At 36.6% G+C, this 144,179-nt stretch overlaps 10 protein-coding genes and 1 long non-coding RNA gene across 16 annotated transcripts in view; 8 read left to right on the plus strand and 3 right to left on the minus strand.

Moving 5' to 3' along the window:
• Positions 1-266: 266 nt before the first annotated feature.
• LOC129754369 (myrosinase 1-like) lies at positions 267-30,416 on the plus strand. Its single transcript, XM_055750388.1, has 6 exons — positions 267-893; positions 15,434-15,665; positions 15,803-16,375; positions 16,437-16,748; positions 29,657-29,895; positions 29,959-30,416. The coding sequence occupies exons 1-6, from the start codon at positions 841-843 to the stop codon at positions 30,203-30,205; spliced, it is 1,656 nt and encodes a 551-aa protein (XP_055606363.1). The 5' UTR covers positions 267-840; the 3' UTR covers positions 30,206-30,416.
• Positions 17,747-20,466, plus strand: LOC129754372 (uncharacterized). Its single transcript, XR_008739014.1, has 3 exons — positions 17,747-19,977; positions 20,042-20,238; positions 20,290-20,466. It is a non-coding gene; the product is annotated as an uncharacterized LOC129754372 (long non-coding RNA).
• Positions 30,417-30,442: 26 nt separating the features above from the next.
• On the minus strand, positions 30,443-40,335 carry LOC129752513 (myrosinase 1-like). The gene is made up of 4 exons (XM_055748284.1): positions 40,208-40,335; positions 39,937-40,126; positions 39,302-39,874; positions 30,443-31,228 (listed from the first exon to the last, which is right to left on the minus strand). Exons 1-4 carry the CDS (start codon positions 40,246-40,248, stop codon positions 30,443-30,445), a joined length of 1,590 nt encoding a protein of 529 aa, XP_055604259.1. The 5' UTR covers positions 40,249-40,335.
• Positions 33,228-74,108, plus strand: LOC129754371 (myrosinase 1-like). Of its 4 annotated transcripts, none has more exons than XM_055750391.1 (4): positions 33,228-33,265; positions 72,526-72,727; positions 72,790-73,362; positions 73,416-74,108. In XM_055750391.1, the coding sequence occupies exons 3-4, from the start codon at positions 72,808-72,810 to the stop codon at positions 74,106-74,108; spliced, it is 1,248 nt and encodes a 415-aa protein (XP_055606366.1). In that variant the 5' UTR covers positions 33,228-33,265; positions 72,526-72,727; positions 72,790-72,807. The 4 variants fall into 4 exon arrangements, with proteins under 4 accessions (XP_055606366.1, XP_055606365.1, XP_055606367.1 ...); XM_055750390.1 differs by lacking the exon at positions 33,228-33,265 and adding an exon at positions 64,035-64,103; XM_055750392.1 differs by lacking the exon at positions 33,228-33,265 and adding an exon at positions 65,322-65,341.
• LOC129752514 (lactase/phlorizin hydrolase-like) lies at positions 51,806-58,628 on the plus strand. Its single transcript, XM_055748285.1, has 4 exons — positions 51,806-51,873; positions 51,940-52,512; positions 52,582-53,305; positions 58,426-58,628. The coding sequence occupies exons 2-4, from the start codon at positions 51,958-51,960 to the stop codon at positions 58,626-58,628; spliced, it is 1,482 nt and encodes a 493-aa protein (XP_055604260.1). The 5' UTR covers positions 51,806-51,873; positions 51,940-51,957.
• Positions 58,718-60,493, minus strand: LOC129752515 (myrosinase 1-like). The gene is made up of 4 exons (XM_055748286.1): positions 60,372-60,493; positions 60,115-60,310; positions 59,482-60,054; positions 58,718-59,419 (listed from the first exon to the last, which is right to left on the minus strand). The coding sequence occupies exons 1-4, from the start codon at positions 60,410-60,412 to the stop codon at positions 58,718-58,720; spliced, it is 1,512 nt and encodes a 503-aa protein (XP_055604261.1). The 5' UTR covers positions 60,413-60,493.
• A 4,633-nt stretch (positions 74,109-78,741) lies between the features above and the next one.
• Positions 78,742-79,286, plus strand: LOC129757605 (uncharacterized). Its single transcript, XM_055754881.1, has one exon. The coding sequence runs from the start codon at positions 78,761-78,763 to the stop codon at positions 79,253-79,255; it is 495 nt and encodes a 164-aa protein (XP_055610856.1). The 5' UTR covers positions 78,742-78,760; the 3' UTR covers positions 79,256-79,286.
• Positions 79,287-84,773: 5,487 nt separating this feature from the next.
• Positions 84,774-86,906, plus strand: LOC129757604 (myrosinase 1-like). The gene is made up of 4 exons (XM_055754880.1): positions 84,774-84,948; positions 85,011-85,209; positions 85,266-85,838; positions 85,900-86,906. Exons 1-4 carry the CDS (start codon positions 84,914-84,916, stop codon positions 86,590-86,592), a joined length of 1,500 nt encoding a protein of 499 aa, XP_055610855.1. The 5' UTR covers positions 84,774-84,913; the 3' UTR covers positions 86,593-86,906.
• Positions 86,907-96,713: 9,807 nt separating this feature from the next.
• LOC129754894 (myrosinase 1-like) lies at positions 96,714-99,022 on the plus strand. 3 transcript variants are annotated; one of them, XM_055751154.1, is made up of 7 exons: positions 96,714-96,975; positions 97,035-97,245; positions 97,308-97,880; positions 98,002-98,313; positions 98,372-98,610; positions 98,672-98,864; positions 98,922-99,022. In XM_055751154.1, the coding sequence occupies exons 1-7, from the start codon at positions 96,944-96,946 to the stop codon at positions 98,931-98,933; spliced, it is 1,572 nt and encodes a 523-aa protein (XP_055607129.1). In that variant the 5' UTR covers positions 96,714-96,943; the 3' UTR covers positions 98,934-99,022. The 3 variants fall into 3 exon arrangements, with proteins under 3 accessions (XP_055607129.1, XP_055607127.1, XP_055607126.1); XM_055751152.1 differs by having other exon boundaries at positions 96,714-96,864; positions 96,924-96,975; positions 98,672-98,988; XM_055751151.1 differs by having other exon boundaries at positions 98,672-98,988.
• Positions 99,023-109,004: 9,982 nt separating this feature from the next.
• On the plus strand, positions 109,005-123,287 carry LOC129755444 (antigen 5 like allergen Cul n 1-like). The gene is made up of 2 exons (XM_055751945.1): positions 109,005-109,612; positions 122,815-123,287. Exons 1-2 carry the CDS (start codon positions 109,065-109,067, stop codon positions 123,098-123,100), a joined length of 834 nt encoding a protein of 277 aa, XP_055607920.1. The 5' UTR covers positions 109,005-109,064; the 3' UTR covers positions 123,101-123,287.
• Positions 123,288-142,831: 19,544 nt separating this feature from the next.
• The window catches only part of LOC129756874 (antigen 5 like allergen Cul n 1-like), a 1,802-nt gene continuing 454 nt past the window's right edge, over positions 142,832-144,179 (minus strand). Inside the window, exons 2-3 of the mRNA XM_055753922.1 lie at positions 143,696-144,179; positions 142,832-143,633 (exon numbers count right to left, since the gene is read on the minus strand). The exon at positions 143,696-144,179 is cut by the window's right edge and continues 27 nt beyond it. Coding sequence (XP_055609897.1) covers positions 143,372-143,633; positions 143,696-144,179 — 746 coding nt within the window. The 3' untranslated portion in view covers positions 142,832-143,371. The remainder of the gene's footprint in view (positions 143,634-143,695) is intronic.

Consider the following 144,179-nt stretch of genomic DNA (forward strand, 5'->3'; position numbering starts at 1 on the left):
GAATCCACTTTATTGATTCAATCTTCAATTTGGTTGGATCTGTCATCGTAAAGTTATCTTCTTGCTAGAACCTGCCTAGGCTGGGGTCCTAGCTAGTGGCTAGTGGGATACCATCCCAGTCAGGAACAGACCCCTAAAAGACTATTTTGCGTAGCGTCAAGAGCCTACCGGCAGAACAGATAGCGCAGTTGTTGATTGGCCGGGCTTCAAGAATGGGACTTTTTCGACTAGTTAGCTTCGTATAAATACACGATCGCGACGAGCCGTAGCGTTTAGTTGGTTTTCGCAGCCGCTGTTGGGCTGTTTCCATTGAGTAAAGTCGCGGCGCGCGTGAGGCTTCGAATTGATTGTAGTTGGTTGGCTGCTGGTTTGGTTTTTTTTTACTGCTGCAGAGCAACGTTACTACTAGAAGTTGAGGCGTTACCTTAGTGGGAGGGGATATTCATCGACGAGAGTCCCCCAGAAGTACTAAAATTTTGGAAGTGAGCCCCGATCATCGGTTGTTGTGACCTTAGGGTGGCATTTTTTCTGCATAAATACGTCTAATTCGTGCTATTGTTGGAACCGATTAAAAATGTGGTGAAGAATAGCTGAAGATACGTCGATAACTTTGAACAGGTGGATTTAGTGCCAAACAGCCCATTCGTTATCATTCCGGTGGCGTGCGCGTGAAAAGTGTTGACAAAGTGACGATAGTAGATCATTTAATTGGGCCATAAACAAGTGTTTTACGAGCATATGCTCAGTGGGCTACCGATTAGTAGACCTACTGGAACAAATCGCAAAATAGTGCCTCGATAAAGTGCGTGGTGAAGAATTCAACTCAATCGGCTCAACAACATGACGGAGAGTCATCGATCAACGCTGGCAAAATCACGCTGGAGTCATATGATGTAAGTGTGACAGACGAGATCACATTGAACTTGGCCGAGAGACCCCGGTTTTGAATGAAGTTTTGATGCCCCGGTTCTTTCATTGAGAGGCTTTTATTACACCTCTCTGGAGAAGTTGGCAGCTACTAAGCCACTAGACTCAGCTGGAGGTAGAGACTCTGTTCATGGCCTAGAAGTGGCTACTACAGGCAAAATAGTAAACATAATCGCACATACTCATACCTGCTACCTTCCACCTACTCCTACTGCAGCTCATATACGGCTGATTGAGGCTCACGTGCGGACAGCTGCTGGAAGTCTAGTCTATCCAATTGGTAGTGAACTTGAAAAGTTGCCATTTAAATCTGAATCGACCGACAAGAGGGGGAACGCATGAATGGAACAGATGCATGCGGTTGGTTGCGTTCGGTTAATGAGGCAGATGAGGCTGCTTGAATGCGGTAGACATACAAGCTTGAATGGCTTTATCCGGAACGATTGGGATGATGTTGGGCACGGGGAATTCCGTTTGAAACGGAGTCATGTTTGTTGTTGCTTTCGGTGGCGGTTTCGTGCACGCAACTTGAACCAGTTGTTGTGGTGACATGGGAAATCCAATTTGTCTTTTCGGTTAAGATGAAATGAAAGCGTGATGATGAAATTGTTTACCTTCTTTTTGGTGAATATGTGCAATTGTTTGAGGAACTATAAATAACTTCCGGAATATTGAAGAAACTCTTAGGTCGAACCAGATGTTGCGCATAATTGAAAATAAAAACTTGCGACCGTTTAATCAACAAATTTAGGAACGCTTACTTTAGAAAATGATAGCAACCTGCATTTAAAGTTTTTGGAAACATTTCAGACTAGGCTAATATTAGCCTACGTTTTCACTGACGAAAAAAAAAACAAATGATGCATCTTAAGAAATTTATGAGAATTTGGAAGTAGATTTTAAATTAAAAACTTAATGAAATGAACGACTTCAACAAGAGTTGAACTGTGGCAAAGCGAATAAGCTAAATTAAACCTTTAGAGGATACTTTTACTATTGACAGATATTTTGTATTACGAGGATTTTTTTTTCAATTTGTGCCCAACAATATGTGCAGGAGTGGATTTTTTTAAATGAAAATATAATCATATTAAAAAGCCACTCTACTATGTCATTTTTAAACGGAAAATTAAAAAAAAGTACATAAAAATGCGTTGAAATTTTATCAGCTGTTTTAAATTACGTTGTTTACCCTTTAATTCTTAATGTTGTTTTAAAACAACACTTATCAAAATCCAAGTTTCTCGGGAACGCATGGATATTTTTAAGTGATGTACTGACTAGCCCATCTTTATTACGATTATTTTATGTTTGTGTGAGATATCGCTGTTATTTCTTGAGGTTTTCAAATTCTAACAATTTTTTTAATCTTATTCAATCACAAACACCTTTCTGCATCCAATAAAAAAGGTTTGGAAGAAATTTTTAAAATAGTGTTGAAATAAACTAAGAGTTTCGAAAATTATTTTTTAAATTTGATGGGTCATCACATTTTTAACTCTCAAAATAACGACTTCGATCATGTTCAGTGTATATATTTTATTCTTAGTTAGCTTGTTTTACTACTCACTTCCACCTTCGTAATCTTCATAACATATTATTCTAGTTACCTGATTTTTTATTAAAACATTATTTTGGGTGAAAAAAATTACTTTCGAAAGTTTTACCTGATTTGGCTGAAGCACGAGCTGGCCAAAGGACTTAAAATTTGTGTGGAGATTTTAGTCAACATTTAAGAAAAATCGATATTTACTTTCACCCTTCATTTTCTGAAATAGGTTTATTTCCAGCACGCTATAAAGCTCAGAATTCCAAAATTACTTGTTCAAACAATGAAGAACAAGTAGATAGGTATTTACAAACTTAATTACAACATGAATCTCAGTGGAAATAATATTTCCTTTTAAGAGATCCATGTACATTTTTGATATTAATTACTAAAATTTAATATGAAAATTGTTAGGTACGTGACACTAGTTGACTTTGATGAGATTTTTGAGACTGAATGCGTGATTTTTTGTTCACGATATATCAATAAAATGCTAAAAAAAATCTTTTCTTCCACAAACTTCATAGCATATTGGGAACATACCTATTTTAGAAAATAGAAAGTAAAAGTATATATAGGTTTTTCTTATATTTGGTCGAATTATAAGAAAAACTACGGAGCAAAAAAACATTTCCTTGTATGAAACCACGGCAAGCTGCCCGGTTGAGCTTATGTATGCAAACCGGTAGTAAAAAAGTAAAACACAATTTCTCTTTTCCAATTCCTATTCCAAAGCCCCGGCCAAACACCAGGAAGCTTTTCAAACTTGTAAACAAAGAATACAAACAGGCAAATACAATAGTTGTTTCGAAAGAGGTAAACCTTATCGTTAAATTTTGAAAGGCTATCTAAAGTATGACGACGGGTTGGCTTAGAAAGCGAAGATTCATGAGGCAGTTGCTCATTGTGTGTGTTGATTTGGCTTTGAAAGTGCAGATTTCAAAAGTCCGCTGCTGATTGTCTGTTTTGGCCTTTCGGTGGGAAAAAACGGAATTGACTAAGCAAGCGCAGATTTTTAAGAATGCTGCTGCTGATTGCTTTGATTCAGTAGAATTATTTAACCGAGTAGACTTACAACACATATTATAGAGAATTCGTTTTCAAGTGGTGGTGCACCGGGGCACTACCGGTAGTGCACTTTTTGCTGTTTTTCATGCTCGTTTTCACGAAGAGTAGTCCACTGGTAGTGCACCATAAAGTGGACGGTGGAACACTCTGAAAACATTCGGTGTTGCTTGCGCTCTCACCAATACTATCATGAATTTTGACAGCACGTGCTTCCCGATGTAAACAAGTATCAGCTGGTTGGTTTATTTCTATACCGCAAAATTGCGTTCGAGCTGTTTTTTTCTCTTTATTATCCCGAAGAACGGAAACTTGTTCCGGATTCAATACCAGTGCCGTTTCCAACAGAGGCGGAAAATTTTACCTGGATGGCACGTTCCAAAGCAAACAACGCTCCCAAGAAGAAATGTGCCCAGAAGGCTTGCTGCAATCGGTTCCAGGCGATGCCGAAAAAGAGGAGCAAATCCGAGTGCAAAAAGGCCAACCCAAAGATTTGGTGGAATCGCCCAAACCAAAAAGTTTTCTTGTTCGGGAGGGTCCTATAAGTTGATCTCCACAGCGAGGAGCGTTCAGCTGCATCGAAGCTACTCTGCTACAAGCCAGCTTCGAGCTGTGCCTTAGGGCGACGATGCTCGATTGCGCCAAGTCCCGGATTCCCACCCGTTGCCCTTCAAAAACGGTAGTTCGAGACTACACCCGCATTGGGAGCTTGAATTTCGTTCGTTTCGGTCTGTTAGCAAAACTTTCTCCCCCGACTTCCGCGATCCGAGTTCGCCATTTTGACTTCCAAGATTTTTTTTTGTAATCTGAAAACGGAAATAGGTACTCGAGCGAAGATGAGATTTGCGAGGAATAAACGTTCAAAATACCGGAACCTTCAAGCTGGGGTAACTACAGTCTAGCAGCAGCAGCAAGCATAGACCGCCCAGAATCAGCCGGTATTGCAGTTATCATCAGAGCCAGAGGAGAATCTACCAAGCAAAATAAATCTGAAATCTTCACAATTCAACATAATATATAAATTCATGCTAAAATTTTCATATTATTTAAAAGACAATGAACAACTAAAGTAAATTCCATTTCAATTTCGAAGTCAAATGAAAACAAATACCAGCTGTAATGGATTTTTGACAGCTTGATGTTTTCTGTTGACACTGCCGATTTCACGCACACCATCAAAGGTGAGTGCAAAACTCGATTCATGCTCGTTTTCAGCGTGGATGGTGCAACACTTTCGGGTGGTGAAAACAAATACGGTATTAGATTGTTTGTTTTGATTTTGCCTTCCAGTGGTAAAAGGAAATTGGCTTCGGAAGCGCAGATTTTCAAGGCGACTTGTGCTGGTTGTATGTTTTGGTTTGGCCTTCTAGTGGAAAAAGACGGAATTGGATAAGAAAGCACAGATTTTTACGGCAGCATCTGCTTATTGTTTATTTTAATTTGGCCTTTCGGTGGAAAAAGACGGAATTGGCAAAGGAAACGCGGATTTTTAAGGCAGCTTCAGCTTATTATTTGTTTCGATTTACTTTCCGGTGGAAAACGACAAATTGGCTTAGGAATCGCGGTGTTTTAAGTCAATTGCTGCAAATTGCTAGTTTTGATTTGGCTTTCAGGATGGAAAGGCTGTTTCTAAGAATGCTATCAAATTATTCCGGCTCCCGTGAACAGAGACAGAGTGACAAGTTAAGCACAGTTTTGGGAAAGCTGTTCCTAGTGTTCTGGCTCTCAGATTGAGATGGCTGTTGCGAAGAACTTTTTTGGATTGGATGAAGAGTAGGCAGAAATTAAAAAAATAATTTAAGATTTGAAACACTTTTGCTGAGAATGGAATGTCAAAAATTGGATGAGGAATATTTGAATAATAATATTTTACAGTATGACACAAAAAAAATGTTGAAATGTTTAGACTGGTGTTTTGAGTTGTTTTTAACTACTTTGATCTGTCTGTCCATTGACAGATGGAAGCCGGGAAGTGGATGACCACGGTCTACACGCACTGTAAAACTGGTTTAATCAGTCAAGACGAAAATGCTGCAAATATCTCGAATTCTTTCATCCAAAGATTGGCCAAAAAGATATACATAAATGTATCATCAAATGCAAGTGCAAAGCGCCATTTGATAATAGAACGAATTAAAGCACTGTAAATTGAGCACTTTGATTTGAGCGATTGGTTAAATTTGAAGAAGAAGCAGCTGATCGTCGTGTTCTCATACGACAAACTTTGTTCGTATGATCCGGTGTACAATTCACGTACGGATATATTTCGCTCTTGAAGGCTTAAGAAGTTCCAGAGAATGAGAAAATCAAGTAGTGTAAGTGGCTTTTCATGTTTTTCAGGTCCAAATTGAGCTAAAAAATTTTGAATATATTTTAATTGCGAAGAGAATAATTTGTTTCAAATCTGTGCATACCGAATTTTTTGAATGTTTGTACTTTATTAAAGTAGTTAATTTTTTTCGATCTGCATCCGAGGCAATTATGTTGGAAATCACCGTATGAAAATCAGAAGAATTCACCTTTCTAGTGCGACTGTAAAATTCACATGCGATTTCAAACGCGGACATTGATTTGGAAAATTTCCAATAAATACTCATGCCTACAAAAAATACTAAAAAATTAATTTTTATCTAGGTTTTGAATAAAAATTTAAAACTAATTTTGTTCCTTTTCTTGGCATGCAACTTCAATCGAAATACACCACCAGTGTTGGAAGCTGGAAAAAATACATGTTCATTAAAGAGGTATTTTTGGGCTGATGTTTTCCCTTAAAATTCAATTAAAATTACGCACTAATGTTTTCATGCTAACTGGGTTGTATGATAAGATCGTTTCTATCAACTTAAGCTTCGAAATAAGTTGGAGAACGTAAGTGATTCGACTAACTAAAATTCATATCCAAGCATTGAAAATGCAAAAATCGCTATTTGGGAACCATGAATCGAAGGTACATTGGTATGCGTGCGAACAGCATTTGCATTGCAGTATTGCAGTCTGCCGAGCAAATGCCACGTGGTCTGCTACAGAACACAGTGGTTCGAAATAAAAAAAAACTAAGAGAAATTAAGCAACTCACAAGACTCAAGATGTTTTTCTTATCAAAAACTGTTAGTTCGATGGCAATTTATGACTTTACTGACTTTAGTATATAAAATACATAATTAATTTAGTTTTGGAATCGTTTTCTATTGCTTGGGAACCATATACTTAGATTTAATTTTTTGGATTTTTGTTCTTATTTTTTTCTTGGAAACATAAGTTGGAAGTTCAGGAAAATATCGCTTTCTTTCCAATTATTCCTTAAAATATTAGATGTGAGTCGAATTAAAAAAATGTTTTAGCAAGGTTTACATTCTGATATCAATTTGGCGTGTCAAACCACTGCGCAACGCCCCGGGCATTCAAGATGGCATTGCTAGAAGCTCATAATCTCAGCTAACAAATTCAAAAGGGCAAAATCTTAAAATACCATTCAAGGAATTTTTCTATTTCTTATTCCACAATATGAAGATAGTTGTTTGGTAGTGAAAATAACACTATGTGTCGCAATCTCAAGTCTCCTAGAGTATTTTACTATTAACTTATGGTCTATAAAAAACTTCGTTAAAATGATGAACTGTGACATCTCTTTAAAAAAGGAATGTGGAATGAGGTATGTGAATCAATCGGGGCCAGATACGGATATTTTACTTCAATATTCTGGCAGCTGGACCACACCAACTTTTTTTAAAAACTCTACGTTGAAAACCTGGGATAGTCTAGATAAATCCATGCCATCTGAAATACTTTTCCTAGATTGATTGGCTTTAGGGGATTTTTTTTTATTATCTGACGGGTTTGCGCCGGGGGTCTTCAGATTTTCCCCAAAATTGAAAATTTGGTTCATTTTTGCGACTTAAAAACATATGTATTTTTTCAGATTTCTAACATTTTTATTTTTTGAGTTAGCTTCGGTTAGATTTTTTTGTAAATAAAAAATAACCATTTTTCAAAGCTACATAACTCTGGTGTTTCTCAACGGAAATTATAAAATAGCACATCAAAATGCATTGAAATTTTATCAGCTTTCCAAATAGAATAGTTGAAAAAAATTAAATAATTACCTTCAACATGAAAAGTTGTAAATAAACTTTAAATGGCGTCTAAAAGTACCGTCTGCACCACCGAATATTTTGCAAAAAATACCATTGTATAGCTCGATTCATGATGCAACTTTCATCTGAAGACACCAAAGTGGGCCATTAACACCTTGAAGAGTTATGAAATAAATAATGACAATAAATCTCTTTTTTTGCATCGAAAACAAACAATGGTCGAACAACTGCACTCACATATGGAGATAGCAAGCACTTCTTACAACATGGAAACAAAAGAACTTACCAAAGCTGGTAAAAAACACTATTTTTTCGTCCTTTTCAGGCTGCCCCTACTCGCATAACAGTCTCATATGAATTTTTGTCAGTTTAGGTCAACATAAGGCTTCAACATAAAAGACAAAAAAAGAGGTTTTGTTCTAGAAATTTCGAAAAAAATATCCATTCGTGGCTGTCCTATATGAAATATACCTGAATAACAGTCCCATATGTGAAATACCACGGATTTGGTAACTTTTCAATGTTTCTTTCGGCGAAATAGTCTTTGGTTTATTGCTTTGAATCATTTAAACATTTTTTTATCTCACTTGATGTCGAATGATGCACACTAGTTTTCGAAGGCAGGTCTGACTTTCTTAGGAATGACTTCCTAAGCGAAAAACTATCGGATGCAATCAAAAATCGTAAAAAGATTCAACTTACAATGTGGAATTCATGATATTTTTTCGCAAAAGTATGTTTCTTTTTCTGACAATTGCATTTAGAAGTTCAAAAATGATCAAATTTAAGTCTTAGAAAGTAGCTTGGCGAGAAAAATATATTTTGTATGGGACTGTTATGCTAGTAGATTCGAAAAAGGTTTCAAATAATGAATAAAAATGGTGCTCTCGACCTTACCAATAACCCAATTTCGAAAATTTCAGGCCTAACGATTTATTATGACAACCTAGAAACGATTTTCGTTTATGCTGAAAGTGGTGGTCACAGTTTAAAAATATATTCCAAAACAGCACTATATATATATGGGACTGTCATGAAAGAAGGGGCGGTAGATTGTTGCAGCTTAACTGACTTCATGTTATATCCAAAAATCTATTAACGTATTCGTTTATACCCAGTTTTGCACCAGGTCACAACAAGTTATGCACATTTTACTGTCATTTTTAGAAGTTTATGCGCTAGGTTTTGCATCCGTAATTCCCCAGATTTGATTTAAAATGGACGGTGGAACACTGAAGATTCGTGTGTGAGCGATCGAGGTAACAAAACACTGACGACGAATTATGTTCGTTCTAGTATGGTAAACCTCAAAACTGGGCGAATGTAGAAAACGAATACGGTAAAAGTATCATATTTTCATCATTTTACAGCCTGGGCTGGCCATACTGAGCTTTTTGATTATTTCTACAACATTTGCCACTTTCTCATACTTTTTTGATCAATGGGAAAGGATTTTGGTGTCCAGTGCTTAGCTCCCGATATAAAAACTATGTAAAGCACGTCTATATTTCATTTTTTTAATCACATTTTTGTGATCCCAATCACAGGGACTGAACCTTCTACTATTGGCATTGATTATGCTTCACAATGATCTTTGATCGAAAAATTAATAAGTTACATAGTATATGAACAGGTTGTAAAAGCAACATTCCCATATTAGTTATATCACTTAAACAATACGATACTCAGAATTTTGGTTAAAATTTAAAGTTAGTTTTGCTGCAAACACTCTACAAAGCACGAAAAAGTAGTGTTTTTTACCTGCTTTGGTAAGTTCTTTTGTTTCCATGTTGTAAGAAGTGCGCGCTATCTCCATGTGTGAGCGCAGTTGTTCCACCATTGTTTGTTTTCGATGCAAAAAAAGAGATTTATTGTCATTATTTCTTTCATAACTCTTCAAGGTGTTAATGGCCCACTTTGGTGTCTTCAGATGAAAGTTGCATCATGAATCGAGCTATACAATGGTATTTTTTGCAAAATATTCGGTGGTGCAGACGGTACTTTTAGACGCCATTTAAAGTTTATTTACAACTTTTCATGTTGAAGGTAATTATTTAATTTTTTTCAACTATTCTATTTGGAAAGCTGATAAAATTTCAATGCATTTTGATGTGCTATTTTATAATTTCCGTTGAGAAACACCAGAGTTATGTAGCTTTGAAAAATGGTTATTTTTTATTTACAAAAAAATCTAACCGAAGCTAACTCAAAAAATAAAAATGTTAGAAATCTGAAAAAATACATGTGTTTTTAAGTCACAAAAATGAACCAAATTTTCAATTTTGGAGAAAATCTGAAGACCCCCGGCGCAAATTGTCAGATAATAAAAAAAAATCCCCTTTATTCAGATTTTATCAGTCCTCCATAAGTAACTTACTGTATACATATTGGAGAATTTTTTGAAGTGTTTAGTTTAAAAAGTTTGCTTACAAAATATGTTAGTTTAGATTTCATCAAAGGGAATGTTCATAAAAAAGAGAAAGTTCAAACCACTCGCGTACATACTTCGTTTCTGAATCGGTCCGCCTGACAGCGTAACATTTCAAAAGGGCGAAACTGCCAAATGTAAACAAATCGAGTTAACGGTCATTCCGGATGCACGCGGTTTCACTTTACCTATCAAACGCGGTTTCATCTTAAAATTACTTAAAACTTTAAAAAAATTGATAAAATTCAATTGGGCGAAACTTCTTGTTGACGCATTTTCGTTGGAACGTGAAGTTACGCCTATTCAAAATGGAGTGAATTTTTCTATTCGTGTAGAGCCAAAAGGCGTAACTGAGTTGACCGTGTGTGACAAGACGGCCTAATTAGTTTTTGCGTGTAGGATGAATGGGCGTAACTTCAAAACCAAAACAAAAACGGCCGATCAATTGGGCGAAACTTGCAGGCGTAACTGAAATCGAAAACAATAATAGGGCGAAACTCGAAAATCTCTGAAATTACGCGAAAAAAGTTAAAGTTCTTGATAACCATCGAACAATAAGTGAATATAATGTACATTTTTTGATTTTGTTGAACAAAAAGTGGTCGATTTTATAAATAGGATTTGAATAGGTGTTCCGAATTTTCAAACGCGTTTTTCTCGTTTCGAGCTAACTGCTAGTTTCGCCCTTTTTAAATGTTACGCTAGATTTCATCAACGTTTTCAAAAGCCTTTTTGTTGTATGAGTGAAGTCCGGTGTTCTATCGTCGCATTGAACTTTACGCTCAGCTGACGTCATTCTTTCAGTGGCCTTATATTCAGAATAGCCAACGATTTTGTTAACTGTCAAATGAGCATTGTTGGTAAAGATCTATTGCACATTGCTGGTGGCCAGGAATCGGATCATCGAAACGGCAAACAATTGGTACGGCGGCCAAGTAATTGGAGCACCGCAGTGAGTACTTTGTTTGCATTTTGCTCACATTAATGAAACTTCCATAGAGAAAACACATTTTTGTTGAACTCTAAGCAAGTTAGCAAGTAAATTCTTCAAAGAATGTTCTATGGTGCACTCAACAGGAAGGTTGGAATGTTGAAAAAAGGGTAAATCGTGCCTTAGGTGCCAAGGTCGGGTACATTTACCCTACTACGAAACATCTCGCCGGAATAATGGTATTTAGAGCGAAGCATTTTTGCTTCGAATGCGCGTTGAAGATGCTTCTTGATTTCATAAAAGTTGGAGTAAAAGTTAATGCTTAAATCGAATAATGATGTGCTTCCATGGACTCGGGCAAACTTCAGTGAACCCGAGGATGTAGTCATATCTCAAAACGGACCCAAACCTGAAGTCCCATGGATGCTCCCAACCAAGTGTCTATTTTCTTTAGGTTTCCATCGCTGAGGTGTGGGCTTCAATATCAGAGGCTTATATTGCGGAAGTATGCTCCCGATTTAGATCTCGCCTGTAGAGAGTAGTTGAAAAGAACGAAAGTGGACACATCGATGGATTGTTTCTTAAAATGTTAGTCTACATGCCTGAATGAATAAACAAAGATAAAAATGATGTGACCCTGAGAAGTATAGATGGGTAATTTTTTAACATATTTGTTATTTGTTCTATTCAAGCGTTTTAATATATATTTTTATTAAAAAGGGATCAAAGCAGCTGATATCAACTCAGGTCTAAGCTTTTAATTGAAGTACTTCGGCATTTGTGTATCTCTTCACTATTACATTTTTGTGAATTTATTCAATTTCCTATCTCTGAACAACGCAATTAACACAGCACTCAGCTGTGGAGGAGTTGCGTAAACTTGATTGTCGCATATATTCATCGGTTCCGCGAATTACTGGTGCTGACACCAGCAATTAAACCACTGTAAAGCTTGATCGACTGTGTTGATTTTATCAAAATATCTTCCGACTTAATAACGTTAACACGTTACATTAGAAAATTCTGCTAAACCAACAACCACCAGACGGATCGATGCGAATATGGTAATTTGCTGTCCTGCCTATTAATCAATCAAGTCCTAAACGAGAACCTGCACTCAATTCTAATTAGGGGAACCAAGATTACAAATTACCTCGGAAAAAACATCAACTAATTGTACTGAAAACCGGACCACTTTTTTTTAGAATAAAACCACTTGACTGCAACCGGATTAGCCGCAGGGTTGAGATGAATATTTCCGGTCACTCCAGATGGCGGTTTTAGTTTGCCTTGCCATGCCTTGTGGAAGAATTCTTAATCCCCAGACACCTGAGACCAAACGCACATATTCAAATGTCGATCATTACTGTTGGGTGTTTTTCATTGCTATCACTAATTGAGATTTTATTTAAAATGACATTCGTTGGCGGGAGCAATGATGAAATGGCAGCTGAATAGATTAAATACTACCGGGTGTGGACAGAGCTTAAATTCTAGATTGAAGTGCCCTGGCGATAAGAGCAGAACGCTTTTTAACACAAGATTTATCTACCAGCAACTAGCGTTCATTAAGATTAGTCAGCGATGAAATAGGTCGTTCCATTTCATTGCTTCCATTTACCTTCGTTTACCTTCCTGTCGGTAACAAAACCAATCAAGGAACTTATGGCTTGGCTGAATTGTAAGGGATACATTGCTCCCATCATAATGAGGCGCATGCCATTCTTGATCGTGTAGGGATCGATAAGTGAATGTAACCATTGATTGCAATGTTTCCATTTCAGGGAGACTGTACATTTTTCAAATGTTTCCGCGCATTGAAGAGTTTGCATGTTGGAAGTGTTCATAATAAGGGGATACTTGTCATTACGGAAGCTTTTTACACAGGTTTAATTATAATAATAAAGGTTGAAGGAAACTCAATTTGTACAGTTTAATCAAAAAGGAATAAGTATAGATTTCTTTCCAGATAGATACGTTCACATCAATTCCTTTTCTTGTTGTTAATCTGAATTCCTAATATTGTTTTTTTTTATTTTCTCCATTCGGGTCCGTGACCATGAGAGTTTTTTAAATTTGAGTTGTAATTACAGTTAATTTTTTGTGATGTTAATTTTTTTTAAAGTCAAAAATTGTGAATCATTCTTTCTTTCTTTCTTTTTTCGCTTTTGGCGCATACGGTTAGTCCACGACAGCCAAGTCTTATTGTGAATTTGTGTTTATATTATGATGACGTTACGCGAATTTTGAAATAACCGTTGACGGACTTTTTATTTTGACTTTGTAACATAAATTAGACTAACAGTTTTTAATTGAAAGGATTTTGATTTAATTAAACATTAACTTTAGCTTGCTTTATGAATTCTGCTTTTTTTTTATTTCATCGAAGTCTCCTTTTTTTAAAAACTTCTTGGAGCTCTATTTTTTCTTTGAGAAATTGAACGTTGTTCCTGATGGAGTTAAATTTATGCAGTCATAAAGAATATGTGAAGGGTTTTTCGTGGTATTACAAATGTCGCATTTATGGTCTGGGACTAGGTATGTAGTTTTTTTTGTGCAAATTTACTGTATCATTCCTTCAATTCGAGCCCAAGAGTAAACATCTCTTGGGCTCGAATTGAAGGAATGATACAGTAAATTTGCACAAAAAAAAAAAAACAAAAAAAAAAAATAAAAAAAAAAAAAAAATTCCTTCAATTCATACCCGAAATGAACACACTTCCATTCGCGTTAACGAATGTCTTAAATCTGATTTTTATTTTCCTTGCTATGACTAGACAATTTAATTTTCCTTCAAAACTATTGCTATCTCTTTTCCTCTTCAACTTTTCCTTTCCTAACGGAACAAGCGATTTCCGTTCGAAATAAACCCGCTATCCATTTCTTAAACTGCTATTAAACTATTTGCTTTCTTAGTCTATTCTCCACAGACCCTACATGTAAAGATGCTGTTTCAGACAGGAAAGGGTTATTCGTTTTGATGGGAAATCTTACTTGACAGATAGGATTGATGAATAAAGATTTTAAACCTGCGATACAAAATCTACATCTTTTACCCTAACTAAGGGCAAACAAAGAACTTCTTAAAAGTTCAGATAAAAATTTGATTTAAAATTCAACTATTTAAACATAATTTATATATAAATTTAAATTTTTAAGAAAATTTTCCGAATCGATATAGATAAAAGATTCATTCAATCAATATTCAGAATGAAAGTTTAGGAAAGGAGTTTAAAATCAAAGCTTAAAAATACAAAAACTACCTTAGACTTCATAGTTCAATATTTTGCATCAGCCTTATAACGAAAATTCAAATATCAAGTTAATCAATACAAAATCAATACATACTGAAAAAATGGAGCTGTCGAATTAGGTACTTATAAACCATCCCTCAAGTTTCATGGGATTTGTAATTTGTTATATTTAAAAACCCTGGAGAGATGCCATTAACTATACACTGATTCGTGTATTTTTCGTTGATATGATGGCTAGCATCTATGTCATGATCGTTGGCTTCGAAAACTTTACCCAAAAATAATAAATATTACTTTTCTACCTTTTTTTATAATTTTATGGAAAATTCTTGGAAAATCCGGAAAAATTTAATAGGGTCAAAAAATAGGAAACTTTTAATTATGATGTTTAATTTTCAGACCCTACATTACCAAAATAATTATTTCAAAATTAACCAATCAATAAAGGTGCGCATTTTTATTAGGGCATAATTTAGAACCTATGTAGAACATTTTTTACATTTTCTTTTCAACTTCAAGCGTATAAGCTACAAGTAAACACGAAAAAATTCTTTTCATTGTGCTGCTGACAGTTCTGACTGGGGGTGAAAATGCTGGTGTATTCATAATGGAAATTTTAGTGTAAGTTTGTCAAACTTTTTCATTGCATATTTTACTAGGAATTTGATATAAACTTTTTTTGATGAAAGTATATGAAAAATCGAACTTTTTTCCAATTTTTCCAATTTTCATCTAGTTTTGCACGTTTCAGCCCGTTAGGAAATAGGCTTTTCAAGTGTCTGACTGAACACGAAACAATTATGTAACATCCATATTATAGCTATTTTCTGTGGTTAAATAAGCGTTTCCCTTAAGGTGACCATTATGCCCTTATCTCCCCTATATTGAAGAATTGGAACCTGTAAAATTCAATTAAAATATTAATTAACAATAGATTAAAGAGCACGAAAATAAACTAAAACAATATTAACTTTGCTTCTGGGTTAAAATATATGTATATGACCTAAATTTTAACATATCAATGCAATATCTCATGACTGGATGAAGCATTAAATATATTGTAATTTTAGTTCGACAATAAATGAGTAAAAACTGATTATCTTTTAAATTGGAGCATTCAATATCCCATGCCCGTGATAAAGCCACTAACTAATTAAATTATCCGCTTACATTCCAACACAACAGGTACTCACCACTGCTGCTGCTACTGTGCTGCGGTCTGGTGGCTCGAGGGCAAATTACTAGACGCTTCCCGGCCGACTTTCGGTTCGGCGTCGGCTCGTCTTCCTATCAGATCGAGGGAGGTTGGAACGAAGGCGGCAAGGGCGAATCGATCTGGGATCGTATGACCCACCAGCATCCGGAGAAAATTGCCGACCGCAGCAATGGCGATGTCAGTGCCGATAGCTATCACAATGTAAGTTTTCGATCGACGATTTGTTTCGACGATTAATGAAGTGAGGTGTGATGGACCTTGATCGTTTAGCTTCGGATTTGTTTGCGGCTTGTGGTTGTGATCGTTTTGGTTTTCTTTTCTTGTATTAAATTTTACAGTGGCGACGAGATGTCGAAATGGTTCGAGAGCTCGGAGTTGACATCTACCGATTTTCGTTGTCGTGGCCTAGGATTCTACCGAGTGGATTCGTGAATAGCGTCAGTAAAAATGGAATCCGATACTATGGTCGATTGATCGATGAGCTGCTGAAGTACAACATAACACCTATGGTGACACTCTATCATTGGGAGCTACCTCAGAGGCTGCAAGATTTGGGTGGATGGTCTAATCCGGAGATGATTCACTACTTCAAGGACTATGCTCGGGTAGCCTTCGAGCAGTTTGGAGATCGAGTCAAGATCTGGACTACATTCAATGAGCCGTGGCATGTTTGTGAGCAGGCTTACGGAATCGACTTCATGGCTCCAGCTCTTGATTATCCTGGTATTCCAAGCTATCTCTGCGCCCATAACTTGCTCAAAGCTCACGCTGAAGCCGTCCATATGTATCGAAGGCAGTTCCAGCCCAAACAACATGGTTCAATCGGGATAACAACAGACATTTCCTGGCCAGAACCTGCATCCTCAAGTGAAGACGATAAGGCTGCCTCGGAATTAAGTCTCCAGTTCTACGTGAATTGACTATCCCTAATAAATCTTTAAAAATATCTAATCGCATTTCCCACTCAAACAGATCGGTTGGTTCGCCCATCCAATTTTCTCCGAGACCGGAAACTATCCGCAGGTGATGATCGACCGGATTGGAGCTCTCAGTCGGCAGCAAGGTTTCCCTCGGTCTCGGCTCCCAACGTTCAGTCCGGAAGAGGTCGATCGGATTCGGGGAACGGCCGACTTTTTCGGTATCAATTCGTACACTTCGGTGTTGGTGCGTAAGAACGATCGGAACAATTCGGCCCAGTTTCCGGTGCCATCGTTCAATCACGATATGGGTGTGGTGGAGTCGGCGGATCCGAGTTGGCCCAAAAGTGGGTCGGTGTGGTTGCATGTAAGTGAAAGATCTTATATAGGTATGAACACATTGCGGGACAAAGTACGAAATATCTCGTAGCTCGTTTTCCGCGAGCCTGCTACATTTGCAACTTTCAAAATAACTCTCAATTTAAAAATTGACGTTCGTTAAGTTAAAAATTTATATAACTTAAACTAATTTAACTTAAAAATATCTACTTAATTTGTAGATAACCAGTTCACTGGCGTTCCAAGCAAAATTTTCCCATGTGTAAAAACGTGCGAACGATAAAAATGTGATTAAAGTTTCAGCTATGTTTCCTTTTTGTTCTCTCAAGTTAAAGTTATTCATTTTACAATGTTTTCTACCAAAAAAATATAATTTCTACAACAAACAGGAAATTAGAGCCAAAAATGCTCCAAGTGTTACTTTTGCCTAAAATCAGAACATATACAAATGCTAGTACTACGAAAAACTGTCTCACGGCTACACTTCTATAACTTTAAAAGGTCGTATTGTTTCCATTTTACCTAAAAAATCACGTTTAACCGTGATTTGAGAAAAACGATCCTCTTTGTTTGTAAAAATGTATAGTAGAGTATCAATCTTGTCTGTAGTGCTTACCAAGAAGTGTTTGCGAAAAATTTTCTAAGTAAATCATTAAGGCTATTTGCTCTTCCCCCATCCTCTATTTAAGTATTTTTTTCGCTGAATAACATTATATTCGACAGTTTAAACCAGGCATGTCAAACTCGTTTAGGTGTGCGGGCCGCATTAAAAAATTTCTATGACATAGAGGGCCGCAGCCAAACCCAGTTAAATCGATACATTCAGCTTTTGTTTTTTTGCAGTAATATTTTACATAAAAATCAGTGGTGTTTTTTTGTGACAATTTAAGACGGGGCTACGCGGGCCGCATTGACCTAAGCCGAGGGCCGCATGCGGCCCGTGAACCCCCAGTTTGACATGCCTGGTTTGAACTCTTCTCGAGGGACTTTTTTTTGATAAAATATACATTTTTCATAGAATTTTCTCTAGTGTGACATTCTTGCGTAAAAATTTCAACATAGAGACAACCAAATTGAAAATAAATTCGTATAAATTCAGACAAAGTATAATTGTTTGTGTTTTTATTCGAAAGTAAACACTTAAAGAGACCGTTTCCAGCAAAAAAGTAAAAATGAACCAAAAGTCACATGGGACAGTTTTGCTTGGAACGGCAGTTCAGTGGTTGTCAAAATTTAAAATTTTGAACTATACTTTTTTCCCTTTATGATTTTTCGACCTTCCAAATTTGACATTTTGGTACCAAATATTTTGTTTAATTAAATAACAAATTTCAAAATCTATAAAAATCGTGTGATGGGAAATCCAGTGTAAAATGACACTATATGTTTTATTTAACAAGTCTGTCGCTTTTTTATAAGTTATCATATAGGTTTTTGCCAAAATATTTCAAGATTTAGATATGGGAGACTGGGATACATGGGCCACTTTTTTTCCATTTCTCCATAACTTTCATATTAAAAAAGACGAAATGAAAAAGATAAATGGTATGGTTTTCTACATTTCTTATCATCATGCATTTTTTTAATTCTTTTACTAAATTATTTTCTCTGAGCTCTGAGCTCTCGTAGGCCACCAAATACAAATAGATCATATTACATGCAATGTATATAAGTTGAATCAAAACTGTTATTTCATAAATCATTTAGTTATTTTGGAGCAATTTCAGGTGAAGATGTGAAAAAAATAGTTGTTTTTGATCGAATAGATTCTTAAACAAGGCTTGCGAACGTTTTAGCATGTTCTTTATATAATATTTATGTTCGTCTCTATCGCATAGAATAAAATTTAAAGAATATTTTCCATAACTTTTCATTTTGTGTCAGATTACTTTACAGATAAAGCATGGATCACTACAAATCTGGACGCGTGAAAACGGGTCTATCTCGGAGCTTTGTAAACGAAAAAAAAATTTTATAATCAAAATGTAGGGTTTTTATTGCACTTCAAAGGAAAAATAAGAAAAAAAAATATTTCGATGTTTTTTTGATAAAATTTCGAACTTTTCGTCTAGAACCACTCATCAAAGTTTGGACACCCTATTCACTGACCTCAGCGGCCATTTTGTTCCACAATCTCTTCATCTCTGTTGCTTCCCGAGTCGTCCTACCATTCTTCTTCATCTTCTGTCTGACAATTGCCCAACATTTTCGATACACGGAAAAACTCAGCAACTCATAAAATGTGTTGTAATTACACCTTGGTTGTAACTAACCCTCTGATGCTCAAAATATGTATAACCGAAAATCAAATTTGGGTTGCCAAAATACAGAATTGACTAAATAGTTGACATCGTTTAAACATTTCTGTATAAAAAGTTGTTGTTGTTGGAATGTTAGTCAAAAGGGATGCCAGTTAACCCTTTAATGCATAGTGTTGTTTTAAAACAACACTAATAAAAATCAAAATATCCCGAAAACGCGTGGATATTTTTGAGTAATGTATTCACTAAAAATATTCTAGAGATTAAAAGAAATCAGCCCATGGTATTTTTTTTACAATATTTTAACTTATTTGTGAGATATTGAACAAAGTATGCAGAAAAATTGCGAAAATTATATTTATTTCTATTTTTGAAAAAAGTAGTTTTTGGAAAATCGCTGTTATCTCTTCAGATATGCAAATTCTAACATTTTTTTTAATCTCAATCAATCACAAACATCTTCCTGCACCCAATCAACAAGGTTTTGAAGAAATTAGCAAAACCGTATTGAAATGAACTAAGAATTTAAAAAATTATTTTTAAACTTTTGGGGGCCATAACTTTTATAATACTCAAAATAACGATTTCAAACCTGTTAAGTTTTGTTATTCGAATTAAAATGTTATTATTTCACTGAATCAATAACTGCAATTCTCATTTAAAAAAAAGTCATGCATTAAAGGGTTAAAGCGTGACAAGAACAAATTGCCGGTCTGGTGGTCGACGGAGGGCATCTATTTCAGTGTACATCCATCCGGATGTGGACCTCCAGGTGCTGCTCCCCAATGGGAGGAGCCAGTGGAGCAGCTCCTGGTGCCATTCCTACGATACGATGGTGGTTCTGTCGGTGGTCAGCGGATGGACGGAGCATAAGGCTCCGGACAAACGAACCTAGCATTGTCACCAAGCAAGGCTCATGGGAAAAGCTTGACGACCGTTCACCAGCAGAAAAATTGCAGTCTCCGTGTCTCTGGACGAAGTACCGGCCCGATCAAGGTATTTTTGTTTTGTTTTTAGTTTACCATAAGATTTCAAAATCTTTTAAAAAATCCACTTCCAGGTGATACCAACCTCAAACGGTTTAGATTACCAAGTATGAAGGAGCAAGAGTGGAAGCTGGAAAGGAAGTAAAAAATATATCCGGCAATCTTCCTTTTATTTTTATTCGGAATTGGACTTTGGTCTCTTATGCTCAGTACCAAAGAAGCCACGGTAGAACAAAACGGCACTATCGAGTTCTAAGGATTCTAGACAGCGGTAGGTTCAATCAATCAAATTTTATTTTTTAACTAACAATTGGTTTTAAAGGTCCCCAATTACCCCCCACGGCATACCTCCAAGGCCAGCTGAAGTACCACATCACAAGCAGTCTCATTGAAATCTGAGGAAGCTGAAAAACATCAATAATGCCACCATGATATCAGCGGGATCTGAGTCAATCACCGCCGAATTGATTTAAATTTAGATATTTTTATATGTATATGTTTGTATGCGCAGTTTTATATTTTTCAAAATGTATTTTTATAAATAAAGAATTAGAATAAATAATATTTTTTATAGTAAATCATTTTTAATTTGCTGAAATTTATTTTATTCGTGAGAAAACAATTTCTTAATTGCTGGCATCCCTTCAAAATATACAGAATTGACTAACTGGGTGAAAGCTTTCGAATGTGTAAAAGCTTTTTGCTCATGCTCTGTGTAAAGCGCCCAAACATAAAACTAAGTGGAGACACTTTTCTCGAATCTGTATGGATTTTTATACAGAACAGAGTAACTTTGTTTACCGTGTAGGGCGGAATTGAGGGCAGTTGGGTGGGTTGATGTCCTTTTCAACAAAATCCACCCGTTGGCCGAATACCACTGTAGTATATCCTAGGTGTAGTGGCAGCATGCCAAATCTGGCGAAAACTTTACTGGTCTTTTGTGAGATCTATGGTACGAAAAAAAAAACATTTTTTAAGGCACTCCTCCTTGTACATTTCGGAGTCTATGGTCTCGTTTTTCACAAAAACCGGGGTTTTTCGTCCGCAGCTGCAAATACCTTGCCAGATCAAACACTTTCTTGCAAACTGGTCATCAAAAACGAATTCTAACTTGCCGGAGACATCACCCCGACCAGTGCAGTGAACCAATGCAGTGGCTTTATGAAATTTTTGGCCAGGAAGCTGCCCAAAATCCATCTTCGCGTACGTTTCGTCATCCATGAGGATGCATCCGTCGTACTTCGTTGGAATCTTGTTGTAAAACTTCAGGGCACGTCCTTTGGCTACTAAATTCTGCTTCAATGTCTGGTTTGGTTGCTTACTGGCCCGACAGGATCGTATTCCTTCGCGGAGACTAATCCTTCTGACGGTGTTCCGGTCGACGTTGAATTTCTTGGCGATGTCGTAGTCCGACTACCCTGTGTTTGCCTTGATCGTTCTCAACACCTTCAAATGCAGTTTCTGATTCTTAGGTCCACTATAACGCTTGGTATGAACCTGCCGATTGATAGTATGCATCTCACGGAAACGTTTGATAACGCTGCACACGGTATATTTGAGCATTTTTAACGATTTCGCGATTTTTTTTAACCCAACCACGTCGGTTTTTAACGTGAGTGTCCAAAATTTATTTTCGTCTCGCGGCTTCCATCACGTGTAACTTTGTTGGAACAAAACGAATCGTAATGAAATTTTCAGCACGGATAGAGGAAATATTTCCGAACAAAGTACTGTCAAAACATTCCAGATCCAACAACTAGAAGCGCAATGGTATAATAAACAGTGCGTCCAGATTTTGGATGATCCATGCTTTAGGTTGAATGTATTTTAATTTATGAATATGTAAAAAAACACCAGAATATAGGTGGCCTAAGATACCCCACAAGCTATAATTTGCAAATTGGTTGCGTTTGGGTGACTTTTTGATAATTTATAGCGAATTCCTTTTCCATATAAAAGAGCATGTAAAAACTAAGATCGATTTAAGTATGTACATTTACAAGTGTGGCGAGATGAAATGCTAAGTAGCAGAATTTGTAAAGACATGAAGAACAAGCGGATAGGCAAGCAACAGATGAGCTTTGTAGGGTAAAGTTTTGGAAAGGTTTTGAAAAATGTAGGTTGGATTGTGTACTGTGAACATACAATCGCGCCCGATTTTTTAAAATGTTACCATCGAGTTTAAAATTGTCGATAAAACATTTTTTTTTCAAAAGTGGATTTTGTATTATTTTTTCTATCACTACCTCACTTTTATCAAAAATACTATTGATCAAACGCAAAAATGAAGTTCAAATAAACGAAAACAAATAAATTCAATAAAAGAGATTTACAGTTTGGATATTAGTACAAGTACATTTTTTTTGAATATTTCCAAAGTTTAATATTTGCCCGCATAATCAATTACAATATATAGAGAATATTCTATATTGTCTCTAAACGTTATCGTTTATTGTAAAGTGAACAGTATATGTACAATAACACAGACCATATTAACAATCTGTATTATGATTATCTGTTAAAGTACCATATGGGGAAAGGGCTGTTAAGCATGTTTACCATTCAAAAAGAGCGATTTTTTTGAACAAATATTTCATGCTACATTATTGGATACGGTTAAAATATCATCCACTTTTGGCGAGCAAAACAATCTACCTGAATGTTCTAGCTACGTTGGAATACAAAATCATAGATTTCATCAACTTCAATGGATATAGTTTGCTTATAGTAGTTTGTAGTAAAAATAACGCTCAATCATACGTTCCGCATATTGTAAAATATTTTTAAAAAGAGCTTCCCTGTACCATAACCAATATAGTTCCAATTCTTTCCCACAAAAAATAAAATAAAATTAAAAAATTTAAATGTTGAGATTTTTATTTTTTATTTCTGATATTATACATGGATTATACAATCTTACCTATTTGTGCAGATCTGCATTGTTCAGCCTTTCAGTAGATTTTTTTTCCGCTCTCCGCTCAGCAGAGATCTTTGTTTCTGTAATTTCATTAGTTTTATTTAATCTCACTAGTTTTTATCGATAATATAATATAGTTTTACTTACTTTTCGCGTTCTGTGTGTTTTTCTCAGCGTGATTCTTTTTTTTCGGAGCCATTTTGAACACAGTTTTCAGTTCCGAACCTGGCGTGGGGTTGCCGACACAAATTTTAACGAAGTGAAGTGAAAATTAGCAGATGCTGAACCCAAGAGCGAAAAAATGCATAAGCTCACAACTACATCTTAAAATAACAATATTAGTTATTATCCGCAAGAGGTGAAATGATAACGACTTGTCTAACTCATACAATGTTGTCAATGTTGTTTTTTTTTTAATTTAATGTCTAATGCTAAGAAAATATAAGGAAACTTTGTCGTACACTGTTAGAGTCCTGGATAAGGTCCAGAGACAATATTCAAAGGTTGCAAATTTTTATTCTCTTATTATACTATACTTACTAAATCATATATCATATTGTCACTGTCACTGATACGATCCTGTCATAATTTATTGAGGTAATAAAATTTTGAACATGTATAATGAAATGATACTTGGAAGATATTTCATACTGGTACTGCTACCAATATATTAAGTTAATAGTTAGTACTATATCCCCAACTGTTTTTAATTATGCGGGTGGAGCATCACTCAAAAACTGCTCTACTGAGATTTTTTTAATTCCATTTTCAGATTCAGTGTCCGATTTAACAATAATAATTTGGGTCAGTCGATGAAGTTCACGATATTTTTGATTTTGTAAACAAGGGTAATAAGTGCTCCTGTTTGTATAGAGTTTTTTTTATTCTAGCTTTTTTTCCTATATTTAATTTCAGATTCGATTTATTTTAAGAAATACGTACTGCAATGGTAGTGAACTAAACAACTGTTAATTTCTCAAAAAATTCAGCAAAGACCAAGATTACCGTTTCTTGCAAATTAGTTCTTGAGTGCAGATAAATAGCTGTTAATTATTAAATAAAACATTATTTAAATCTTGAGTTTCCTGGAATAAATGCATTTTTTTTTTATTTAAATGAAGTTATTGCGTTCCAAAGCTTATCGAAGGTTTAAATCTAAACACTATCTTAACATTTTATAATATTTGATTTTAGCAGCGGAATTTTCGAGTGAAGACTGAAGGATCATCACGTAGAAGAATTAAAAGAATTTTTTTAAAACAGTGATTATTTCCAACATTTGACTCAGAATAGGAAGCCGGTATCCATTAAAAAAATTGTTTCAGTTTGATGCAAATCGGAATCAATCTAGTAAAAAATATAGACATGGGATGGTCTTTTGAATACTCTCTATGTGTACAACTACAAAGGGAAAAACGACCAAGGGCCAAGGACTATAAGAACAATTATTCAATCAAATTTAGACACTGGTACTCAGCCAACTACAATAATTTAAAAAGTTGAAGAGGTTGAATAGGTTAACGAACTTATTTTGGACCGGGTATATATTTTGGACCACCTTGTAACTATTTGACAAAATTTTACTCATGAATCCAGTTTGTCAGGAAAATTGCCACAAACATAGATAAGGCTTCATATAACTCTACTCATATACAACAATAAACCGAGTCGATTTTGGGTCATTTTCGAATTTTTCAAACACTGGGGTCTATAAAGCTTCGTTTTGGTTTAAAACTTATCCATGATATTTTCAGAATTTTAGTAACGTTTACATGAGTAAATTTGAACTTTTAGGTTTGTATGGGAATATTGAATATTGAAATCAACATCATTTTTGTTTCTTCTGTGGAACCGAACCTGCTAATGGATTTTGTACTAATTTATAAATTCTATAAAGGAAATTTTCCGTTGAACAACTTTGTCCAAGACCGTAACTTCGTATTTTATTAGGCGAAAAATTTATAAGCTGTATAACAGAGGTATGTCTTTTAGAATTGAAAAAACAACAAATTCAATAGACATCACTGCTGGGTGCCTAGCGAGGATTGCATGACTACTTTTAAGAAAGAGTTTTTTACCTTTATAATGCTCAAGTAATCTAATGATTCATTGAATGGTCACTTGAAAGCTTACTCTGCCTCGAATTAAGCATCTACAACATTTTACTCAGCTCAAGGTTATATTTCTTATCGACACTTTGAGGTTTCAGAGTCGAAGCTCGGTTTTGGACTGAGACCATGATAAAAAGTGTTCCTAGAAATATAAAGCGTTTATTTTATATCGACATTTGAATTATTAAATTCTTCAAATTAATATTTTAATATGGCTTCTACGGTAATAAAAATTATACTTGAAAAATTTGTTGCTTGAAGAATTGAGGCTGAAACTTCTAGATAATACCTGGGCTCGCTACTTTTATATCATGACTAAGCTTTCCAGATTTTTTTTTGAACATACCCGGGTACTCAGAAAAAATTTTTGACTATTACGTGTCACTGAAACTGCAACCTTTAAAATAAATTAACCTGTAATTAACAAAACCTGTAATTTTAAATTGTTTTCCTTGAAAGTTAACGAAGATTCATTAATTATTACAGCAAACGTACAGTGAAAAAGTTGTACACTAAAAATTAAATGTCACGTAATTTGTTTTTCGACCTGTAAAATTACGGTAAATGTCCTGCTCCCTTTTGTTACAGGACATTTGCGTAATTTTACAGGAAATAATTTTTGCTGTCTAGTATCCGGGAGTTTTACCTAAAATCCTGGAAAAAACGGGAATTGATATTCACAATAATCGACTAAAAACCAGACTTTATCCAGAAAAATCTTGTCAAAAATCAGATATTTTCCATAAAAAAGCAAGAGAAATGAGTAAAGATAAATACGTTAAAATAATTCATTTCATAAGCACATCAGCGAGATTCAAATTTATTTAAATAATTAAAAAAAAAGTAAAACAAATATGGTTATTCGCAAAGATCATGAATTATGCAGCTAAATATTTCTTTTATTTTGGAATTTTTTAAAAATTAGGATACATTCTGGCAAAACCCAGGTTTTTTTTTCTTAATATCCGAGAAATCGCCTGGGTCGGGCATTTATCATTTTTTCTCTGAAATTCCGGTCAAGCCCGGATAATATCGGGCAATCTGAAATGCTTGACCTGTGGCTGAATTGACGCTAATAAAAACATAGGGGATGAATGACACGAGAGTGTTAAAATCCCAGAAAAACAAAAACTGCTTATAAAAACACCAGCGCACTATGGGATTTGAGGCGGCAAAAAGTCAAAAATTAACTCCATCGTAATGATATTTGTCATATACCAGTTTGTAACTTTATATTCAACTAAGAAATCTTCAATTTTTCAAATCATTATCATAAGTACATATCATTTCACAGACATCAGACTTGAAAATGTTTGAAAAACTTACTTCAGATCCAATAATATTCAATTTAATCTTTCTCCTATAAAAAAAAATGCTACATCAATTTCCAATACATCGTTAGAAAGCATATTTTCTCTGCTTATTTGTGAAATATTTTTCATTTTTACACGGTTAACAAAATAGCGTAAAAAATGAGTAATTTTATAATTTTCTGTAAGGGTTTAAACATTTTGATATCTATGAAAAAAGCCTAGCGTTGCCCGAAACTTTTTTGTCTTTGATATATAGCTACGGGTCTAAATCATCGAATGAAAGAAAGAATAGCTGCACATATCTGCATCCTCCAGAATCATGATAAAACCAAAAAATGGGTAATTTTTAACCATTTTGGAAAAATAGTATGTTTTATGTTAAACATCATTAAGCAAACATTGTTCATAACATGTAAGAAGATAATTGTAGTCGATTGTGACCAAAAGCTTTGATAGAATTCCGATTTCTGTAGAATTAACTGAAATTTTTTAAAAAGCTACTTTTTTCCCAAATATTACACAGCAAAAATTATTTCCTGTAAAATTACTCAAATGTCCTGTAACAAAAAGGAGCAGGACATATACCGTAATTTTACAGGTCGGAAAACAAACTACGTGACATTTAATTTTTAGAGTACAACTTTTTTACAGTACATTTGCTGTAATAATTAATGAATCTTCGTTGACTTTCAAGGAAAACAATTTAAAATTACAGATTTTGTTAATTACAGGTTGATTTATTTTAAAGGTTGCAGTTTCAGTGACACGTAATAGTCAAAAAAAAATTTCTGTGTATAATAACTTTATTATTGTATTTTTTGCATATACTCTCTAATTCATCAGAAAAAAAATGAATAATCATGAACAAAAATAATCACGCGTTTCCGAGATAATTTTGTTTAAACAAGTTTTGTTTCAAAACTATGCATTTTTACGAGTTAATGTACCAATTTTATTGGCCTTTATGAGCACACATGCAAAACCAGAGCTGAAAATAGTTTATATTGATGTAATCAGTTAAGCTACAACATTAGGAATAGTTCCTAAATAACACGCTTATAATTGGAACATGGAATTATATTTTTTATTGCACATTTGATATTAAAATGTCGTTTTTCACTATTATCTTCACCATAAAGCAGGCCTCAAGCAGCACCGCTCACAGAAAAAGAAATAGATCGATCCTGGACCCGCTCTTTTCCAGAAGATCGAACAATCCTACTAAGAGTTAGAACCATTCAGGATTGATTTTAAGAGTTAAAATATCTTCAGTTAGGTTGGAAAAAATATAAAACCCCGTAAAAAGGCGGGGTTAGAAAAACATCACTTAATTGACAAATCTGTACATTTTTTGGTAGTAAACTATTTTTCTAAATTTTGATAGGAAAAGAAAGGCTGGCACTTTGTCCTCGGGGGTCAGATTCAGCTCTTAATAACTTTATACAATTCTTTTTTGTCCAATTTAGTTAAGTTTTGATAACGTTTTGTAGGAATATATCAAGATATAACCTCAATTCACTGTTCCTTATATTCAATTGCAGATGCATCAAAAGCTTCCAAAACACTCGTGCTTCTCAGTTTAGAGGTGTATCAACCAGCTAAGGTTTTCAAATTCAAAATATTTTTATTTGAAGATAAATCTTAAATGGTCCGGAGTTATTTTAGGAGTAGATATGTAACAGTTTTGATGATCTCGTTTGAGAAAATCTATGGTATGCTCACCGTTACGTAACGACTTTTTCCTTAAAAATTTCAGTTTAATCGCAGCTATTTTGACGTCATACAATTTTTGCAGAATGATATGCAAACCAAAATCAGCTTAAAATTTGTAAGCTTCAACATGATTGAAACTGGTTTGTAACCTTTCCTCTTTAAAGATTCTGAGATAGACTCCTTTAAATATGTATTGAATATCCGTGAAATAACCGTTGGAAAATTGAATATTAGGTACATTATCCCCCAAGAACTCAATTCAACCTTAAGACGGAAATTTAACTCTTTTTCTCAATTGATTTATTAATTTTGTTTATTTGAACGAATATCACTAAGTGGAGTATATTTTGCATAACAATTTATGCTCCTTGAACAATATGAAGTAAATAAAGTAGATCATCAGTAAACAAGCACAGAGCAACTCGGAATCATTTTGTTTTATTAGAAAGTTATCATCAATGAGTACTAAGAAGCGATTTGGATTGATATTAATTCCCTTTTGAAGAACGTTAAAAAAATTTATGTAAAAATTTTTTCACATCTTTTTCTAACCTTCGAAAATCTGTATTTAAAAACATGAGAAGATGGACGGAGTAAATTGTTTTGCTAGTATACAGAGGTGACCGGTGCTGAAGCATGAATAATTAACCTTTCAAACCCTTTTCTGTCATTTCCTTCTATCAATTGATTACTAGGATGTGGCCGGCGCCGTTTTTGATGTTCAAAAAGAGAGCAACATTTTTGGACATTGTGAATGTGCTGTCAATCCCAGACACCATTCTTCTGAACTCTGATCAAATCTGCTGGCCTCGTTCAATCACCGAGTATCAACCATTTGTGATATGGAACCTGTTCTGAGCCTACGATCATGGAGTTCGTAATACTTAGAGTGCAAAAATAAAATGACCCAAATAAAAAAATTGTTCCTAGATAAGTTAAAAACAAGAATAACCTTATACGAAAAAATACGTTTGCAAAATTAGTGAACAAGCATTTTGGGTTCAATGATTTAAGGTGGATGTGAGTAGTCAATCAAGCTAAGATAATATAAAGCCCTTTTTGGGACTCAGTTTTTGCTGACTGTTGTTTAAGACAAAAGACCTTAATTTACCAAGTTATATAAGAATTTTGAATATCCAATTCAGATACATCAGTTTAGATACTCCTTTTGACCATTCTATTATAGTTCTGAACCATTTTGGAGATGAAATTCTGAAAAAGCCGATGTCACATGGCGTTTGCACTTACCCCGTATTATTATCTGTGTGTACTGGGTGACAATTTTACAAAAAATACCTGCTTTCACTTGACTATCAGTCCCAAACACTAACCTTTCGAAGTATAAGCTGATTTGAATGCACTTCTTTGTAGTCAAAATATGCAAAACAAAAACACACTTCTTAAATTCGTGTGTAAGTAAACGAACAGTACAGTGTTTTTTGTGAATAATTTGAATAAAGATTAGTTTATATATGTCTAATATATTGTTTGGGCATTAAAAACAACTTTAAGAAGAAGAAATTATTTTGTAACAGAGAAAAGTTGAACCTTATTTAGTAAAGTTTCTGTTATACAGACACGAATTTCAACTATCCAGTTCAAAGATTTTTACTGAAACCCAATATTATTCTCCAGGTTGTGCCAATGGGAATGAACAAGCTGCTCAATTGGATCCGCAAGGAATACCGGAACCCACCGATCTACGTGACGGAAAACGGTGTCAGCGATCGAGGCGGCACCAACGATCTGAAGCGCATCGACTACTTCAACTCGTACCTGGAAGCCGTGCTGGACGCCATCGAAGACGGTTGCAACGTGCAGATGTACATCGCCTGGAGTTTGATGGACAGTTACGAGTGGAAGGCCGGCTATACGTGAGTTGACTTCATATTTGGCCTTATAGAACTTCGAGAAATAATGGTTTTTTGTTCTTACAGTGAAAAGTTTGGACTGTACCACGTGGACTTCACCAGTCCCAATCGCACGAGAACTCCCAAGGCATCGGCCAAGGTGTACTCCAACATTGTTCGAACCCATCGGATAGATTGGAGCTATCGACCTGCCCCGGAAGTTATGATCCAAGCTCCGTCGCCCTATCGATCTACCGGTGGAGCGCTTGTTCCTGTGATATTCCTGATGATTACTGCCGTCGCATTTGCACTCAAGTTTACCTACTGTAGATAGATAGGGGAAGGCCGCTGGAGAGACAGGGACGTGATAGGTCGTGAATCTCAAAGTGCCGATATAGTATTCTTTAATGTATTTTAGGCAGTAAGGAAACCGAAGTCATGTTGTTTAAACCATTGAATATACCTAATTTGTTATGTGTAAAATGAGGAAACCGTATTTAAACCGCTCGTAAGTTCCAATCGAAAGAATAAAAACAACATTTTTTTAATGATGAAATGTTTTATTCACTGTTTAAAAGAAATAACGCAGAAAAGGAACTAAGCTTATAAACAAAAGAAAAACAGTCGGAGCAGCTAAAGCTCCCGCATCATCATCATCTTTCGGGTTATCGTCATCCGGCTCGGGCATCAAATCCATATTGATTTTATGTGTTTTGGCAACGTCCGCGTAAAACTTGGCCGAGGATTTTCTAACCCGAGTCCTATTCGGGTGATTGTAATCCACATAGTACAGCCCGAAACGTTCCGATAGCCCAGCTCTCCATTCGAAGTTATCCATCAAACTCCAAGCTACGTAGCCTTTAACGTTGGCTCCATCATCGAGAGCATTCAAAACCTCATTCAGATAATCTTTGAAGTACTGAACCCGAGCTGCATCTCGCATACCACCCCGATCGCTGACCCCATTTTCGGTCACATAGATCGGTGGGTTGTTGTACTCTTTTTTAACCCACATCAACAGGTTATATAGACCCTTTGGGAAAACTCGAAACCAATCCGATCCGGTTGCTGGCCATTCATCCTTTTGGTACTCGATCACACCCCGATCGTGATCGAACGAAGGTTCCGGCATGTGAGCCGAGTTTTGGTCGTCGTTTTTGCGCACCATGTAGGTGGTGTAGGTGTTGAGGCCGAAGAAGTCCGATGACCCACGAAGTTTGATGATTTCATCAGGAGTGAACGAGGGCAGTCGGGATTTTGGGAAACCCTGGTGCTGACTGAAGTTGGCGATCCGGTCGATCATCACTTGAGGGTAGTTGCCCGCTTCGGAGAAAATGGGATTTGCGTACCATCCGAACTGTGTAAGATAATATAAAATATGCAATGTTAGTTAATGAAACACACTTTCATGATTACATCATGGAAAAAATTGGAGTTTTCCTTATATTTTATTGTTAAAATGTATTTGCAGTAAGAGTTTTGGCTGTAGGTTCTAGGTTCATGGTCTTCTCAGCGTAATTTCATAAGGTTTTTTTTGCAGCAGAACACTTTATACAGTAAAGATTTTTTACATCGGTTTTTTGCGTGGTTTTATATAAACAATGAGCGAAATAAGAGTTGGAAGTTGGGCATGAGAAAAGAATAGTGATCGGTCGTGTTTATGGCATTTTTTTCTGAAGTGAAATTTTAGAATTAAAAAACACCTATCGGACCATATGAACAATGTGGACAGGAAGATTTGAGATGGTGTCTTGAAAAGGTGCTGCTATTTTTCATCAAATTGGACTACACTTCATGAAACTTACTACCGGTAAACTAAGCGCCACGAAATCGATTAAAAGGAACATCAAGATATAGACGGAATTTTACTTGATAGAACTTTGCTAGAAATGAAACCCGTTGCCCTATCTTGAAGATCGCGTTCCGATATATTTCATTTTTTAATTGAGCGATGTAGAGTCTGAAGATGGATTATCAAGCAACAGTGACTGGAAGGTGCAGGGATGATCACCATTCCTTTCTGAAACAGCTTTAGGGTCATATGAGTTCTCTGCACCTAAAGAGTTATTTTTGCTCTTTCAGATAATCCCTTCTATGATTACATTGACTTGTCACGGTGTTCATCATGGTACCACACTGATCTTCAAGAGCAGCACTTGGAATGAATTGAAATAAGAGTAGTATCACTATGTGTTTTGCTTGTTAAAATATGAATGATTGAAAATAACAAAAATTTTCTTCCACAGTTTGTTCTGAATTGCTTAACGGATAAATCAAGCATAAGTTTACATTTTTTTGGACATAGCAATTGGCGTTGAGGACAAAAAAATGTGAAAAAATGGGCTTCTATGAATTATTTGAATAGATAACTGCATTTTAAGGAGTATTCTAGAATTCCAAAGGTTTTCAAAGGTATTAAAAGGGGGTTTTAAGAGATGCTCCTCTAGCGTTAAGGAATTTGATATTTGAGCTTTAATTCTTTACCAAACTACTTAATTACTTCATTCATATGACATGAATCAGAACAAAATAGGTTAGAAATCTAAAACTTGATATTTTTTCAGTAAACCACACTTATTCCAGTTTCAAGTCGTAGATGGCAGCACTATCTTGCAGTTAAAACCAAATTAAGTCTCAATATTGATTTTTCAGGTTTATTTAGGCCCATATTCATCATTTTCAGGTATTTTCCCATCACAGTTTTGTGGAAGCTCACGCTGCAGAAAGCTTTTCCGGATTTGCAAAAGAATCACCAGCACAAGAATGTACAACCGCCAAAATTCCTGCTCATCTCAACTTCCGATTCAATTGCAAATCATACTAATTGTTGCTACGGCCCTGAGAGGGTGAAATTAGGGGGAACATTAAACCCATTTATGACAGAATACAGATTGACAGATTTTTGATAGGTAGACGGTTGAAGAAGAAAGAAAAGAAGTAAAATAAAAGAAAGAGGAAAAAGGAGGGATTTAGGAAAAACGTGCTGAAGCTTGTTAGATCGCAGGAGTGAAAATTGATTTGCGAAGTTTTAAATTAAAGTTTCGTGTCGAGTTCGCTCTAGTTTTGTTTCGAACAGATTGCTCGATTACGCAACCATCGATCACCTTCATTGGATAATCGTAAGTCGCTATTAGAACAGGGAAATCATTAAATGAAAAGTCACTAATATAAGCGTGTTCCATCCAGGTGCAATCTAATTCTGTAAGCCCTCTCACCCGTCTGGCGGGACATAGTTGCATTATATTCAATCCAGCACAGATTCCTCAACCGTAAGTAACCAGATTAGATCTGAAAACAACAAGATATGAAATTTGTTAACTCAACAGGAAACTAAGGCCGATAGCGGGAAAGATCCCAGGCAAGCTCATTCAATCCAAGAGTCAAAGACTTATTTGTAAGTTGCTAAATTTATATTTTCTCTTAACTTGTTAAAAATAACACTATGAATCAATTTCCAGTTGAGTCTCGTTGGAATAACGGACTACAAAAACCTACACTAATAATGCTGCTAGCGATCTGGCCCATCAAGCTCCATCGCAAAGTACTACTTTATTCTGATAATCGATCCAAAAAATTCACTTTTTTCCATTTTTTTTTGACATAGTGATCTTAGAATTTCCAAAACGTTCACCCGGTAACATGTATTATTACTTGACCAAAATCATCCAGCAAACCTTAATTAATCCCGGATATTAGAAAATGGGCATGAATTTGGTTAAATTGCAATATAGTGCTGCCATCTATGTCTTGAAATTAGAGAACATTTGTATTTTTGAATTCCAACCGGTTTATTTGGATTCAAATTTAGCCTCAAATCTATGTTTCATCATTTTGCATCATACTTCTGAATGTTGATGAAGAAATCAAGCAGTTTGATAAAGTTTTATTAGCTCAAATATAAAATTCCTTGACGCTAGAGGAGCATCTCTTAAAACCCCCTTTTAATACCTTTGAAAAATTTTGGAATTCTGGAAAACTCCTAAAATGCAGTTATCTTTTTAAATAATTCGTAGAAGCATTATTATTCACTTTTACATAGTAATTTTTTAAAAACTATCCTGTTTTGGTTGAAAAACTCAAGTGGTGCTATTCTTATTCGCATCCCTTTTTCACATGTTTGGTCCTCAACGCTAATTGTACGTCCAAAAAAAGTAAACTTATGCTTGATTTATCCGTTAAAAAATTCAGAATAAGAAAGAAAATTTTCGTGATTTTCAATCATTCATTTTTTTTACAAGCAAAACACATAGTGATACTACTGTTATTTCGCTCACAGTAGCTTTTTTACGCGGTTTTCGGAATTTACGCGGTATTTGAGAGCTAATATTCTAATTCCTTTTCTAAAGGAAAACACTAAGAATCTTTTTGAGACTTGAGAAATGAAGTATAAGACCTGCGTCCTGAGACATGAGACCTGAAACATGAGACAAGAGAGCCTGAGTAATTCAGATTCAGGCATAGTAACACCTTACACAGTAATTTCCGGTCGAAGTTGGCGGTAGATATTTGAGTATCATTTACATCACTTCAGGTTAGCAAGCTTCTTTAATTCAGGGAGCTTCGTTAATAAAAATCAGGATAAATTAGGCTCATATGCAATAGTCGAACTGATAACCGTTCTTGCCATCTTTGCAAAAAGTTATAGATATTGATAGTAGTAGTTTAATAAATTATGGACTCTAAACCCCCTTTTATACATATGGTACCTATCGATTCAATTCGATTTTTTTTAGATCTAATACATTGGAAGCAGAAATTGTCCATGGCTTAGGATAAGGTCTTATTCAAAGTTTGGGCCAGATTAGACCACGGAATTACGGCGGATCCTTAAAATTCGTTGGGAAGCACTTTTGTCACTCGGAGTTGGAACATCGCGAGGGGGGGGCAATTAAAAATAATGCGAACATGACAAAAGAAGAAATTGATAATTGTTCCAGCCTAACTTGAGTTTTTATCTGATAAATTCTTTTGAATACAGTTGTTCCTTGAGTTTGAATTAAGATCAATAATTCATCAACAAACAGCAATAAGGTTAGAGGTATGAACACTTAAAAATTAGAATCAAAATTAGCTTTTGAAGGGTCTATTACATAAAGTTCCGAGCTCCTCAGAAGTTCATTGTGGAAGCCCTTTAAACTATTTTTTTTTTATCATAGTTCCTTTTAAAATGTCTACGGATGAAATTTTGGTCATAAATAAGGTTTTTTGAGAAAACATAAAAATGAAATCGGTCGATAGAGATTCAAATAGGGTCAGAACAAATTTTAAATTCTTCTTTTGTCACCCCCCTCTTCGATTTTACGAAAATCCAGAAGTGGGAAAAAATAAAGTTTTAGATATTTTATTGAAAAGATTAATAAATTCAGCGAAAACAGTTTAAATGACAAAAGTTTAACTGTAGACGGTGGAAATTGTGTCACCTTTTTTATTTGAGATATTTTCAAACTTTCAAACTAAATGAACGGCTTTTCAGTCAATTTTTAAAATCAAAACGATTGTTATTTATTACTGTCCAGACATTTCGGCTATTTGTTGTAGCCTTCTTCAGTGGAAAACTGTTATTTTATTGTGAATTTAGTAACATTGTCATTTTGTTAGTTTTGTTTTGCAAATTTCTACTCACTAATTGTCAGGTTCGTTGCTTGTCTAGTTTCTATTGTAGCTAAAGACCAAGACCATGCCTTCAACTCCAACATTTTCCGCTCACCTATATTCCGAACCTGTCGAACAGCATTGCAAAACTCGTTCCAATTTATTGAAAGTTTGTTTAATTTTTTATTGTTCCCTCCCTCGTAATATTCTAACTCCAGGTGACAAAAGAAGAATTTAAAATTTATTCCGTCCTTATTGGTAAAGTAAAAGATATTAGTATTCGGTTTGAGGTTCAAACTCCAAATTTCAGATTGGGATTAAGATTACGACAAACAGTAAGATTTCCGAATTAGAACAATGAATGAAAATGTTCAAGCCTGGTTCTAATTATTGAAGACGTAAACATTGAATGTCATAGTATATAATTAGGGGTATTTCGCTTGATAGTATGCTTTGAAGGGGCGATTTTGGCAACCAAGAAACAGTTTGTTTATATTTCCAAACGCCAACCGATGATTGTTCAATAACTGGTACATGCATATCTTTACGAAACGAGTACTGCAAGATTGAACGTTCAATAATTGAAACATTGGCGTTTTCTGTGATCCAAGGATTAAATACGTTAATTCGATAAATTTTAGGAAAATAGGGATAACAAAGACTGCCACTCTTCCAGAAATCATTCAAAAAGACTTAGTTGAAAACACTCATATTATTATTTAAGACATTCTAGTTCCGGGGATTGTTGCTTTAAGAGTCCGAAATTCTTGATAAAAAAATGAACAGAGGTAGAAAATGCTTCAACATTGGCACAACAATTTTTAATTAATTTTTCTACTGGATATTATTGTTTTAATTGGTAAATGTTTTACGAGTGTTCAATATCTGGTACCTGTTCAATAACTAGTGCTTCTACCCAAATTTGGTTCCATGTGCTGATGTAGTTTTTAAGTTATGTAGTAAAAATTGTATGAAACTCCCCTCCCTCTTTTCTTTCTCCCTGCTGGGAGAAGGAAAGGTTCTCAAACAATCATTAGAATATGTCGCGTTCCCAAATATCCGCTCATACCAAGTTTGGTTCCATTTGCCTAATTAGTTTTTGAGTTATGTAAAAAATATAAAAGAGGCCCCCACCGCCAAAGAGGAAGGGGTCTCAAATAATCATAGAAATGTTTTGGTATCCAAATTTGGTTCCATTTGCTTTATTAGTTTTTAAATTATGTAAAAAATATGAAAGAGACCCCCCCTTTCTACTGGAAGTAGGGAGGGGTCTCAAATAATCATTGAAATGTTTTTTGTATCCAAATATCTTCCCATGCTAAATTTGGTTCCAATATCTTGATTAGTTCTCGAGATATATACAAAATTGTAAGGTAGCCCCCCTCCCATCTTCCTATCACCCCACTGAGAGGAAGGAGGGGTACCAAATATTTATAGTAATGTTCCTCGTTCCCAAATACCAACCCATGCCAAATTTGATACCATTTGCTTGATTGGTTCTCGAGTTATGCAAAAAATTGTCTTTTGTTTGGGAGGCCCCTCCCCACCTTCATGAAAGAAGGAGGGGTCTCAAACCACAATAGCAACCTTCCCCTGCCTCCAATACTCTCACTTGCCAAGTTTCACGCAAATCGGTTCAAAAGTTTCCAAGTCTATAGGGAACAGTCAGACAGACAGACAGACCGAAATCCATTTTTATATATATAGATTTATAATAACATATTATTTCTCAATTTCGTTAACTGAGAAATCTCTTTTTTAACTTGCTCGATGTGGTCTAATCATTTTTCTACCAATATTTTTTATAGGCTGTATCAAGAAAAAGTAAATTTTGTCGAGCAATACCGAAATTCATCGAAATGTTTCAAACTGCAACACATTGAAAGGCATTGGCCTATGATTGATATACGTCTTAAGAAACATCCCAAGCAGCCATAAGCTCGGATATAACTTAAGGAATGAGCTCATCAGTTCGCATAGAGCTGTACAAAAGTTTCGTGGAACATTTTTGCTTTTCAAAATGCTATTTTGAGGTTCATGGAACTTCATTCATTATCAAGTTCAGCCAAAACACTAAAATAGCTTTAAAGTACTGTTTTGGTCTCTGTTTCTACTTTTTGGGAACTTTAAAGTTGGTATGAAGATAAACATTCTACTTGTTAGGTACTTCTCATTTTTTCAACATCAAGTAGCTATCAAAGTGTTGCAAGTCTTTTTGTACAGCTCAATAGTTCGTAAAAAATATTTGTTGTACTCTTTTGTAAACTTGAAAGTTTTCAATTAGTTCCAATGGGCGTTCAAAAACAACTTTGCAATATAGGAACTTTGAAGTAGATTTAAAGGCTTAATTCTACTGTTTTCGAACTTCAACACGTGTTTGCATAAACCAAAACATCGTTACTTGGGAATCGACAATGTTAAGTAGACATGTAGTTCCGGAAGAACTTTTTAACAACTTGAAAGTGGGATTAAAGTAGAAATTAAGAACCGGAAAGTCGTTTTAAAGAAAATCATCACATCAAGTAATCGTTGCCTACTCATGATGTTCATATAGAGCAGCAAGTATGGAGCTCGATTTTCAAGCGGATAGCTCGGGTTCCAGGCTTGGTAAGAACATGTAATTTAAATGTGAGTTTGTAACAAGTATGGTTGGTTTATATGAATCAAATTAGTGGACTTGAGAAGGCATTGAAAGAGCGAAAGAGCATTTTTTTCAATTTTGAAGTTCTTTAAAAGTGCTTTTTGAAGCTGGTTAGAGGTTAACATATATGCGAACTTTTTGTCAACTTTAAAGTTCGTTTAGCTACTTCAAAATTGAGCTGAAAAGAAGATGTACTAGCATACTCGATTAAGCAGATCAAATCTGATAGAGGATATGGTTATCCGAACTTTTGGTTGCTTGGGATGGTACAATACCCATTACCATGGAAATCTCGAATAAATTTAGTCAAAAGTGGCATTTAAGTTAAAAATCAAAATTGTGTCAAATTTTGCTAATCTATCTTAAAAAATATTCACGAGCGCTGTCAAGACGAGACGTTTGGCTTTGAATTTTCAAAAATCTGTTAGAATGCATACTTTATTACGATATTTCCAACTGAATTTTGATTTTCTTCAAAAACTCAGCTTTTACCATAAAAATAGGTGTCCACTTTCTTTCGAGAGTACTCCTTATATTCGATACATGCGATTGAGTCTGCCCTCCAACTTCTTTGGCACTTAAGGTTCAAGCACAAAAGTAAACGTTGAGGCGATTTCAGAATAAGGAACTAAACAGAAGATATATCTCATAACTAAATTTTAGCTTTAAACTCCAAATAACAGTTTTTGTGGTTCAATTATCGTAGGTACATTATTCTGATATCAAAACATATTATTTTTGATCAAAAACAGAAATCAGGGAAAGTTAGGCTTATTTAAAAAAAATAAGGGAAAACGGAAGCTTTTAAGGTTATCATTATGGACCTCCAAAAAACATGGAAATGCTGAAAAATCATGTACATGGGCAACCCTACGGCTCAAAATTTTGAGTCAAAACATTTTGAGTCAAAACAACACAAATGGTTGAATTATACTGTAAAGTTTTCTCTTCCTTATTCGACGCACTCGTGTGTGTTGAACCCTGCTCACTGGTCGGTGATTTAATCAGACCAATTTGACATTTGAGCGATTTTTTTAAATTTTTTCTGTTTTCCAGCCCTGGGTGGCTAAATATGATTTTTTTGGAATTTTGAACCATTTTTTCGCACTGTGTATTGTTTGATCTTTTTTAAATATTCAAGATGCTTATTGTAACAACCATTCATCTTAATAATTTAAAACTGATTTTCATACTCACGAAAAATCTCAGATTCTGATCCGACGCATCTTTGTCCTCGGGTGAGTCACTTTCCGGTTCCGCCCACGAAGAATCCAGTGTTATTCCGATGCTACCACCTTGATCCGGTTGAAACTGGGTCCGGTAAAGATCAACTGCTTCCGCATGAGACAACAGCAGATTGTGGGTACATAGATAGCTCGGAATTCCGGGGAAATCATATCCAGGAGCCATAGCGTCCCACTCGTAGGACTGTCTACAAGTCTGCAGTGGTTCATTGAAAGTGGTCCACCATTTCACACGATCTCCAAAAGCCCGGAAAACCACTCTAGCATACTCCCGGAAATGACCCACGATTTCCCGATTGGTCCAACCACCCAGTTGCTGAAGTCTTTGGGGAAGATCCCAATGGTACAAAACCACTAGAGGGGTGATGTTGTGTTCCAGCAGAGCATTGATCAAATTATTGTAATACTCAATACCCTTCGGATTGATCTGATTGCTTATTCCGGTTGGCATGATACGAGTCCAGGCAATCGAAAACCGATACACATCCACACCTAGTTCTTTGATCATCTCCACATCGCGACGCCACTAGGAATTAAAATCAGTTACATTTAAGGAAGATAACCACATGTGATTGTGTTAAAACTCACAAGGTGATAACTGTTACAGGCGATGTCTCCATTGGTCCTATCTTTTATTTTTTCCGGATGATTATGAACCAGGTGATCCCAGATGGATTCACCTTTCCCATCCTCATCCCATGCACCCTCAATTTGGTAGGCTGAAGTTCCTACTCCGAAGAGAAAGTCCTTGGGGAACTCCCTCTGACCGTTGGCAATTCTTCATAGAAAACAAAAAAAAAAAAGATCACGTGAGGTCGAGCAAGTTGTACTATCCTGAACATTGTCGATTCAATCTTACCCAACGATCACCAGCAATCCCAATGCTAAGCAGAACCTCATCTCTACAGGTAATCTTGTCTACTGAGAAGTGCAAGCGAAATTAAAATCGGGGACTTCATATTCCATTGACCGGTATCTGAATCTCCCACGAAGCTAGGTTATAAATTTGAAGGTAACACAGTGAAAAGTTTTCATTCCATATTTCCGATTGGTTTTAGGAAATCAGCAGCTAAAAATAAAAAAATGCAATTTTTTAGTGAATTTAAAATGGTTTTTTTTTGTATAAGTGTACAGCTCTGATCTGAACAGTGTTATCTTGATGTTTCTTTGTGGTTCAATATCAAAATTTACTACATCTTCGATTGTTTCAATTAAGCATAGAAAATTGAATATTTTTTAACAGTGTCACCTTTATGATACCATTTCGTTAATCTTTATTGAGAGATGAATTGGTGATTTATGGTTTGCTGAATTTACTTATCAAACAATAAGCTGGTAGCGCGTGTGATACCCGTAAAAACGGTGTAAATTCATCAATAAAGCTCTGAAACGTTTGAAATCCTTTCTATTATTCCTATCATCTTGATTGTAAAAAGTATTTATCTTCATTGCGTTTCGGCATGTGACATAATTGCTAGTGGAGTGTGTCTAATTTAAAAACATTGGGTTTAATGTATGGTTTTAACAATCTATACATTTATAGCCATAACAAGTCTGGATGTGATTCAGCATTTACCATTTTGCATTGTTACTACATAGCCCTATATACCACGTATAAGTTAAAACCCTAAAAAAATAATTTGAATGATAACTCAAGGGAACAGCATTTTAATACCTATGTTTTATTAACCGAATTTGGACAATTTTCGGGTCCGGAATTCGAACCATTTGTCAGTTTTTGTCTAATACCTCTAGTTTTGGTGATACGGCGTACGGAAATTTTAAAATTAAACAATTTCGAGTAACACAACTGGCAAAATAATAAAACCTACATTCAAACTTAAAACAGATTTTAAATCTTTTGATTATCCTTTACTAAATCAAAAATCAGATCTTGTCTAGATATACGATATTTTTTAATTTAACATCTTTTTCCGACAACACTTCAAAAAGTCTTTGAGTATTTGATATTAAAGATTTAAAATCATTAAACAAATTTGTTGAAGACTGCAAAGTAATTTGACTTGTGGTTTAAGAAACATCAAAGATTCCGTTTGATTAAAATCTTCTTTTAAAATTCGTCAAAATTCCTGTATTATGCATTATTGGAAGAAAATTACCGAATAAAATCTTTTGTAACTTTAGGATTCAACTAAGGATTCAAAAATAACTCACAGTCATAAGGAAAGTTGATGTTCGAATTAAAACCTTTATTTTCAAAATCTTTGTAATGCTCTTTAGCTTGGCCAAAACAGCATACAAATTAATTGAAAGAATTTAAAAAAAAAATAAAGTAAACTCTAAAACTAGAGCTGATAGAAAAAAAAAACAATTGCCATATCTCTGACTGGGGCAAACAACCAACTGAAACAAAGACTGCTTTATGTAGTTCATATACCAATCTATTCATATAAATCCAAAGTTTGTTTATTTTCAATACAAAATCACACATTATATAAATTGACCCTTCAAAGTAGAGCCCTCTCATTTTTCGTGGAAAAGTTAAATTCTCGTCGTACAAAAATGCAATAGCTTAATGCAATTTAAATAGTTAAATCAACGACTAAGCACCATTGCCCAATGGGGAAAAAGTGTATAAACCTCGAAGAAATTCAATTTCTTGGGTCCTACATGAACGAAATCAATAAAAATATACTTTCCTTTATTGAAAATGCCCCGTAAATCGATTGGACATAGTTTCAGAGGCCGCACAAGCTTACGAATGGAGATATAATGCCTTTTGAACCCCGAATTTCCCAATATTTTGTAAACAATCCAGAAAAGCACTGATTTGGACTAGACATTTTGAACAATATAGACCTAACTTGTATGATTTTTTACGAGAAATGGAATGAAGTCTGTTTGAGCAACCGCACGCTTCGGAAAATGATAGGAAGGCTGATTTTACTCTCAATAACACAACATTTTTCAATTAATTCTGAAAAAAAAGGCATTTTCGGACTTGAAAATTTTGAATTAAATAAGACTTATCTTGTGTGATTTTTTTTTCTGAGGAATCGAATGAAGGCTGTTAGAGTCACGCACGCATTCGAGGATGGAGTAACGGCCGTTTTACCCTCAATTTTCCAACATTTTTAATATAGTTAAGAAATAGCTTGTTCGGACTAGAAAATTTTGGAGCAAATGAGATTTATACAGATTTTTTTTTCGAAAAATCAAATGAAAGCTTTTGAGCCACCTAACGCATTGAAAAATCGAGTTATTGCTTTTTAAATTTAATTCCCCTAATTTTTTACATTTTGCAGAAAAGCATGATCGTACTTTAATTTCGGGAAATTTCGGGTTCAAGCCCTGCCGATGAGCCGTTGTATCTTTTTCGAGAAATTTATAAATTTTATGGCTTATGTTCTTTCTTTCTTTGATTTCGCATGTTATTCTTAAAATTTCCATCACCTTTGAAAAATGTGATCATTTTCAGGTACGAAGATGTACCTAGACGAATTCAAACAATAGATTTTATTTCAACAGAGCAACTCCTCCCTATGTTATGTGATTTTTTCTAAGGCTATTTGAGCCACCGCTCGCTTCGGAAAATAGAATTATAGCTGTTTTACCCTCAATTACCCATTAGTTTTCAAGTACTTAAGAAACATTTTTGCTCGGAGTTCAAATAACAAAAAATTAGAGTTATATTGAGAGGTGTTTTCGAGGAATCAAATGAAGACTGTTTAAGCCACCGTACGATTCGTAAAATGGAGTTATGGCTTAAATATTTCAAAAGTGTAGAAGAATTGCGGGTAAAAACTGCCATTACTCTATTTAACAAAGCGTGCGGTGGCTGAAACTGCCTTCATTCGATTCTTCGGAAAAGTCACACAAAATAAGTCTCATTTGATTCGAAATTTTCAATTCCAAGCTTACTTTTTTATAAGCAATTGAAAAATATGTTGAAATTGAGGGTAAAACAGCCATATCTCCATCTTTCATTTGAGCCTTCATTTGATTTCTCGGAAAAATAACAAAAAGGTCTATTTTTGTGCACAATTTTTAGTCATAATCAGTGTTTTTTTCTGGATTGTTTTCAAAATATTGGGGAACTAGTGGCTAAAAAGTCACTTTATCAACGTTCGTAATCTTGTGCGGCATCTGAAACTATGTTCAATCAATTTTCCGGACATTTTAAATATAGGAAAGGATATTTTCATATATTTGGTTATTAATTGAGTAATTAAGTAATAAGTACCTGTGTAATTAGTATGTAATTAAATAATTAGTATTGAAAAAGTGACTTTTTTGTTAAAAAATGCCTACAAATTCTTCAATTCTGCACCTTATTGTTAAAGATTCAAAGCAAAACTTTGCTCAAGACCGTGAACCTCTAAAATGCGTCATGCAAAAGTGATGGCGATTTAAAATTGAATAATTTAATTTTATTGATTTCACATCTTTTCAAATGTGATATGAGATAGGAACCATTAGATATACGTTAAAAATTAGTTCCCATATGCAGATAAAACTACAAGTGTACTATATTTGATACATGTTAATCTCTTGGAAAATGATCGATTTGTGTGATATTTTACGCCGATTTATTATGAGACCCCCCTTTACGAGTTGGGAGGAGCTTGTAACTTATCAAAAAAAAATTTGGCCCTAAAACAACCCGTAATACCAACTTTTACAACGATCGAAACAACCGTTTAGGGGAGATGAGGGCATAACGAGCACCCAGGGCATAATAAGCACTCCTTTTTTCTACATAAGTACGTATTTTCTTAAACAAATTTTCATAAGGACTTGTTTCGTACTACCTATAGTATCAATTGTTCACCAAAAAAAAATATCCTTTTCATCTTTACAGAAATATTATATAATAAGCAGCTAGGTTCTCAAGTGACGAAAATATTATAATTTTTGAGCACCACCAAATAAGCTTTTATGACCTTTGAATCATCTTGATCTGAAATGTACGCACTGCAATATGATCTACACATTGTTTCTCAATTTTCAACATCATAAAATTTTCGATTTTTCACTTTAATCAATTTAAAAACGCTTTTTTACTTTAATTTGTTCACTAGAGGCGTACAGAGCACTATCAATGAAGGCGTAATGAGCATTTTCTGCCGGGGAATCTAGCAGCGAATTCAACTTGATGAAGTCAACTGAACAATAGAGCTACAGCTTGACTCGTCGATTTGGCCTATTGGTAAGGTGTCGGAGAGGTAATCAGTAGACTCGAGTTCGATTCCTGTGCGAGGGGATTTTTTTTACACATACCATTCATGATTGATTTTTTTTTATTGTTACATTATACGGCTAATAGCATCAAAGCATCATCCGTCAAACAAAACACCAGAAACATAATGTATGAGCATGTGTTAACTCTTTGAATTATACAAACAGACCTAGATTATTTTGTTATTGCTTTGTTTGATGAATGTACGCCTCACCGTTTAGTGCAATCATGATCATGAATGATAAATGAAAAAAAATCACCTCGACCAGGAATCGAACCCGTGCCTACTGATTACCTCTCCGACATCCAACCAATAGGCCAAGACGTCAAGTTAAGCTGTAGCTCTATTATTCAGTTGACTTCATCGAGTCGAAATTGCTGCTAGAATCCCCGGCAGAAAAGGTGGCCATTATGCCTCCATCTACACGAAAAATTTCGGTTGGCGCTACTCGTCAACTCTCCGTTTTTTTAACTTAGTTAAAATCTTTTGGAATTGCACCAACCTCTCTTCGAGATGATGTTACACTTCCTGATTTGTGGAGGAAAGTGTTCCAAAATGCGCATACGGCCGTTTGACAAGACAACATATCTAATTAATGCATTTTGAAGGGTGATACGCTTTGAACATAAGGCAAGAAAGAATTTTATGAATTTACCAACTCAAAAAAAAAATTAGAAACTCATACAACGATTTGATACCTTTTGATGTAAGATTTTGACTTTTAAAAATTATGCTTATAGAAGTTGAACACAAAAACTTGGGAGGGATATGTTTCTTTTTCAAATGAACTTTAAAAATACAAATTTAAGCTTTTATGAAGATTTATTAATGTTTAGAAAGTGGTATAAGAGAATGATTTTGTTTGAATTAATATATATTTTTTATCATCAAACTTCAAATATTAGCATAAACCTATGATCATTTAGTATCCGGACACTTTATTTCGGTGATAGCTACGTTACTAGAGCTCGAATGTATGTATGTATGTATGTTGGTAATCCACCATGGGTGCACGGATTCACCGCAGTTTTACCAAAGTATGAACACTTCTGCATTCTTCGTATTAACTGTTCTGGATATCCTAAATGCAGAATTCCCCATACCCGGCACCATGGCTTCGTGTTCTCTGTTGTGGCTGTGCGTACATCGTGTTAATGTCGGTGTTTATTTTGGATGAATATTTCAATCAGCTCCACAACTATTCAAAAATTTATAAAAATTTGCGATTTTTAAAAATTTTCATCAGGTATTCCGGCATCCGTGTATATACCTGGATAGTTGGCAAGTGATTGAACATTCTACACAATATAGTTATATAAGCAAAAAGGAATTTTCAAATACCCTAAATATCTTACCTTGCTGCCATCACTCTACTTACCTTATCTTATAACCTCACTTTTTTTCTTCTTTTGACTACTTTTTTTTTCTAAATTCAACGTAAAGTAGCCCACGTTGTTTTACTTCAATCGACTGATCGATTGACTGATCGACTTTGATTCTATTTTCCTCTCTCCACTATTCCTAATCCCAACCTATTAGTTTTTTTCACAACGCTCCATCTCCGGGGACAGTTTTTATTTTCTCCACCCCCTTCACTCGATTGCAATCTGCTGGCTCTCTCAGAACCAATTAGGTGATTTTTTCTTTTTCACTTCTCACTCTCTTGCCACCCACCCGAATCGCCGTTTGTCCACACGACTTTTCTCTCGGCCGATTTTTGTTGTATTTTTCCGATCGAAGCAAGCCGTATTTTTCCACCACACATTCTCTTCCACCTACTTCTTTCCAAATCGCCGTTAGACCAAACCACTTTTCACTCGGTCGACTCCCTCTAATTAAAAAAAAAATCAAAGCAAGCCGGGCTTCCACTGCACTCTCTCTTCTCTTCCACCTTTTTCCCTCCAGTCACTGTCCCTGTTAACTGCAGGAGAAAAGACTTCGACTCGGCAAGAAGGCTGCTCCATCTAAAGAGACTGCTCCAGGCACCTCCAATCAACCTCCCGCACTTGTTCAAAATTGCTTAAAACTTTTATTTTCTCAGCGCTTTCTATTTTTATCACCTATTTCTTCGCTTTATCACCTTAAAACTGCCCCTGGCATCCACCGCTTCTTCACCTTTGACCCACTGATTCCACCCAAAATACACTTTTGATTTTTTCTTCATACTATACTTCCCTCTAACACTTTTGAGAAAAACCTATTCCCACAATGACCGCTTTGGCTAAAACTGCGGATTTGGAATGACTTTTCCAGCTTTTCACTTCCGTCCTCTTAAACTCCGAATTAACAGTTTTAAATCCGCCACTAACACCCGATGTACCGCTCGAATCTATCGCTTTTAAACCACCACTTGAATTCAGCCGCTGATTGTTCAATTCGCGTCTATTCGCCACCGGATCACGAGACTGAATCGTGCTACGTTACTAGAGCTCGAATATGCAAAAATTTAGCAGTGTTGTGTTGGTTATACAAAGGACTATCCTGTTTTTTTCAGATTTTTAAATTTACGTGTGTTTGAGATATTTACATTGCAAGAAGATATAGTAAAACTAATTTTGCACAATCATCTTGGAAATAATTCATTGTCGATTTAAAAACTCGTGAACTGTTGATTTTTTCTGAGTTTTTTTTTGGTCAACATGGTTAAGAAGATAAAAAGGCACTCTAAGATGCTCTCGAAGTTAAAACCAAGCACCGTAGTGGAACCCTTGATCTCAACTATGGTAAAAAGTCTATGGTTATTGGGGATAACTTAACACGTTCGTCGCCACGTCACCCATATATGGGTGACGGCTCTCTTAAGCAAGGTTGCCGCTCAGTTCTGCCACGCGTTGTAAATCTGAAGCTCTCTCGCTTTACTTTCATGCTCTGAGATTTTTTTTGGGCGACGAACGTGTTAATGCAGAACCCTTAACTATGCAGTAAATCCGTTTCCGGCAGGCAAAAAGTGTTGCTTTCTAGTAGACACCCAGCAAATAATTAAAAAAGTTTTTACGCAATGTGACAGATGTGTTCTGATGGACATAGAAATTTATGTTGAAACCGAATTTAAGACGTCAAATTCTTAGAGGTGGAGGTTCTGTGGTAAAAATAATAGATTAATACATGACTGAAAAAAAATTGCAAAGATAAAAAAGAGATTTTATTATAGAGTCAGAAGAAGAAGAAGAAGAAATTCCATTTATTTAAAGAGGGGTTTAACCACGCAGAGTCATTCTCCCTCTGAATTAGCGGCAATTACAATTCTTCAAAAAGTTTACACTTTTTCAGAAACATAATCACTTTCCTTCCTTTTTCCCGTAAGTTTGCAAAAATGGATGAGATGTCTCCTACGATTCCGTTCTGTCGACGTAACATTTCATATTTACTGCAGCTGGTGAATATGTGGTCGATAGTTAGTTCCGTATTACATGCGTCGCAAACGTTAGTACCATTTCGTTCTACAAGATGTTTCTGTGTTAATCTGGTGTGGCCGATTCTACATCTCGTTAGAATGACTTGGTCCTGTCGATTTGGTCGATCTACCCACGGTTCTATGATGTGTTTTATTTTCCGGAGTCCCTGTGACATTATAAAGTAAGAGTATTTCTTGAAATCAACGATAAATTTTATTTTTTATTTTTACATTAAATGTCATATTATCATCTTCATTTCCTCCATAGGAAGTTTTCGATCAAATGAATAGCTTTTAAAATACACACGTTTGTAACTGTCTGGATTCTAAATGATCATAGTCTTAAAATTACATCTTAAAGTGAACTAAAGATCTCTAACTTTTTCTTATGGATCTTCCTCCATAATATGGCAACCCTGACTTATGTTTTATTCTAGAAAACTATTAAAGACATAAATTCTAATCAAACTTCAGTTTTGTCGTATGAAAGTTATCAGTTTCTAGCATTAGCAATGAAATTGTGCAGAAATATTGCCAGAATAACTTAAATTTTTACTAAAACAATAATAGGCTCATTTTTTCCCGCCCGGTTCGAGGTTCGACATTTCTGATAGTTATAATAAAATCGTTTTCTCGAAGACTGAAGGAGATTTCAACATAAATATCGATGTAATATTTGATAAAATCAGTATTCTGCTTAACAGGCGCATATAGCCAGCTTCTCCCCTAGTTTCAAAAGAAGTTTCTAACTTCCTCTTGGCACTTCTTGAGTTTTGAAAAAAATGTTGAAAGTTTAAACAACCAAAAGTCTAAACAAACAATTAAAAAAAAACAACTGAGTAAAAACATATTTGTAAAAACGCGTTATCAATGTAAGTTGTGTTTATGATTTTATAATCAATCCTTTTAAATGAGTTGATGATCGATTGAAAATAAGTTATAAATTTAGAACCTTATGCTGTCGAAGATTTAAACTAGATCCAGATATTACTTTAAACCAAATAGTATTGTTTTGGGTCTGGTTTTAATAAAAATGAATGATTAAACAGTTCAATTTTTAAAAATAAATCACTCGCGATAAAATAAAAAAGAATGGACTCACCAATTACTCAAGTAATGTTGAGGACTCCTACGGCAAAATTCCTTCTAAATACTTGGAAAGTGCTTAGAGTTACATTTAGGGAAAATAGATTTGATGTTTTTTCTCGAGCCCACCCCTTGCGAAAAATGTTCGGAGCCCGTTCTTCAATCCATTTTAAGGTCCAATTTAATTTGAAAAAAAAAACAGAGGTGCTATTTGTTAAGATGTGAAGAAAATGAAATCAATTAAATTTCTTGAAGAATTTGAGATTAGCGCAGCAGTAAGGCTGTACTTACATTCCTTTACTAATTAACAAGCGAATTTTGATTTTTTTGCCACAGCCCATTTCAAATCCTAGAGCCACCAAAATTTGCAAAGTTGTTATTGGGTCCAAAAGGAACCAAAAGCCGTTTGACACTTTTTTGGTCCGATTTTGGCCAGACTTCGATATACGCTTTAAGAAACATGGTACCGAAGCCAACACCATGATAAATTTGAATAAATTTACTAATAAATGGCTCTAGTAGTCACAATCGAAGTTTTGCAAAATTCTTCCGAATGTATTTTTGTTTATTCACACTCGCTCTAAAAACTGGGCGTCAGGTTTTGAATTCTTATAATCTGTTGAAATGTACTCTGTATATTATTTTGCATAAAGTCTAAGAAAAAACCTAGCAAAGCTTCCATGTTAACCGATTTTTTTACCCTCATTCTTACACTATTGTACAAAAGTGCGTTAGCCAATTGCACTACAGTTACAGTTCTTCGTGGTGTAATTGGTATTAGAGATGCCGAACTGAACATCTTACATTTCTAATTGAAACTTAAAATTTTTCTGCTTCAATCTATCAATCAATAAAAAATTCTAATAAAGAATTTCCCATTTAAACTGTTGCTCTAAAGCTAGCTTGCCAGATTTCCCAGTTTTATCCGGATTTGCCCAGATATTTAATACAAAATTTAGGAACAGTGTGGATTTTGTTGGCGCACGTATGGCACCTCTCCTCTCATTCATATCCCGTAAGGGGAACCAAGTCATCTTAGAAATATTTCTTGTATTGAAAAAATTTCCTAAATTTGTTACCATTTGCTAAATTAGCACTCGAGATTTAAAAAAAAAATTATGGATGCTCCCCTTCCCCCTTCCTATCGAATTGTTGTAAGGAGGAAGAAGCCTTTAACAATAACAGAAAAAAATCTTCTAAAATACCCACTGTTATTAAACTTGGATAATAGGTTCTCAAGTGATCCAAAAATGTTGCATGATAACCTCCTATTTCATAACCCTCTTCTCTTTGGAGAGAGGGTGGGTTCTCGAAACATAAAAAAAATATTTCTCATTCGCGGATATAATTCAATCATAAATTTAGTATGTTTTGATCGATAAGTTCTCGAGTAATGCATAAAAGTGAGACCCCCTCCACCCTTCTTCTTCTCCAGTGGAAGGACAGATGGGCCTCAAACATCGTAGAAACTTTACCCGTAGCCTTGTACCTTCCTATGTGAAAATTGGATTAATTTGCATGATTAGTTATCGAAAGATGCATTAAATTGTATGGAAGACCTCCTTTTCGTTTTTGTATCTCTCCAATCGAAGAGGGTGATTGATTCGAATAGTGCGAAAAATTGTATGGATGCCCCCCTCTCCTCTTGCTATTTTCTCATTCGAAGGAAGGAGGGATACCAAACCGTTTTAAGAATATTTATCGTAACCAAATACCAATACCAATTTTGGTACCATTTGCATGGTCAGTTCTCGATTTATGAAGACTCATTACTTTCATATGGAGACCCCCTCCCCCTTCCAGAAAGAGGGAGGGGTCCCAAACTATGATAGGAGCCTTCTTCGGCCTCCAATACCCCCTTCTGCCCAGTTTCAAGCAAATCGGTTCTATAGATTTTGATTCTATAGGAAACAGAGAGACAGACAGACAGACAAACATTTATTTTAATATGTGGATTTGCTGTATTTTTGCTATTCTGACCCGGATACTCCCCGGTTTTTGGGTGGAAAATTTGAAATTAAGTGCCTGGATTTTGCTAGATTTTTGGTTCAAAACTCCTGGATTCGTTCGGCCTAGATATGTACTGGAAAAATTCTGGCAACCTTACTTTAAGTCCATTTGAAAATATTTGAGGAGCCCTTGTAGATGGTAAGGAAAGTGTAATAAAATACCTTAATTCAATTTAACTATTAAATTAAATTTAGGAAATTTTGTAAATCAATTACTTTGTTCGTTTTCAGCCTCGACTGTTTTTTTTATAACAAAGTATTTCCTCGTTATGACACGGTTTATATTTAATCATGAATAAATGCTGCTCGTGAAATAAACCTGTTGCACTGACCAAGCCAAGATACACCTTATCTAAGAAACAAGCTCAATCACAAAATCTCCAATGGTGTCTACGTCCAGAACTGGTCCAGATTATCTCAAATTGAACATTTTATGGCGGGTCAATTCGAAATTATCGTCAAGAGATTCAAAAATCTTGATAAAACACTGACCATTACCAGTTTTAGGCTAAACGGACAGTTACGTAGTATTCTTCGATCTAAGAAGATGTGGATTAAATTGGGGCTTCTGATACTTGGAAGCTTGTAAGATGTCCTATTATTTTTGTATTTAGACTTTGGTTAAACAGATTTTTTATCTAGATCATTCGCAAGCGGGCAGCGTTCGTTCCCACCGGAATTCAAATTCGGAGTGGGCACTTCGGCCTACCAGATCGAGGGAGCTTGGAATAAGGATGGCAAAGGGGAATCCATCTGGGACCACCTGGTGCACAACCGGCCGGAAAAGATCGCCGATCAAACTAATGGGGATGTAGCTTGTGATAGCTACAATAATGTAATATTTTTCATAAAAAGGGCTCAAAATCATAGAATTTATAGTTCCAGTCGACATTTTTTTTAGTGGCAACGTGACGTCGAGATGCTTCGTGAGTTGGGCGTTAATATGTACCGGTTTTCGCTAGCTTGGAGCCGAATCATGCCTACGGGAATAAGTAACAAAATCAATCAGGCCGGTATAGACTACTACAATAAAGTGATTGATGAACTGATCAAGTACGGTATCGAGCCAATGGTTACCTTGTACCATTGGGATCTACCTCAGAGGTTGCAGGAGATGGGAGGTTTCACCAATCGGGAGATTGTTGATAATTTCCGGGAATACGCAAAGGTTGCTTTCGAGCATTTTGGAGATCGGGTGAAATGGTGGACCACCTTCAACGAACCTCTGCAGACCTGTTTGTACTCGTACGAATATGATTCTATGGCTCCAGGGTATGATTTTCAAGCTGTTCCCAGTTATTTGTGTACCCATAACCTGTTGTTGTCTCATGCGGAAGCTGTCCACCTGTATCGGACAGAATTTCAAACTACGCAGGGAGGAATCATAGGCATCACGGTGGACTCATCTTGGGCAGAACCTCGTAGTGAAACTCCTGAAGATCGTGAGGCCTCTGAATGGTCCATGCAATTCCATGTTAGTGCCACAACACTTATAAGATATGTCTGTCATAGCGAAATTAATTTTCATTTTTGATTTTGGCAGATCGGTTGGTACATGCATCCAATTTTCTCAAAATTAGGTAACTATCCGCAAGTTATGATCGATCGAGTGGACTTACTTAGCCGACAGCAGGGATACTCAACTTCTAGACTTCCGAGGTTCACCGCCGAAGAAATAGCAAAACTCAAAGGTTCTTCGGACTTTTTCGGTATCAATACCTACACTACATCCTTGGTTTACAAAAACGATCCGCTCAACAGTGCCGGATACCGTGTTCCATCCTTCGAACACGACCGGAACACTATCGGCTATCAGGATCCCAGCTGGCCAGAAACTGGCTCCGGTTGGTTCCGCGTCTATCCAAAGGGAATGTACCACCTGCTTACCTGGATCCGCAAAGAATATGACAACCCACCGGTCTACGTGACCGAAAATGGTGTCAGCGATCGGGGAGGCACCAAGGATTTGAACCGGATCAGCTACTACAACGACTACCTCAACGCCGTTCTGGATGCCATGGACGAGGGTAGCAACGTCAAAGGTTACGTTGCGTGGAGTTTGATGGATAATTTTGAGTGGCGTGCTGGGTTGACGGAACGGTTTGGGTTGTATTACGTGGATTATAGTGATCCGGGAAGAAGGAGAATTGCTAAGAGCTCGGCCAAAGTGTTCGCTAATATTATTAAAACTAGGAGAATTGATCCGGACTTTATTCCGGAGCCGGAAGTATTGATACCGGCCAATGCTAGTTTGAGATCGTCACGAAGTAGTTGTAGTGGTGGTATTTACTTGTTTGGAAGATGCTAATCTTTAAACTTTCATTGGATAATAAAAAAAGTAATCCTTCATTATCAATGAATGTTCCTGAATGCAATTCGCAACTGAAGGTACAGCAGTCGAGTTTTGTTGTAGATTGCTGCTGGACCTATCCGATCATCGATCGTTTTATTCATCGCTCAAAAACTGAAAACTTCGCACGATGCTTGCTTCCAAAACAGTGCAGCACCATCATCAAATTGGACTCTCACCAATGAGCGATACATACGACGAATTATGTTGGTCCAGGATCAGTGGGTGAGTGATACCCCAGCAAACATTTTTGTAGGTATATTCTGATGCTGTTTTGATATACTTTCCATATACATTATAGAAAGTTTGTATGAAAGTTGAAAAAACAGCATTTACCTACCAAAGTGAAGGCAATATACATACGTAAATTGCATTTCTATCTTAAGCGATGAAAACTACACTAATTGGGCGTTATCCGACACCTTATTCCTACCTATTGGAAGCATCCAGAGAGCGCAAAATGTTGCTCTCATAGCCTTCAAATCGTTGCCAGCGACAACATTTTCCAGTTTTCTCATTGGTCAATATTACTTTAGTCTCAACTGATTTTTGCCATCTGGGTGCACTGCTGGTTGCAAAGAGAACATGAGCATGATTTTCTCCCTTGAAGCCCGCGCAGGAGCAAAATTTTTTGCTCAATTTACAAACATGGTGGACTATCTATCATATCCGATTTAAACTGACTTCAGACGACATTTTATACGATCTTTTCACTACTCAGTTGGAATTACGATTCACAACACCATTGTAAACTGCTCAGGTTATCATTTCTGATACGTTTTCATGTTTGCTGGGACGATATTTAGCTTTTTTTTTTATTTTAAACATAGCCATTTTTTATTTTCATAGCGTTTTTGTAACAAAACCAAATTGTGGTCGAGTTTGTGAGAGAAAGATGTTCACTTTTGTCGTTTTTTAAATTTTTACAAGTTCTGTTTTTAAAAAATCGTCCTTAATGTTTAAATAACTGGGAATCTATGGTTTCAGTTGTGCGAACTGTTTGATTTTTTTTGTCTTGCGAAAATATAATTTTGAATTTCAAATAAGTCATGCAGATACTGAGTGACATTTAGATTGAATCAGTTTGTATCTCACTCATCGCCGTTATTCGATATTTGCAAAACCAATGATTCTAAATGATGCGACTCGATTGTCATTGTTAAGTAGATTGCTAATCGAGATTACCTGGTAGAAATCGGTCGAAGTCAATTGGAAAGAGACAGATGATCAACGGTCAACTCATTTCTACTTGTTTCGACCCGTTTCGACTAGACTTCATTGAACAGACTTATTGTATACCAGTCAGGCGAAGCAGTTGTGAGAGGCGCTATCCCATTATTCAACCAGAATGTTTCCAACAAGAAACGCATCCTAATTGTTTGCTTTGATTGGTTTCTGGAACATTGCCTAAAAAAGAAACTAAAAAACTTTTATTTCACTTGTAAACCGAACTGTGGGAATTTGTGAATCATCTCTACTGGTTGACATGATTTCACGATTCTTATGAATCTCAATTTAGGGATTCACTCAGACACGTCTATCACTCACAAGAATAGATCGATGACTGACTTTGAGTTTTGTGTTTTGCCTAGTATTGCTAAGATAAAAATGGTTGCCATAGAAATTGATTTTATTTTATTTATCTTCAGTGTTGTCGATTACAACTATTAATTTATTTTATTTTCATTAAATTTTATTTATTTTCTGCATATCTTTAATCTCATCTTTAGACTCCTTCACACCACTATTCTGAATAGAATCTTTTGTTTGTTGTCTATTTTTCTAATACAAAATTTCATTTTTCAAAAATCCATCATCACAATTCTACATTTAATTCCCAGCAAAAACCTTCCAAATCTAAAAATTTTATTCACTATTCTGTATTTTATCCAATTCAAACACATTTTAAGCAATAGCCTTTCCTATCTGTGCATTTCCTGTCGCTCTGTTTTTGTATTCTAGAGCCAGAACAATCTGAAAACATTCTTAGCAACAGCCTTCCCAAACTGCTTTTCTTGTCGCTCTGTCTCTGTTTAATAGAGCAAATCTAATTGAAAAGTATTCTTAGAAACAGCTTCCCAACCAGAAGGCCAAATTAAAATCAACAATCAGCAGCAGCAGTCTTTGAAATCTGCGCTTCCTAAGCCAATCCGTCCTTTCCAACCGGGAGACCGAATAAAAAGTAACAATCAGCAGCATCAGTCTTAAAAATCTGCGCTTCCTAATCCATTCCGTCTTTTTCCGCCGGAAGGCCAAATAAAAGCAAACAACCAGCCGCAACAGTCCTTAAAATCTGCGCCTTCTAAGCTTATTCCATCTTTTTCCACCGGGAGGCCAGCAGCAGCCTTTAAAATCTACGCTTAATAAGCCAATCTGTCATTTTTCACCGAAAGGCCAAATCAAAACAAACAATCAGCAGCAGCCTTAAAAATCTGCGCTTCCTAAGCCTTTTCGTTATTTCCACCGGAAGGCCAAATCAAAGTAAACAATCAGCAGCGGCAGCCTTGAAAATCTACGTTTCATAAGCAACAGGAATGCCAAATCAAAACAAACAATCATAGCAGCATCCTCAACAATCTGCGCTTTCAAATCTCTCCGTCTTATTTGCCGAAGTAACTAACAATCAGCAGCAGTAGCCTTAAAAATCTTCGCTTATCCAGCATCTCCATCTTATTCACATGAAGAACGAACAATCAAAGTAGCAGCTTTATTCTAGACTTGCTGATTGGCCGTGCTTCAGGGAAATTTAGCGTATTCATATTTTTGGCACAAAACAGACGTTTTGGTTTTTGGACCACCCTAATGTGTCTTTGGCGTAATGACTTGATGCCAAATCGGACCAAAATATGACGGGTCCATCATACTGTTTGATCATCGGCAATAAACGTTTCTGGAGGCATTCCTTGATACAGTTCTGGACGTACTGGAATAAGCGAATTGGAACTTTGGAAACGACTTTTAGCATGAAAACACGGACTTAAGAATTGGAATTTGGGACGTTTTGATCCTTGCCCAGCCAGGTAAACTGGCTGCTAGAGAAGCTAGCCGCCTCAAGCTAGATATCTTGGGATTAAGCGAAGTCCGTTGGTCTGGAGAACACAAGACATAGTCCGGGCAAGTACTCTTTAATCTGGCATACGATGAGAACACGCTACTCGAGAACGAGGAGATGGTTTCCTATTAGGCCCGCAGGTCCATGCGACCCTTATAAGATGGGAACCGATCAACGAAAGAATAATCGTAGCCAGATTCAGAACACGGGCTAGAAACCTTACAATGGTCCAGTGTTATGCGCGAACTGACGTTGCCGATTTGCTAATTGAACAGCGTGGTTGAGAAAATTTCGAATGGTGACATTCAAATCCATTTGGGCGACTTCAACGCAAAGATTGGCTCCGACAATCAGGACCTTGAGCGCATCATGGGGCGCCATGGTCTAGGACAGATGAGCGAAAACGGAGAGCTGTTTGTAGAATTTTGTGGCAACAACAACATGGTGATTGGTGGATCGCTCTTCCCCCATCGACCAGCACATAAGGTCACTTGGGTATCCCGAGATGGCCGAACAGAAAATCAAATTGACCACATCTGCATCAGCCGAAAATGGTGGAGGAGTCTTCTTGATGTCCGCAACAAACGAAGCTCAGACATTGCATCTGACCATCATCTCGTCCTTGGCGAGATACGACTTAGAGTCACGAGTGTCCACCAGCGAGAGGAGGAAGTCGGATGTCGATACGACGTCCGCCGGTTGGAGAATCCAGGGGTTAAAAGGGCATCCGTTGCACAGCTTGAATCCCGAGCCTCTGAATTGCTGACAGGCGGAACAGTCGAAGGACAGTGGTGTAGAATTAAGAATGCCTTTCTCATGACGAGCCATGGTACTCACGGTAAACTCTGTGCAAGAAGAAGTGAAAGGATGTCGGATGAAACCTGAAGGATAGCCGATGATCAGAGAAGGGCGAAAGTCGGAATTGAGCAGGCATGCACTGGGTCAACCAAAGCAGCCGCCCGCTTACGATATGCGGAGCTGGAAAAGGTAGCTTTACGAGCTTGTAGACGAGACAAGAGAGCCTGGACAAACATCCTAGCCAAAGAGGGAGAGAGGGCCGCCGCCAATGGAGATAACCGTTAACTTTATTATGTTGCTAGCCGTCTTAGTGGTGCAAGGACTAATGCAAAAATGCCGCTGAAAGACCGAGCAGGTCTGCTGTTGACAGATCGATCAGATCAGCTCAAGCGTTGGACTGAGCATTTTGAATAACTCTTCCGAGTCACGGAATGCGATGGCCAACAGAACCCGCAGCTTGAAGCGTCAACTGTAAGTCGCATTAATGGCGTCAACTCGGAAGCGCCCTCGCTGTCTGAAAAAGAAGCAGCAATCAAAGACATGAAGTACAACAAAGCGTCTGGAATCGATTGCATTCCTGGTGGGATACTCAAAGCCAACTACCTTGTCAGCACAAATGTTGCACCGTCTTTTCGCTGGCATTTGGGATACTGTAACATTCCCGGCCGACTGCATGCAGGGTATTCTTGTAAAGGCCCCGAAGAAAGGAGACCTGACCGAGTGCGATAACTGGCATGGCATAACTTTGATCTGTATAACCCTCAAAGTTTTCTGCAAAGAAGAAAATAGACGCTACATTCCGACGGTAACAAGCTGGAGTCCGATCTGGACGATCATGTGTGGACCGCATCGCTACTCTACGAATAATACTGGAACAAATTAACGAACTCCAGGACTCTCTTTTGCTGGTGTTCGTTGATTTCGAAAATGCATTTGACCGACTGAACCACGAAAACATCCGGACTACTTTTAAACGACGAGGAGTCCCAGAGAAACTAGCCCATCTCATCAAAGCACAATACGAGGCATTTTCGTGCAAGGTCCTGCACGACGGTGTCTTGTCTGATCCACTCCCGGTAGCTGCTGGAGTGAGACAAGGATGTATTTTATCATCACTGCTTTTTCTCATCGTAATGGATGAGATCTTGACTGAATCGATTGACTTACCGAAAGCTCCAAATCAGCAGGTTTCAAAGTCAATGTCGGAAAGATCAAGTCATTAGAAATCAACACAGAAAATCGCTCCAATTTCGAGGTCGCTGGGCAACAGGTTGAGAAAGTGGAGGGCTTCCAGTATAATTGTTACCAGATTGTGCCACATGGTGGTACCAAGAAAGCCATCGAAAGGTTGGAGTTCAAAGGGTTCACTGAAAACAAACTTACAGAATAAAAGAAAAACTTCAAAAGATTTGGTAAAAACTTTTATTGAAAAAACATAAAAAAAATTAACAAACAAAAAAGAAGTTTTGAAAATGAAGTTCAATCATCGACATCGTATTCGGGATCCGGCATCAGGTCCATGTTGATGGTATGGGTACGAGCAACATCCGCAAAGAATCGGGCAGACGACTTGGCAATCCTGGTCCTAGCCGGATCGGTATAGTTGACATAGTACAGCCCAAATCGCTCCGAAAGCCCAGCGCGCCACTCGAAGTTGTCCATCAAACTCCAAGCGATGTAGCCCTTAACATTGCAACCTTCTTCGACCGCGTCAAGAACAGCACTCAAGTAATCCTTGTAGAACTGTACCCGCCCTTCATCCCGGGTGCCTCCGCAATCGCTGTACCCGTTTTCGGTGATATACACCGGAGGGTTGTCGTACTCCTTGCTAATCCATTTCAGTATCTTGTACGCGCCCCGAGGATAGACGCGGAACCAATCGGAACCGGTGGCTGGCCATTCCTCCAACTGGTACTCACCGATAGCCTTGTCGTGGTCATGAGACGGCTGACGGAAGGTGGCTGCCTCATTTTTATCCATTTGGTAGACCACGTTAGAAGTGTAGGTGTTAAAGCCGAAGAAATCCGCTGATCCTTTGAGCTTTTCGATTTCATCCTGAGTGAAAGCGGGAAGGCGCGATTTGCTGAAACCTTGCTGTTCGCTGAACTGACCAATTCGGTCGATCATGACCTGTGGGTAATTGCCGGTCTTCGAGAAGATGGGATTGGCGTACCAACCGAGCTGTTAAAAAGAGATTTCTTTAATTAGTATGTGTTCAGAGGGTGTTTAGGGAAATTCTGTACCAGGAATCGAAGATTGCGATCCGAAGCTTCTTGATCTTCAGGTGAATCGCTTGCTGGTTCGGCCCAAGACGTATCGAGGGTGATACCGATTTTACCTTGCTGCAGTGGCTGGAAGTGATTGCGATAAAGTTCGACAGCTTCCGAATGAGACAAAAGTACATTATGAGTACACAGGTAGCTTCCGATTCCTGGGTAATCGTAGCCAGGAGCCATGGCGTCGTACTCGTAAGATAGCCGGCAGGTTTGAATAGGTTCATTGAAAGTGGTCCACCATTTAACACGGTCTCCATATGCTTGGAACACTACCCGAGCGTATTCCCTGAAGTGACCGATGATTTCCCGATTTGTCCAACCTCCCAACTCCTGCAGCCGCTGAGGAAGATCCCAATGATACAGCACCACCAAAGGAGTGATCCCATTTTCCAGTAGCCCGTTGATGAGGTTGTTGTAGTAATCGATTCCCTTCTGGTTGATTTGATTACGCATTCCATTTGGCATGATTCGAGACCACGAAATCGAAAACCGGTACACATCCACACCTAACTCTTTTACCATCTCAACGTCACGACGCCACTATAATTATATTTTTTCAGTATCAACTCTTAAAACTCAACCACAAGTTCTTAAACCTACCTGATGGTAGCTATCGCAAGCCACATCTCCATTGGTTCTGTCCTTGATCTTCTCGGGGTGTTCGTGCACCAGCCGGTCCCAAATAGATTCACCTTTCCCATCTTCGTTCCAGGCACCCTCAATCTGGTACGCGGAAGTTCCTACTCCGAATACGAAGTCATCCGGGAACTTTCGATGACCGTGGTCGGCAAGGGTGCTAAACAAAGTTTTTTTTCCAATTATAACCTTCAACTGATCACAAGTTCTCAACGCCTTACCCAACGATCAGCAAGAAAATTGGCAGTATACAGCGCCTCATGCTGTACAACGTGGATTCACCTACAGTGTACGTTTTCTCTGCTGGAGATCTTTGCTTTATAGGGGAGCGGTGGCTAGTTTATCTTGTCATTTGAATACAGATGTTTTTGGAAACGACTCAAGATAACAGATCAATGACATTGTTTTTTTCTCTTCTCAACTATCGAATCTGGCTTGGTTTGATTGGAAAAGTATCTCGTCAAAATAATAACAATTTGAAACCTAGGATTCACCTGATTAAAAGTGCACAGTTTGTACTAGAATCTGGAACCGGTTGCTTGGTGTTTCTCGATATTACTAAAAAAGAGTACATCAGCCGTTGAAATCGTGTTCAACCTTTTAAACAGAATACTGATAACAAGGGGAGATGGATTTGTTTCCGAGCTTGGATGACGGCTTAGTTAGGCCAGAAGTGAGATTCAGAAAAAAATTAACCCAAGTTTTAACAGATATTGTCGGTTCTTAAATAAGTGAAAAGAAGGCTCATTGATTCCAACGTTTAGTTAGTGTTTTGTAATTGAAAAAGAATTCTTCAAAAACATGTGCAACCTACTTTCTCGAAATTTGAAAATTAATTCAAAATACGACACTTTATTTTTTGAGCAAAGTTGTGTTTTTCACGAATATCCAATCTGATAATTAAATTTTGATTTTATTCGAAATTTTAATTCTTATTTGGTGTCTAGTGCTTCGAAAATATTGATTAGAATTTGTAGTCATATTTACAGATTCAATTTATTTTCAGCTTTTTTTTTGAATCGTTTATCAATGACTTACCAAAAAAAACATCCATTTTATATATCAAATTTGATTAATTTTGAATAGTTTCAGAAAATTACTTTATCAAGTTTGTGCGATGATCTGTAGGAAAATGGTTTTCGGGCCTACTCCCGACAATTTAGAACTTCATTTTTTTCGTCGGAAGAAGTTAGGAATTTGAAAGTCCGGGCTCATACATACTTACTCGTGGTTTCTAAGACATTTCTATGCTAACGATCTGAGGACAAGAATCACCCTAATTGAGAGGTATACTAAAGTGTTGTGAGCTTGTGAGCTTTTATAAGTTGATTTGATCTTGGGATTCACAAAAATCCTCGTCAAAGCAGATTTTGTTATTGCTGCTTATTGACATGGGAACTTAGACTTTGGTGTTTTTGACAGCCCTTATGCAGTATTAACACTCATCATAGCGCCAACGTCCAGAAATAGTCGATTCTAAAAATTCACACAGCTACAATTTGCCAACCACTTATTCAAATTTCAGAAAATTGGCCATGTTGAGTCAGTATGCTCTCATGGGTACTGTTCGGAGTTGTAGAACGAAAAACTATTTTTCGTTGCAGCTTGTATTACAGCAGCTCAAACTGTAAATTTTATTGTATATAATTAGTGTTCGTAAATATTTTTACTGTATATTAATTAATACATACAATTTTAGTTTCCTTTTTAAACTTTAAATGTTCTGTGTTTAGTGCGTGTTTGTCGGAAAGAGCAGTTTCCTAATTTTAAGAATTATGAAAGATTAACAAATGAAATTATGCACTTTTTTAGCCAACTTACTTATTCCGGTATTTCGGATTCGCTACTTTTCCACTGCTTTTATGAAGGTGGCCAAAAATGACTTGCGAAAATAACGTGCTATGGTTAAGCTCGAAACTTAGTTCTAAGTAGGTAAATATTTAATTAGGAATAAACAACTATTGATCTAAATCTTGTTTACTCACGGTTTCTCGTGAAATTGTCCCTCACTTAATCTTCGAGAATTAACAATTTGGCGATATAACTTCAAAAACTATTAAATAGTAGGAACGGAATAGTTATTGGCCTTCACGACATCTATTTAACAATGTCGTTTCCTGTGGTTTGTTCTAGCTTGTCAGAAATTACACTTGTCAAAGAATACATGAGCGTTCGGGAGAAAGAGTTTTAGGTGGGTTCATTTTTATAGCAGAAACCAGGGGTTTCAACAGGTACCAAGAATAAGATTAGGGTTTCGACCAAGGAACAAAAAAAAGTGAACTTCACGGAGTAATCAGAAGAAAATTAAGGGTCGTACTAACAACAAATGAGGCACGTATGGCATGTCTGCGGGCTTGAAAGGTATCAATGTCTATAATAAGGTTGCCAGAATTTTTTCCACTCCCATCCGGGCCTAGCAATTCCGGGCATTTTTTCAAAAAAACATGGCAAAATCCGGGCATGGATTTCACTTTTTCAAATCCAAAAACCGGGCAATAACCGGGCAAAATTAAGGTGTTATTATATATAAAAGCAAAGAAAAAATGCAAAAAAAAATGAAATTAATATTTTATTAATGTAATTGCAGACTTCCAAAATCTTTTTGGAACACTTAAATATTTAAAGGTTTATAAAAGTAAATCAGCCAAATTATTTGAAACAACCATTGAAAATGTCCAAACCGTTAATCGATTTAGCTAAAACTTACTCAAAAACTTTGATTTTTTTGGTTTCTTTGTGAAAATTATGAAAAAATCCGGGCAATATCCGGACTTTTTTCACGATATCCGGGCAACCGGGCCGGACCGGGCCAATTCTGTCCATTTTGTTCCAAAGGACATGAACCTGTCAAGCCGTCCAGAACTGTGCCCGAAGGAGCAGTACTGGGCAATAATATAGCGGGAACTTCGGAAGAGCAAAAAGACATTCAAAGACGAGAAGAACATGTTAAAAAATGGAAAAAAAACTGATAACTGCCCAAGCAACCAAAAGTCGCGTTCTTACTTAAAGATAGAACTCCGAAGTTCACATTTGGTTGAACAATTGTTTTACGTGAATTTCAGGTGACTCATGTCACGTAAAAGTTATGCAGGAACTTCCATAGCCTTTTGAAAGGTTGAAATATCGAAAACGGAACTTCTAAGCACTTTTAATGGAACTTCTTTAAAGAAGGTCCATAGCGCTCGATAATCACATCTTGATGAACCATCCAAGATCCTTCTAGGTATTGTGAAGAACTTATTTGGAACTTTCAAGCGACATGTCAAATATTTATGTCAAAAAGTATGTTGATTGTTTACATCAGCAATAAAAGGAAAACGTAAATGAAGCAAAAACGAAAAAATAGTTTTTGCTTGTGCTGTGCAGTTTGACTACCATAATCGAGTTTTATACACCATAATGGAAGGAAATGGAGCCTTAAAAAGGAACAATATTCCTGGTCGCTTGGCGCAGTTCATATATAGATTGAAGCACAATTGTAAAAAGAAGTCAGAGACACTTTCCAGACAATACCGAGCTGATCGTCATCATCAAGAATGCGTCCCAGCTACTCGGGGAATTCCGAAAACGAGCGCACATCCGGTTCAAACAGAAAACTAAATATTTCCAAGAACGGTCCGGGCTATTTGAAAATGTTGAGGAGTGTCCTGTGCATATGTTTATTGTGTAAATGTTTATTGTGGGTATGTTTATTGTGGAAAAAGGAATAATTAATAAAATTGTTATGATGAATTTTGTAATTATGTATTCAATTTAAGGAAAAACCTTGAAATTAGAAAAGAAAGTTGAGCCTTCGACTTTTTTATTTCATTTATGATACTCATGACCTTAAACATTTCATACGGTAAAGTTTAAATACTTCTTTATACACAGTTCAGAGACTATTGCTGGTTTGGTCGAGAGGCTGGTGAAATTCATAGCAACCTGGAGAACAGCGGTTCAATTCTCATAGCGTAAGTAGCATATTTGTTATTAAATCTGTAAAAAGTAAACATTAAAATCAATAAGATAAACTTTGATAGACCGACAGACTAGCAGTCTGTCATATGGATGTCAGAGCAATCTGTCAAACGGATTTTTTTTGGCGCGTAGAAGTTTTTTGACGTTCTCTTAGAGGCTGAATAGCATTCTCTACAGCCTCTTAAACGAACTTCAAAGTAGCTTTTAGAACTTAAATTTTGGGCTGATTAGCATTCTCTTCAGCCAGAAACGAGAGCTGATTAAGCTTTTATGGAACCTTTTTAAGGGAACTCTGGTTGCTTGGGTGGTACCGGATGACACTGTAAAGACTTTGATGGACGACATCAAGCGAAAATGCGTTCAATTTTGCACTCGAGGCTCCATCGACTTATTTTTCTTTTGATTTTTGAAGTAAATGTATGTATGAAACTACCCTGAAATTTTTGTTTGATACTAACCATTATAAGAAAATTGGCATGACATTTCGTGTTTGCCTCTACACGTCCTTGAAGTTCTTCGACACTCTAAAAATGTCGTCTAAACATCTGAATGCTTTGTCGACTCCGTAGTTGGTGTGTGCCTTGAATTCCAGGTGCTGATCTAGAACGCCAACATCGTTATTGTGGTTAACCCGTGCTAAAGACTCGTCGACAAGGAAGTACTCCGCAATCAAAGGCTGCCTCTCACGAGGAAAGCAGATGACTGCACATTTGGTGCGGATTAATGGTAGGCAGCTAATGTCACACCAATTAGCGAAAAGGCTGAACTGACATTGCAGAAAATTAATGTAGTAGTGGTTGTTTATGGAGTAAAACAGTTCAAGGTCATCAGCATACAAAAATTTGGGGCCGTCCAGAAGTGACAACACGTCGTCGAAATAAATAAGGAAAATAATTGGTCCTAGATGACGACCTTAAAGCATAATGGATGAGGCAGGGAACTGCCTGGAAAAGATATCTCCCAATCGAACAATCAGCCAAGTAGAGTACCACAGAACCTCAAGCGTTCGAGCTTTCCGATGTCAGTTTCATTTTTCACCTTGTTGACCTGAGATTCCACGGTAGTTGTTGACATCTCTTCTTTCCCCTTTTCATGTACCGGGAACAAAACAGCTTCTTTCCCAAGTAAAGAGATGGTCAATGCAGCTGATATCCCGAACCGAACGCGAACCAGTCTTCCATGAGCATCGGTCTTCAACGTAAACACCCATTTGCACGAGACATGAACCGAGGTAACAAGCTTTTTTACAATTTTCTAAGTCTGGTTACGCTCCAACGACCTCAGATCGTATTGAACCGCTTCAAGCTATGTCCTTATCCGAGGTTTTCAGAATATAAGCATATGACGTTGGAACCTGAGAGAGATTCTCTACACCAGAAACGGTACCATACGGTGTAATGATATCTCGGAACTAATATTGATCCCTGCACTCCCTACCTCTGAACCTTGAAGCAACCTCATTCTCTTATTGAGTTGTGGAGGGAGTGCGGATTCTACTTCAGTCGTTGAATCAACCGACGTCATCAGATCCGAATCGTGTTCACCTGGTTTATCCATCGTTTCGTCCAGCAGTTCATCTGAGGCTTGGACAACCTCAGTCCCAGGAGCATCTTCTATCAATTTAACTGCTATTTACCCCTCTTTCTCTAGTGACTGGGAGATTACTATCGGAAAAGAAATTTCTTGGAAATTTACCTCTTCCAGCTTATCTGTGAAAGAGAATGGTATTTTGTGAGCCTCCCATCCCGAGCGACGAATGTCTTCCTGTCCGCATCGCTATCCAGTTTAAACCAATTTTCCACGCTTTAGTTTAGGAATCCATAAACACATGCACAAAACACATGAACACATGCATGAACTACATGCCCAGACGAAAATTCATAGTTTCTCGACGTCAGGTATTTTACCGTGCTACATATCATTTTTTTTCAATTTTATTTGTTGGAAGTCTTTCGACTTCCGAAAGACTTTCAACAAATAAAAGTGAAGAACTAGATTGTCGGAAGATTGTGTTTTGTTGCCAGTTCACCAGCGACGTTTCTAAAAATTTATTTAAATTCACATTACATGCATATAACTGAACGAAAACAGGCAGTCTATAAACTAGTTTGCGGGACTACAGTCGCGTTTTTCGGAGGAGCTTTGTCTCTGGCATGTTAGCGAAGCGGTGAAAATGCCAAAAAAAGGAAGTTGCCTCAATTAGGAACGCCAGTTGTCTAAATATAGGTATGTTGTGTTGAGGTAAAGATTGCTGTTCCAGCCTGTTGGCTGAAAAAATTAATACTTCAGCGCTGTTCAGTGTGTAATGAAGTTTTATTTCAGCCAACAGAAAGTAGGGGAAAATTGTTTAACGAATAATTGTTCAGCCTTTGTTCAACCATTTTTGACATCATTCAAATTTGACAGACGTCAGCTGTATAAGGTAGCTTTGAAAGTGCTTATTCAGCCATATCGAACTGTCTGTTGGTTGTTATTGATCAATCAATTCATGATAGACAATAGAACGAAATATTTTCATATCGAATAGATCGAAAAAATTTGTCTATTTTCTATGTCGTTCGAAACTTCTCATTTTGCTTCATAGAAGGGTTTATCCGAGAAATATACTTTATGTTCTCGAAGTATTTAATTCTCTTCTATGTAATTGACCTTGGTTGGGAGATATTTCGATTGCTAAAGAACAATTTTTTCCTAAAGCCCTACAATAAAAGGCGACAGACTGTCACCGCGAAGTCTTAATCGAACTGTCAAAAGTCGTTCTAATCGGACATAACCATTTTCTGCCGCACTTTTACTAAAGCCCTACAATACGAATTTGAAATAAAGCCCTACAGTAAAAGTGGGCAGAAAATGATTATGTTCGATTGGGACGACTTTTGACAGTTCGATTAGAACTCCGCGGTGACATTTGCCGCACATTTACTATAAGGCTTTACTTTTTCCTTATGCTCAGCAGAATTCATGATTGGTTCTGCATTCTGCGGCATGAGACAAAAAAGTCGTAAGTCGAAAGTTCAAGACAAGGTTAAATGAAGGGGAAAAAAACAACACGAGAGGGTTAGAGTTGCTGGTAAACATCGGAAAAACATCGATCATTGTTTTTATCTTTTGTTATGTTTTTTTTTTGAGGATTCGTTTCATGTTTTCTTTGCTGATTAATTTCTCCAAACCAAGATGTTTAAGGGCTGAACAGCAGCTTCTCCAATGATTTTGGTAGCTTTTTCAGCTAGCTAGCTGATTAAAAATAATAAATAGATAAATAATGTTTCATGCATAAATGCAATCTTTTAAAGGTGACATAAAGCCATGAAAATTGTTTATGTTTATATTGACAGAATTTGTTTGAAAAAAAAAAACTATTTGGACGCAAAAAACAAAATTCTAAGGACTTAATCGAAATTTTCGATTGATTTTGCAAATAGAGTGAGAAAAACTGGACAAAATCCAGACAATCTTGAAAGCTTAGTCTAACTTTATTCGCAATTCAATATTTGGTACTCAATTACCTACTACCAACATATTAGATATTTTTCGAAAAACTGTTGTAGAATTGTGGTCCTGGAATGAGATTTCAAGGTTTGGAGTCGAAGATGTGAAAGAGTGACATTTATGACTCTTGAATCATTTTAGTTGTTCGTCGAAATTCGATTAATGATTTTAAATTTTATGTTTAGCAAAAAAAATTCTTGCCATTTTTGGACCTTCATACGGGGGGGGGGGGGGGGGGGGTTTAACCCCCAAACCCCCCCCCCCCCCCCCCGTTTCTACGGCTATGTGTGCATGTGATAGTTGAGTTTATAATTACCGGAGAGTGCTTTGATCAGGATGCTGCAATGAGATTCACTTAAAGATAACATGTAACTAGATGTTATTGATGTTTTTCTAAAACTTATTTAGCTTGGCTACATGTGTCTAACTCTTCCCAGTATCCTTCATGCTGGTTTACCTACCTACCTAAGGGTCCAGCGCCGATTGACCGGCGCATAGGGCTGAGATAAAAGATCTCCACTGCTGGCGATCCGGAGCCAGCGTCTTCACTTGCTGCCAGCCAAGGTTCTCGTCAACTGTGCGGATTTCAGCGGCTAGACTTCGCCGCCACGAGCTTTTGGGCCTGCCTCTTCTTCGATGCCCATCTGGATTCCAGTCAAGCGCCTGTCTGCAAATCTCGTTTTCATCTCTTCGCAGCGTGTGCCCAATCCATCTCCACTTGCGTTCCCGAATCTCGATTTCTAGCGCCTTTTGATGACACCGGCGATGAAGTTCAACGTTTGAGATCCAGTTGCCAGGCCACCAAGCGCGGATGATGTTCCGCAGGCAGCGATTCACAAAAACTTGCAGTTTTCGCGTCGTCACCGCATATGTGCACCAAGTTTCACACCCGTACAGCAATACGGATTTGACGTTTGAGTTGAAGATTCGGATCTTAGTTCGTAGAGAGATCTGGCGTGACCGCCAGATGTTTCGGAGACTCGCAAACGCAAATCGGGCTTTTCTGATCCGGGTTTCGATGTCCTTCTTGGTACCACCATCAGGCGTAATCTGGCTACCAAGATACTGGAAGCACTCCACTGTCTCAACCTGTTGTCCAGCTACCACGAAATTGGAACGATTTTCTGTATTGATTTCCATCGACTTGGTCTTTCCGACATTGATTTTGAGACCTGCTGCCTTGGAGCTTTCGGTGATGTCGTCGAGTTTGCTCTGCATGTCTTGTTGTGTTTGGGCGAGCAAAACAATATCGTCTGCCAGGTCAAGGTCGTTCAGTTGCTCCATGGTTGAAGGATTCCACGGCAATCCTCGGTTTGGTCTACAGTCAATCGATCCAGTCAAGATCTCATCCATTACGATGAGAAAAAGCAGCGGTGACAAAATACATCCTTGTCTCACTCCAGCAGTTACCGGGATTGGTTCGGACAAGACACCGTCGTGCAAGACCTTGCACGAAAATGCCTCGTACTGTGCTTCGATGAGATGGACTAGTTTCTCTGGGACCCCTCGTCGTCTAAGAGCAGCCCAGATGTTTTCGTGGTTCAGTCGGTCAAATGCTTTTTCGAAATCAACAAACACCAGCAGAAGAGAGTCCTGGAATTCGTTGATTTGTTCCAGTATTATTCGTAGCGTTGTGATGTGGTCCACACATGATCGTCCGGATCGGAATCCAGCTTGTTGCCGTCGGAGTGTAGCGTCGATTTTCTCTTGGATCCTGTTCAGGATCACTTTGCAGAGTACTTTAAGGGTTGTACAGATCAAAGTTATGCCACGCCAGTTACCGCACTCTGTTAGGTCTCCTTTCTTTGGGACCTTTACGAGGATACCCTGCATCCAGTCGGCCGGGAATGTTGCAGTATCCCAAATGTCATCGAAAAGACGGTGCAACATTTGTGCTGACAAGGCAGGGTCGGCTTTGAGCATTTCAGCAGGAATGCAATCGATTCCAGGCGCTTTGTTGGATTTCATGTCCTTGATTGCCGCTTGCGACTTACTGTGGGCGCCTCGAGCTGCGGGTTCTGTTGGCCATTGCTATTTGTAACTCGGAAAAGTTGATCAAAATTCTCAGTCCAACGCTTGAGCTGATCTGTTCGATCTGTCAGCAGCTGACCTGCTCGGTTTTTCAGCGGCATTCTTGCATTAGTCCTTGCACCACTAAGGCGGCGAGAAATATCATATGATAATCGGATATCTCCAATGGCGGCGGCTCTTTCTCCCTCTTCGGCTAGGGAGTTTGTCCAGGCTCTCTTGTCTCGTCTACAAGCTCGTTTAACTGCCTTTTCCAGCTCCGCATATCGTAAGCGGGCGGCTGCTTTGGCTGACCCGGTACATGCCTGCTCAATTCCGACTTTCGCCTTTCTCCGATCATCGATCATCCTCCAGGTTTCATCCGACATCCATTCACTTCTTCTTCCACAAACTTCACCGAGAGTACCATGGCTCGTCGTGATAAAGGCATTCTTGATTCCACACCACTGTTCTTCGACTGTTCCGTCTGTCGGCAGTTCCGAGGCTCGGGACTCTAGCTGTTCAACGTATGCCCTTTTCACCTCTGGATTCTCCAACCGGCGGACGTCGTATCGACACCCGACTTTCTCCTCGCGCCGTTGGACACGCGCAACCCTCAGTCGTATCTCGCCAAGGACGAGGTGATGGTCGGATGCAATGTCTGCGCTTCGTTTGTTGCGGACATCAAGAAGGCTCCTTCTCCATTTTCGACTGATGCAGATGTGGTCAATTTGATTTTCTGTTCGGCCATCTCGGGATACCCAAGTGACCTTATGTGCTGGTCGATGGGGGAAGAGCGATCCACCGATCACCATGTTGTTGTTGCCACAAAATTCTACAAACAGCTCTCCGTTTTCGCTCATCTGTCCTAGACCATGGCGCCCCATGATGCACTCAAAGTCCTGATTATCGGAGCCAATCTTTGCGTTGAAGTCGCCTAAGTGGATTTGAATGTCACCCTTCGGAATTCTCTCAACCACGCTGTTCAATTGACTGTAAAACTGCTCTTTCTCCTGCAAATCGGCAACATCAGTTGGCGCATAACACTGGACCATTGTAAGGTTTCTAACCCGTGTTCTGAATCTGGCTACGATTATTCTTTCGTTTATCGGTTCCCATCTTATGAGGGCCGCATGGGCCTGCGGGCTTAACAGGAAACCAACTCCTCGTTCCCGAGTAGCATGTTCTCCTCGTATGCCAGAGTAAAGCAGTACTTGCCCGGACTGTGTCTTGTGTTCTCCAGTGTTAGGCCAACGGACTTCGCTCAGTCCCAATATCTCTAGCTTGAAGCGGCTAGCTTCTCTAGCAAGTTGAGCCAGCTTTCCTGGCTGGGCAAGGGTCAAAACATTCCAAGTTCCAATTCTAGTCCGTGTTTTCATGCTAAAAGTCGTTGCCAAAGTTCCAATTCGGTTATTTCTGCTCTCAGTTTCTGTAACAATACAAGGTATCAGGTAGCAGCAGTAGGTTGTTAGCCTAAAGTCCCTATCCCGCGATGGGGCTGCCATCTTGGACTTAGCTGGCGGGAGCCGCATTTCATAAATTCAGCCGCTTGCTGCAAGACAGACGCTGTTTGAGCCGCCCCTGACCTGGAGAACAGACGCTCGGTTGTTGTTGCACGCCGCCCCTGACCTGGGGAACAGACGCGTGCGGCCACCTTCTCAGTCTGCATGCGACCAAAGCATCCACCGGGGTTGGGCACCCCAGCCGGCACCGCGGGGAGGTAGAGATAGGAGTTGTGAATAAGAGGTGATATGACCACTATGGGGTCTCGTGTTGCACATTATCCACCGTTTACCAGCCAAAATTAGCCTGAATTAATTAAATTAAACCCGTTTGGCGCTAAATAAAACTCGTTTAATTTAATTAATTCAGGCTAAACATGTTTATGACTCGATGATCTTTCGAAATTTCCTGACAGCCAGAATCCAACGCGATCTCAAACGTGGAACTACATCGCCGGTTTCATGAAAGGGCGCTAGAAATCGAGATTAGGGAATGTTAGTGGAGATGGGTTGGACATACGCTGCGAAAAGATGAGAACGAGATTTGCAGAGAGGCGCTTGAATGGAATCCAGAAGAACACCGAAGGAGAGGCAAACCAGGAAGCTCGTGGCGGCGAAGCCTAGCCTCGGAAATCCGAACTGTCGACGAGAACCTCGACTGGGACCAAGCGAAGATGCTGGCTCTGGATGGTCAACATTGGAAGTCTTTTACCACGGCCCAATGCGCCGGAGTATCTACGCGGGGTCATTGAGTAAGTGTTGAGATGTGATAGAAAACATAGCGTCTAGTGCTGCAGTAGGAGTTGTTGTGAACGATCCGGACATCCCTAAAAGACTCATTCTTTGAAGGTGATTTAGTTTTGTCTAAACTGTTGCAACTTTTCCTTTCTGCCACCACACTAGACACCCATAAAAGGCCAGAATCGGACTGAGACACACAGTTTACACAAAGCATATTAAAAGCTAAAATCTCATGGTTGCAAGTTATTCCTTGACTTAGGATTGCAGATATTTATAAACGAAGTGTTTCAAAAGTTTTTTTAAGTCGAAATATCAAAAATGCAAAGAGTACTCCTAATCAAATGTATCGGTATTATTAATTTGTTAATTGAACATGCTCCACCTACCCATTATCACCAATGCTTTCATCATTTTGACAACGGACACACGCTCCATATAACAAGCGGTTCATAAATGGCTGATTGCTTCCACCCGCCTCAAGATAATAATTGGTAGGCAATTATCTTCGAAATTGAATCTATAGATTAAATATCAGCCGAATATCGGGGATCATTCCATCAGTTATCAAACAAATCTAGAACTTACACGATGCATCAGCTAGCTCAACTGTTGGGATTCTTACTGTGAGTTACCGTAATATTTTTGAAATCTATTCAAACCACTTTTTGTTTGCCAGGGTTGTGACCGAAGCCGTTTCCGGTCAAAGAAAGTTCCCAGCGGATTTCAAATTTGGTGTTGGCACATCGTCGTACCAAATCGAAGGAGCGTGGAACGAAGATGGCAAGGGCGAATCGATCTGGGACCATCTGGTGCACAACTATCCGGAAAAGGTTGCCGATCGTTCCACTGGAGATGTTGCCTGCAACAGTTATCACAATGTGAGTATATTGTGGATTAAAGCTTCTGTCTAAAGAGTTTTCAAGAGTGCACTTTGTTTTAGTGGAAACGTGACGTTGAAATGGTGCGAGAGCTAGGGGTCGATATTTATCGGTTTTCAATCGCCTGGCCTAGAATAATGCCGTCCGGTTTCGGCAACGATATCAATCAGGCTGGTATCGACTACTACAACAATCTGATTAACGAACTACTAAAATACGGGATCCAGCCAATGATCACAATGTATCACTGGGACCTTCCTCAGCGACTGCAGGATATCGGTGGATGGACCAATCGGGAGATCATTGATAATTTCGTCGAATACGCTAGGGTATTGTTTGATAACTACGGTGATCGAGTCACGATATGGACCACCATTAATGAACCTTATCAAATTTGTTTACCTTCATACGAGTATGACGGAATGGCTCCGGGTTACAGTTTTCCTGGTGTTCCCAGTTATCTATGTATCCACAACGTATTGTTGTCTCACGCAGAAGTCGTTCATCTGTATAGGACTCAGTATCAACCTACTCAGAAAGGTGTGATTGGGATGGTTTTTGATGCTTCTTGGTCATATCCAAACAGTGACTCAGCAGATGATCAAGAAGCCTCCAAAACAGCAATGAGGTTTAACGTAAGAAAATGTACAAAACATAAGTAAACTCAATTAATTAAATCTTATTTCAGTTGGGTTGGTTCGCAAATCCCATATTCCATGGAGACTATCATCAATGGATGATCGATCGAGTTGATGAAAATAGTCGGAAGGAAGGATTCATTACTTCCCGTCTGCCGAAGTTTACTGCTGAGGAAATGGTCAAGTTGAAGGGATCCACCGATTATTTCGGTCTTAACACCTACACGTCCTACATTGTGTACAAAAACACAGATCCCAAAAGCTTTCCGAAGCCTTCGTTTTTAAACGATATGAACGTCCAGAGCTATCAAAATCAGTCCTGGGGAGAGTCCGGCTCCAGTTGGCTGCGAGTGAACCCGGATGGAATGTACCGTTTACTAAATTGGATCCGTACCGAATACGACAATCCGATTATCTATGTTACTGAGAATGGAGTCAGCGATCGGGGAGGAACTAGAGATGTGGCTCGTGTTAAGTACTATAACGAATATCTGAATGCCGTTCTGGATGCCATGGAAGATGGATGCAATGTTAAAGGTTACGTAGCATGGAGTCTAATGGACAATTTTGAATGGAGAGCTGGGTTGACTGAGCGTTTCGGACTGTACTATATAGATTTTACCGATACGGCTAGGACAAGAATAGCTAAGAGTTCGGCAAGATCATACGCCAACATTATCAAAACGCGCATGATTGATCCAGAATTCATGCCGGAGCCGGAAGTGTTTGTTCCCGATAATTGATGCTTGTTTAGAAAAATATATTGTTTTCACTCTTTCATTATTTCCGCTGGTATCTCTTGTTATTTTTATTTCTATTTTGTTTTATTAGAGAGGATTTAAAAAAAACATGGCCATTCTTCAGTGGTTATTTTATTGGTTGTATTATACGGCTTTTTAATTTAGTTTGAAAAGATAGAAACATGCTTTTCATCATAATTTAGTAGCTATGGTAATCATAATTTAGTTTTTATTGTGGTTTTCAATTCAATTTGCACTCAATAGTTTGAATAAATTTCATTTAATCTTTAGGGCACTTTTTCGAGATCCAAGCCACTCTCGACTCCTTTTTGAAATTTCAACAAAGCTCAAATTACAAGAAGACGTCTTAATCAACTCTTTGGTTTTTGGACTTTTGTGCACTAAATCTTAGTCAGTCGCAACCAGCGCCTCAATCTATTACAGATGTCATTTTGAAGAAGTTACTTGATCTAGAATAGTAATCTCTATGTGCGGCACAACTTTTTTTGATGGTCATGAGTTTTTTTTTTGGTGAGCTATCTTCAGATTTGCCTCCGCTCAGAATTGGAGGCAGTTAGGTGGGTTGATGCCCTTTTCGACAAAATCCACCCGTTGTCCCGATGCCACTGTAGTACCTCTTTGCTATAGTGGTAGCTTGCCAAATCTGGCGAAAGATTTACTGGTCCTTTGTGAGATCTAATGTACGGAAAATAGTGTTTTTCAGGCAGGTCTTGTTTTTCTCAAAAACCGGGGTTTTTCGTCCGCAGCTGCAAATACCTTGCCAGATCAAACAATTTCTTGCAAACTTATCGGCAAATACGAAGTTGAACTTGCCGGGGACATCACCCCGACCAGTAGTGGCTTTGTAAAATTTTTGGTCAGGAAGCAACTATGCTAAACGCGACTACTAACCACTCACAACACGCGACCATCTTCTCTAAGATTTGAATACAGAATGACCATTCCGAGACAGACATCAACGATCAGATTTCACGCATACATCACAATACCAATCATCAAACAATCATTAAAGAGTCCTCATGCACAGAGAGATATTTTCTTTAAATTTACTAGTTTTTGTTTTGGCGAGCATTTAGAACTTTGGAAGACATAGCAGATTATACAAAACTAAAACTTAACATTGACGAATCTAACATTTTAAATACTCTTCACTACAACTCACTCACTACAACAACCAGTATAATATCAAGGATATCACCAGCGGCAAATAGGAATTTGCAATTTAACCGGGAGGCTGAGATTAAGAGAACTGATACCTACGTCAGTGATCACACAAATTGTGCATCCAATGATTGAAATTGTGGTAAATCGTGGCCAATCGTGCGGGAAAATGAATGAATTTGAGTTAAAAGGAGAAAAACTAATGCTCAGAGATAAAAAAGTGCGAATTGTTGCAAATTTTTGCGAATTTTGAAGCAGTTGTGGATGTTTGATCATTACCATTCCAAATGCAAAGAACTATCTGTCTATTGCAAACTCCCGGATTTAACGCTCTACTGCATGAACTAGGAATCCGTCGAGAAAAAAATCTTCGTCAACGGAAATACTGGTTTGCTGCTCATGTCATGGCTTTGAATTTCCCTGATATTTGAAAATATGCCTAATTGTGTCTGATTTTTGCGAATGTGTTGAAAAACGGGTAGTAAGGAACTGGATTAAGTACCATTGCTGAAGTTAAAAAGTGAAAATGTGGCTGAATCAAAGCAATCGAAAGATTCCCTTTAATTCTTATTTTAAAAAGGGGATTAAAGGGAATCGTTCGATTGCTTTGATTCAGAAGAGCCAACCCAAGTAGGCTCACAATGAAAATGTGGAGCGATGACAAAAAAATGGTCATATTTTTGAGCGAAACTTCCGCTACATTAACGTAGCCTGATCTTGCTTGATTTTTATTTCACCAAGTCCCTGATTTTTGAAAAAAATAAATAAATTTGACAACCCGTAATGTAGCCGAACAATTACGTGACGGCCTAACGAGAAAGAGGGCATCCGAATGAGAGCAAAGGATATTTGCAGAGTCGAAGATGTCGATGTCTGGAGATATTCTGAGGCTGGCAAATTGAGTTGCCAATGTGCCTGTTTTTTTCAGAATTTGCCTGATTTTTGGAGGCCCAACCTGATAACCTACAAGCCTCCGTTTTTCTATGATTTTTGGATATAAGCCTGATTTTTCCTAATATTTGTGAATATGATGGATTCGACCGAAATTTTCGTCAAATCATTTCTCATGTTCTTGAATTTTGAAAACCAAATTGGCAACCCTGGTTGCCAGTTGAAATTATCTGACTCATTTAGTGCCAAGATAGAAATCTTCCTATCCACAGTCAGTTACAACTGGAGCATGCTCTCTAGAGTTTTTCCACGATAGGTCGATTCAAGCACGGCCTGACCTCACTGTTTTTGACATTTCGCGATTTCTGTTTTGATTCCTTATTTTCCAATTCTTCACGCTGAGGAAGAAAAGCAAACATTTGGGTCCTCATTTAATTTTCATTCACGCGGTTTTAGCAATAGTTCTCAGCTCAATTTTGGGAGAAAAAAAATTAAAAAGGATATTAGTTTTTAATAAATGAAATGTTTTTTAGTATCTAATAATGAAAAATCAATCATTTTGTTTGATAATCCAGCTGAAAAAATAAATATTGGAAAAATTGAGTTTAAACTTAAAAGTTTAACTATCCGACGCTATTTAAATTCGTCGAAAATATCATATCGTAAAGTTTTAGAATAGTTAATCCATTTTTTTTTCAATATGTTTACCGAAGAATTTTCTTATATTGGATACTGTCGAATCCGCCGGTTAATGCACTCTTGAATGTTTCTCACAAGAATTAGAAGCATCCATTCTTTTCAATAGCCGCTGAACAACTGTCGTTTTTCTCTTGCATACACACATCGGATTTTCTGCTCACTCAGAGTATCACAATAAATCTGAGAACTCAATTACGCATTATTTTATAATCAATTTTACTCATTTATTTCATCTATCCTCTACAGATACTACTGTCCCTGAATAGTGTTATCGCACAAGTATAGCATAAGAATTTTCCGGACAATCGATTCGGCACATTCGAATTTTTTAGAAGCTTCCACATTTGGACTTTCGATGGGACATTTCGTTTCAAGCAGATGCGCTGCCTCAGAATGTTCAATGCAAAGTGGATTGGTCCAGAAGAAATGAGTTGAAAAAAGGGTTTTTAAAACATGTTGAAACATTTTAATAAACAAATATCCTTTTCGAAATTTTTAAGAAGTTTCCACTTTCTGTTCATTCCCGGAGAAATAACCGTTAAGAAACAAAAAATTACGCTAAATTTTTTAATCAAAATGGGACTTGGTTTTTTGCTATCCTCAAACTGAGTTTTGAGTAAAATTTCTTGACCGTGCAGCTACACGAAAAATTTCGCCGCACCCCATTTCTCGTTCGTAAAATTTTGTAAACAGGACATGCGAACTGTCACTACAAAAGGGAGCTACGAAGGGAGATGGCAAGCTGGTTCTTCTTGCGAACAAGAATCTTTTTCTTCTTTTCTATCCATCGGGAGAAACGTTTATGGTGTTTTCCTGTCAAAGCAGTACGGAGTTGAAAATGTCCAAATTTCAACCAATGAGGAACCAGAATGATTGTTGTGTTAGTGTGCAATCATTCATAATTCTCTAGGATTTGACATTTAGCCCGGTTCCTTGACAGCAAAATGTCAGGTTTGTTATGGGCCCACAAAATCGTGGGCCTGTAATTTTGATGGTTACAATGACAAAGGATAGGGATTCTCCCTATCTTCCCTTTTCCTCTGCCTCAGCTTTTCAACCCAGCTCTCTCCATATATTGAAGGTAACACTTTAGCACCCAGCTCTTGATATATGTAAGTATGTGTGTGTTAGAATTAATAGTGCAGCACCAACTTCTGCATTTTGAAGCCCATTTCGGACGCCTCCAACAAGCTACATTTTTTATTAGTTGTTGTGCAGACCTGTCCGGAGGTCTGTGGTGCGCTAGTTATGGAATACACACTGTACCAGAAGGGCCATCTTGCGACAACCAAAAGCACTATATCCTCGTCACTGTTCGGCTGTGTATATTCGCAAACCACATTGTAGTTAACTTTTGCCTCCCGAATAAATATTATTTCTACGGTTCAAATTGCTCGCGTTTTCCTTATTGGTGACCCCGACGTCTGGAATTTAAACGAGGAATCGAATTACCACGGAGGCAACATAACCTGATTTTCACACAAAATTTCCCCGCCGAGGCGCCCGAAGTTCAACAATGACGGACAACCAGCGGCTGAAGGACGAAATCATCCGGCTGCAAGCAGAGCTTCAAGCAGCACAAGCTTCTACATCCCATCCTCCTCCAGCTCATCCAGTCAGTGCAATTAATCGGATTGGGATCAAAATCGGTCCCTTTTGGAAACGCGATCCCGCTCTATGGTTTGCCCAAGTTGAAGCACAGTTTTCTCTAGCTGGCATAACGCAGGAAGACACTCGTTACTTCCACGTCCTATCTACGATTGATTCGGAGATACTTGCGTGCTGCTCAGACATTATTCGAGATCCGCCAGCTACCGATAAATACTCGACCGTTAAGGAAAGAATACTCAAAGAGTAGGTACTGCGTCAGCGAGCAGAACCGTATGCAGCAACTTCTGAGAGGATGTGAACTAGGCGATCGGAAACCATCTCAGCTACTTCGTGAAATGAAAGATCTTGCGAGAGACGTCATTACAGACGACAAAATTTTGAAGTCTCTCTGGCTACAACAGCTTCCGGAGACAACACAAGCCGTCCTAAAAATATCAGAGGAAACTCTGCAACTGCCACAGTTAGCCGAACAAGCGGACAAACTCGCAGACATTACCAAAACGCGTTATGCTTCATCCGCCGTGGCCATCGAGAACAGCAGCAACAAAATAAGTTTGTCGGAGCTTCAAGAACAAATTTCGATGTTGTCGAACGAAGTTTTTGCCTTGCGCCAAGACCGCAGCCGTTCCTGTAGTAGGAGTTTCAGGAATCAACGCAGTTCCCGTAGTAACTCTCGCGAGGAGATCCGATACTGTTTTTATCATCGAAGATTTGGTCCAAATGCGAGGAATTGCCGTCAGCCCTGTCAATATCAAACAAAAAACTAGTGCGGCTGCAATCGACGGCGGGCGAATGCGGCAATTCTAATCAATCCCGCCTTATCATCCACGATCCAGCAACCAATTACAAATTTTTGATCGATACAGGGGCAGACCTGTCGGTTCTGCCATGCTCCCCAAGTCAAAAACCTTCTTCTAGTCTTGCCTTATACGCTGCTAACGGATCCCGGATCGCAACTTACGGAACCGAAATTTTTAAGCCAACGTTCGGATTGCGCAGAGATTTTCCCTGGCGATTTATTATAGCCGATGTGACGTCACCAATCCTAGGCGCTGATTTCTTGAAACATTACAACCTAATGGTGGATTTGCGAGGTGAGTGCCTAGTTGATAAAAAAACTAACATGAAAACCCACGGGCACATAAATTCGATTTTAGATGGTGTATTCGGTTTGAAAACCTTTAACAGTAGTGGCGACTATGGTGCCCTGTTGAACGAGTTCTCTGACGTTACAAGACCGCGCCTTCCCAATCAAGCGGTTCGACACAACGTGAAGCATACCATTCATGTCAAAGGCCCTCCATGTCACGCAAAATTTCGCAGGCTTCCTCCACACAAACTGGAAGCTCTCCGCAAAGAGCTGAAGCTTTTCATGGAACTCGGATACATTCGTCCCTCAAAGAGTCCATATTCTAGCCCAGTGCATCTTGCTTCGAAAACATTACCGACTGGAGACGTGAAATTTAGATTGGTAGGCGACTATAAAAATCTGAACGATTCTACGATTAGCGACCGGTACCCTCTGCCACATATTTACGATATTTGCCAAACTTTAAGAGGCAAGCAAATTTTCTCTGTTATCGATTTAGAACGAGCTTATTACCAGATCCCAATGCACGAAAGCGATGTTGAAAAAACAGCAATAATCACGCCTCTCGGACTGTATGAATTCCTAGTGATGCCGCCAGGGCTTAAAAATTCCGGACAAACGTTCCAACGCTTCGTAAACAACATCTTTTTCGATTTGCCATTCGTAGTCGGGTATTTGGACGATTTACTCATAGCATCATCATCCAAAAAAGAGCACGAGGAACATTTGAAGCAAGTTTTTCGGAAATTGAGAGAAAACGGTCTCCAAATAAACGCCGATAAGTGTCAACTTGGCAGACAAGAGGTACGCTTTGTGGGACAGCTGATAACTAAGGATGGGTGCAAAACCGTTCCAGAAAAAGTCTCTGCTGTCGCAAACTTCCCGATCCCGAACACAGTGCAAGGCCTGAGACGTTTCCTCGCGTTACTGAACTATTATCGTCGGTTTCTCCCACATGCAGCTGAAACTCAATTGCCGTTGCGTAAGCTTATACCGTCAAACAAAAAGAACGACAAAACACCGATTATATGGACTACAGAAGCGGAAAAGGCCTTCTCCGATTGTAAAAAAGCACTGACTGAAGCTACTGCGTTGGACTACTACGACTCCGAAGCTCAGCTTTCCATTATGGTAGACGCTTCAGATTTCGCCGCTGGAGCTGTCTTGCAACAGCTTTCTCGCGGTACATGGAAACCGCTTGGATACTTTTCCGTTAAATTCAGTGACCGAGAAAAGCGATATTCGACTTATGACAGGGAGTTACTAGCCATCTACATTAGCGTGAAACATTTTAAAGATGTGATAGAAGGGCGCAGTCCAATTATTTTCACCGATCATAAGCCACTCACGTTCGCTTTTAAACAAGATCCGAACAAGCCAACACCACGTCAGCAGAGACTACTCAATTTCGTCAGTGAATATACAACAGATATCATACACGTACCCGGTCACGAAAACATTCCTGCAGACGTTCTTTCGAGAGTAGAAGCAGTTTTGGTACCATCTAATATCGACCATACCGACTTCGCAATACAGCAGGAACGGGATCAACAACTACAGGCGTGGCGAAATTCTAATCGAGAAATCCAAATATCGAAAAATCCTCATTCAGGATTAGAGCTCCTTTGCCAAATTCAAGACAATAAGTCGCGAGTTTGTGTACCGCAATTCTACCAAAAATTTGTTTTCGACCAGATTCATGGCATGGCACATCCTGGAGTAAAAGCAACTCAAGCGCAAATTTTACAGCATTACGTTTGGCCAGGGGTAAACAAGGATATCTCAAGATGGGTACGCGCTTGCGAAGAATGTCAAAAGAACAAAGGGGCTAGGTATACCAAGTCTCAACCAGTTAAGATCATGATTCCCGATGAGAGATTTGAACATGTTCACATAGACATCGTAGGTCCTTTGCCAATATCGAACGGCATGCGCTACATTCTCACCATGATTGACCGTTTCAGCAGATGGCCAGAAGCAGTAGCCATGCCCGATATGACAGCCGAAACTGTAGCCAGACTGTTCGTTGAAACATGGGTTTCAAGATTCGGAACACCTGAAATAATGACTTCAGATCAAGGTAGACAATTTGAATCACAGCTTATGAACGAATTGTCTCACCTCTTAGGGTTGAAACGAGTACACACCACACCTTATCATCCCCAGGCGAATGGGATGATCGAATGCTGGCACAGACCCCTGAAATCGGCCCTGAAGTCCTACAAATCTACCTGGACGGATGCTCTGCCCCTTGTATTACTTGGATTGAGAACAGCGACACGCGGAGATTCATCGGCATCGGAAATGCTCTATGGCACTACTCTTCGCATACCAGGAGCAATGATGGAAAAACGTCAAATCTCGGGTGAATCCGAATCGTTCGTGGCTAATTTGCGGGAAAAAATGAACTCCCTAGTTGCACGTCTCATTTCGAATAACGACACAAAGAGACACGTATTCATTCCTAAGGACTTGGCGAATTGCACACACGTATTCTTAAGGACTGACAGAGTCAAAGGTCCTTTAGAATCACCTTTTACAGGACCACATGAAGTCGTATCTCGAAGTAACAAAACAATCACTATCAACGTCAGGGGCAAACCCGTAACAGTATCAGTTGACCGAGTCAAACCAGCGTACTGTTTGCGTGATTTGGAGCGCCTGCCTGATCGAGTAACCAGAAGCGGACGTCACGTGCGATTTCGTGTCCAGAAATTTTCTAGGAAGGGGGAGTGATGTGGTGCGCTAGTTATGGAATACACACTGTACCAGAAGGGCCATCTTGCGACAACCAAAAGCACTATATCCTCGTCACTGTTCGGCTGTGTATATTCGCAAACCACATTGTAGTTAACTTTTGCCTCCCGAATAAATATTATTTCTACGGTTCAAATTGCTCGCGTTTTCCTTAGGTCTAAACCCGAAAGCAACACCGTGAGCCACTCGATCTCGAACTACCGAGGGAACAATTGACTGGCCGGCTGACCCACTGCACGCTTGTGGCGAATGACGCGGTATCGGTTTAATCCATTCACACAGTTGTTAACCCACGTGATGGATCACGGATCGCATTCCAAGGCACGGCGTGCCAGCGCGTCCCCCAGTTTACAAATCTGGGTCCATGGATGCAATGGAACGACTCCCCAAGTAACACCGATTGTTTTTTTTTTAAACGAACACACACATATAGGATCTCAGTGAAACTTCATGTTTCTTTGAAGAGATCTAATTTACTTAACTCTAAGGCGTACATCTTTCAAGTATATTATGGCTAGCATCTTACAAATGCTAAAACCATCAGGCAAAGAAAGAGTACTATATGTGCCGTGATCGGGATTCGATCTCATGGACTTTGGCTTAGAAGACTGGAACGCTATCCTCTAGGCCACGATTGGCGGCAATTGTTTTGAAAGACTATTTATGCCTCTTATGAAACCTAAACTTGGTCGAGTAGCCTGTTATAAAACATTAAATGTTACTTCGGTCATGATACAACGTTACAAGTAACATTGTACCCCCTACGCCATAAAGTCCACCTGGGTCCACAGACCTAGTTCCCACCTCGAACAATTTAGCACACTACCATTTTATAGTTTTGTGCTAGTGCGCTCCAAGGCAATTCTTGTTTCGTATTCACTTATCAGCAACGATCTCATTTCAACACGACTCGATGCACGACCACTCCTCTAATCAGTTAAGATCTGACATTTAATTGTGTTAGAGAAGTCATCGTTTTAGCGCAACTACTCGGTTTGCGAATCTGTTCCCGGAAGTTCAGAGATACAAATCGAGTTGTCGATGTCCCGAGCCATGTGTAAAACTCCGACTCCTCGGTCAACGGTCACCACTTGTTCCTGACACCTTTCTCCTTGAGTGTTGACTTATCGTGCGCTCCGCCGCTGTTCGAGACCACAGCAAGAGACCAATAACCTCTCCTAAAACGACTTGAGGACTGGGCTTCACTAGTTTTGTCTCAAAGCTCTCTCTCCTTCACCCGTCCGTGTGCCGAAGCACGAGCACCTGTCACAGCACACGAACGGAACTTTTACGCTGACGACTTAGATGAATCCCGTCAATCCTGTGATTCTACCCGGCACGAGTGGCCCACCCCACGGCGACATGAAACCACTCAAAACGAGAGTATTCTGCGACGTGAATACTCTTCCCCCAAGAGATCGATTACGGAGAAGGTCATGCCTTATCCCTTACGTCTCCGTCGCAGGAGCGCATTCTACTCGGATACTCCGCGACGGTTACGATGGAGATATCCTGTACACGTACGTGACGCTCCTCGACAAAGGAGTCACCCTACATCGGTCCCGGAGTGGTGCTGGTTCTTACTCCTCTGTAAGGCAGTCATGATCCGGGTGAACTAATCGCTGACCACGCCACAAGTATTGGCATCCTCCACACGATTTTATCGGCTGTTGTGTCAGGTCCGTAGACGGCGAGCATGTCCATGCGTCCTTCTTCGAACCAGAACAGTTGAACACTATATGATCTGCTGTCTCAACTACGTCGCTGCAGTTTGACCGATGGTGGAACTGCATGAAGCATCTGTGACCAGTTAAGTACTGCGCCATGCAAAAATCCACTTCTCCATGTTTCCGATCCATCCAGAATCCGACTTCATGTGATAGGTCCACCGGCAGCTTTCCGAGCTGTCCCACTGCTGCTGCCAGTTGGACATTGAGGCCTCTCCGGACTGTTTCCGCACGTCGGGCATGTGACTATGCTCGTAGCAGAAGATATCTTCCTCTAGTAAGATCGGGATGGGCATGATCACATGACAAGCAACATATGTCGTTGCATCTTGGTACACCTCTTTCCACGAGTGGGATCTGATCTTTTTGCTAATAGCTGAACTTCACCCCGTCTTTCTGACTGTTGTTAGATTCCACTTCCCTGAAAAATCAAACAGAGAAGTGACCACCAGCGCTGAATTCAAAAGGTCCTTTCGTATCCGGATACATTGCTAAATTCTTCATCAGCAGGCTGGCCGAGGTTTACTGGATTCAGTTGTTTCTTACAATATGGGCCTAAGTGTCCCCAAAGTAATCTTTTTAAGGCACATCTGTAACAATAATTGTTACAAAGTCCCAATCGACAAACCCGTATATTAAAAATTTTCCCATTGACCTGCTATCAATGTTTCTGTCCATCTTACGGACGCACGCTTCGTATTGCAGGGGGTTGATAAGTAGCAGATTGTCGCGTCCGTCCTCAAGATAATGTCTGATAGTAAATTATCTCCAAAATTGAATTGACAGATTAAATAACAGTAGTATCTTAGGGGTTGTTTCATCACTTATCGGCGTAATTCGGAGCTGACAGGATGCGGCAATTGGCTTTGCTGTTGGGAGTTTTACTGTAAGTAACCATCACTTCATTTTAAATCTGTTGACAGGTATTTTACTTTTATATTTTGACAGAACTTTGACCGCAGCATCCGGCCAAAGAAGATTCCCGGCGGATTTCAAATTTGGCGTCGGAACCTCGGCTTACCAGATTGAAGGAGCATGGAATGAAGATGGCAAGGGCGAGTCCATCTGGGACCATCTGGTTCACAACTATCCGGAAAAGATTGCTGACCGATCCAATGCAGATGTTGCCTGCAACAGTTATCATAATGTATTTATTCTTTGATTAAGCCTATTAGTTAGTTTATTTTAAAACACTTTTTCCAGTGGCAACGTGATGTTGAAATGGTACGGGAGCTGGGCGTAGACATGTACCGATTTTCGATCGCCTGGACAAGAATCATGCCGTCCGGTTTCAGCCACGAAATCAATCAGGCTGGTATCGATTACTACAACAATCTGATCAATGAACTTTTGAAGTACGGAATCGAGCCGATGGTCACGATGTATCATTGGGACCTTCCTCAGCGACTGCAGGAAATTGGTGGCTGGACCAATCGGGAGATCATAGATCACTATGTTGAGTACGCTAGAATTTTGTTTGAAAATTACGGTGATCGAGTCAAGACTTGGACCACTTTTAATGAACCTCAACAAACTTGTCTACCCTCTTACGAATATGACGGAATGGCTCCGGGATACAATTTTCCAGCTGTTCCCAGCTTTTTGTGTACCCATAACTTGTTGCTTTCTCACGCCGAAGCCGTTCATCTGTATCGGACTCAGTATCAACCTGCTCAGAAAGGTGTAATCGGAATGGTCTTCGATGCCTCTTGGTCATATCCTAATAGCGATTCAGAAGATGATCAAGAAGCTTCGAAAACTTCAATGAGGTTTTACGTAAGTAGCAGCCTAAAACTTAAAAAAACACAGTAATAAATGATTCTTCTTCTAATTTCAGTTGGGATGGTACGCAAATCCCGTATTCCACGGAAACTACCATCAATGGATGATTGATCGGGTTGACGAAAACAGTCGGAAGGAAGGTTTCAGTACTTCACGTTTGCCCAAATTTACTGCTGAGGAAATGGTCAAGTTGAAAGGATCAACCGACTATTTCGGTCTTAACACCTACACGTCCTACATCGTGTACAAAAACACCGATCCACAAAGCTTTCCGAAGCCATCGTTCGTGAACGACGTGAACATCCATAGCTATCAGGATCCTTCTTGGGGTGAATCTGGCTCCGGATGGCTTCGAGTGCATCCGGAAGGAATGTACCATCTGTTGAACTGGATTCGTACCGAATACAACAATCCGGTTATCTACGTTACCGAGAACGGAGTCAGCGACCGAGGTGGAACTAGAGATGTGGCCCGTGTTAAATACTACAACGATTATCTGAATGCCGTTCTGGATGCCATGGAGGATGGCTGTAATGTACAGGGCTACGTTGCTTGGAGTCTGATGGATAATTTTGAGTGGAGAGCTGGGTTGACGGAGCGATTTGGATTGTATTACATTGACTATACGGATCCAGCGCGAACTAGAATTGCCAAAAGCTCGGCTAGATCCTATGCCAACATTATCAAGACACGAATGATTGATCCGGATTTTATGCCGGAACCGGAAGTGTTTATTCCCGACAATTGAAATGTTATGAAAAATATATAATCATTGCACCTTTCGATTATTTTTATTGGTTTATTAAATTTGGCTTACAGACTGTGAGTTAAGATCTAGTACAAAATTTGTTGTTAGTTTTCGTGACGACTATTGCTTCTCGGAAACGGAACACTTTTTCTGCCTCGGAACTGACAACGGTCAAAACAAATAAATAAAAATATAATTTTCAGTTCTGAATGTCTGATTGATTAAAATTTATTTAATAGATACAACCCACAACAACATTTCACTGTTGTCTTATCGAATACAAAAAAAATCACAGAAAATCCGCCTTTACAGAAAAAAATTAAAAACCTGAGCAAACTGTTTCAGTCTACATGATCGATCACTTTCAAGTCACTTGACCGCTCTCTTAAGAAAATTTTCACCTGACACTCACTTAACATTTACATGAATAAAGTCTTTCCAATTTGAACGGACAACTGAACAACAACTGTTATTTGTTGCTCCTGCAACAAATCCTGAAAATCCAACTTATAATAGTGGCGACGAGGATTGAAGCACGTTTTTTTTGCGGATTGTGTTTTCTGCCTGGATCTTCGGTCATAGGTACATCGTTTTGGTGTGTTTTTCCTTTTTTGTTGCAGTGAGAAAAAGTTGGATTTAATTGTTTTTTTTTTTTTACATTGTAGACGGCCGTTGATGAAACGGAAGTTTTTTTTCAAGTGGTTTTCGTTATTTGCTGTTTATTGCAAGTAAAACGTTAAAAAGGCCATTATATCTTTTCTGGTTGGAGTTGAAAGCAGTGGCAGCATCCGCTAAAGCTGAAAAAATGCTTCTTAACAATGATCAAACGTTAGAGAAATAATGCAAATTGAATCACAATTAACCTTAGTGTAGTGGCACGTTTGGGTCGCAAAGACGACGAACCTTTTCAATATTCTCAATATCATTCTAAATTGCGGCAACTTCTGTAAAATTATTTGATCCTCCAAAATCTTCTGGATCTAACTCGGGTTTATTTAAGCGTTTAAATTTAAACCATGATTTGAATTCAGACTCCGATTCTGACGAGGTATCTTGTTTAATGATATCTGCCGTCAACAAATTAAACAATCAATGTTATATTGAAGCAAAAGTTGAGAATGAAAACATGATGTTTGAAGTTGATTGCCGTTCTGGCGAAAGTGTTATCTCGGAAGAATTTAACGAGAGGGATTAAAAAAAAAATTAAACTACAGTCAAACGGGGCATCAAGAAACAGCGGGGTTAGATGCTACATTTATATATAACACCACACTGAATCAATTTTTAATTGATTGTATTGCAATAAAGTTATATATTAATGATTACAAAATGATGATTTTAAGCTAGCTTTTTTTAATGATTTTTATTTTTACAAAAAAATCGAAAAATCGAGCAATAAATGTACAAATTTTAACATTTTTCGATGCCGTATAAAACTTTACCCAGTATGACGGATTGGCTTGATAATATTACCTACAACCTATTCACTGGTTTCCTCATGCTATACCAACACTATTGGTGTAAAAATATTTTCCGAACAATCACTCGTTTTTTTTTAAAGAAATATTTTTTATAATTCAATTGGGTGTCTGGGGTAAAATGCAACAAAATGCAAATCAAAGAAACACCTAGTAAATCTCGTTTCCATGTGGTAGAATATGTTAAGAATACATTAAAATTTCTTTCATTCAAATATATATTTTTATGATTTCAGCTTGTGGAATTTCTCTTAGTATTATTAAACCCCTAAATGTATGCAGCATCCTTATTTTCAGAAAAAATGTGAAAATTAGTTTTTACAGACCAAAAAATCACTGCAATTGGTGTTTTCATGCGTAATGATCTTTAATGCTACCCAAAGATATTAAATACTATAAGTTTTCATACGTGTTCAGAAGATTTTTCATTAAAAACAAAGTTTGTTGCATGTTACCCCATTTTCTGATTTCGCATGTTTTTCGAAAATTGATAATAACTTAAGAAACCTCTATTTTTTCTAACTACGCCAATTTGATGTCCCATCATCCTTAAAACTTTTGATGCATAAGGGGTAGGATTAACTGTGAACATAAGTTTTTTAGAAGCCATTGAAGTTGAAAATTGTTGCATGTTGCCCCAGTTGACGGTATATCCTTGCAACATGAGATTGATCGTAATCAACCCCCTGGCAACTTGACGTTTCCCATACAAATCGCGTGTGCCAATTTTTTCTGGTTCTCTGGTTCTGTCAAACCGAAATTCCACCTGCTTAACATGTCGGATGGTCCCATATCGAAATGTGATTTCAATTGATTGATTCAATAAAGATCATAATCGATGGGAAAAAGTTGAATGTCTTAGGAGAAATTAAAGTTTCAGTGGTATTAAATGGATTGACAAAGCAGGTTTTCATCATAGTTGTACAATGCATTAATAAGTTCGTTCCTCTGATGGATCGAACTTGGCTTGACGTTTTCTGCTTGGACTGGAGGAAAGGTTTAACCAAATCATTTGCTTAGGAGAACAACATCAATCTACTGAAGGAGGAGCAGATAATTCAAAAATTGTCGACTAAGTTTCCCACGGTTTTTGCCTTTCTTACAGAAAGGTATAGATATCGGTCGATTTGGGAGATCATTAATTATGGGTCTTAGACAGCGATGCCACACATACCGATTTTCCGGTATTTATACCGATATTTGAGCAAAATTTTGACCAAGAATCGGTATATACCGATTACCGATTTTTGGCTAAACATACCGGTTTCATACCGATTTTCAAGATTTTAACTCAAACTTCATTCCACTTCCACATTTCCACTTAATTCAAGCTATCCTCGTAAAGGTTCTGTAGAAAGGAGACAAAGTGCGGTAGCTGTCGTGGCGTAACTTTGATATGTACAACTTTTAAAGTATCTTGCAAAGATCTCCACAGCTCACTCTCATAATTCGTTCAGTTATTATTATTATTAATTTTATTTCTGACTTTTTTAACACTTACATATGTAAAGTTCATAAGAGTCTGAAATTCGTTAAGTTGTTCGCGCTGTTTTGTTCTTATGTTCTGATAAATGCTATGCACTATTATGGTGCTCAACCTCAAAGCCAATGGACTCAGCTCAAGGCTGATATTTAACCTTCTGCAACTGCCAGTAGAAGTGGTAGAAGTTTCTAAAGATCAATCTCAATTGGCAATGCTCTTGTCTCCTGAGATGCTAACTCTTCATGAGAAAATATACACCGTTTGAATATAAACCTTGTTCAACTTGTCGCCAGATGTGGTAAATATTTGAAGTGCAAGCAGATACACGGTTTGTCATATCATCGGTATAATCTTCAATCCTTCTCCATCTTGGTAGCGAAATAAATGATATAACATGTATGCAGAGATCGCCAGGCCATGCCAGGAAAAGAAAAACTATGTGTTTTTAAATCTTTTTCGGAGGAACAACTTTTTTTAAGAACACGTTTCTCATATGACTAATGCGTTTTCATATGACTAATGCGTGATTTCTCAAAAAAATGTGGCATCACTGGTCTTAGATATACCTTTATAGGTACCAATCGAATCAGCTCGACGAGTTCAGACGATGTCAGTGTATTCGTGTGTATTCGTGTGATTTTTTGTAAACTTTCTTCCACACGTTTTTGCGAAACTGGGCAGTACAATAAAAATGATTTTTATCTTAAAAAATTTGATTTTTTTCCCTCTTTAATGTTTAAAAAGAAGAAAAAAAAAAAACAAAAAAGTTAAGAAAAAATTTCATAGAGATTTTTTTTAAATGATCACTCTAAAAAACGTATCCAATTGGCTTGCCAGCAATGTCCAACAATCACTAATCAAGACGATCGAAAATCATGGCGTGTTGAGCAATGAGCATGCTTTCAATCTGTGTAATTTCCCAGAAGGAACATAGAGGGCGCCTCCGACTGACTGAGTTAACAAATGTATGCCAGGCAAACAAAAATGTCTAAATAATATGTTATAAGTTCATTGAAATTGAGAATACCAGTCCAACCTTGGGACGAACCAGTTTCAAAAATTAGTTATGGGGTTAAAACCCCGCACCAATATCCATAAAAGGGATTGCACCATGAGGTACAATACCGAATTGGAATAATTCAAGCATAAGGAGTAGGCTATCACATCGCATATTACGATAGTGATAGTAAGTCCCATCCTTCGCCCAACGATAGATTTTCAAGCACAGATTGCTCTGAGAAGGGGAAAACGACACGGGGGAACGCGGACGATGCACGAGCACCACAGGCCGTTCGTGCTCAGAGAGTTTTTTCCTTAGCAAAGAACGACAGGAGAGAATTTCGCCCGTGGAAGCAAATTGAATCCCATAAGACAACCGTTGCGCGATAAAAACTTTTCGTTAGCATTGAAAAACCTGTGCAATCCGCTGTTTCGCTTCCATCTGGGGTAGTACGATGTTGCGTGAGCAACATTCTGGATGAACGATAAATTATAGACGACTTTACATTGTTTCGAGTTAAGTTTCTAAAAATCCATGATTATGAACAATAAAAGTATTCCATACGAAGCGTTTGGTTGGGAACTCCACGCTTTATTCCTCCCCTTGTTCCAGAATCTTTTGCGGTATTTACCACATGGTTGACCTGGCCGTAGTTATCTCTGCAATGCATGTTTTATGTAACAGAGATGACGTTGAAAAGAAAAATGAAGGACGCAAGTCTTTTCATTTTCCAGGATGCTTACACGTTTTGGCTATGTTGGTAGAAGAAGAAGAAGAAGAAGAAGAAGAAGAAGAAGAAGAAGAAGAAGAAGAAGAGGAGGAGGAGGAGGAAGAAGAAGAAGAAGAAGAGGAGGAAGAAGAAGAAGAAGAAGAAGAAGAAGAAGAAGAAGAAGAAGAAGAAGAAGAAGAAGAAGAAGAAGATGACGAAGATGAAGACGAAGACGAAGAAGAAATCCATGATTATGAACAATAAACACTCCTTTGAAAAACTTGAGTTTGTTTTTAATTAAATTTGAATAAATTAGCATGGTAGGAAAGTCAATTCTATGTGAAAGTTCCATTTTCAAATAGTCAGTCGGTCAGAAAAAACCAACATGTACATCAGTACATCAATCTTTTCGTCAATTTTCTAAACTTTTTAATTTTTTCCAATTATCCATATTTTTGTATCATATCGTAATATTAAACTTTATGCGCTCCTTGTTGGTCTATATGCATGAACGATTTTTTCGTTGTTACTTTAATCAATAACTATTGGATTTGGTTTAGTTGTTACATTTAATAAGTACGTTATATAAAAATTTAAATAGTTTCAGCCTTAGACAGTATTAAATGTTAAATTTTGATTTAAAATTTTGTACGGCTAGTGGTTGTATAAATTAAAATTTTCAATAAAATTTCACAAAAAAACTCATAAGGTCCGATAAAAATACAAAACATGATATAACCATTGAACGATGTTGAATTGAATAGAATAGCATCAAAGTTAACTTAAATTGTGTAGTAATTCAAGGATATAATTTTTTTCATTTCAACCATCTTCAAATATCCAATTTCGCCTTTCAGCTTTAAAATTATTACGCCTGATTGTATGCAGCTGCAGATAAAAACCTAATAGAAAATAGAAAAATTTATGTTTTTTCGACTTAAAATTCTAGCTTTTAAATTGTTAAGTCTTTCCCAAATTTTGAAGGAATGTTAATTGACTTCACTTTTTACTAACTGCATTTGGAAATGTGCATTTGGCTTGAGTTTTCATTCAAAAATATGTGAATTACTCAGAAGGGTTTTGGAGTAGTAAAAAATTTACATTTTTTGTTGTCGATTTGCGATGATTTACTGGCACATAAACATATTTTCCTATAACTCACAACAATCTCTTTTCAAAAATGCTAACCAAATCAGAGAAAATAATAATTTATTTCAAGTAAGTATTTCCACCTTTTTGTTTACATTTTTTGCACGCACACGATCTGTCAAAAATTAGCTTCGAAATCGCGAATTGTTGCGTTGTTGTTGTTGGGGTTGGTGTCTAGCAAAAACAACCCCCTGGCAACTTGACAGTTTAGTCGAGTTTGCTGTGCCGTCTTCAAAATTGTAGATGTCGCACTAGTCGCGTTTGTTTACATGCATCCTGGGTAGTCCCTAGCCAAGATAGGTTGATCAAAAGGTATGACATTGCGCTTAACCTCAATCGACAGAACCGTGTAAACACAGGGTCCAAAATAGATATGAAATTTCGAACAATATGTATGGGATTTGAAACATAATTCCAACTTATGGAAGATTGAGAGGTCTTATTGTCCAAATAAGTAATCAGTCGCATTCTTTGAAATATGTTGTGTAGCAATAAGTAAAATTTATGTTCAAAAGCTTTCTTTATTTTGACTACGAGACAGTTTTTCGTTGGCAATTTAGCAGTATTTCAGCAAAAATTCGAATTTTGGAAAGCATTTTTCCATATGTAGTTAAAAAAATATGGTGAAAAAATGACTTGTTACAACTTGTATTGAATGCTTCTTTATTTTAGATACTAAAAAATTAAAAAAGTTTCAGTTATAAGGAATTTATCAAAAAGCAATTTTTTAAACTCTATAAAAATCCAATTAAGAATTATGTTTTCCATCCGCAGAACGCTTAATGCGTTGTAAATATTTTAGTGAACATTTCTATATTTTTTGCAGAATTTTAAAATCAGTAGTTTTATAAGAGAACTATTGTTTAAACAAATTTCCATACATTTCTGTGGAATTTCTATAACTATTTTTCGGTTGGCCTACTAATACATATGCAAGCAACGGAGTAGTATACCTAAGGAATATAGCTATCCTGGTCCCTAGCAGCGGCAACGTTCATTTTCCATTGAAACCACTTGATTTTGTTTCGGCATCCTTGGATGCAATTCAACTGACGAAATACTATTTTCAAAGGGCACATAATCAAAAGTGATGCAAAAAAGAAAAATAAATAACTTTATAATTTAATTTTAAAATAGTTGTCAATGAAATTAGTAATTTTATTTCAATCTATAAGGGTTCCACTCTCGGTTCCAACTTAATAAAATTTCTGTTTATAGCAAAGATTACAAAATGGCCATCTTTCATCCGAATCCGTTGTGTTTTTGTTACAAGGCGTCACCAGATAGAGTTATGAGTTTCTTTCGTTAAAGAAAACACGGTTTGAAATAGTTCCGCTATTTCCTTTAGTTTATTACGGTAAAATTTTATCCAGCTGAATGTTATGAAATATTAGTTTAACAAATATGTTGAGAAAGTAAACACTGAGAATGAAAGCGGAAACGAGTTGAGGTGATGGCTTTGCATTTGCACAAGTGACGTATAGTTAAAATTTCGGCAATTTTAATAAAAAAAATATAGTTCGTAGCATCAAATGTGAAGATTGCAGAAATGAACTTTTCAATAGTTTTATTGGCAGATTCGAAGTTAATGCCGATGTGTTAAAGGTGTGCAGAATAACCGAGTTGGAGGTAAAAATTGTAGAACAAAATCATCAAAGTATAAACTTAGCATACTATTTGGATATCATAATGAATCGAACTCTGACACGGGTTTCAAATGATACACGGGATGTTTTAAGAGGATTAGCCGAACACATTTTGGATAAAGATGCTTTAGTTATCCATCGAAACATGTGTTTATGTGTTGATTTTTATTTGAAGTTTCGGATGAAGTCTTTCGCTAAGCAACATAATGATTATAAAGAATCTCTTCGGAAAAAACTAACAAAGTTAATATTGTTTAGTAATGAATAAAATGTTGTTTTTAAAATTTACTATGCAATAAACCAATTACAAAGATTTTTGAATTAAAATTTGCTTGTGTATTTCATAAATAAAAGCCATTTGAAAAGCTGACTTTTTGACCATATCATCGTGTTTTTCTTTAAACATCAACTCCTTTTCCGCTTAATAGGTGATTCTTAATCATTGTTTTTAAAAACCTTTTTTTTCAATAAAAAAATATTTTTGAAACCTTAATTTGTCGAACATTTCATTATCCACCCTTTCGAGATGTTTGTTGAGTGAAAATGAGATTTTGACCAAGGTTCTTAGATACACTAGGTTCTCCGACTTTCATAGTCAGTAGGCGAGGAGTGAGCGGGGCTCTCAATGAGTTTGTTTATTTTTTGCTCAGCTTCTCTATGGTTTGTTGGTAAACAAACTTCATGAGTTCCGCATAGTTGCATAGCCTACATAGCCAAAATGGCTGAATCGGGAATTCGTTATTCGGGAACACCTCCTTAGTATATACCCACCTTGATTTTGACCAGGGAGATGGCATCCCAATCCTTTGTCATTGAATTTGACAACCATCAAAATTACGGGCCCACGATTTTGTGGGCCCATAACAAACCTGACATTTTGCTGTCAAGGGCCCGAGCTAAATGTCAAATGCTAGAGAAGTATGGTTGATAGCACACTAACACATCAATCATTCTGATTCCTCATTGGTTGAAATTTTGACTTTTGAGACTTCGTACTGCTTTGAGAGGAAAACACCATAATCGTCTCTCCCGATGGATAAAAAAAAGGAAAAAGATTCTTGTTCGAAAGAAGAACTAGATTGCCACCTCCCTGATTTTGACAGAACCAGAGAACCAGAAAAACTGGCACACGCGATTAGTATGAGAAACGTCAAGTTGCCAGGGGGTTGAGCAAAAACGATGACGGCTTGGAAGTCAATCCGAACTTTCACTTGCTGAAGCCAATGGAAGATAACAACCAAACAGTAGCGCCACCAAGCCCTCCATAGTAGAGTTTGAAACATTTGGGATTTTTTTGGAACATGCGTGTAAAGCTAAAAAGCTATCAATCATAATTGACAAAGTTGAAGAAACAGAAAAAAAACTGTTCGAATTAACCATTTTGACCAAGTTGACCAAATAGAAAAATTACAAAATCGACAAAATTGACAAAATTGAAAGCAAAATGGACAAAATAGATAAAATTGACAAAATTGACAAACTTTACATAATTCACTGATTTGACAAAAATGGCAAAATTGACAAAGTTGACGGAATCATGAAAATTGACAAAATTTATAAAATTGACAAAATCGACAAAATTGACAAAATTGACCAAATTGACAAGAAAGACAAAATTGATAAAATTGACCAAATTGACAAAATTGACAAAATTGATAGAATTGACAAAATTGACTAAGACAAAATCGTCAAAATTCACTGAATTCACAAAATTCACAAAATTGACAAGATTGATAAGACTGGCAAAATTGACAAAATTGACCCAATTGACCCAATTGACAAAATTGACTAAATTGATAAGATTGACAAATTGACAAAATCGAAGAAATTTGCCAAAATTGAGAAAATTGGCAAAGTTGACATTGACATAATCGACCAAATTCACTAAATTGACAAAGCTTACAAAATTTACAAGATTGACAAAATTGACAAATTTGATAATACTGACAAAATTGACAAAATTGACCAAATTGATAAAAGTGAGAAAATTGATAAAAGTGACAAAATTGACAAATTTGACAAATTGCTAAATTAGCTGAAGCAAAAGTTTTTTGTTCTTTAGACTTGGCTGGAGCGTACACACAATTATTATAGTCTAAAAGATCTAGAAACTTTATGGTTGTTAATACAATTAAACGTTTTTTTTCTTACAATAATCGTCTTCCTCAAGGAACTGTGCTAGCGCTTCCATTTTTCAAAAAAGTTATGGATCAAGTGCTTCAAGGTTTGGAATGCAATTGCTGCTATCTTGACGACGTATTGATAGCAGGAACGGATTTCGCTGAATGCAAACGTAAACTTTATCTGGGTTTATATAGACTTTCTAGTGCTAATTTTAAAGTAAATGTAAAAAAATGTAAGACAATAGTTCAAATATGCATCTCAATTTTTCTAATTAAACAGCTATTGTAGTTTTTAACTGTCCACATTTTTTCGCTTTCACACGATTCGGAGGGGTTACGATGATTAGAATTAAAAGTTGGTAGCACATCGCTGCTACTGACCCATCTAAATTAATTCAAAACACTCTAACGCAACCTACCATAGATAGTTGACAACAATCATTGATATCACTTGTCATCGTAGCTCTCGTAGCTGATAAGCGGCGAGAAGCGTGAATTTTTGTTTACCCGGCTTTATTTGATTAGTCATACAGCTGATGTCGTGAGAGGGTGATTGAAAATTGTTAACTTTATTCTCATTTTTTTTTTGGTTTCTTGAGAAATTTATTGTGTTAAATAGATTTTTGATTTGAAGTTAAGAGTATTCCTCTCTCAACGTTCAGCAGCGACATATTCTCGCATAAGGTTGAAAGAATTTGGTTGCGAACGATAAGATGACAGTTTATTAGTTTGATTCATTATAGACGGTGCAAAGTACGCAGAAATGTATCTTTCGATTGGATATTCTGTGGTATTGTAAGTGGTCTTAAGTTAAGAAGATTAATTGTGAACGTTAAATTTTTTTATACTTCAAGAATATGTCTACTGGCAACTGGAACTGCGGCAGGTGAACGTAAATTTCCACTGGAGTTCATATTCGGCGTTGGAACATCGGCCTATCAAATCGAAGGCGGTTGGAATGCGGACGGCAAGGGTGAATCAATTTGGGATCACTTCGTACACAATCATCCGGAGATGATTCTGGATGGAAGTACCGGTGATGTTGCTTGCGACAGTTACAATCAGGTTGAATCTGGTGATGTGACTTAGGAAATTGATCGATGAACTCCATTTTTTTGTTATTTTAGTGGCAACAAGATGTTGAAATGGTGAAAGGGCTTGGCGTCGATACCTATCGATTTTCTTTGGCGTGGACTCGGATTTTGCCTTCTGGGAAAGTATCTCCGATCAATCAGAAAGGAATCGATTACTACAACCATCTGATAGATGGACTGCTGGCCGAAGGGATCAATCCCTCGATCACTTTGTACCATTTCGATTTGCCTCAACAGTTGCATGAGCAAGGCGGTTTTCTAACATCTGATATTGTGGAACATTTTGAGCAATACGCTAGGGTAGCGTTTGAGAATTTTGGGGACCGGGTTAAAATGTGGACTACGTTTAACGAACCGTGGCATATTTGCGAGAATGGTTACGGTCGAGATGGATTAGCCCCAGCTGTCAATAACCCCGGCATAGCTAGTTACATTTGTGGCCACAATCTACTGAAGGCTCACGCTGAAGCTGTCCATCTTTATCGGGATCACTTCCAGCAAAGCCAAAATGGAACCATTGGCATTTCACTGGATGCTCGTTGGTACGAACCTGCTTCAGAGTCTGCAGATGATCGAGAAGCTTCCGATTGGGCGATGCAGTTTCATGTAAGATCGAATCGGATTTTTTTTCTTATTGATAGGAGTTCAACCCGTTAAGGTCATTTTTCCTCGAGTTCGAATCGGATGAATCAAGTAAAATATTTGAAATTCAAAATTTTTCGTTTAGCTCGGTTGGTTTGCCCATCCAATATTTTCTTCCAAAGGAGACTACCCAGACATTATGAAGCAACGGATTGCTGAGTTGAGCAAACAGCAAGGCTTCTCCAGCTCTAGATTGCCGACGTTTACTCCGTTGGAAGTAGATCGTATTCGAGGGACGTCCGACTTTTTCGGGATCAACACCTATACCAGTAGATTGGCTGGTAAAAATGGAAATAACAATGTAGCAAACTACGCTGTTCCTTCCAATGATCACGACTCAGGAGTTGTGTTAACGATAGACCCGAATTGGCCAACGGCGGAGGTTCCTTGGTTAAAGGTATAGGTTATTAAGAAAACCGTTAAAATATGGGTTCAGCAACAATTTATATTTACAGATAGTCCCATTCGGCCTCAGGAAGTTACTCAACTGGATCAATGAACAGTATGATCGTCCCCTGACTCTGGTTACGGAAAACGGAGTCGGTACCAAAGCTGGTACTGTGGACCATCAACGAGTCGACTATTACAATGGGTACTTGAATGCTGTTTTGGATGCCATCGAGGATGGATGCGATGTTCGAGGGTACTTCGCCTGGAGCCTGATGGATAATTTCGAATGGAGGGCCGGATATACGTGAGACTTCAACGGATAAAATTGAAAAAAAAGTTTAAACTTAAGTTTGTTCTTCTTTCAGTGGTCAATTTGGTCTCTTCTATGTGGATTTCAAGAGCCCACAGCGTACTAGAATTCCGAAAATGTCGGCTAAGGTCTACAAGAACATTATTTTATCAAGAAAAATTGATGAAACGTACCGTCCTATGCCAGAGCAAGTTATTCCGGTAGTTCCGGATTTGAGTTGTCTCTGTCCCAGTCCCAGAACAGTATTGGTAGGATTTATAATCATTGTGATAGTGCGGAAGTTAATTTCTAAATAATATTTCTAGAATGTTGCTTAAAATTTGCCGTATTCGAATACAATCGTCGGGATTCAATAAAGTTATTTTATTTCCTTGTTGTTGATCTAATAAAGATTATGATTTTTGAGGGAGTAAATTATTTTATTTTGAATAATTATTTTCAACGATTTAAACGCACAGTTTTTAGAAAAAAAATGGGTGAAAACAAGAATGCACTAGAATCCTTATTTGACACCAACGTCATATCGTACCAGAAATTTGTTAAATACAAACAAATTCTCTTAGAAACCATCATTAGTAAAAATATTTCTTGCTGACAGTAACAAAATGCTCATAAGTACAAGGTGTTTTACTTTTTCTTTAAAGGAATTTAACAGCAAGCTGTCATTCTTTCCAATTAAAAATACAAGGAAGCCCACCGACTAAACGTTTTGAGGAATCATTTAGAATCTTGTTGAACTCATGGATTCAAAGCTCCATAACTAAGAGTTTGTTCATCAGCTCTTTCAGAGGCTTAATACTTTCGAATGAATTTTGATATCAGATTTACGCTAAATTTTCCCAAGAATATTAGAAACATTCAGGATAATCCCTGAGATTATCACATATAACAAAAGCTTTTTGTAAACTTATCAACTGTACGACACGCGTACCCTGGTAGCAAAAAATGGAATCTCTTAGCTTCCGTAGAGCTTTTGTCACGTGAGACGTAAATTGTCACATGACGGTTTTCATGTCGCGCTACATAACGCTGCCTTTGCTAGTTACTTACGCATTTGAAATCTGGAGGCGGCAGATAAAAAAAAAACCATCAGAACGGATAATCTACCAGAATTCAAAATCCCTTACCAAAAAAAATATATAAAATACTAGCTGAATTTACCCAGCCTTGCTTGGGTTCACAAAAATAAAAAATCAAAATGAGTCGTTTGACTTTTCAAAATTTTGGAAGCTTTATATTCATCATTATAAAAAATTTCAAGTTATTTTAAATCCTGCGAAGAAAATTGTATAAGTTTTCTATTAGTTTAATATTTTTCTCATTCAACGAATTTTCAAAAAAGTTGGAAGCAAAATTAAATTTTCGATTATTTTAAAGCAAAAATCGACTTGTTTTGCAGATTTTAACCATTTTTTTTAACTTCCTTCAGTAATGTCAGAAATATTTGTAATGATATCATTTCAAATTTTTATAAACTGTGAAGTTTAACTTTTTAAGATCATGCATTATCATCATAATCATCATCAAAATATAATTCTTTTTTTTGAGTGAAGATGCGAATTCAGAATAAGATTTTTTTTTAATGTAGATTCGTTAGAACATCAGTTATCAATTCGCACGGCACCCTTCCAAATAAACGAATTTCAAATCAAAATCAGTTATCAATGATTGGTTTCACTTAAAACTGATACATTTGAAAACCTATAAACTTCGTTTCATCAATAATACAGGTGATGGACAAAATTTGACTAAAGGTTCGACTTCGGGACGAAAAAATATACTAAATCAATCAATAATACACAGGCACTAAAATGCTGTCTCTTGACATATGGGAGATTGTGGAATCATCAGTTTTTACTATGCTCCAAAACAACTTCATTACAAAAGATAAAATGAAAACAAAAATGGTATGATTTTGATCATTTCTAACGTATCATAAGGCATTTTTTTTAAATTTTAAATAAGTTACTTTTCCCAAGCTCTGACTGTATTAAAATAGCAATATTCTTTGGATTTTGAAAAATGATGTGGGATCGTGGGCCACCAAGTTTAATTTACCAAATAATATGCAAAGTTTATGAGTTGATCCAAAACTGAAATTTCATAATTCATTTTGTCGTTTTAAAATAATTTCAGATGATGAAATTAAAATGAGAGTTGTGTATAATCTAATAGTTTCGAAAACCGGGCTCGTGAACGTTTCGTCAAAGTTCCTCGTATAGGATGGACAAAATATTTTTCATAACTCTTCATTTGGTATAAGAAAATTTTACAGAAAGGAAAAACGTATTTTAAGTTCTGAATGTGTATTAAAACAAAAAAATATAGGTGGTCCAAGATGTGTGGCCCACGATTCCCCCCAAGCTATGATTGGTTGCGTTTATTTGACTTAATTCCTTTTCCAAGTGAAAGAACATGACAAAACTAAGATCATAAGCGTATGAGCATATTTTTGTTATAAACTTTAGGTTGTCCATCGATGCAATTGATGGGTGCTTGTTTGATTTTTTAAGTAAATTGTTTTAAGCTTGATAAATAAAAGAAGCATATGATGCATATTTAAGTCAACAACGTATAGAAAAATATGCTTACGCAAAGCGACGACGATGACAATTGGATTGAGATTTTTATCTCAACATACAACTAAGATTTTATAGTGGCCCACGCTACCCCACTCCCCCCTATCAATTAAATTCTTTAATAAATTTAAAAAAATGTTTGGTTCTGTTTATTGAAAAAAAAAAAAAATTAAGAATAAAATATCAAAAACTTTTATTTTCTCCTTTATTATTGGAATTTTTAACTTAAAATTTTCATCTTGAGATTTTGTTAAATTTTCAAATAAATGCAGCGAATTTCATAGTATAGTTTTGTTTTATTTTAAATAAATTTTCTGAATTTAGAAGTCAAACTATTTCAGTATTTTGGAATATTTTAATAAGTTTGTCTTTGTTTACAGTTCTGATTTTTTGCGTTATGGAAACATTAAAACTACCGAGGGATTTCGATTCTAAGCTGTTTGCCTAAGGTATTTGAGAGCCTCGTTTATGACGTACTTTATCAATCGGTGCACCACTGTATTTCTGAAGATCAACATGGATTCATGAAACGTAGATCTACGACCACCAATCTTATGACGTACGTTTCGAAGTTGGTTACTAGGCTGGATAAACGTCAACAAGTCGATGCAGTTTATGTAGACTTGAGCAAGGCTTTTGATAGAGCTCCGCACAAATTTGTCATCGAAAAAAATGCGTCGGATAGGACTACCTGATTATCTTTGCAAATGGATCAACTCTTATCTCGTAGACCGGACAGCTTACGTACGACTAAACAACGTGAACTCGACGCCTTTTCGAATCACTTCTGGAGTTCCACAAGGAAGTCATCTGGGACATTTGATTTTCGTTCTTTTTATCAACGATCTATGCGCTGTCATTGAATCGGATAAGTTGTTGTACGCCGACGATCTAAAGATTTTTCGTACCATAGCTTCACTAGTTGACTGCTGTGCTCTCCAAAAAGACATCGATTCAATTCTAACGTGGTGTCATCAGAATGGTATGGCTCCTAACATTTCCAAATGTAGTGTCATATCTTTCACTCGTAAACGTCATCCTTTGAACTTCGAGTACAAAATGTCATCGACTACTTTAAGCCGCAATTCCATCGTCAAGGACCTTGGCATAATTTTGGACACCAAGCTCACTTTCTCGCAGCATATCTCGACTACAACAGCTAAAGGGCTTTGCGGTTCTTGGTTTCATACGACGAAACACGCAATTTTTCAACGACTACTACAGCCTAAAAGCACTTTATTGTGCTCTTGTACGCAGCATTGTCGAATATGGAGTACAAATCTGGGCTCCATATCAGGTTGTACATGCAAACCGGATCGAAAGAGTACAACGATGCTTCCTCAGATACGCTCTGCGCCAGATACCATGGAACGACGCCTTGAACCTCCCGCCTTACGAACAGCGCTGCTTGTTGCTGAGTCTGCCGACATCAAGGCGCATTCTTCTACAACGGCTCTTTGTCTTTGATATTCTACAGAATAATGTGGACTGTCCAGAATTGTTGTCGTTACTTCCGTTTAACGCTCCTGTAAGATCTACTCGGACGCAGGAGTTCCTCAGACTTACTACTAGACGAACCCGATACGGACAAAACAACCCTTTGGATACATGTTGTGCTCGTTTCAATGAAATAGTTAGTAACTTTGATTTTAATATTTCTAAGGCTGTGTTTAAAAGTAGAATAAGATAGTATCTTTTTGTAATGTGTAAACATCTCTAAATGTCTGCAAAGACTAAATAAATAAATAAATATTATCTTCTTGGAATTTTTTAAAAGAAAAACATAGATCTATCTTCTGTCCTTCCCAGGATCCAATATATCAACTGAAAGCGACAAATATTCTGAGCTTGAAATTTTAAACTTGAAAACTAATTGATTTTAGTTTATTAACGTTTAATTTAATGTTATTATATTGAATCATGCTTTTGAATCGATTATGGTATTTCAATTAATCTTTTAAAAGTTCAAAAAATGATTCAAAGTATCAACTTTAGAGATAAATTTTAATGCGCAATGTTAGCTGAATTTGTATTTGCTTTGAGCTTTCAATATTCACAACAACACTTGGAATTCCTTATTTTTATTTTTGGTTTGATCATTCTTGACATCACCCATTTCCCAATCTGTATTTTGTTTTTTCTCTATTAAATTAAATTCAATCATCAACAACACTAAGTTTTTTAACGCGCTTTGAAATCCGTCGTTAACGTACAGGACTTGGAATATTTTGGCTAAGAAAACCGTGTGAAAATTGTTTTAGGAAAATCAAACTGCGTTAAAAAAAACCTTGGTGTGTTAATTGAATTCTGCTAAGTTCAAAATGGATTATTTCCAAATCGGGAATTCACAATTTCACGAAATTTTAATTCGCATTCTGTTTCTGGTGTTTCGAAAAAATATTCAATATTTGGAAGATTTGGAAGATTATCATTTGAAATTGATATCACCGTAGTGTGTATCAATTAAGCAGCACTAAAAACTTCGTTGTGACGTTCAATTATATCAACGTTAATCATTGATTTCAAATTTGAAAACTACACACAAAACTTTCGGGGCTCCACTTAGAAAAATTTCGCTGTTACTTTCCGTTAGCAAAAATATTTTTTTACTGTTGAATTAGTAAAAAGCTAAATTTACTTGATTTTAGTAATAAAAAAGGTCATTTTACTTGATTTTAGCAAAACGAAGGTTTTTCAGCCGCTTTGTTCACAGACACTAGCCGCCGAGCCAGTTGGGAGAAAAATAAAAAGCTGTCGCGATTAAGTGCGGTTCCGGATGTTCGTTGCTGATGGTTCTTGTGGTGGCCAACTCCACGACTAAATGGTAGCTGAATCGACACCGGATGCTTACAGGTAAGGTCCGATCTTAAAGTATTTAGATTTTCCAACTTTTTAATTTCTAATTTGTGTGTTTGTTTTTTTTTCTTCCAGGTTCAAACTGCAACAGGAAACCCGCAACAGTCCGACAACTGGAATTTCAACAAGCTGCATCCGGAAAACATCCCGGTGCTTTCTTTGACGAAGGTGGAATGGCATTTCGCTCGCCAGTAGGTTCGTTCCCAGGATCGGAACTTACGTTTACGAAAAGTGTGAAAAAAATATTTAAAAATATGAAAAATAAATTTCAAGTGAATGAAATTTGTGTTTTCCATTCAATATTCAAACATTCCCCTGATTCTCCAGAGAAAAAATAAAGAAACATGAAATTACGGATCCGGGAAATCTTTTTCTCCGGTTTTTACTAGAAATTGAGTAAAAACTGCGGCGGCTTACTTTTTTTTTGTTTGCTAAAATTTTAGTAAAAAAATATTGCTAAATTGATTGCTAAGTTTCTAGCTGGTCAAATTTGAGCAAAATTTTGCTAAATTCCGGCCTCGAAAATTTTGTGTGTAGACTGTATTCAATTTTTTTTTCAAGCAAATTATTTTAGAATGAGGGACATTATTTTGAATAATTCATCAATGACTTACCGGAAATAGCAAGTTTAAATACTTTCAATCTGATTTGTTTTGAAAATCGTAATTTAATTTATCAGTAAAATTTATTATTTTTTTGAGTTTGTGGTATAATCATGAGTAAAAAAATGGTGTTAGGATTCAGATGGAAAGAGTAGGCGTGCGCCGAAGCGTCAACACGCGTTTTTTTTTTTCGTGCTGCTTATTTATTTTCTATCAGTTTTTGTTTTTGAAATAATTTTTTTAAATAAATAAAAAACATTTTAGAAATTTCTTGACTGCTACATTGCAAAGCATATGTTAAAATCGAGTTTCTAAATCAATTATCAACTTTTCACAAATCGTAAGTAATTTAGACTTTTAAAAATAAATTTAAATGTATACTTTTAAAAGCTTTTCCCCAGTCTGTGAAAAACGGTAGTTTTGAAAAATTGAAAAAAGTTAGATAAGGTTGTAGACATTTATTAAAGAAAAAATCAATTCGTTTTGAGGGCTTATAAAAATTTGGTTAATGAAATTACACTTTTGTATTTTTTAAGTAATGTAATAAAAACTTGTAATGATATTTTTCCAAATAAAAAAAACGGTTGAAATTAACTGTTCTTGTTCATTGATTCTCTGAAAAAAAATATCTAGACGAAATATTATTCCACGATGTAACAAATTCCGATCCAGTTTTTTTCTTTTATGTAGGTTTGTAAGTTCTTCATATATCAATTCTTTATTTCACTCAAATCTGATCCATTTTAAACTTATATATTCCATATCACCAAAACTAGAGCTGATGGAAAAAAAAACCTATCAAAAGATTCAAGTTCAGGACTCTGAAATTCTTCAAATCAATCATTAGAACATATGCACGAAAAATGTGTTCCGTTTAAAAGATATCAATTAAATTCTATAAATAAGTGTTTTAAATAGTTGTTATTTAAAGAAATCCATTTCAGTAGTTGAAAAACTAAGCTAATATTTTATTTCAATTTTTTAAACAAAATAACCAAATTTTGATGCATAGTTTTTTAAACTGTAAATAAATTTACCGAATTGTATAGCCAGAATATTGGAATTTTTTCAATTTTCTTCAATAAGTTTGTCTTTACTTTTCAATTTTGTTTTTTTTTGGTTCTGAAAACGTAATCATCTTTGAAGCCTATAAATCTCATTTTTTAGTAAGATAAACATTGTTTGTGCGTTTCGTATTTCGGTTTAAAACGACAAAATATTCTAGCTTGAAATTTCTATCCAGAAAAAATTGAAATTTTTAATAGTTTCACTTACTTTTATTATTTTGGATCTTGTTTGACAAAACGATCATGATTTATCAAATTTATCTATTAAAGTTCGAAAAATGATGTGAAATATGAACATTAAAATTTATTGTTAATGCTCAATTTTAAATAATTTAGTGTTTGTCTTGTGCTTTCAATATTAACAACAATACATGGTATTCTTAATAATTATTTATCTAATCTAATCTCCCAACCTGTACTTTCTAAGAATAAGCTTTCAATGATGAATTGAACATGTTGTAAATTTTATATTGTAGACTCTAAAAAATGAACTGTTTGGTCTTTTATTTTGTTTGAAGAATTGGAACAATTTTATCTCTGACTTTAATCATTGTTTTTTTTTTGATAAAAAATAAAATATTTTCTTTTTTTTTAACAAATTTTAATAAAATCGTCAACGATTTGTTTGGAATTAATTTTCTTAAGTATAAAATGGGAATTTAATTTCTAATTATTCCTTATTCAAATTTCTAATCATGACTCAATTTTCTCAAATTTAAGATGTTACCGCAAAATTTTTCTTGTGAAAATGTGAAAAAAAAAAAGAAAATAAAGGTAAATTTAAATTAAGATTGTTAACGATTGATTTGAAAAACAATTTTAAAGCATGTTTCATTGCTGACCTGATCTTAAAATTTACTTCAGAATTTAATTTCTTTTTATTTTTTGTGTTATATTTTCTGGTTTATTCGAAATTCTTATTCCGGTTTTATTCAAAAACTTTATTCGTTTTTAAAGTTCAAATTCAGTCTCCAATCTATTTTTCATCATTTTGCATCCTACTAATGAATTTTAATAAAGAAATCAAGGAGTTTGATAAAGTATTATAGCTCACATATCAAATTCCTTAGCGCTAGAGGAGCATTTCTTTAGATTACCGTTTAAAACCTTTGAAAACCTTTGGAATTCTAGAAAACTCCTTAAAATACAGTTATCTATTCAAATAACTCGTAGAAGCATTATTATTCACTTTTAAACAGCAAATTTTTAGAAGTAAACTTATTTTTGTTGAAAAACACAAGTGGAACTATTCTTATTTCGCACCCTTTTTTCATATTTTTGGTCCTCAACGCCAATTGCTACGCCCAAAAAAAGTAAACCTACGCAGCGATTTATCCGTTAAACAATTCAATGAAGTTGTAGAAGATTATTTTGATGATTTACAATCATTCATATTTTAGCAAGCAAAACACATAGCGGTACTATTTTAATTCCGCTCACTGTATATGAGACCCTTGAATCCAAAGAGGTATTAGTTCATTAAAGCTCATTTGGGAAAACCCTCTTTCAAGTTGTTGTGTTTGGATATTTTCCATATGATTTACGAAAAACTGTATTTTTATTCGAATATTAAGAATGTATGTAAATAAAATTTTAAAATAAACTGATAAAATCATAAGATTTAGTTTGAATTATAAGGTATGTTTGATATTATTAATTCGAATTCGATCATATTTCCACTTAGGAGAGATTAGGGCATAATGGCCATCTTAAGAAGGACGCTTTTTTACCATAGAAAACAGCTTTAATTTGTGAGTTACTTCATTGTTTCGTGTTCAGACATTTAAAAAGTCTTTTTCCAAATGGGAAAACTTGAAAGAGTAGATAAAAACGATTAAAAATGCATTTTAAATTTTTTTTTGCTAAAAGCTCAAAATCAGTCAATGTAGGGGCATAATGAAAACCCCCACTGGGGCAGTATAAGCACCATTAATCGGGGCACGATGAGCATTTTCTGCCGTAGAATCTAGCAGCGAATTTCACTCGATGAAGTCAACTGAATTATACAGCTACAGCTTGGCTTGTTTCATCTGACGATTTGGCCTATTGGTTAGGTGTCGGAAAGGTAATCAGTGAACTCGACTTCGACGATTTTTTATTATTTCCCATTCATGATCGATGCATTTTTCACTAAACGGTGGATCGTAGCTCCATCCAACATAGCAATAACAGAAAAATGTATGTCTGTTTATAGAATATAAACAATTCACATACACTCATACATTATGTTCCTGGTGATTTGTTTGGCGGATGATGCTGCTGTCCGTTTAATGCAACAATCAAAATAATCTATCATGAATGGTAAATGAAAAAAATCACCTCGATTAAGAATCGAACTCGATTCTTTTGATTACCTCTCGGACATCTTACCAATCGGCTAAATCGTCAGATATAAACTAGTTAAGCTGTGGCTCTATCATTCATTTGACTTCATCGAGTTGAATTCGCTGCTAAATGCCACGGCAGAAAATGCTCATCGTGGCCCGATCAATTGTGCTCTATACGCCTCAAGTCAACAAGTTCAAGTATAACGGGTTTTTGAATTGATTATGGTAAAAATCTAAAATTTATTGATAATGAAAAATGAGGAACAATGTGTACATCATGTTGCAGTGCCAATCTTATGGATTAATATGATTCAACGCTCATAAGAGCTTATCTTCCGGTGCTCAAAAATTATAATATTTTCGTCACTTGAGAACCTTGTTGGTTTTTTTTTTAAATTTCTGTAAAGGTGATAAGAAGATTTCTGTTTTGCTGAAAAATTTATACTATAGGAGCCAGAAATCTGTTCCTCATGAAAATTTACTTGAGAAAATTCATACTTCCGTGGAAAAGAGGAGTGCTTAATATGCCCCGGGTGATCGGTATGCCCTTATCTCTTCTATTCCCCTTGGGCTCTAAAGGCCTCATATCGAAGATGGTTTGGAAACTGTCCAGATTCAGCACATTTTATGGTAGACAACATTTTTGCTGTGAAACAAAATGAAAAAGAAGGTTCAAGCTCCTTACGATCTTTCAACGCCCCCGCGCGGGGTGCAGTAGGGACAACTTTTCAAATCATTACTATAAACCGACACATATGACCAGAACGAACAACAAGATAAAATACGTAAATATACTTCTAGCCGCCCGCCCGGAGTAGGGGCACTTTCTAGTTGATAGTTGAATTCAATTACATTTGTCTCAAACTTTCCACCAGGCAGTGTGGTAATTGTTTTGCATTTCTAACGCCCGACCGTAAAATAACTGAATGAACCCATTGATAAGGATCAACGTATCACGAAACGCTTATCAGTATCAGTGAAGTTCGAGTGCTTTATTGCTCGTAAACTAGTGTCCGAATGTTTTTTCCACTCTTAAACCGTTCAATTAGTGCGCTCGTTCTGTCGTCGTCGATGCTAATTGGCGTAATAACGGCTTACGATTATTGTGCTAATACCGTGAAACTTTGCAAGCACGCCCGAGTGAAGGAACACATCGGGTGTAATGCTTATGCGAGTTTTGGACCAAAGTGCGGGGATGATGCCCGAATAGTGTTCCTCAATTGGACCATCCGCGGTTGGATTTTGGACCAGCACAATCAGCTTAGATCCGGATTGGCACTGGGTGATTACGGATTCCCAACGGCTGCCCGGATGGCCACCCTGGAGTGGGACGCGGAACTGGCACTGGTGGCTTCCTTCAAGGCGAGGACATGCATTTTTGAGCACGATTTCTGTCGCAATACCGAGCGTTTCATTACGGCCGGACAGAATATCCTAATTACATCGGTCCTGCCAAATCGAAAGCCGCTGGTTGAGGAAATTATGGCCATTGATTCGTTCTTCAGCGAGTATAAGGATGCAACGGTTGAGGACTTGAAGGCATACCCCAGATACCTGGGCGAGGGGTAAATATGCATTGATTTTGGACTAACGTATAGTTGAACTTTGAAAAAGATAATCTAGTGGAATCTAGTAAATTGTACCTTTCGCTCCCGCTTTTTTTCTCCTAACTAACTTTGAGACTCAATCTATATCTAAACCTTCGTCTAGTACTACCTATTCGTTACAGTTCTTTGCTTGTTTGTCAGGCGTACTGTAATCAGCTGCTGAGTATCAATCCTGTCGTTGCTGAATTTAATTCAAAGGCTCTAACTAGTCGTAGAAAACACAAGGTGCCGTTTACGCGAAGTAGCAGTGTTTTCCGATGTCTACGTGTGTTCGTAAACCAGATTTGATGCAATTTAAAGGTGTTGTTGTTAGTTGATCCTCAAGTTCAACCAGTCGCCTATGCGCCTATTCGAAAGCCTAACTGATTTTTTTTCTCCGAGAAAGAAGTTCGTTCAGTCATTGAACACAGGAAGGGGGAAGGATGCGTAAAAGGCAAGGAGTGATAATTACTCTGCACCCAGCACGTTATGTTTTAGGTTGTAAAAAACTAATATAAAAGAAAAAGAATAACACAAAGCAAAAACTAGAATACATTTATGAAATCTTAGGGCAACTATGAATATTCCTGGTCCAAAAAGCCAGTTAAGAACTGATTTCCGATCAAAGCAACCGCATCGAAGCACAGAAAAAAAACTGAGCTTTACATTTCACGTAAAATTTGATTTAATGTAAAATTCGGTCAGATTTGTTGTATAATACAGTGAGCGAAATAAGAATAGTACCACTATGTGTTTTGCTTGTTAAAATATGAATGATTGAAAATCACCAAAATTTTCTTCTACAATTTGTTTTGAATTGTTTAACGGATAAACCGAGCATAAATTTAAGTTTTTGGACGATTCTAGAAAACTCCTTAAAATGCAGTTACATATTCAAGTAATTCGTAGAAGCATTATTACACAGCAAAAAAAGTGTTACGTTATTACATCAAAAACGTGCACATAACTTGAGTCGCAAATGCTACCTAATATAACATCGTTTTGATGTAAAACCTATGACCTCGATAAAATGTAACAAAACTACACTCAAAAATTTATCGTAGTAGACAATCATGGGAACATTTATTTAGGGTGAGTGCTCCTACTTTGGACCTAGAGCCTACTTTAGTCCTAAAATGCCGAAAATTGTGAATAATTCATTTTGCTGGCAAAGAATAAATATAGGCCCTTATTATGCGCCGCGCGCGACGTGAAGCTAGTCGAGTCACCCTAGTCATTCGATTCCAGCTGTCATTTAAGCCGAGAATCTCCACTTCGGATGAACTTTGTGAGTTCTTACCTTATTCTCGTAGTCACCCTGGGTGAGAATCGTCGCATTTGCGTGACGTTTTTAGGTGAGAATGGTCGGTATCTTTTCAGGTGGTGACAGGATAGAAATTAAACGGGAAATGTTAAAATATTGATGCAAAACGGAATAATTAGAGTCTGACTATTTGATTGAAGAAGTATGACCATTTTAAAACAATGTGGTTAATTTATTATTATCTGATTATTGAATAACTTAAAATTGTTGTATGAACAAACGATGGAAATTTTCAATTGATTTTGGAGCAGACAAATTTGTTGATACAGGTCGGACTCGATTATCTGGAGTATCGATTTTTTTTCTCTCCGGATAATCGAATCCAAAAAAAAAGGTTTTTTTTCCAGTCTTAGGACGTTGAATTGTAATTTTTTTGTGCATTATTTCTGTAAAATACAGTGGCGTAGCCAGAAACCATTTTTATAGGAAAAAGGGGTAAAATCGTGATAAGAAAAAAAAATATGTCATATTGAACAATTACTGGTTTCACTTTACCTTGACCGGACACATCTCGGAAGTGGTTAAAAATCAGAAGGGTTGAGTACAAAACCACGACCGCAACTACAACTGTTTATTACATGTTTCTCAGATCTGATTGGTCAAATTTTGCGTTTCAACAAGGCTTGACATTTGACATTATAACGTAAGTAAGCAGAACATGAGACAAAATTTGTCCTGATTGTCCTATTTAATATCGATATGACGGCAGCGTAGTTACATTACATTTATTGCTTGGGCAGAGGAGAATGGACTACCATTGGAATGACAGTTCCTGCTGCGAGAAGTACGTGGAAATGTTCTAAAGAAAATTATTGATTCACGAAATGTTAATGTTTAATTTTAATTTCTCTTGCATTGTTACTTTCTTTTCTTCTGAAATGTTATAATGAAAATTTGATTATTTTTTCTCATGCTTCGTTATTCAATGAATGAATTTGTTTTTTAGCTTAAAAAACGAGAAGTTTCCTGACAAGAAATATGAATTTTATTCAACCAAAATGAGAGTGTATCAAAAAAGAATATCAAAAGGGGAACATTCTGAAAGGACACCCTAGCTTAAGTCCCTCTTTTTCTTATAACGTTCACGTTTGTACAATTGATCATACTTTGTAAATAAACTAAAATACATTTAAAAATCCACTCATTTTCAACCGAAGACAATCGATATAATTAATTAAACTAGATAATAAATAATTAACCCGTTACTTCCCACGATTTTTTTTAAATATTTGAACAACAAATAAGCTTTTGTAAGGAAAGAGCTTGAACAAAAGTCCCCATGGCCTCAAAAGTTGTAATTCGTTGAAAAAAGTTTTTGATTGTTTCAATAGTGGCAAGATTGTTTTTCAATAGTTACTTTATCTAAATTTTAAGAAGGCTTATAGACAAGCACAATAAGTACGCAAGGAAGTTTATACAATTATTGACTGCTTCATAATAGATTTACAAACTTGATAGAGACGCAAATGTTGTGGATCACTTGTGCTACCATGGGATGTAGAGGGTTAAACACATTGACGACTCTTATTCTTACCCCTCCTGCTCCTAGCTACGTTCTTGCTTGACCACATATTTATATTATGTATTATAAAGTTAATGAGTTTGATCTTGAACAATACACTGTGGACAACCGAGTTTTAATATAAAGTACAACTACTATACTAGCCCCTGACTCCCCTAACTCCGTCCAAAGCTGATAAAAATATTATTTTGTGAATTATAGCACTAAACTATTTAAAAAATCAAAATAAAAATAAAAAAAAAAATTGTAAAAAAAATACTCCGGATAATCGAGTCTAAAATTCCGGATAATCAAACCCTGGATAATCGAGTCTCCGGATAATCGAGTCCGACCTACCATTTCCTTGGACTCATAAAAAAATTGTATTTTGACACGACGAATTTGAATGCAAAATTTTCCAAAGCGAAAAATTTTCTGACTCAGCACTTAAGTATTATTAGTCTTGATATAATTCAACCAATTTACTCAAATTGCTAAATATTTTTTAAAGAAAAATAAGACAAATGGTATTAATTTAAAGGATATTTTCATTTTGATGTTGGGGCAACCAAGAATATATAGCTTAGGAAACATTACGGGAACATAAGTTTTATTGTGATAAATGTTAAAACCATAATAACAGAATAGTAACCTGACCTAATCCACTACAAACCCTTCTTGATTTCTTTTTTCGTTCGGCTGTTGAGCTACATTTCAGCTGTGATTATCCGCCAGCTGGGGAGCCTTCAAGTGGTTTTTCACAACAACATTTACTGTCACTAATAATCAAAGGTTTGAAGAACCTCTTAGCTGAATGAAACTATGATTTCAAAGTAGTCGAAGATTCCTTTGAATCCAGCTACAGTATTTGAAAGACCCAAATACTAGTATTTCACTAGCTACTTGCTAGCATCCTCAGCATTTTTCAAGGTGCAAACCAATTTTTCGGGGATCCGGCATCGATTTCCTGTAAATTGGAAGACGAATCAGAAGCCATCGCAGGTGTGATTTGTGATCAACACGACCGCGAAATCTGATCATTAACCTGGAGCCGACGGATTTCCCAACAGCAAAACTTGTGGTCGGGACCATTAGGTGGTAATCTAGTTTGTTTTTGTTGGCTGCTGGAATTTGGTATCATAGAATGCACGGTTTGTAATCCTCAATTTAGTGGTCTATCAAATGATCCTTTAAACGCTGAAGTTATCATAAACGCAAAGACAATTTTTAAGATCTTAAAATAAAATGTTGTGTGCCGTATCTTTTTTCTAACTTACCGTTTTCACTATCTTGACTGGCAATCGTCCTTTTAAAATGTTAACAACTAGCTAACGGAGTTGGTCCCAAGTAAGTTAGCACATTCAACAATTTCCCCGTTCCAACGAATTCAGGACCGCGCCGATTTCTTCCACCGAATGGCCGGCACTCTCCTTGAAGCACATATCGCAGACGTCGAAGATTTTGTGCAAATCATCTTGGATTCCTTGTTTGGAAAACTTGTCCTCGATGATTTCCGCCGAAAACTGGAAATTTCCCGGAAAAAAAACATAAGTTTGACAGTTCGGAGTTCTCCCAGTCACTCAGCTGGGAATGAATATCTGTCACTTGCGATCACCTCACTCACACCGACTGTCGGAATAAGGTGACAAGAGTCGAGTGATGGTGAGGTGACTCGCCAATCATCACGTCACGCGCGGCGCAGAATAACCCGGATATTCCTATGCACACAATGAACTCTCATTCTTCCTGAACCCTACAATACAGTTTTTGCCATTAAAAGTCTTTCTGATAAAATTTTCAACGTTTTTAAAAATGTACCTCCTAATGAATGGCAAATCTGACAGCTCATTTAGTGGGGCCTGTTTTAAGAAACTAGAGTGTTTAAGGAAAAATAACGTTTTTTTACTGTCCAAGACAAAGTTTAAAGGAAAATTATTTTCACTGTGAAGAATATAACCATCCTACATATTTTTCCTAAAATTCATGAAAATCAATGGAAAACTCGGAAATTTTGCAAAGGATCCAAATATAGGAAACTTTCGACTTTGATGTTCCATGTTTAGACCTGACATCACCAAAACTTTGTATCAATACCAACAAATCTACAAAGGTGCGAATTTTTAATTGGGGCATCATTAAGTACCAATATTGAATATTACTAAAATTTTTTTGCCAGCGTTACGCAAATAAACTACAAGTAAGAAGACGCAAATAAGTTCCAGCTATTGTTCTGCTGATAGAGCTGACGGGGAATGAAAGTGTTTGTTATATTCATAACAGAAATTTAAGTTTTTTTTAAGTTAAAATGCTATAAAACTTTTTTATGATAATGATTGATTGAAGATAACATTTTTTTCAATGAATTTTTTTTATTTATTTTCGAACAATCATACTTTTCATACTAATTTTAGTTCTAGGTCCAATGAAAGGAACCGGTCTAGTACCAAAATAGGAACAGTAGGTTCAAGGTAGGAAATGATGATCATCCATATCTTTGCAAATCTCTCAATAACGGAGTAACCTATGTTGAAAATTTTCATTGAAACTTGCAGATAAGATCATGACTTATGAATGAATTTCCTAAAAGATATAACTTTCCAGTCCATTTATGAGAAAATCATGATTATTTTCAAACCACCGCTTAAAGGGTCCACAGTAGGGCAACTAACCCTAGCACAGAAACTATGAAAAATGTTGATGCAATTCAAAGGACACGATTATTTTTGTAAATTGTCATAGAACTTTCAGAAACGTGGACAATTTTACAATTCGCAAGTTTCGTTCGAACACTTTGCTTTAGAAAAAAAAAAATGCGCTGATCACAAAGAACGAAATATTTATTGAAAAATCACAATTCGACATACAAATGATACTCTGTATGAATCTGTTCATAATTTACTGGGACATTTCAGATGGGTAAATGTTCAATTAAACTGCTAATTTGATTTGTTCAGATTTATATTCATCCAATTGCAAATACTTGGCTCTTCATAGCCAAAGTTATGTTTCACAACAGCCATTTTTTCCGGAAGTTCAATAACAGGATTTTCAATTGAATACAACATTGTTGCTTATGAGCGCTATAAAACACGTCTGTTATCCTTGGGATATGTTTCGAGGTTTTCAGTTGTTTGCCTTTCCTAGGCGATCACAACAACGTGTAACTATTATAACAAAGTCTAGCTATAGACTCGGAACAAAATAATGGTCTCTTCTGTCGCTGGATCTCGATATTGGCCTCGGATTGGCATGTTAGACATGAAGAGATCCTCGGGATATTGCGTTGGGCCTAAAAGAATAAAGAATGGTGAATCTCAAGGCTTAGCGGGTAAGAAAAAATAAACATGATGGGACCTACCCTCTGGTCTGTTTTTTAAGTTTCTTTCCCCACTCTTTGTACTTTTTCTTCAGAATAAATTTCTCGGAACAAAAAAAAAAAATTAAATCAGTGATTATAACTGGTTTTGCTTAAAAATATGCAACAAATCGATATATCTTACCAGTTGATTGGTTGCCTCTGAGTCTCAGAAACCATTCCGGAGTTTTTGATATGAAAACTATTTTGTTGACAGTTATGAGCTGCTTCGATGTGATTACATTGACGATGTGATATTACATAAATAGACATGTTTAAAATTGTGTACATACATCGATTGGATGTAATAAACGGACAGTTTAGTAGTATCACAATAAAAATTCATAATATTACATATTGTGGCTAACATCCGATCAAATTTTATCACCCATTGTTCGGATCAAGGCAAAAAATAAGCAACACTTATTTTGATAGCAAGTTGCATCAAAGCTAAAACATAGATTTTTGTTTAATTTTAGGAGATATTTTAAGCAAAATTCTTTTAAACTTACATTTAGGTGCCTTTCTATACACGAGAAATTCCAGCGGTTATCGATAGTGGTTATATATCTTATATTCGAATAGGTTGATAAGGGTCAATCAGCGATTCCTAGGAGATTTCAATAAGAAGATTTCCCGAGCAGACTTTTATGGCAAAATTATAGCAAATTTTGCTATCACGCCCTGAGAGCCAAATTTGCTCTCATTATGCTTGACATAAGGTGGTACACAGCAAAAATGAGAGCAAAAATTTTCATACTTGGTTAGCAAAGTGATACCTTATTTTGCTAAAATTGAGAGCCCAACTACACCTCGTTTTTCGAGAGCTTGGAAAGCATAATAATGCCAATATAAGGCATCACACATTTTTCAATGATAGCAAAATTTGACATCATTATGGTTTCAAATCTTTCGAAAAAATGAGGTGTTATTAAGGTCTCAATTTTTGCCAAATTGGCATCACGTTGCTAACCAAGTACGAATGTTTTGCTTTCATTTTAGCTTTATATCAAGCAAAATGACAGTAAATTAAACTATCAAGGCGTGATAGCAAAGTTTGCTATAATTTTGCAGTAAAAATTTGCTTCGGTGAGTTGCTTTCGTTCCTTTTTTCAAGTTTTACTTCATTACCATAATTGTCGATTTTTATCAATTTTTTCCTTGAGTGCCCAATTCTACTAAACTAAACGCCTGAATTTATATTACTGCTTTGCGTTTGAATTGGAAAACCAAGTTTATTAAAATTCCTTGCCTACCCAAAGGCGTTTAAAATTCGCACTATAAGTAAACGAACTAATTTTTTTTTCTTTGAAAAGCATCGAATGGATTAAAAACTTCTCTTCAATGTCATAACATGTATTACAAAAGAAATGAAATTCAAAAGTAGGTAATTTAAAAGTATATAATCGTTGAAAAGTAAGGTATCTATAATTTTCAATAGTCCATGGGAATGGTAAAAAGACGTAATTTGTAATATTTTGACATCTTTAGATATATAAGTCACGAAACAGAGAATTTTTTACGTCTATTCAAAAATAGCTGTTTTTCGTACTTTTTATCAATCTGCATTTTTTTGAGAAACTATGTGCATAATAAAAATATGATAAATAAAACAGCGAAGTAGTTTCTGAATTTTGAAAAGTCAACACAAATTCTTGCTTGGCAGACGGGCGCAGTAATATCTCACGGTGGTAATATCTCAAAGCCATTTCGTACACGAAGACGAACGAAAAGAAACGAAAAAACATACAAACATTAGCACGAATTTTTTGGATTTACTTTCAGTAAAATATTTATCAAATTTTTGTAAGGCATTTCACCGCCAACTGTCTGCATATAGTTTTATCGCCTAAATACTGTGTTAACATACTCAAAATCCGGTGCAAAGCCGAATTTATGTGTTAGAATTGTCTCAGAAAATGCAGATTGATTAAAATTTCTGAAAACAGCTAACTTTGAATAGCTGTCAAGAATTCTGTTTTTCGTAATTTATAAATCTAAAGATGCCGAAATTAAACTATTCAAAGGCGATTTAATTAAGTATATGATTCATTTCATAGAAAAATCTAAATTTAGAACTTCAATGCGTCATATCGAATTTAATCAGGTTATCGATACTACAAAATGCTATTACGCAGTTTGAAGTGTCGGTAAAATAATGTTTTTCGAGCTATTTTTCTAAACATTTACATTAGAAAAAAAATCCATTTGCGTATTTTAAAAATATAGTACAGATTTAGCTTTTTAAATGAATGAAACAAACTCACCCTTTGATGATATTCAACGCCAACATTTTTCGCAACTTTCATAAGATTTGCAGTCATATCAGTGAAGGTTCGCATCTTTTTCGGTGTTTCGGGCTGTCCTGCACGATAAACTTTTCCTCTCCAAAAAAAGTAAAGACTTCTTCCGACGTGTCTGTGTTGCAATGAAAATGTAGGTATCTTGCTGCATCCACTACACAGGATCTGATTTGATGGAACAAGGCGTCGGGAGTAAAGTTATCTCTGCAATCTTCCAGGGAAAAAAGTTCCACCACGCGGGGTAATGAAGCTTGGCAACGTCATCAAAAGACCACAAAGGTTCTAATACGTTATCCTTTGTTTGGTTAAAAAAACGGACCAAACTGTTCGCATTCCAGTCCAATCCGCCGGAACAAACCACAGAAACATTGCTTGTCGTTATCATCATGCAGGCGGTATGGTTCACACATCACGGCGATCTATAAAGATGAATAAAAACCTTAAAATGGTGGAAATAACAATGCTGACGATTACAACTTACCATTAACGGGTGGCCCTCGTATTTGGTTTTTAATAGCTTGTGAATCCACCAGGATCAGGACCAGAATAACCAAATAAACTGATTCACTAGGAAGAGAAAACTTTCAAATCACTGGTAAACAAAAAAGTGAACGTTATTGTTTTCAAGGTTTTTTGATACACTAGGTTCTCCGACTTTCGCAGTAAGTAGGCGAGGATTGAGCGGGGCTCTCAATGAGTTTGTTTATTTTTTGCTAAACTTTTTTGTGGTTTGTTGGTAAACAAACTTCATGAGTTCGGTATAGTTGCATAGCCTACATAGCCAAAATGGCTTAATCGGGAATTCGATATTCGGTAACACCTCCTGTATATATACACACCTTGATTGTTTTCACGTTATCAAAACAAAACAAGTATGGAACAGTAACTTTTAGCATATACCCACTGCATCATTACACCATAAAGCAGTTACATAAATTAAAATATTTCGAAAATTATATTAAAAAATGTAACCAATTTTACTATCGTTGTATAAAATCCATTAAAAAATAATATGAATAAAAGAAAATGTACCAAATCAATGTTCCAGTAGATTTAATGTGTGCACGAAAAACTTATTTCATAGCAAAGGACAATATTTAAACTGATCTTATTTTTAATCATAGCAAAAAATACTCCATAAATTTGAAAATTTGACCCATAACAACAAATATTGTAACTGCATTCTCGCCTTTAAAAACACTGCATTAGTTATTTAGACCAACAAATCGCTGGTCTCCTATAGAAATCGCTCCTTCTGAGCTAAAAAAAATTTAGTTGCAGTTATAAAATTCGCAAAATTGTCGCTAGTGTGGATTAAAGTTTAGTATTGAAAAAGATTTATTAGATTTTTTTTCTCGTTTTCATTCAGGGCTGGAAAACAGTTTTTTTTAAGTCACTCATACGTCAAATTGGTCTGACTAAATCGAAAATTGAGTGAGTAACAAATATTGTTTCTTAAAAATGATCATTAAAAACCGTTTTGAAGTCTTTCAGAATGTTTTTCTTAGAACAGGTTTGCAAATTTCATCAAACTGAACATGCCTGACATATAAAACAATAATTGTGTTCATTTTGTTTAGTTTCGGCATGAATTTTTATCTTAAACCACTCTTTTCAAAATTGATCAAATGATTTAGTCTAGAATTTACGTACAGTACATATTGCATTTTTATCCAAAATGTTGCTTATCCCTTCATTTAATAATTTTTTTTATTTTTCCTTAAAAATCATTTTTAGCAGTTGGAAAAACATCAAGAAATAAAATTGAAATAAAAAAATTTTTTTCTTGATATTTTTCACTTTTTCCAATTTTTATCGTAAATTTCTTTTCAATAAAAATTGTGTAACCTTAAAAAATAATTACAATTATTGAGGTTTCAAAATATTTATAACTAACCTAAACCTTTGCTGAACGATTTTTGAAGAAAGAGTTAAACGTATACCAAAAACTCGGAAACTTCTTAAATTTTATTTTATTTACTGTATAGCGAAAAAACGGACAATTTTGGTCTCAGGACTCTATTTTATAAAACAATGAACACCTCAATTATACCAAGTTTTGCTATCATATTAAATTCTACACCAAATTTTGCTTTAAGTTTGCTGTTAATACCTAATTCTGGTCTTAGTTTGCTGTCAAATCAAAATTTTTGATACCTTAATTACACTTAATTTTGCTGTCACAGAAATTTCAACAGCAAGTTATGCTCACATTTTGCTGTTAAGACCACATTTTGCTCACAGTTTGCTATCGATTTGGGCATCAAAGTCTGCTCGGGTTAGCTATTTCAAACTAACCGAAGTTTCTTAGGTTACAGAGATTATGTAAAAATCTTACCAAAACCTTTTAATAACAATATTTCACTTCCTCGCGTGTTTCAGAAATCGTTTTGCCGAAATGACCGAAAAGATAAAACTAAATTCGAAATCTCTTTTATTTACAATATTGTTGATTACTTACGCTTCTATTCAGAAAATATATCCAGATATAACCAATTCAACTTAATCATAACAAACGGAATTTTAAAACTAATCCGAAAATCTCACAACTATTCTTTCGAGAACACGTTTTCCCAAGTTAACGAATTTTCCCGAATGACATTCCGCTTTTTTTAAATTTTCTTATTTCTATATTCTAAACAACTATCCACGAGCCTGGAACTCACATTTCATTTTCAACCAGCTTACGAGGGGCTTCGCCAACACCCATCGTTACATTATTTTTTGCTGTGTATCCACTTTTACACAGTAATTTTTTTTAAAAAATAGCTGATTTTACCCGGCCTTGCTCGGGTTCACATAAAATATAAATCACAATGAATTGTTTTACTTTTTTCAAAATTTTGAAAGCATTATATTCATCATTAGAAGAAATTTGGCCCAAGTTTGGCCATGTAAGTTTTGTAAGTCTATTCAAAGTTTTTATTGAGATTCTTGACTGTGTTTATCGTTTTTATATTAGGCCGGAACAAATTTCAAATCCTTTTTTGTCACTCGGAGTTGGAACATCGCGAAGGGGGGGATAATAAAAAATAATGCGAAATATAAATAAAAATAAATTGCATGAAAGCTTGTATGCAACAAAATTGTATACTGTGTCATTGCACAAAACATATAAATCAAGTAATTTTTTTTAACGAAAAATTCAATAAAATCCAGATTACAAAATGTGAAATAATTTCCATCTTTCAAAATTTTTTTTTGTCTTGTAATCTTTCGGTTTATTTAATTTTTATCCGTCATTTACATAAAATACTTCAAACTTTATTTGATTCCCCCTCGGGTTATTTGGAAATTTTGAAGGGGGGGGGGGGGGGGGGGTGACAAAAGAAGAAAATGATATTTGTTCCAGCCTTACTGACAACTTTATAGTAATGAAGTTTTGATTAATAGAAATTCAAACAATTTCCCTAAAATGCTTATTCATCATATTCGAAAAACATTATTTACAACCATCTTTTTTTTAGGTTTTATTTGAGATCTGTTTCAAGTTTTCTATTCTCAGGCACAAACATCCCATTATTTTCAAAAGTAATCAATGTTAAAACTCTAAAATACCATTTGTTTGAATTCACAGTACTAAACAGTTTTACAATAAGTTTTCTCAAATTTGGATGGTTGAATCGACCACAATGGTCATCAATGATAATTCAAAAGTTAGAAATTGACAAATGAAATTGGATTGTATAAAACTCAAAACCTCAGATTTAATTATCTTTTAATTTAATTTGAATTTTTATTTTTAATTTTTATTTTTTTCAATAATCTTTTGGTTGGGTATTGGAGTAGTTACGAGGAATGTTTCTATAAATACTTGGTATTACAACCTCCTTCCAGTGGGGTGATTTGAAGAAGAGAAGAGGGCTTCGTTACAATATTTCGCATAACTCGAGAACTAATCGAGCAAATAAAAGTAAATTTGATATGGGAGGGCATTTGGAATCGCTAAATAGTAATATGCTTATTCGAGACTCCTTTCTCCTTCAATTGGGGATAAAGTTAGGAAAGAGGGGAGCTCACATAAAATTGTTTTGCATTAACTAAGAACTTATCAAACAAATGAAACCAAATATGACATGGGAAATCATTTGGGTAGGAGAAATGGTTCTATGATTATTTGAATCACCATCTTTTTTTTTTCCAGTGAGTACATAAGGGAGGATGTCCAATACAATCTTCTTGGTATAAAAGTAATCAAGCAAATAAACCTAATTTGACCTGGGAAGGTATTTGAGTACAAGGTGGAGAGGTGAGGGGCGGATGGGTGCCATATAAATGTTGATGTATCGCTTAAAATTCATCAACCAATATAACCATATTTGATATGAGAGTTGATGATTACGAAAAAATAAGATTCCTACCTCCTTCCAGCTTTTACGCATGGGAAGGGGAAAGGGGGGCTTCATAAAAGTTTTTTGGCATAAACCGAGCACTTGAAATTTCATTAATTTTTGGAAGGTGTTGCAATGCACACCGGGTCAGCTAGTTTCTACAATCAAAATCATCAACAGTATTTTTAAAGTTTTGAATATCAATAACACATTCTGCAAGAGCTGTTTACTGAAATTTCTCATTATCGTAATTTTAAACATGTACGTACCTGGTAAAGTTTTGTCAACTTCTTAGTCTCATCTATGGTTTTTGTTTGAATCAAGTGCAATATGAACTTCAAAACCCATTTGTTATTCTCATTTCCAGCCCGATGATAGGTCACTTTACGCAAATTGGAGCCGACCGAGCCAACCGAGTGGGATGTTCCTTGATCCGATGGAAGAACTCCAACTGGTACAATTACATGTTCGTGTGTAACTACTCAATGAACAACATCGAAGGGCAAAGGATTTACGACTTTGGACCTACGGGAAGTGGCTGCATCACCGGGACTAATCCGGATTATCCGGGGCTTTGCAGTACCCGGGAGCCTGTTTCTGCATCTCCTTATCTGCCGAACCAATCGAGGAACAGCACTTTGCGGATGAACTAAACTAAACTTAACTATTAGAAAACTGTCTGGTCAGTTGAAATCGACAGAAGAAAGGCAAATTGATATCCTAACTTTCGAATAAATGGCCACAGACAAAATCTAGACTAGAATGCAATTTGTTAGCTCAACTGACCGGAAAATTCACAGAAAACCCTTCGGAGTGAAATATATCTGACCGATTCAGCAATCGCAGTTTTGCCACAAACAGAACGAAAAAAAATCCTTGTCTTATATCCTTCCAGAGCGGCCAATAAAATCAACGCCAATTTAGCAATTCGATACCGGACAGCAGACAGTTATGGAAGTTTGGCTGCATCTTTACGACCTTAAATTTCCTTCTATCGGAAATTGGGAAATTTCGGTGCTTTGAAAAAAAAAAACATAAAAGAATAATATCGATAGCAATCCTTTCTGAAGGAGAACCTCGCCTCCCGCAAGTCGAAGCTTTCGATGAATGGAGGAGCTTCTTTGTGTGTTTACTCTTTCGGGCGAAGGGAGAAAACAACACTCCACCCACTCACTGCACTGATTTTCTTTTCCCCCTCAACAAACAATCGAGCTATCAGTTTTTGGTATCAGTTGTTTGCCTTTCTGGGTGATCAACTTGATTTTTATTGAGGGAAAGTCCGAAATAATTGAAACTTACATAAGGCGGAATGTCAGATAGCTTGAAGAATTATTTCTCATTTTTTAAAAGAAATCGAGTGTAAAAAAGTAATCCACATTTGAAATAAAGATTGTTATAATTGGATTTCAACGATTAGATTATTATCTCTGGTCAGGGTTTTAAAAATAAGTTTGAAACGGAAAAATGAAGTTGAAACATCTGAATATGCAATTTGTTTGATTCAAAAAGTCCTTTAAAAAAAAAAAAAATCAGGTCTGAACTCGAGACATCTTGTTTTCATTTTCTGTCCACTTTTCACACATGTAAGAAAAAAAATTTAGAAAGTCGGGAATGCCTCAAGGATGGTAAGACTACTTCAATCTAAACAAAAAAAATGAAAAAATGAAACGATGACAACTAAAGTAATCTACTAACCCATTCACAGAGTTTTCAATAATCCCAAATTTAAAGAATTTAACCAATGATTGATGACAAATTCAGTATAAAGATGGTGATTTTTTTTAAATTCAGATTCGTATTAGTACTTGTGCAAATTTGGGTTAATTTTGATGAAAAATATTTTTTTGTTATTGAGATGCAAAATCACGGTTCGATATTAAAGTTCAGCATCAAAAGTAGACTCGAAAATGTAGGTAAAAGCAAACTCCCAAATTAAAAAAAAAAGCCTTAAATCGGCCTAATGACTGGTATAAAAATTTCAAAACACAAATTAATTTCAGTCATTTTTACGCAGGGGATGCGTTCCACCAAGAATTATCCATTACATACTAATAAAACTCAAAACATGGTTCATGGTTAAGAGTCTTGAAAAAATTTCAATTGTTACCTTGTAATGAAAATGCTGATTTGGATTCGAAATTAAAAAAAAAGTTATTTTTAAATCGCATGGAAATTCGAAAACAAATCTCAAATTAAAATTCTTAGCTCAGCAGCAGAATTGAGATTTAGAATTAATGTTCAAAATTTAGATTCAGATTCAATTCGTATATGAGTTTCACAATCAAGATAAAATTATCAAGATGACTTTTTTGTAGGGGAGTTTCTATTGCAAGAGATCGCATACTTATAATATTGATTGTTAGTTTAATTTATAAATTTTAAATTCTTCAACAGGTCATTTTGAGAGCCTAATTCAGCTAAAAATTATGAATTTAAAGTAATATTTGAGTTTGTTTTGCCATTTTTAATATAAAATCGTGATTTTTATTTTTTTTAAATCTTCTACAGAATTTTTTTTATGGAATTGATTTTCGATGAAGAATATTTGCTTAAATCTTTCTGTTAGACAAACTGCAGGGAAATCTATTTTTATTCTATGTGTTGCTTATCATTGGCAGTTGCGGTCTTTTCAAAAACCAAATTTCAAACTAAGATCTAAAACTTGGAATGTCTTAGCTAGAATCAGATTTGAACCACAAAATTTTAATCTATTTCTTCTACTTTTGATAATTTGATTTATTTTGAAGAGTTTTCTAAAAAACTTATTCTATGTTCAAATCAAATAAGCTAAGTTCACCAGTTTTTTTAAGCAAATCCAAAGGTTTCATTTGAATACTGAAAAATTCTTTGTATAAATTAAAAGATTTAATGATGTGTTTTCAATAGTTTCTTTTTAAAACGAAAAACTGTGAACATGAAATTGAACAAGAGTATAAATTGTATGAAAAATCAAGATAAACGTGACAACTCGAGAAATAACATGATCAATATCAAAATAGGTACAAAAAATGGAAGGTAGCGAAATATTCTGCTCTACACTCAGAATTTTAAATTCCTAATCAAATTTTGATGATTGAGGTTACTCAAAAGTAACAATCTTGACTCAGAACTGATGCCAAAACCTTCAAAACTGATCAGAGATTCAGAATTCTTCTCCAGTTTTTTTTTAATTTTTCTCGCTTGTTGATAGAAATTCACTTCTGTGTTCTAATTTGAAATGAAATATAACTCATTTCGGAGGTCCTGGTTCAATGTTCCGAAAATCAATCAAAATAAACACTCAGGATGCGTTTCCTGTTGGATACATTCTGATTGTATAATGGGATAGCGCCTCTCGCAACTGCTTCGCCTGGCTGGTATGCAATCTCGATCAGCGCTCCTATCAGCTATGCAAACCGAGTCGCATCATTCAGAATCATTGGTTTAGCAAACATCGCATATCGGAGATGAGGGAGATACAAACTGATCCATTCCGAATGTCACTCACTCAGTATCCGCCTGGCTGATTAGAAATTGAAAAGACGGCGGAAGTGACCATCATTCCATCACAAACACAACTACAGTTTGATTTTATTCTTACTGTAGTAAAAAAAGCTGTAAAATCAAATAAATTTTTTAATTGGCTATGTTTAAAATCAAACAACATTTGCTAATGATCGATTACATGTATCACTCGCTCACTGCCTGAACCATTCACTCCTGATCCTAGTCCAACATAATTCGCCGTATGCATCGCTCAATGGTGAGATTCCAATTTGATGATAGTGCTGCACTGTTTTGACAGCAAACATCGTGCGAGGTGATCTGTATTTTAGCGATGAATAGAACGATCGATTATCGGATAAGTCCAGTATCAATCAATAACAAAACCCGATCGCTGTACGTTCAGTTGCGAAGTGCAATCAGGAACATTCATTGAAAATGAGTGATATTCGGAACACTGTCCTGGTTTAACAAAACCAAATTATTTTTCGATTTACACATTTGTGCAGGCTTAAATTACCAGAGGGAAATCACCCTTAACACGAGGGCAGTACAATACCGGTAAACACGTCTTGTCCGATCAAACGTTGCTACACGAGGGGCCGCATCGATGCTTGCGCAGGAATCATGCAGCTAGTCTGGTAGTGTGTGTGACGGCTCATCGGAGCTGTTATTATTTGGACAGTGGCGTACCACACAACATTTAATATTTTTTATCCTATTGAGGATTCTTATCACCAGCTAGAATCATCCTCAGATATTAGAAATGATAAACTGTTTTGAAATCCCGGTTAAAATTTAGTTTCTTTAGTTTTAATTTTTTGTAGTCATGAACTTTTAATAAACGTGTTTCAATGTGGGTAGGAATGCGATGGGTTTCTTCATCGCTTCCTATCAACATTGAAACGGCGCGCGGCAAAGAATCACGCAAGTAGTTCAAAAGCTGTTCAGTGTTCACACAACAAATGCCCTGCTCACATTTTCACCAACTATTCAATTTCTTCTACCCAAAGCGCTCTAGCTTTGATCTTTCCACCTATAATACTTTCATGTTCTTTCTAAATATTCTACCTTGAATTTTCACAACTTGCCGAAATGCCAAAAATTAAATAAGGAACTTTTAATAAAAAAATTCATGGTTTTTAAACTTTAATTCATGATTTTTTCGAAACTGATGCTTTATTTCATAAATTTCAAAACTCATATGCATTTAAATGCTCATAAAATAATTTCCGAATATTAAAAATTATAGATAATCAGATTCATCATTTGAAATTCCTTTTTTTTTTTCAGAAGTACATGTTGGATTGAAAATCAATTATTGAAATAATAAATTCAGATTGAAACCAAAACCGTCGGTGTTAAAATTACAGATTCATGAAACAAAATTCACGTGTTGGCTCATATTTATAATTCTGATCTGGAATCAAGACTCTTTTTTTTTTTAAATATGTTAAATATCGTTTTGAGTTATCAAAACAGATTCAAAATTTATATATTGAATTCAGGTTTAGACAGATTCAGATATTTTAAAAAGTCAGATTATTCAGGTTAGATTCAGATTAAATCACTTGAGATCGAAGAATAATAATTTTTATAGTAGCTACTTAATTTTAAATTTCATTTTTTTTAATCAAAGTCGGTTTGTATAAAAAAATTATCTGAAAATTACGAATATATAGAAGAGTTTCAGTTTTTTTTTTGCAAATTTTGATAAATACAAAAACCTTCAAACATCCAAAAAATTTTAATTATGGAATTTATTTTTGAGGAAAACTATTTGGTGATACAAAACATGCAACCTTCTTTTTAAAAAATCTGCAAGGAATTCTATGATTTCGTAGTCCTTTCTTAAGATTATTTATATTGCAGTTTTACAAGAGCAAATTATGAAACTGAAATCTTAAGTTTGGATCAAGCTTGCAGTAATCAGATTTGAACCGCTAATTTTAAATCTTTTCCTTAACTTATGAAATTTTGATTTATTTACATCGATGCTTAAATATTTTCTTTATTTCTATTTGCTCAAGAGTTTTTTAGATTCAGTTAATTTGTTTTGAGAATAGAATAAGTTATTTTTAAGAAATTGTAGTCTTTTGAAAACTTATTTTACGCGTGGGTCAAATGAACTAAATCTACTAGACTCTGGAGCACATTCAAATATCATCGGTAAAAGAACCGTCAAACGGGGCATCATGAAACAGCGGGGTTAGATGTTATATAACACCACACTGAATCTATTTTAAATTTAATGTGTTGTAATAAAGTTATCTTTTAATGATTGCAAAATGATGATGACATATTTTCTCGCATCTTAAACTAGTTTTTTAAAGTTTTTTATTTTTATATAAAATTTGAAAAATATTTGAAATATTATTACAATAGGTTTAGTTTTCTTAATTAATGTTGTAGTGAATACATACTGTTTGTTGTTTCGCTTTTACTTTTATGCTAAGTTCAGTAAAACGATAATGTTTGTTACGAAGGCTGTAAACGAAGAATATTTTTGAATCTTATTTCAATAAAAGGAATAATTTCAACTTACAATGCAGTCGCTAGCTCTTATCGCAAACAGTCTCAAACTTCAGGATAACGTACTGACTATCGATCTAGAGGTAAACAGAACTGTTTTGATTTAACTAATCTGTCTCTGAGTATGGAAAAGGACTGCTTACCAGATCTACTGAGAATGTCACACCTAAGTTCAATCGAACGATAATTCTGTTCAAGAAGGGTTGTAATTGCTAGCCCTTACTACGAACCATAAACTTCGGGCTAACGGATGGGTAATCGATCTAGGGATAAACGGAACAGGTTTAACTAGCCTATCTTCAAGGATCGCAAAGCTGCTTGCCAGATCTACTGGGAAAATCACACCTAACGCTGTTGATTATTTCAGCTTAATCTGACGACTTCTTTTAAACCAACAACGTGTTGAACTCGTGGATTTAAGCTCCTGGTTAACATAAACAAAAACAACCTATCAGTTTTCCTTTGATGACATTCCTCTAAATCTGTGCTGTGTGGAGGCGGCTTATAGAATACTACCACTGGGATACTGGTCCACGTCGTAAAAGGCGACTTATCCAGTACTTCCCATATGCGTTAGTCATTCTTCAAATGCGACTATCACATTGAGAGGGGGGAACCTTGGCTTGCTTCCAAGCCAAGTTTCTTCAGGGAGGATTCACCAATTGTGCTTATTGCTATTAATGCGCATGCACGAGTTGTATTCTCCTAAATTTTGTAAACACCCGCTTCAAGGTGGTTCTGTGCCTGCGGGCCCCAAAGTGGGGGTAGGAGGGTGTATAATAATCCTATCTTAAGCAGAACGTTGTTAAGGTCTGCACTATAGCCAGGCACTGGTGCAAAGGGCCGTATTTTTCCTGGCAACTCGTGGGATTCAGATTATACACACGATTTTAAAATTTTCATCCTGTATGGGATACCCCGCTTCATGCGTCGATATGAAGGTGCAGAGGTTCTTGTGTGTGATGGAAATATGTGTGGAATTCTTTGATAGAAATGCTTTCTATTAAGGTTGCACAGATAAATCTGCAGCACAAAAGAACCGCTACACTTAACTTATGTCGTTTAATCCTTAATGGAACTGCATCAATCGCCTTGGTCCAAGAACCCTATTTCCGAAATGGAACTTTTTACTTAGGGAATTTGCTCAAACCAAACTTTACTGTGTTCAGTGTAATTGGAATGACTAATGCCCGAATAATGCCTCGTGCATGTATATTGATAAACAATTCTTTAAATGCAACACTCATACCCAATCTAACAACAAGAGATATTTGCGTCGTTCAGGTTTCGCTGCCTGATAGAAAATACGTCTACTGTTCAGCATACTCACCATATGAACAATCATCCCCTACGGATGATTTAAAAAATGTCATTTCATTCTGTGAATCACAAAATATACCTCTTGTAATTGGCTGTGATGCCAATGCCCATCATTTTGTATGGGGTAGCTCAGATATCAATCTGAGAGGCTTAAATTTAATGGAATATTTAAGCAGCACTGATTTAGAAATTCTAAATGTAGGAAATAAACCAACTTTTGTTAGGTGTGACAGAGAAGAGGTGACTGACATCACACTTTGTTCTAGAACAATTTCTCAGGAAATTTTAAATTGGCATGTGCCTAACGAAGAATCGATTTCTGACCACAGGTTTATCTATTTTGAACACTCAGGTGAGTTTTTAGAAACAATTACATTCAGAAACCCAAGAACAACTAATTGGGACCTATATTTGGAGCATCTTGCTACTAAATTTCATGGATATACACCTGAAATTACTACTCCTTCTGAGTTGGATGAAGTGGTTGCAAAAACCACCGAAATTATTTTAAATTCTTATGAAGAAGCGTGTCCCTTACGAACGTTGAAATTCAACAAAAACAGTACACCATGGTGGAACTCAAATCTCAGTAAATTACGAAAAAACTGCAGACGCTCTTGGAACCGAAGGCGCACGGAAGGTTTTGATGCTTTTAAGTTGGCTCGCAGAGCTTACCGGAAAGCAACAAGAGCTGCCGAACGCTCAAGTTGGCAGAGCTACTGCACAAACATTTCAAGCTTGCACGAAGCAAGTAGGTTAAATAAAGTCTTAGCCAAATCAAAAGATTATCAGGTTTCATACCTTAAAACCCCTAGTGGTGATTATACATCAAACGACGAAGAAACATTAAGTTGTCTATTCAATACTCACTTTCCAGGATGTGTTGATCAAGATTCATCGATAGAGCCTGAGTTCTTTTCTGGAAGTCTAGATTCCTTGCATTTTGCTCGGAAAATAGTTACTACGGAATCGATCAAATGGGCAATCGATGGTTTTGCTCAATACAAATCTCCTGGAAGTGACGGTTTATTTCCAGTTCTGCTTCAAAAAGGTTTCGATCATTTCAAACACATATTAAGAAAAATAATGATAAGCAGTTTTGCTCATGGATATATTCCTAATCTTTGGCGGCAGATAGCCGTGAAATTCATCCCTAAAGGGGGACGATCATCATACGACGAAGCCAAAAGCTTTCGTCCTATTAGTCTAAGTTCATTTCTATTAAAAGCACTTGAACGTTTAATTGATCATCATATCAGGCAAGAATGCCTTGTCCAACATCCGCTTAATGCGACACAACATGCATACCAAACAGGAAAATCAACATTAACTCTTCTGCACAACGTAGTACATAATATTGAAAATAGTTTTTCACAGAAAGAATCATGTCTAGGAGCATTTCTAGACATAGAAGGAGCATTTGATAATGTCTCGTTTACATCAATAATGGATGCGGCACTACTTCATGGAGTGCCTAGTGTTATAACTAACTGGATTAGCGCAATGCTAAGTAACAGGAATCTTCATTCGTCTTTAAGACAGGCTTCAATAACAAAAGTTAGCACACGTGGTTGCCCACAGGGAGGTGTACTATCACCTCTTTTGTGGAACCTAGTTGCAGACGGCTTGTTGAGAAAACTCAATGACCGTGGAATACCAACCTATGGATTCGCAGATGATTATCTTCTGCTGGTAGGTAAGAGGTTTGTGCATAAGCACATTATTTGATATAATGCAACAAGCTCTGCGCTCTGTTGAACGATGGTGTTCTCATGTAGAACTTTCAGTTTTTTTTTTTTTTTTTTTTTTTTTTTTTTTTTTTAAATTAATCTTTATTTAACAATCTCTTAACCTACACACAACATATCTAGTATTAAACATTCATACATGATTAGTAGTAAATAGGTATAACTCTCTTGATAAATGTTGCCTCAACATATATCAAGGTACGATTTGAAATGATGTAAAAATATTTTTCTATTATTCCATCTATAATCCCTAACTATTTTCTGAAAGCAAAACAAACTTGGATTCTTATAATGAACAATATTGTAAGCTATGGCTTCGACAACTAACCAAAGAGCAGCTTTCTTTTTATAATTTTTATCAGACACCCCATTATACAAAATTTCATCTGGAGAGTTTAAATTTAGCTTAAGGTTATAAACGACAATTTTTTTTAACCCAACTCCATACCACATTAGAATTCACACATTCTTTGATTCGATGAATGTTAGTATCTGGCTTCCCACATAAATCACAAAGAGGACTATCAACTCTGTTAGTATAGTTGTATAATTTAACTTTGTTAGCAATAACATCATTGAAAACTAGAAAAACCCAAGATTTTGCTTCTAGAGTCAGATAATTTTTACTAATGTTTTCCCATATATTTTCCCACCATAATTCAGGATATTTTTCTTCTATCTGGGGTCTTACTTGAAAATCTGATACGAATTTTCCATAAAGTTCACGATTTGTATAGACTATATCTTGTGGGAGAAGTTTTGCAACGTTAATCCATTTCTTAGAATTTGTAGTTAAACCTTTCAGATCATTTTTTAACAAAAAGTGTTCGAATCTAGAATCATCTTGTGTTAGTAATCGTTTAACAAAAAGTGCTTTACACTGACTTTCCGGGTCTATAAGTTTTAAGCCTCCTTTGGAGTAATCCAGATACAGTTGATTTCTACCAACTTTGAAAAATTGCGTATTCCATAAGAAGAATCCACAAAATTTTTTAATTTGAGCCAGGTGAAGATTATCTGGGGCAAGAACTTGTGCTATGTACCATAACTTTGATAGTAAATACGTGTTGAGAATGAAAATTCTCTCCATCAGATTCAATTTCCTTGTATTATGCATGTGGCTAGTTTTTCTGAGAGTATTTAGCAGTTTTTCATAATTTAGAAGTACCATTTCTTTATAATTGTCTTTGACAATTATTCCCAAAATTTTCAACTCATTTTTTTCAGAAATTTGTTGCGGTCCTATCAAACAATTATTAAAACGTAAAAAACCTGATTTTTTTTCATTTAATTTGATACCAGCTGTCATTTGAAATTCTGATATAATTTGCAGCGCTAAATCAAACTCATTATCATCACGAATAACCAGGGTTAGATCATCGGCATACGCAAAAACTTTTAGAAAATTCCCATCTATAAAGATACCCCGAAGGTTAGTACTTAATCTACGTATTAGTGGTTCTACATAAAGCGAAAATAAAATCATTGATAAAGGACAACCTTGTCTCACAGATCTGTGTATGTTAATCGAATTAGTTAGAGAGCCATTCACCATAACTTGCGAAGTCGCATTTTTATAAAGATTTTTCAATAATATTATAAATTGCTGTGAGAACCCAAATTTACGTAATACGTTCCATAGTTCTTCATGGTTTACTGAGTCAAAAGCCTTTTGTAAATCTATTGTTAAAATAGCATATTTGATTTTTCGTGATTGCTGCGCTTTTAGGATTAGTGTTCTAATTTGATCTAAGTTAGTGAAACATGATTTTTTTCCAACACCAGCTGATTGCCCTTCACCCAAGATATTTTGTGTATATTTTGTTAGTCTATTAGCAATTATTTTGGCAAAAATTTTATAATCCGTATTTAACAAACTAATGGGACGATAGTTAGTAAGGTCATTGAATTTTCCTGTTTTATGAATAAGCTTGATCACACCGTTTGCAAAGTTTTCTTGCATCATTATAGATCCATCTAAAAAACCATTGAATAATTTCAGCATGTCGTCTTTTAGAAATTCTAGATATTGATCATAAAATTCGTATGTTAGACCATCTGGACCCGGTGTTTTTTTCTTATTAGAACTCTTTATTGTGTGTCTTAATTCAGCTTCATCAATAGGAGAGATAAGGGTATCGTTTTGATCGTTTGTTAAAAATCGATTGATATCATCGAATCGATCGGGTGAATTTGAAAAGGGAGGAATATTTTTAAAATTTTCAGAAAAATAATCGAAAACCACTTGCTTTGTGTCTTTGTTGTTTGTCGAGTCTAATTTTAATTTGAACTTTTTAGTTTCTTGTTTCAAGGTCTTTGCCATTTGAAAAATACTAAGTTTTTCACTTTCAAGCATAGTAGATGACTGACAACGGGTTATGTAATTTAAAATGCGTTTTTGTTCAATAGCTAGAATGGCCGTTTTGACTTCTTTCATTTCACTTAAAACATTTTTTCCCTCAGCTTGAGTTTTCATTAGTTCATCAAGTCTTTTAAAATGTTTAGCCTTTTCTGATTCAATTTCACGATTCAATTCAAATGATTTGGTTTTAAAATATTGTTTGGTCTTTGATTTGAAATCATATGACCACCATTCAGAAAAGTTATTGCGGTATTTTACTCTCTTTTTCAAGTCACAATAGATGTTTTTGAATTCATCGAAGTTTCCATCATTTTTCAACATATGAGGATTAATTTTCCAAAAACCACGTCCCCAGACTGGAGCAACATCGTCAGGACTAATTTTATATGTTACTACAATTCCGTGATGATCGGAAAAAGTTAACGGATGCGTTTCAAATTTTGAAACACGTTTTGAAAAATCAGGATCTACATAAAATCTATCTAATCTAGAAGCAGAATTTAATCTAAAAAAGGTGAAACTGTGATTATTTTGTCCAACATCCTTTAATTTAAACAGATCTACTAATTCTTGTAAGCCGTTACAAAACTGTTTGAATTCACTTTTAGTGTCTTTGGCATCTAAAATGCAGTTAAAATCTCCCCCCACAAGGGTCCATTTAGCATTAGATTTGTTCAGGTGAGGAATAATTGTTTGTCTGAACAACACATCTCTTTCGTTTTTTCCCTGAGATCCAGAGTGACCGTAAACATTAATAACATTTATGTTGTCCAACACCAAAGAAACGAGTCTACCAGTTGGGTCTAACAGAGCTTCTGAGAAATCAAGGGTTTTTCTAATTAAAATTGCAGTCCCTACATTGTCTTGACTTCTGTTAACATAAGCATGATAGTTTGTAAGAAACCCAAAATCATTAAATGAGACCTCCTGTAACAGAATAACATCTAAGTCTTTTTGTATAATAAACTCTTTCAGCAATTGTTTCTTAACATTTAAAGTAATGGAATTTAAGTTAATTGATCCTATCCTTCTTGTAAAGATCATGTTGTTATGATTTTATAATCACGTTGATAAGAAAAGAAAATCAATCCACCAAAACCAAACACAAATTTCTGCAACAACACCAAAGCTCAACACAAAACATAAAAGTGTGAAACCATCTCCCAATTCCCTTTTGAAGTCATCATATACCAAAAAAAGCTGTGTGAACATAGACTTTCTCACTTATTTGGGTTGTCATCATCTGCCCGACTGCGTGATCTGGTTTTCGCAACTGATCGCTCTCTAATTTTGCCTCTCTCTTGCGATGTTTTTGCGATCACCTCCAAAGCGTTTATCGAATCACCACCATTGGCCCTGTGCAGCTTCCTCCTACTTCTCTCGATAGTACGGAATCCTCTCTCGTCACCGTCTGTATCCGACGTCGACTTCTCTACGTTGAGCAATGGACGCTTACCAAGTTTCTCTGCGACGCTCTCCGTGTTCGATGTTTCCATCTCTTCGTCGCTATGTTCAGATTGTACCACCTGCTCAGCGACAACGTGGTCGCCCTGTGTCGTTGGATTGCTGTCTCCACTTTCGCCTCTTGATGATTTGAGCACCTGCATGTTAAGTTGCAGTTTTCCCGAATTTTCCTCTACACGTTCATTGCTACTCGTGTTAATCGCACTTTTCACTGCATTAGCATACGAATTTGATTCTTTTCCCTGATTTTCACTTTTCCCACTGGAATTGTTTGCGTCACCAACACTCGGTGAATCGGTTTTGGACAGTTTTTTCGGACAATTAACTTTTAAGTGTCCCTCCTCTTTGCACAAAAAACATTTGAACTTCAACCCATCATAATAAACACGTCCCCTACGGTTAACGAAGTATAAGGTTGACGGTATATCCTTTTTAATATCCATATAGACACCACGCACTCCTGTAAACAGGTTGAGCTCCAACTCTGGGGGGAACTTCTCTCTCACAGAACGTTTCACAGATCCATATTTGCCAAGGACTAACGAAATTTCAAGGTCAGAAATTTCAGGTGGCAGATCAAAGATCCGCACATACCGGAGACAACCGCCTGCAACGGACATCTGAACTTGAACTGTTTTTCCATTCGAATATCAAAATTCCATTTTTTCAGGGTTTTGAAGAAGCGCCTCCTTCATGTCTTGTTCGGTCTTAAATTTAATGCACACACAACGTTCATCCGAAATTTTATAAGTAGACTCCATTTTGTTTTTGTCCGCGTCGAAATCTTTGACGAAACGAGCCATCTCCACAAGCGTGGGACCAGCTGCATTCTCCGGGAACCGAAATACCAAAGTATTCTTGACTACTCCGTCCGACATTTCCAGGCCTCGAAATTCAAGGAAGTATGACCAAAAAGCAAAAACGGGGGGTCAAATCCCCACTCGTGACAACGTGGTTCGAGATAGCTCACTAAAAACGTTGATAGTCTCTCAAAAACACGACTGCTCACTCCAAAGTCTGATCGTAAACTGAGTTAATCCTCTAAAAACTAATATTGTTTTATTTACTAAAAAACGTATCACCCGCGGGGTGCGCCCTCTGCTGTTTTATGGTTCCGAAATCACCGTGTCTGATCAAGTTAAATATTTGGGTGTCATTCTTGACTCCAAATTAAACTGGTCAGATCACATCGAATTCAGAATCAAAAAAGCATGCATGGCCTTCGGACAATGCCGACGTGCAATCGGGAAAAACTGGGGACTCAAACCCAAACATATTCACTGGATTTACTCCACAATAGTAAGACCAATTCTGGCCTATGGGTGTCTAGTGTGGTGGCAGAAAGGAGAAGTTGCAACAGTTCGGACTAAACTAAATCACCTTCAAAGAATGTGTCTCTTAGGGATGTCCGGATCGTTCACAACAACTCCTACTGCAGCACTAGAAGCTCTGTTTTCTATCAAACCTCTACACTTGTTCCTAAAACAGGAAGCCTTCTCATGTGCTTTCCGTCTACAGGCAGTTGGTCTCTGGCTGTCAGGAAATATCGAAAGATCATCGAATCATACAAATGTGTGGCCTGAATTAGTTAGATTAAACAAGTTTAATCTAGCGCCAAACGATTTAACACTCTCGAGTAGTTTTCCCTACATGGGGTTTGAAGTCAAATTTCCTTCTCCTCAAGAATGGTTATCAGGTTTCGTAGAGGACCAAATGTCCTCTCATATTGTATTCTATACTGACGGTTCATTATCAAACGGCCGTGCAGGTGCAGGAATTTACTGTCACGAGTTGAACATAGAATATGCTCAACCTCTAGGAAAATATTGTACAGTCTTTCAGGCTGAGCTATATGCTATTATGTATGGAGTGCAAATTGCACTTCAAAAGAAAATTATGTTCAGAACAATTTATTTCTGTTCAGATAGCCAAGCAGCTATCAAATCACTCAGTGCTTCCAGTTCTAGATCAAAACTGGTAATCGCATGCCGGAAAGCAATCGAAGAACTTGCTGAAGGCAATGGATTAAACCTTCTATGGGTACCCGGACATAAGGGAATTTTTGGAAACGAATGCGCCGACGAACTCGCTAGAGCTGGGTCGGAAAAGGAATTTTACGGACCAGAGCCGGCTGTCCCAATATCACCATGTTGGTTCAGAAACCAAATTCAAACTTGGTCCTCTTACCAGCATGAACGATACTGGGAAGAGTTGGACACTTGTCGTCAAACTAAATTATTTTTAGAAAAACCATCTCCAATCATATCGAGTTACTTATTAACTTTGAATAAATCTCATTGCAGCATCTTGATCAGAGCACTCTCCGGTCATTGTAAACTCAACTATCACATGCACAACATTCAGCGTGCTGAATCTCCAGTATGTGGTAGTTGTGAATCAGATGTGGAAGATCCCTTCCATCTTATATGTAACTGTCCCTCATTTGCCAGACTACGTTTTCGTACTCTGGGATCTTACGCTTTAAGCGAATCTGAGTTTAAGAAATTAAACTTAAAAAACATTCTATCATTCCTTACCGAATGTAGAAAAGAGCTTTAATGCTAATAATCCCTAGTGGAAAGGCTTTATGCCATCTTAAATAGATTGAATTTATTTCTTCCTTTTATAGGTTTTTCAGGTTTCTCAGGTAAATGATGAAATCTTGGATAAAAAAGGCTAGGCACAATTTTCCCGTATGTTTGGATAACGTGCCGCTATTAAGCCTACCCCCATTCTGATACCTGATACCTGATACCTGAAGTTCAATCGAACGATAATTCTGTTCAAGAAGGGTTGTAATTGCTAGCCCTTACTACGAACCATAAACTTCGGGCTAACGGATGGGTAATCGATCTAGGGATAAACGGAATAGGTTTAACTAGCCTATCTTCAAGGATCGCAAAGCTGCTTGCCAGATCTACTGGGAAAATCACACCTAACGCTGTTGATTATTTCAGCTTAATCTGACGACTTCTTTTAAACCAACAACGTGTTGAACTCGTGGATTTAAGCTCCTGGTTAACATAAACAAAAACAACCTATAAGTTTTCCTTTGATGACATTCCTCTAAATCTCTCACTTCTCTAGTTCATGGATTCATGGATCGTCCGGTACTCACATTACTTTTCATGCTGAATCCCAGGGGTACCCGTAACAACTTCATTCTATCGTTCTTCAATTCATGGCCACTTGCTTGTTGTCTTTCAATAGATTCGCCTCATACTTGACTCTGTGCAATTCATTATTCAATAATTATTCGATTGTCGTACTTTAAGCTTGATTCTTAACTCAAATATTTTTTTCCTATTTACCTTTTTTAATTTCGAACCAAGCTCTCTGGCATTATTTAAAGAGATAATCTTTGCAACACGCTCGTTCAATTTGCAAATCATCTCATCTCTTATTTTTATTTTCACCTTCTTCTCGTCCCTTCCTTAACTTAAATCTTTGCCTCTTCTCATCAACTAACATTAAACTTATCTTTTTTTTTCATTTTGTTATCTTTTTATCTAATGATATTCTCCTAGTTTTGACTTTTTTGTTTTACTGACCTCTTCATTGATTATATAATCACATTGTTCAGCTTCCCTCATCTGCCATTCATCTCATATTATCGCTTTTCATCTTTTCTATTAGTATTCATTTCATTTTCGGAACTTGTTGCGTTCTGATATTCACCACATATTTTCTGGATCTTTTAGTCTTCTAATCAGCTTATTTTCTCATCACATCAACTTCTTATCTTGTAATCATCTCGTTTACTCATAGCTCCCACACAATTTCTTCCATCAATTGTTTTCAAAATGCTATCATTCTAACAAAGCATCTTCTCCTTCATTCATCTTTCTAGTTTCTTATCTTCCAACTGTCTCACAACTCTATCACCTCCCGCTCTTCTCATTGTCCAATTTTAATAAATCGCGTGCATCGGCTGCTGCCTCAGCTCGTCTTTTTCCAATACAGCTGCCCTCTCAATACGCTGTTCTTATTTTGCGATCCTTTCAACCCGCAATTCATAGGCTGTCCTCTCAACATGCTGTTCTTACTTTGCGGTCCTATCAACTCGCAAGCATAGGCAGTCCTCTCAACTCGCCTTCTAATTTCAAGCTGTCCTCTTAACTCACCTGAAATTTTTATCGATACGTTCAGGCTGTCCTCTCAACTTGCCTTTAAATTTCAATACAGCTGGCCTCCCAACACACTGATCTTATTTTGCGGTCCTCTCAACTCGCAAGCATAGGCTGTCCTCTCAACTCGCTTTCTAATTTCAAGCTGTCCTCTCAACTTGCTTGTAATTTTTATCGATCCATTCGGGCTGTCCCCTTAACTGGCCTTCAATTTCATGCTGTCCTCTCAACTCGCTTGAAATTGTGAACATCATCAAGCTGTCCTCACGACTCGCTTAAAATGTCATTTTTATCTCATGTTTTCTTCTCAATGGAATTGGATTCATCAATTCCAGTTTCGGCATTGTTTTAGAACCTGCACATTTTCAATAATCTTCTAAAGCAATATGAAAATATGGCACGTTTTCTTTTCTTTTCACTTCAATCTTGGTAGCCTCCGAAAGTTATCTAACAGCTGTACTTTTTAGTTTCAACCAATTTTCATATAATGAGTATTCGAATTACTCATTTTGTCACAGTTTATTTTTGATGGATTATTAATAAATTGTATGATTTTCATGCAAGATAAGTTAAACTAAATAAGCGTGAACCGTTTACCACATTTGTTTACTTTTTTCGGTTCGATTTTTTTAAAATAATATCTCGTTTTATCTTGATGAAGAGAAATTACCTGTCATGGTTGCCAAATGTTCATACTGTAATTTTTCACACGAATGGATGTATGGATATATCGAAAATTCTCTCTGTGTGAATGGATTAAACGCAAACCGCGTGATCTCACACACCCATCTTATTCCCATCAAAGACAAAGGTGGATGTAAAAAAAACTACCGATCGTCGTCTATGTGTTGATACATCAATACTCATTCAGCGCAAATACGGATGGCACGGAAATCTTCCCCGCGAAGATATAAAAAGAAGTGGTTTTCGCTGCCTCAAGTTTCATTCGTTGCTTCCAAAGAGGAAACAACATCGCAAGCAGCTGGCGACCAAGACTACCTGATAGAGTACTCTAGCCACCGGAGGAGTAAGAAACCGCATAGTTTCCGGCCTGGAATCGTTGCCTTGCGTGAGATCCGGCGTTACCTGAAGAGCAGCTGATTCGCAAGCTGCCTTTCCAGCTTCTGGTTAATGAGATTGCCCAGGACATCAAGACGGATCTGAAATTCCAGAGCTCATGGCACTGCAGAAAGCTAGTGAGGCTTCTCGGTCGGGACTATACGAGGACACCAATTTTTGCGCCTTCCACATCAAGCGGGGGACTATAATGTCGACAAATATTCTGGTTCTGGTCAATGGTTCGTCAAATGTGTGTACTGCGATTCATTTTATCAAAAATTGCGTATCCTTCTCCTAGCTTCTACAAAACTTAAAAAAACATCATCAAATTTGTGAACGTAAAACATGGTTGCAGAAATAAAACTTCTTTAAATTTGATATAAATATCGTTTTCGTATTTGTTTAGAATTTGTAGATTTGGGGTAAAATTTATCAGTCTCTATTTTGCCGGTTTTTAACGTGTTTTCTTGATCATAAAGGATACAAAGAACTTTCATAGTATTTACAAATGCCAGTAATTGATAAACTAAGGCAGTTCGTGTGTTAAAACCAAACAACAATTAAAATCAAAAGATGGACAATGATGCTGCATAAAGTAAAGGTCGACATTTTTTAACATTACTGTAGCATTGTAATTTATTATTGATGGCTATTTAGTTCTGAGCGTGTAGTGATTGTGTTAATTCGAGCCAACATTCATTGTTTATAATTAATAGTGTAACCTGTCAAACGAAAACACATGTGAAAACGTAAACAAAAAAAGCCAAACAACATAGCACAGCAAAACAGTTCACCGTTTCTGTTGGTGTCGCGTAATCCGTTGAATCCCGAAGCCGTAACATATAAAGGACCAGATCGTTCCGCATCAGCAGGAGGTGAGCGAAAACAAGTCGGATAGAAGGTAGGTACTGGTAGTAACCGGTTTATCAATAATGACCCCAGCATGCAACAGGGTGAGTGACAAAATACCGAAGGAAAACTTTGAGAAAAAGAGAAACAATGTGTGATTTCTACAGGGCCGTTGTTGAGGAGCTTAATTCCCGCCATGAGCCAAGCAGCTAGTACGTGGCCAACAGACCCAGCTGCAGACAGTCGGAGGTGCTCCAAGCAGCTGATCTGCGCTCGTGGAGCAGTGTTGCCAGATCCTGTGATTGTCGTCCCGACGCAAAAGCCGTGATATTTCTGTGCCGAACCAACAGTGACATAGATGTTGTTCGTCTTGTTTGTCAGTTTGTACACTAATGTAGGGTAAAATAATGTAAGCTAGCTGTGCGTAAAAGTTAGTCGTGCACCACACACAGAGAATCAGTGGTGCTCAACTTGTTTCATTACTTATAAAATTTTGCCTGCATTCAATTCTCTAGGCCCTCGCACTATTTCCCTTTAATTTTTTCCTTCAAACTTTACCATTTTGAAAGGGTTTTTAACCTTTTGTCCTAGACTGGCTTACTCTTGAAAAACGTCCTTATTTTTTAAATTTCAAAAATTTACCTCAAAATAAAACAAAAACTACACCAAAACCATAGATTTACTAAGAAAAAAAGTTGAACCGTCACATAAATAAACCTGCTGCTTCTAAGCGCTTTGGTTTCATCAGGAAGGGTGTAGGTTTGCGAACCTTCGAAAAAATGGATTATTCAAGATTTTGATATGATATTTTTATTTACTTAAGATTAAAATTTTCAAAAAAAAAACCAAACGTAGAAAAATTTTAACGTATTTGATGCTATGTTGTAAACCTAATAAGGTTTAAATTGTAGAAAATCTTACGCATAGTCACAATTCAACAAAACAGAACCGCGTTTTTTTACTGTTAAACCATGCGCCTACTTGAAATTTACATCGTTTCGATCTGATTTTATGCTTTTGTGATAACAATTTGAGTCGCGACCCATTAAAAACAGTTAAAACATACAAAATAGCTTGATCTAAGTTTTTCAAAATTTGCATGTTTTTAGATGTAATTTCTAGATTTATTTTTATCTACGTTGCCAATGTTTGCATCGTTTACAGATTTAGGTGCCGTGTGATTTTAATTATGTTTTGCTTTGTAGTTTTCTCATATTTTAAAATTTCAATAGATCATTCTTATTTCCTTAAAATAAGTTAATGGGGGGAGGGAGGATATTCGGTGTTTACTAGCAGGTCTACAAACAACTATCCCCTCTGACTTTGAATCTTTTTTTTTTACTTGATATAAGCTTTTTTTTAATTTGACAACTTTTGGATCGCCCTCACCTCCCTAAACCCTTCAATAGCGAGATGTAGGACCGTGCATGACTGTTTATTCTTTTTTTTTAATTCATTGTTTACAATATAGCTTTAATTAGACACTTGCAAAAGTAACACGTAACAAAAAGTTCCTTCACCATTCATCTAAGAGTGGAACACGATCTGGAAAAAGTTTGATGTCATTAAGACCATAAAAGGGATTGAAAAACTGTGTCACCAAGAATGCAATGGCTTGTATGGTTCCTCCGTTAAAAGCGTCTGCGGACACGTTAATTTGATATGGGTTACTTTTTCTTGATATGATGTTAGTGTTTTTATTTAGTAGGGCACGTTTAGTATGGAATCAATGTTACATAACAAGAATACTGTTTTTTTTTGGTATTTTCAAGCTTGTAATATTGTTATTTGGTATAATATTTTGAAATGTGAAGGTAATTCGGAAACCATGTTAGAAATTTTTTTCTTGAGGTAATAAAATATATGGGGTGTATACAACTTTATAAAAAAATAGGATAATTACTCAACATCAATGTTTATTTAAGTTATCTATAAAACGTTAAATCTGCTTGGTTGATCACTTAATATTTGCACAGATTTTCACTTTCTGTAGTTGTAGTAAAATGTTGGTTTGATTTCCTCGCCCTCATTACACAGCCCCGGATAGTTGGGATTTTCTCCGGTTGTACATTCACTTGCCATTGGACCCGATCGATAAATCGGTTCTGATAGAATATTCGAAACAGAATAGTCACACACAAAAAGAAAGTTGTGCCATGGTGCTTCAAAGAAACGCACTATGGCACATCCCACTCGATTGGCGCGATCAGCCACGATCTGAGTAAAGTGTCCTATATGAGGCCTGTAAGAGTTTAAAAAAAAACACACATGTGAATGAAGAATGTATAACTGTTGTGTTCTTACCCGTTGTAGTTTTCCGGATAGCTGTTGATGTACTGGATCGGAGTAATTTTGTACTCATCAAACCAACTTTGGATGCCGTCTTCCATCATTCCCACTATTTCGGAGGTATTTCCTACAGATTGAGAAGCAATTCGCAAATTTTGTCCGGCCGCATCGAATCGTTCCGTATTTCGGCAATCGTCGTGCTTAAAAATGCAGGTCCTTGCCAAATATGACGCCAACAGTGCCAACTCATCATCCCAAACCATGGTTCCCATGCGGACTGCCGGAGGAAATCCCGGCAGAGATCCCGTTGCAATCTGAGACCGCAGCTGGTTGTGTTTGGACACGATTGCCTGTTGCATCGAGGGATCCAGTTCGAAAAACTCTCTGTCGGAACCACATGCTGGTCCGAATGAAGTTTCCGGATTACATCCTATGTGTTCCTGCTTTACGTTCCATTCACAGAGAGTTGCTTGTAGGGCACAGTAATCGGTACCTCCTA

This window comes from Uranotaenia lowii, chromosome 3, assembly GCF_029784155.1.
Source record: "Uranotaenia lowii strain MFRU-FL chromosome 3, ASM2978415v1, whole genome shotgun sequence".
NCBI lineage: Eukaryota > Metazoa > Arthropoda > Insecta > Diptera > Culicidae > Uranotaenia > Uranotaenia lowii.

Coding starts and splice junctions, on each gene's coding strand:
- LOC129754369 (XM_055750388.1), top strand. CDS start 841: ATGACGGAGAGTCATCGATCAACGCTGGCAAAATCACGCTGGAGTCAT. Junction 16,376..16,436: donor AATTAAGTCTCCAGTTCTAC/GTGAATTGACTA, acceptor CCACTCAAACAG/ATCGGTTGGTTCGCCCATCC. Junction 29,896..29,958: donor GAGTGGAAGGCCGGCTATAC/GTGAGTTGACTT, acceptor TTGTTCTTACAG/TGAAAAGTTTGGACTGTACC.
- LOC129752513 (XM_055748284.1), bottom strand. CDS start 40,248: ATGAGGTTCTGCTTAGCATTGGGATTGCTGGTGATCGTTGG. Junction 40,127..40,207: donor GGATTGCTGGTGATCGTTGG/GTAAGATTGAAT, acceptor TTTTCTATGAAG/AATTGCCAACGGTCAGAGGG. Junction 31,229..39,301: donor ATCAGAATCTGAGATTTTTC/GTGAGTATGAAA, acceptor TATCTTACACAG/TTCGGATGGTACGCAAATCC.
- LOC129752514 (XM_055748285.1), top strand. CDS start 51,958: ATGCTTCGTGAGTTGGGCGTTAATATGTACCGGTTTTCGCTAGCTTGG. Junction 52,513..52,581: donor AATGGTCCATGCAATTCCAT/GTTAGTGCCACA, acceptor TGATTTTGGCAG/ATCGGTTGGTACATGCATCC. Junction 53,306..58,425: donor TAGTTTGAGATCGTCACGAA/GTAGTTGTAGTG, acceptor CCAAATCAGCAG/GTTTCAAAGTCAATGTCGGA.
- LOC129752515 (XM_055748286.1), bottom strand. CDS start 60,412: ATGAGGCGCTGTATACTGCCAATTTTCTTGCTGATCGTTGG. Junction 60,311..60,371: donor ATTTTCTTGCTGATCGTTGG/GTAAGGCGTTGA, acceptor AACTTTGTTTAG/CACCCTTGCCGACCACGGTC. Junction 60,055..60,114: donor CTTGCGATAGCTACCATCAG/GTAGGTTTAAGA, acceptor ATATAATTATAG/TGGCGTCGTGACGTTGAGAT.
- LOC129754371 (XM_055750389.1), top strand. CDS start 72,438: ATGCATCAGCTAGCTCAACTGTTGGGATTCTTACT. Junction 72,473..72,525: donor CAACTGTTGGGATTCTTACT/GTGAGTTACCGT, acceptor TTTGTTTGCCAG/GGTTGTGACCGAAGCCGTTT. Junction 73,363..73,415: donor AAACAGCAATGAGGTTTAAC/GTAAGAAAATGT, acceptor ATCTTATTTCAG/TTGGGTTGGTTCGCAAATCC.
- LOC129757605 (XM_055754881.1), top strand. CDS start 78,761: ATGCAGCAACTTCTGAGAGGATGTGAACTAGGCGATCGGAAACCATCT.
- LOC129757604 (XM_055754880.1), top strand. CDS start 84,914: ATGCGGCAATTGGCTTTGCTGTTGGGAGTTTTACT. Junction 84,949..85,010: donor TTGCTGTTGGGAGTTTTACT/GTAAGTAACCAT, acceptor ATATTTTGACAG/AACTTTGACCGCAGCATCCG. Junction 85,839..85,899: donor AAACTTCAATGAGGTTTTAC/GTAAGTAGCAGC, acceptor TTCTAATTTCAG/TTGGGATGGTACGCAAATCC.
- LOC129754894 (XM_055751151.1), top strand. CDS start 96,944: ATGTATCTTTCGATTGGATATTCTGTGGTATT. Junction 96,976..97,034: donor ATTGGATATTCTGTGGTATT/GTAAGTGGTCTT, acceptor TTATACTTCAAG/AATATGTCTACTGGCAACTG. Junction 97,881..98,001: donor ATTGGGCGATGCAGTTTCAT/GTAAGATCGAAT, acceptor TTTTTCGTTTAG/CTCGGTTGGTTTGCCCATCC.
- LOC129755444 (XM_055751945.1), top strand. CDS start 109,065: ATGTTTTTTCCACTCTTAAACCGTTCAATTAGTGCGCTCGTTCTGTCG. Junction 109,613..122,814: donor CCCAGATACCTGGGCGAGGG/GTAAATATGCAT, acceptor TCTCATTTCCAG/CCCGATGATAGGTCACTTTA.